Source organism: Myxine glutinosa, unplaced genomic scaffold (genome assembly GCF_964187855.1).
Source record: "Myxine glutinosa unplaced genomic scaffold, kmMyxGlut1.1 SCAFFOLD_686, whole genome shotgun sequence".
NCBI lineage: Eukaryota > Metazoa > Chordata > Myxini > Myxiniformes > Myxinidae > Myxine > Myxine glutinosa.
This window is the reverse complement of record NW_027616781.1, coordinates 51,581-190,275: the sequence shown is the minus strand read 5'-3', so window position 1 is coordinate 190,275 and position 138,695 is coordinate 51,581. Positions and strand designations below refer to the sequence as shown.

Here is a 138,695-nt window from a genome sequence, read left to right as displayed (position 1 = left end):
CTTGAGCGGCCATTCTGTTTTCTACCCCCGTTAACCCCACCTGTATTTCCCCTAATCTATTGTCTAATCCCTCTATTCTACTCCCTAACCCTCCGATCTGGTTTCCCATGTCATCCCTCAATTTCTCGCTATTGGACCCCATCCTTTGTTCTAACCGTTCCCCCATTTCTCCCATTTTGCCCCCCATTTCGCCCCCCAATCGCTCACTATCAGCCCTCATTTGCTCACTCTGAGCATCCATCCGGTTCCCCATTACCCCCAATTGCTCACTCTGAGCCCTCGCTCCGTCCCTCATTACCCCCATCATTCTGCTTTCCAATTCTTCTCCATTCTTGTCCATAAGGGCCTTCATTTGTATAAAAAAAAGGTTCAAATCCACCAGCGGCGCTGCTACGGTCGCGGGCGCGGTCGCCGTAGCCATCTGCGAGGCGCCATTTTGCGCGCCCGTAACCTCGTGCGCGAGGACGCCATTTTGCGAACCTGCCGCCCTCACTGCTTCGCTCTCCTCATGTCCCTCAATTTGGTCCTGGATCGACCCTGCCTCACTCTCCTCTACCGGAACCCAGCCGTCTTGATCTGCCATAGCGCGACTTTCAAAATTCGGGTTTTTGTAAAACAAAAGCAAATTTCGGTACTTTATAATTTTGACCAAATTTTTTTCCTAGATGTTTTTTTTTTAAATTTGGTTCGGGCCTCGAATCCCACTCCTCGACACCAATTGTTACGGACGCGGTTTAGATGTTATTTACCGGGCGGTGGTATTGCCGCGACCGAACAGTTATTCCCCGACTAGACCCGGATTCCACCCAGACGTTGACCAAATCGCGCTATGCCAAATCAATGATGGAAAGGACACAACGACTGGGATAGATGAAACGACGCAAGGGTACAGTTCTCAAGACCTCCGGAGGAGGGTATAATTACAGTGGTGGAGAAAAGGGGGTAGATTACAAGGTAGTGAGGTAAAGACACAGAAGAGATAGGCACTTTATTACAGTTTTATCTTATAGCCGACAGACCACAGACAAACGGAACAAGGTAGACTTACACAGGGATTGATGGCAGGAATGGACAGGTAGGTTGATAGCACAAGGTGCACCTTGGCTCGGGGACAGGATCAAGCACGGTCCAAGAGATGCAGGGAGGTGTCACAGCGCTCGGAAGGGACGTCTCTCTTGCTTCAAGCTCAGCGCGCATCTCACGTCACCTCCCTCTTCCTGCGCATGCTCAGCGGGGAGTGACACGCCCTCGGCTGGTTGGCTCCGCCCCCCTGGGGCCGGTCCGCCGCTTCCATTGGGTGCGGGGGTTACCGGGCTCCGCCCTGAACGAGGAGCTGACAGGGAGCCCATATTTGGTAACCCCGTCGAGCACATGTTCGATGGCGGCTCGTTGGGAAGGCCTCGTGCCCTCCCAACACCCCCTACCAACCAAGCCGGAGTGAGGACGCGCACTCCCTGTGCACGCCGCTGCCGTTGCTGTTGTTGCTGTTGTTGTTGTTGTTGTTGTTGTTGTTGCTGAACCATGAGGAAGAGCTGTGGGGAGGTATCGGGAGGTCCTAAACTTCCTAACGGTGCCATACAATCACATTCTGGTGCAACGAAGGGTCAGAATTAATGGAAACGAGTCCTTAACTGACATAGACTAAGAATAACTAGCAAGATGTCCTATAGTTGTCTTACATGAGATGCGGTGAACCTGGGCACGACATTTAATGGGGGAAATAGGGGGAGGTCGGGTCTACAGAGTGTTGTTTACAGAAAATGGGACTAGGGAATGGGGGATTGGGGATAGTTGGGAAGTATTGAGGAAATAGGGGAATATTTACAAGCGGATATGGATGGGTGCAAATCCCATATCCGCAACAATATATATATATATATATATATATATATATATATATATATATATATATATGTATATATTGTTACGGACACGGCTTCAGATGTTTATGATGGGCCGAGCGGAATGGCCGCCGTGTTCGCACAGTTTACCCGATTACCCCCAACTCACCCGGTTCCACTCGAACGTTGGCCAAATCGCGCTACGCTAAATCAATGATGGAAAGGACACAACGACTGGGAAAGAGGAAACGACGCAAGGGGTACAGTTCTCAAGACCTCCGGAGGAGGATATAATTAGTGGGGGAGAAAAGGGGTAGATTACACGGTAATGAGGTAAAGACACAGAAGAGATAGGCACTTAAATACAATCTTGTCTTATCCCTGACAGACCACAGACAAACGGAACAAGACTGACTTACACAGGGATTGATGGCAGGGAAGGACAGGCAGTCGATAGCACAAGGTGCACCTTGGCTCAGGGACAGGATAAAGCACGGTCCAAAAGATGCAGGGAGGTGTCACAGCGCTCGGTTGGTGGCGTCCTTCTCTCTCTCAGCTCAGCGCGCATCTGACGTCACCTCCCTCTTCCTGCGCATGCTCAGCGGGGAGTGACACGCCCTCGGCTCGTTGGCTCCGCCCCAGAGGGGATCGGTCCGCCGCTTCTATTGGGTGCGGGGGGTTACCGGGCTCCGCCCTTGACGAGGAGCTGACAGCGAGCCCCTACGTGGTAACCCCGTCGAGCACATGCTCGATGGCGGCTCTTTGGAAAGGCTTGGTGCCCTTTCAACACCCCCTACCAACCAAGCCGGAGTGAGGACGCACACTCCCCGCGCCGCCGCCGCTGTTGTTGTTGTTGTTGTTGTACCATGAGGAAGAGCTGCGGGGAGGTATTGGGAGGTCCTAAACTTCCTAACGGTGCCACACAATCACATTCTGGTGCAACGAAGAGTCAGAATTAATGGAAACGAGTCCTTAACTGACATAGACTAAGAATAACTAGCAAGATGTCCTATAGTTGTCTACGTGAGATGCGGTGGACCTGGATGCGACATTTAATGGGGGAAATAGGGGGAGTTCGGGTCTACAGAGTGTTGTTTACAGGAATTGGGACTAGGGAATGGGGGATTGGGGATAGTTGGGAAGTATGGAGGAAATAGGGGAATATTTACAAGCGGATATGGATGGATGCCAATCTCATATCCGCAACATTGCACCCTTCTCTACCTCGGGGCGTCCCGACCCGATAAATTTTTCCTTACTTTAGTGTGGCACTCAGATGTAGTTCCCTCTACTATTAACTCAACCCTGAGTGCGACAGTTTTACAGATGTTCACAAATGAGTAAATATGTCCCCCTGCGACGTTGCACCCTTCTCCTCACAGAAACACACCCACAGGATAACCGAATCGCGGAAAGCATCCTCAAACTAAACATACAGCCGGTAGGGAGCATTATTTACACAAGACTGATATTTACACTACGATCCAGGACCTGTTCTTTGAGGAACACATGCAGATGTTATGCATAGAGAGAGAGAGCACGCATGCCAGCATCGATACACCAACCCATGAGTGCCCTGTGGCCCTACGGCCTTTAATAATGTGCAGAGCACCCCGTCCAAGCACCAAAAGCACCACCCCATACACACAGTCAGCACCATCCGGTGCACCAATAAAGTGTTCATAAAAATGCACAATCAAGTGTCCATGGTCACCGGTGGTGTCGCAGCCGGCCGATGTTCTGCCGCTGGTCTTGCCTTGGAGCCCACTTGGCCTTCTGGCTTCTTTAGAAATAAAGAAAGGCGCCAACCGCGTCCATTTCTGAATTGTGGCCGTCAGGGGGGCCAACTATAAGTGGTTCACCTGTATGGCATAGGTGCCACGTTGACCCAGAGGTCCATCAACGGGTGGTGCTTGCCCGCAACAGAACTGCGGTCCATTGTGGGCGGCCACAAAAATTGCGGTCCATATGGTGTATCGATCCAGGCAGCAAGCAGCGAAAGTACAGGCCCACAACTGCGGAGCCAGCACCTCTCTCTCCTCTCTCTCTGCCCCAAAGCCAGATCCTCGGAGGTGGGAGACAAAAGAAAACAAGTGAGTAAGGTGGTAAGGGCGCAAAAGTGCACGCAATATTAGGTAATGCACACTAGGGGCACATGGGAACCAGGTGAGACAGGTACGTTCCTACCGTACGCCCCCCCCCCCACCAGGTAACCTACATTGCCCCTCCCTTACCCCTTACGGTATCCACCAAACACAACACTACCCATAAACATCTACTTTACAAATCAACAAACGTCCCTACTGTCTTCCCCGTTCCTCCCATAAACCAAATTCGTCTTCTCTCCCTCCTAACCAATCAAATTTGCCATTTCCAACTCTCATCAAAATTTGCCATCTCCAACTCATCATCAGTCCCTCCTAAGGAGGGAGAGATGGAATCACCCCAATGTCTCATCCACGTCGTGATGCGTCTCACAAATCCACACAGCAATTCTCCTTTCCTGCAACACAGAACAAAGGAACACAGGTGGGGAGTCATCATCATCACCTCAGGTAAGTGGCTGCGTATGGTGCGACAGGGTCATCAATCCTAACTATTTCCTAAATGACTTTAACAACTTTACATTACCCGGGGTCTTTCCCTGCCAATCCATTGGCCAACTTACACTATGGGTTCTAAAAACCCATTCCCATTGACCAAACTGTGATGCTTCTCAAGTTGGGGTCTCACTCCCCCGATTCATCACCCGGTGCCCTCGCACAATTTCTGGGCTATGACGTGTAGCTCTCCCAGCAGGTCTACCCACCTGCACACCTCCAACACTGTAGTTGCCACCCGAGCTCACCTGCTCCTCACCCTAACCTAACTAACTGGGGAAGGCCCTCTCGCACTCTCACCCCCTCAGTGCCCTCTCTGGCACGGGCTGCCCGATCCACACCCGGGATCCTCAGGCACCCACTGACACTAACGGCTCCCAAAGCCCACCTGCGGCCTCACCTGGCTGACATCTAACAGTGGCGGAGTGCCCAACCATTCACACTCATACTAACAGGCCACACGACCAGCCAATTTCACCACACCAATGCACCCATCCACAATACCATTCTGCATCCGCACCACAAATGCCAATATCCAACCACAATTTACCTATACCTTCTAACTATTCTTTAAACTACCCTCCCCGGGTACTCGTGAAAAGGGGTCCACTCTTCCCCCATCCACACCTTCGCACCATGCACACCACTCCGTACCACTTACTCCAACTCTCTCCACACCACTCATTCCAATACTGCATGTATTCCACACACCTGTACTTGCACACCTGTGCTCTCATACTTGGTGCCGCCTGCACCCTTCTCTTCCCTAAGCGCATTCGCGCTGATCCACAACACTCACGACTCATACACTGCTCCACACACCTGTCCAGTTCTCACACAGCATCATCTCATCTAACTACTCCCCTCTGAAACTTGCGCTTCTCCGTCTTCCCTTACACTCAGCGCTCCCACGTCATTATCAAACACTAAGCTACTACGTCCCCACTACAGGTATCAGTCACTATCTAAACCTTAACGTTACCTAATGTCATCTTCGCTAGATCCCTACACACAATATCCTAACCCACCCGGGCTAGTTTTCACTGCCATACACCCCATAAACTATTGCGCATTTGCCCCACTTTTGTGAGGGATGACAGAGTTGCCATCCCACTACATCGGGCATCTCCCACTACCAATTTTGCACATCAAATTTCAACAAATCAAAAATTTGCCAATCACTACCCATCATCTGCCAATCATTACTGCCAATCCTTTGCCAATCATCAAATTTTGTTTTTCTAATTTTGGGTCCAAAACACTAACCTCATCATTACAGTCTACTTACTAATGCCTCTCGGTGCGCCAATTAACTTCTAAAGCTCGGCTTCGTACAGCCAAGCCATGAATGCGGGTTGTTTGGTGCCAACGTCTGGATACGTCCCGCATTCGGTGCAGGGAAGGAGGTTTTCCCGGGCCGAGGTCCCACGCACCATCTCGGCATGGAGCCATCCAATGTCCCGATCTCGACCTACCGGCACGTCTCAACAAAAAGTGGTCGCCATGACGACCCTTGCTATCGAGCTGCCCGCTCCCCCTAGTGGAGCACGGACGCGGCCGTTCCAAGCGAGGCCCAGCGTGGATCGCGTACGGCGGTCCTTTCGAACCAGCCGTGGCTCGGATCCCCGCTGGGTCTCGCGGCACGCGAAGCCCGGCACGCACCGAGGGCCCGATTCGGCTATAAGTCGCTCTAACCGCTAACCCGGTTACCGTCGATGCCTCACCTGCATGCTCACATGCATACGCTACCCCTTTCTTGCTCATACCTCCAGCTGTTCCCATGCTCCTCGTACCTTTCCTTACACACCTCGGTACACTCATTCCACTCACAGCCTTGGTCACACACCTGACCACCGAACACTTTGGCACACATTCGTTGTTCGCACACCTCACCAACACACCTCTTCGTGCCCCTTCCTCGGTCACCTCCTCTGTGACAATCACAGGTGTGCTTTCACTCGCACACCCAACCACGTGCCTCACGACCAACTCAAGTGTGCATTCCCACACACGCTCTACCATTCCAGGTGTGCATCCTTCCATTCCAGGTGTACATCCTCGCTCACCTGTCACAACCAACTCACGCTCCGTGTCACTCTCACTACTCTCACCTCCACTCTCGGTCGCGCACTCACCCTTACTCTCGACAGCGCACTCTTTCCCCATGCACCCGTCCGTTACACACCTTTCTCGCGCACACTCTCCCGTTACACCCTCTGTAACACTCACCACAGGTGGACACTCTTCCTTACTTTTGACTGCGCACTCTTTCCCCATGCACCTGTCCGTCACACATCTTTCTCGCACACCCTCTCCCGTTACATCCTCTGTAACACTCACCACAGGCGTGCATTCTCCCTTTACACCCTCCGTAACACTCCTCCCTACGCGCTTCCATGTGCTCCCTCGCACACGCGCTATGACCGACTCACTCTCGACAGCACCCTCACTCCTTGGCATGCACTTTTTCCTCACACACCCCAGAGTCGGACTTTCTCGCACACCTCCTTTTTTGCACACCAGACCTGTCGCACACTTCACCAATGGCCTCTCACGAACACCCGGGTCCATCTCGACCCCCCAAGCTCATTAAATCACCTGGCGCATCATACGCACGACCATATTGGTCACCACTTACACCGGGTCCTCTTTCTCTTCGCTTCTCCTCCATCACCTGCGAATCCCTCATCCGGTTAATGAGCACATCATCACGATCCGAACACAGACTTTGGACCAATTCTTTTACTTCCTCCTTTATCTCTTTCTTATCCTCTCTCCGTCGCTTCTTAATTTCGCTCACCCCTTCTTCCACTTCTTCTAATTTCTGCTTCACCTCTTTTATTTCCCGGTGCGTCTCCTCAAGTTCGTCCTCTAAGGCTACCTTGACCGTTTCCATGTGCGTCCTCACCTGCCGGTCCTTCGTCTCCATTACCTCTGTCACCTCGTCCAACCTCGTTGTCAGTCCCTCACGTACCGTCTGACATTGCCTCTGTGTCGCTATCAAGTCATTTTTTATGTCGTTTTGTGTCGCTCTTAACCCTCCTAGTACCGCAGTGTTCCTTTGAACCTGCTCCGTTAGTTCTTTTTGTCCCTCCGTCAGCTGTTCCACTTCCAGCGTCAACTCCTCTATACCACCTTGCAATTTTACAGTCCCCTTTCTCACCTCCTTCTCCATGCGCTCCTTACAGTGCCTCACCTCCTCGCGCATTCCTCCGACCTCCTCACTCACACCTCTTCTGATCTCCTCTCCCATCACTTGCATCTCCTGCCCAGATGCCACCCTCATCTGCTCCATTTCCTCCCTGTGAGCATCCAATTTAGTTTCTACCCCCATTCTGACCCCCTCTATCTGCTGCCCCATTTGTTTAACTTCCCTTTCCGCTTGGTCCCTCATGTCCCTCAATTTGCCTTCCATACTGTTTTCTAACCCCTCTAACCCCTTTTTCATCCCTTCCATTTGATTCTCCTGAACGGCCATTCTGTTTTCTACTCCCATTAACCCCTCCTGTATTTCCCCTAATCTATTGTCTAATCCCTCTATTCTACTCCCTAACCCTCCGATCTGGGCCCCCATCCTTTGTTCTAACCGTTGGCTATTGGCCCCCATGTACTCCCTCAATTTCTCGCTATTGGACCCCATGTCCTCCCTCAATTTCTCGCTATTGGACCCCATGTCCTCCCTCAATTTCTCGCTATTGGACCCCATTACCTCCCTCAATTTCTCGCTATTGGACCCCATGTCCTCCCTCAATTTCTCGCTATTGGACCCCATTACCCCCATTTTGCCCCCCAATTCGTCCCTCATTGCCCCCATACTGTTTTTCAAACCTCCAATTTGGTCTCCCATTTGTCCCATAAGGGCCCCCCTCATTCTGTTTTCCATTTCTTCATTATTCTTGTCCATAAGGGCCTTCATTTGTATAAAAAAAAGGTTCAAATCCACCGGTGGCGCTACTACGGTCGCGGGCGCGGCAAAATTTGGTGCCGCTACACCCACGTGCGCGAGGACGCCACTTTGCGCGCCTGAAGCCTCGTGCGCGAGGACGCCATTTGCGAACCTGCCGCCCTCACTGCTTCGCTCTCCTCTTGTCCCTCAATTTGGTCCTGGATCGACCCTGCCTCACTCTCCTCTACCGGAACCCAGCCGTCTTGATCTGCCATAGCGCGACTTTCAAAATTCGGGTTTTTATTTTAAAACAAAACAAATTTCACACTGCTTGTAATTTTGAGCGCGTTAAGCGCGCTTCGGGTCCAATCCCACTTCCCGACACCAATTGTTACGGACACGGCTTCAGATGTTTATGATGGGCCGAGCGGAATGGCCGCCGTGTTCGCACAGTTTACCCGATTACCCCCAACTCACCCGGTTCCACTCGAACGTTGGCCAAATCGCGCTACGCTAAATCAATGATGGAAAGGACACAACGACTGGGAAAGAGGAAACGACGCAAGGGGTACAGTTCTCAAGACCTCCGGAGGAGGATATAATTAGTGGGGGAGAAAAGGGGTAGATTACACGGTAATGAGGTAAAGACACAGAAGAGATAGGCACTTAAATACAATCTTGTCTTATCCCCGTCAGACCACAGACAAACGGAACAAGACTGACTTACACAGGGATTGATGGCAGGGAAGGACAGGCAGTCGATAGCACAAGGTGCACCTTGGCTCAGGGACAGGATAAAGCACGGTCCAAAAGATGCAGGGAGGTGTCACAGCGCTCGGTTGGTGGCGTCCTTCTCTCTCTCAGCTCAGCGCGCATCTGACGTCACCTCCCTCTTCCTGCGCATGCTCAGCGGGGAGTGACATGCCCTCGGCTCGTTGGCTCCGCCCCAGATGGGATCGGTCCGCCGCTTCTATTGGGTGCGGGGGGTTACCGGGCTCCGCCCTTGACGAGGAGCTGACAGCGAGCCCCTACGTGGTAACCCCGTCGAGCACATGCTCGATGGCGGCTCGTTGGAAAGGCTTGGTGCCCTTTCAACACCCCCTACCAACCAAGCCGGAGTGAGGACGCACACTCCCCGCGCCGCCGCCGCTGTTGTTGTTGTTGTTGTTGTACCATGAGGAAGAGCTGCGGGGAGGTATTGGGAGGTCCTAAACTTCCTAACGGTGCCATACAATCACATTCTGGTGCAACGAAGAGTCAGAATTAATGGAAACGAGTCCTTAACTGACATAGACTAAGAATAACTAGCAAGATGTCCTATAGTTGTCTACGTGAGATGCGGTGGACCTGGATGCGACATTTAATGGGGGAAATAGGGGGAGGTCGGGTCTACAGAGTGTTGTTTACAGGAATTGGGACTAGGGAATGGGGGATTGGGGATAGTTGGGAAGTATGGAGGAAATAGGGGAATATTTACAAGCGGATATGGATGGATGCCAATCTCATATCCGCAACAATATATACAGACTTGGCATTTAATATGGAAATTTTTTTTTTCTTGACTTGGGTTTACTTTCTTCACTCAGTATATCAATCTGGTGAGTTTCTTTTACACTTTGGTGATTTATTTGTTAAAAGAACCATGTCACTGATTGTCTGTCGCAGCAAGAAGTCAACAACAGGATTATATCACAGGTGGCATGGCAAAATGTACGGACAGGTGCATTTGATGATTGGCTTCACAGTCGGGTATACAAGGGTTGTTGCGTTCTGTATTAGTGGAAAACAACTGCTGCACGTCTCCAAAAGTTATTGCCGCTTCCTCTGGAGATGATCCGTCAACTCGACAATGCTGTTTGTCATGGAGTGGTGGCTTTACGAAATTATGGCATGAAAGACTGTGCTATTGCTCGGCAGTATGGCATCATTCAAGGTCAGGTGTCAAAGATCCTGAAACGAAATGCTCAGAGGGGTGTCAATACTCCAATACCGAGGCCAGGACGTCCCCGCATAACCACAAGGAGGGATGATCGCCAGCTGCACCGGTTAATCCGCAATGGCCGTACCAAGTCAGCTAATCGGCTTAGGGCTGAGTGGCAGCAACTGACAAATGTGCATGTATCCAGAAGGCTAGTCAACCAACAACTAGTTCAAGCAGGCTATCGTGCCAGGCATCCCCTGAGAAAGCCACGACTGACCAGACAACACCACCAGTGCCGATTGCAGTGGGCCAGAGAGCACCGTCAATGGCAGCCAGGACACTGGAATCAAGCGATCTTCAGTGACGAGTCTAGATTTCTGGTCTATCGTCAAGATGGCCGCGTCTGAGTGCGCAGACAAGTGCATGAAGCCTACAACAAAGATTGTGTAGTGCCAAGAGTCCAAGCTGGAGGTGGTGTGGTGACCGTTTGGGCTGCTTTTCATGCAGGGGGAAAAACTGACCTGGTTGTTCTGAATGGAAACCTGAACCAGTTCAAGTACAGGGCCATTCTGGAAGAAACATTGCTTCCATTTGCTCGTGCATCCTTTCGAGGAAACTTTGTCTTCCAAGATGACAATGCACGGCCTCATCATGCTCGCATGATCCAACACTTTCTTGCTGACCATGGTGTAGAGCATATGGAGTGGCCTGCCATGTCCCCGGATATGAATCCGATAGAGAACTTGTGGGCAGAATTAACGTGTCAAATCGACCACTTGGACCAGCAGCTGACCTCTGTGCGTGAATTGCAGCAGGCTATTGTCACTGCATGGCAAGCGATTCCTGTCCAAACCTTGGCAAATCTCGTGAACAGCATGCCTCAACGTGTACGTGCTCTCCTGAATGCTCGTGGGGGTTACACGAAGTACTGAACTGTAATTTTACTGTCCGTAATCCGAGTCGTAATTTAACTTTGGTTTTTGTTAAAAAAATTTTTGGCTAATGTGCAAAATAAAGAGCTACTTCTGGAAAACGTACAGAAGTTTAACACAGTACTGTCCATGAATTGAGTTCGATATCAGTTTACATCACTTTCAAGGATCAATTTATTTGTTTCGAAATGTCAAATGTGGTTTTTGTTTCTTTTAAAGGTCTCATAAACAAAATCTAGAATAATTTCAACATAACTCCAATGAACTTTTGGTTCTAAGACATCTTGAAAAGTAAGTTCACCCCGATAAAAAAGATATTCCATATTAAATGCCAAGTCTGTATATATGTATATATTATATATATATATTGTATACAGGATCGAGGCTCGTGAAAGAGCTGACATTTATCACACAAAAAAAAATCAAACAGACACACAAAACATATAATAAGGGGAGCGGTAGACAAGATGCTAAGGGAGGTAGCTTCATCGCGGGAGATTCCAATGATTCTGAAAGCTTTGGTTTCAACAGCGTGAACCCAAGTTGGTGTGAGGCAGGGGCACCAGCCCAGAGGGGAGAACAGTATTCCATTGAGCTGCGGATGAAAGCCTTGTATGTGGTGAGGAGCTCAGGTGTGCCAAGGAAGGACTTCGCACGACGAAGGATGCCCAGTCGGCAACTGGCTTTGGAGGCTAGTTTGGAAATGTGGTTTTCCCAGGAAAGATCATGGCAGATAGTGAGACCAAAAAGCTTGAGCGAAAGAACTTTTTGGAGAGGACTGTTGAGGAAGTTCTTCTTCCAAAGTTCTTCTTCTCCCAACTCTTCCAAAGCAAACTGCTCTCTCTCATGCACAGATTTATCCCATCTCGTCTTCTGTTGTCATACCCTTCCTCCCGTCCATGGCACACGGAATCTTGTGGTGAGGCTATTGCCCAGAAACAACTTGCTTTTTTTTTTTTTTTTTTTTTGTATACTGAATCGAGGCTCGTGAAAGAGCTAACATTTATTTCACAAACAAATCAACCAGACGAACAAAATATACAAAAAGAGGGAGCGGAAGACAAGATGGGGAGAGAAGGGGAAGCACACAACCACAACATTTGAGAGCAGGGACAAGTGTGGGAGGGAGAGGGCTTGGGGGCAGGAGGCGTGGGAAGGGGAGGGGGGGGGGGGAGAGGTATAAAACACAAGGGGACCGAAATTAGAGGGGGTAGAATGCCCAATTCTACTCCGGCTACGGGTCCTTTCAGATCCTTTCGTCTCCTGGAAAGGCACGCGTGTTTTTGGCGGGGTAACCACGCGCCTTTCGGGTCCACGGGGTCCTTTCGGGTCCACGGGTCCTTTCGTCTCCTGGAAAGCAAATCCAACGGAAGGAAATCTCATTTCCTTTCACAAAGCCCGAAACATGTGTGTGTCCACCCTCAGGAGAGCCAGGAAACAATATCTCTCCGTTCTCAGGACCGAACTCTCTTATCTGTCTCCCTCTTCCAAATCCTGGTGGCGTCTGGTCAAATCTGTTTCTGGTGTTTGTTCCCCCTCCATCCCCTCCCTCACCTCAAATGGCCACACGGCTGACTCCGCACGTGAAAAAGCTGAATGCCTCAACTCTGTGTTTGCCTCCAAATCTTGTGTCCCAAACCCATCCCTCTCTGTACCCACCGTACCCAGTCGTACCCAGCTGCTCCTGGACTCTGTGTCCTTTCCTCCTGGCAAGGTGGAAAAGTTTCTGTCAACCCTCGACTCTGATTCGGCAACTGGACCTGACGGCATCAGCCCACGGGTCCTAAAATCCTGTTCTTCCGCTCTTTCACTCCCTCTCTCTGTTCTTTTCACCCTCTCTTTTGCTCAAGGTCATCTTCCCTCTGCTTGGAAATCTGCCAACATCACCGCTTTGCACAAAAAAGGTGCAAAAACAGATCCCAGCAACTACAGACCAATCAGCCTTCTCCCAATTATCAGCAAAGTCATGGATTCCATCATTGCTTCAGATATGAAATCTTTCCTCTTCTCCAATGGCTTGATCTCTGATCATCAATTTGGTTTCAGACCTGGACACTCTACTCTGGACATGCTGCTTCTGCTTTCTCAACAATGGATGGAGGTCCTCAATGCCAAACAGGAAATTAGAGCAGTCTCCCTTGACATATCACGTGCCTTCGATACGGTCTGGCACCCTGCTCTGCTCACCAAACTCTCCTCTTTTGGTATCCATGGAAATCTCCACGCATGGCTGGCGGACTTCCTCTCTAGTCGTAGTCAACGTGTGGCCCTGAATGGGTTTCTCTCATCTCCTCTTCCTGTTCAGGCTGGAGTTCCACAAGGCAGTGTTCTGGGCCCTGTGCTTTTTCTGGTCTTCATCAATGATCTCTCTGACTCTCTTGAAAATCCTCTGTATCTCTTTGCTGATGACTCTACTCTCTGTCGCTCCATTCTTCATCCCTCAGATCGGCAGTCTGCAGCCTCCTCACTCTCTGCAGACCTGGACAAAATCACAGACTGGGCAAACAAGTGGAACATGTCTTTCAATCCTGACAAATCTCACACTCTTACGATGTCTCTCCGAAAAGACCGACTGGACAACCCTCCCATCCACTTTCTGAATAATCCTCTCCAAGAAGTTCTGTCACTCAAGCTTTTGGGTCTCACTATCTGCCATGATCTTTCCTGGGAAAACCACATTTCAAATCTGGCCTCCAAAGCCAGTCGCCGACTGGGCATCCTCCATCGTGCGAAGTCCTTCCTTGGCACACCTGAGCTCCTCACCACATACAAGGCTTTCATCCGCAGCTCAATGGAATACTGCTCTCCCCTCTGGGCTGGTGCTCCTGCCTCACACCTAGCTCGTCTTCACGCTGTTGAAACCAAAGCATTCAGAATCATTGGAATCTCCCGCGATGAAGCTAACTCCAAGGGCCTCTCACTCACTCACCGCAGGCAGGTTGGTGGTCTTTCCATCTTCTACCGACTCCTCTCTGGCCTTGCCTCCCCAGCTCTCTCTGGGCTCTGTCCCGCAAATATTCCTACAGGTCGCACAAGATCTGCCTGCAACCCTCTTATGGTCAAACTGCCAAAATCAAGACTCTCTGCTCACCTTCACTCCTTCATTCCTCTTTTCTCCCACCTCTGGAACAAACTCCCTCACTCTCTTCAATCCCACTCCACCCTCCAGGTCTTTAAAACAGCTGTTCACCACCATCTCTTATCTTCCCCCATCCAAAACCTTGATCTTTTCTACCCCCGCTAATTTCACCCCAATTCCACTTTTTTGAAATACCAACTTCTGTCCTGGAAGTCCTTGGTGTCCTTGTGTTTTATACTTCTCCCTCCCCCCCCCCCCCCTTACCACGCCTCCTCCCCCCAAGCCCTCTCCCTTCGACACATCTCCCTGCTCTCAAATGTTGTGTTTGTGTGCTTCCCCTTCTCTCCCCATCTTGTTTTCCGCTCCCTCTTTTTATATATTTTGTTTGTCTGGTTGATTTGTTTGTGAAGTAAATGTTGGCTCTTTCACGAGCCTCGATTCAGCATACAAAAAAAGTAGATGGGAGGGTTTTCCAGTCGGTCTTTTCAGAGAGACATAGTAAGAGTGTGAGATTTGTCAGGATTGAAAGACATGTTCCACTTGTTTGACCAGTCTGTGATTTTGTCAAGGTCTGCAGGGAATGAGGAGGCTGCAGACTGCCGATCTGAGGGATGAGGAATGGAGTGGCTGTGGCACAGCAGGATTTTAGGATCAGTGGGCTGATGCCGTCAGGTCCAGTTGCCGAATCAGAGTCGAGGGTTGACAGAAACTTGTCCACCTTGTCAGGTGGAGTCCAGGAACAGCTGGGTACGACTGGGTATGGTGGGTACAGAGAGGGATGGGTTTGGGACACAAGATTTAGAGGCAAACACAGAGTTGAAGCATTCAGCTTTTTCACGAGCGGAGTCAGCTGTGTAGCCGTTTGAGGTGAGGGAGGGGATGGAGGGGGAACAAACACCAGAAACAGATTTGACCAGATGCCACCAGGATTTGGAAGAGGGAGACAGGTTTGAGAGTTCAGTCTTGAGAGAGGAGAGATATTGTTTCCTGGCTCTCCTGAGGGTGGACACACTTGTTTTTGGCTTTGTGAAAGGAAATGAGATTTCCTTCCGTTGGATTTGCTTTCCAGGAGACGAAAGCAAGTTGTTTCTGGGCAATAGCCTCACCACAAGATTCCGTGTACCATGGATGGGAGGAAGGGTATGCAACTGAAGACGAGATGGGATAAATCTGTGCATGAGAGAGAGCAATTTACTTTGGAAGAATTCCCAGGATGAGTTGATGTCAGAGGCGGTAGAGATGGGAGACCAGTCCAGATGATTGATGGCTGCTTGAAGACCATGCCAGTTGGCCTGAGTGAAATGCCAGACTCGTCGACGCTGAGGAGGCTCTCTGCGAATGGTTCGAGAGATGTCCACTTTAACAAGCATATGATCAGATGAGCCGATTGGAGCAGAAGAAGAGCAGCAGACATTTGCGGGGAAGTTAGTCATAACCAAGTCCAGAAGAGAAGATGCTCCATTGACTGAGATCTGGGTCGGGAAATTGACAGATTGTGTCAGTCCCAGTGAGTCACAGAAGTCCTTTGCTGAGGAGCCATGGCTGGTGAGATTGGTACCCACACCCAGCCAACTGGCATGGTGACAATTGAAATCACCACATATGAGGAAGAGAGAGTTGGGATGAGTAGATAGAAGTTGGTCCATATTATCAGACAGCGAGATGTAGATGGAGTCATCACTGTTTGGTGGACGGTACAGAACACATATGAACAAAAGGTGGGAGCGGAGAGGAAGCCATAGCCAGAGGTACTCCTGGGGGTGAGGTGGAGAGAGGGCAGTGCAGGGCGAGTGAGGAAGAGAGTTTTTGAGAAAGATAGCAACCCCACCTCCAGGATGAGGCTCAGGTCTATCATACCGGAGGAGGGAGTAACCTGGGAGAGATACCAAGGAATCAGAGACATCATGAAGGAGGAAAGTTTCTGTTAAGCAGATCAAGTCTGGTTTGTCAGAAGCAACCGGTATGAAGAGATCAGCCAAGTTTGAGTGAAGGCCCCGGATGTTTGAGGTCCATACCATTAATGAAGAGTAAGGGGGAGCTTCGGATACAGAACAGTGGGGGGAGGGAGGTAGGGTAAGATGTGGAAGAGGAGGAAGAGGTAGGGAGAGCTGTTGAAAGTGTGTCAGAGATTTCAGAATAGCTCGAAGAAAGGGAAGGATGGGGTGGAAAAAGGTTTGATGGAGATTGGGTGAGGCACAGTGAGGTGTTACATGAGGAGGGGGGGAGTGAGGAAGAAGGTTGGGGGAGATGGAGGTGAGTTTTGAAGGGGGAAGAAGCGGGGAGGACGCTTTGAGGAGGAGGGGTGAAATTGAGAAAAAATGAGGGTGGGGAGATTATAAGGGGAGGGGCGAGGGGGAAGTTTATGAGGGGAGGGGTTGGGGGGAATTTAGGAGGGAAGGGGAAAGGGGGTGGATTTGAAAGGGATGGGAGATGGGGGAGATTTGGAGGGGAGGGGTGGGGAGGGGGAGTTTAGGAGGGGAGGGCTGAGGGGGAGTCTAGGAGGGGAGGGGTGAGGGGGTTGTTTAGGAGGGAAGGGGCAAGGAGGAGATTTTAAAGGGATGGGTGATGGGGAAGATCTGGAGGGGAGGGGTGAGTTTGGATTTTAGAAAGTGTTGTACGATTAATGGGAAACGAACATTTATCACAAAATGAGTTTATTGTGACTTTCGGGTCAGAGATGCATTTAAGGATGCTGGAGTGGGGGGGGGGGGGGGTGGGGAGGTGGGGGGGGGGTGGAGTGCAGATGAGTTTCGGGAATTTAGTAAGGAGGATCTGTAAGAGATGGCAATTTTTTTTGGAATGAATAGATTTGGTGAGCAAGTCAAAAGCAACCTTTTAAAGAAGAAGAAGAAAAACGTGTTATAATATACGACGGGATACAGCACTTCAGGGAAAGTTTAAACATTTTAAAATTGAACAGTGAAAACGAGCTGGGGAATGGAGTGAAATGGGGGTGAAATGAAGGTGAAAAACGTGGTCAAAGAACGAACAAACGAAAAGAACAAAGAAGGAAAGGTTTTTTGTCTTTTGTTTTTTTAGTTAAGATTTTAAACAAGGAAGTATGGGATGAAAAGACTGGGCAAAAATTGAGAGAACGAGAGAAGAAGGACCACAATCGACCGCTGAGAGAAAACAAAGCCTCAAGGTAGGAAGCTTAAAGAACTAGGCTGCAAATAATGCGACACAAATTACTCGACTATTATATACAGGTATGAAAGATTTAACACCGATAATCTTCCTCGGGACACACTATAGGTGCACACATGTAAGATAAATAGTTTCGACAAAAATACAATTGTGAACAATTACTTCACTTCGAGCGTGCGTGAAGATCGTGGACAGCTTTGGAAAAAAAAAAAGCCCCAAAAAAACCCTGATATGAAAATCGTATTCAAATTTCAAGTCAATCGGATGAAAATTAAGGATTTTAGAAACCTGCAAAAAAAAGTGGTTGACCTTTGGTCTATGTTGACCTTGTGACCTAAAAAATAAATAGGATTTTGTCAGACCAGAAACTCTACCATTTGAAGTTTCGTGAAAATCGGTTTAAAATTGTGACCTGTAGGCAAGAATAAGTGAGTGGACAGACACACACACACAAAGAAAACACACACACACACACACACACACACACACACACACACACACACACACACACAAAAGAAAACACACACACACACACACACACACACACACAAAAGAAAACACACACACACACACACACACACACACACACACACACACACACACCGGAGTGATCAACATACTTGTCAAAAAATAAATTAACTTGTAAAGTAATAAGAAAACAAGAAACCGGAGTGAAAACTGAGGACCCCTGTCTGTCTGTCTGTCTGTCTGTCTGTCTGTTTGTCCGTTTATTTGTCCATTTGTTTTTGAACAAGATATCTCAAAAGGTTGTGGACGAATTCGGACGAGATTTGGCAGAGATGTAGAGTATGTGACGAGGACGAAATGATAAGATTTTGGTGAAGATCTGGATTCGGATTCGGCTACTAGAATTTTTTGAGTGATTCTTCACCATTGGGAGATCGGTCCGAAATCGATACAAAGCAGGATATCTCAAAAAGTTATGGACGGATTTGGACGAAACTTGGTGGAGAGGTTGGGTGTGTGACAAGGACAAAGTGATTCCATTTTGGTGAAGTTCCGGATCCGGATCCGGCTAGTATAATTGTTAATTGATTCTTCACCATTGAGTGATATGGCCAACCAGGTGGAGGTACACTCTCTACTGAGTGCCGTTCTAGTTTACCATCTGATTTTTGTGGTTCAAATATTGCATGTCCTGAGTCTTACCCACAAGTACAGAGGCCAAGGGAATTGTAGGATCAAATGGACTCTTCCCCTTTCCATTCTCAATATGGTTAAAATCCAGGTGAAAACTCTCCTCCTGAAACACAACACAAGCATTGGCATGATTCCAAGGTATTCATTCATATGATCACCAAAGTGATGCTCATTTTTTTCCTTTTCAAGTATATTTACACTGAAGTGCCTTCCTTATCCCATCTAAGGATATATACAGAAAGAGAAAGTCGATTCAGCTCATCACACACCTGAGGTCAGGTAGACTTCCTTCAACCATTCATTCATCTATATTCTGCATTTACTTAAATTACAAGACTAAATGTTCCCAGTATCGGTTCCTGATTCTATGGACGTTTCCAATTCCCAGTATAGGTTCCTGATTATATGGACCATTCCAATACCCAGTATAGGTTCCTGATTATATGGACCATTCCAATTCCCAGTATAGGTTCCTGATTATATGGACCAAATCCAATTCCCAGTATAGGTTCCTGATTCTATGTACCTTTCCAATTCCCAGTATAGGTTCCTGATTCTATGGACGTTTCCAATTCCCAGTATAGGTTCCTGATTCGATGTGACATTCCAATTCCCAGTATAGGTTCCTGATTCGATGTGACATTCCAATTCCCAGTATAGGTTCCTGATTCTATGGACGTTTCCAATTCCCAGTATAGGTTCCTGATTCGATGTGACATTCCAATTCCCAGTGCAGGTTCCTGATTCGATGTGACATTCCAATTCCCAGTATAGGTTCCTGATTATATGGACCATTCCAATTCCCAGTATAGGTTCCTGATTATATGGACCAAATCCAATTCCCAGTATAGGTTCCTGATTCTATGTACCTTTCCAATTCCCAGTATAGGTTCCTGATTCGATGTGACATTCCAATTCCCAGTATAGGTTCCTGATTCTATGGACGTTTCCAATTCCCAGTGCAGGTTCCTGATTCGATGTGACATTCCAATTCCCAGTATAGGTTCCTGATTATATGGACCATTCCAATTCCCAGTATAGGTTCCTGATTCTATGGACCATTCCAATTCCCAGTATAGGTTCCTGATTCTATGTACCATTCCAATTCCCAGTATAGGTTCCTGATTCTATGTACCATTCCAATTCCCAGTATAGGTTCCTGATTCGATGTGACATTCCAATTCCCAGTATAGGTTCCTGATTCGATGTGACATTCCAATTCCCAGTATAGGTTCCTGATTCTATGTACCAATCCAATTCCCAGTATAGGTTCCTGATTCTATGTACCATTCCAATTCCCAGTATAGGTTCCTGATTCGATGTGACATTCCAATTCCCAGTATAGGTTCCTGATTCTATGGACCATTCCAATTCCCAGTATAGGTTCCTGATTCGATTTGACGCGTCACTGAGCTCCGTTTGTCCTTTCTTAGAACCCGCAATTTGTGAAGCCCAACGACAGACAGAGCTTTTATCAACAGCATTGACTCCGTATACAATTTTAACCGCCTGCGAATGTTCGTTACTGATTCCTTCTCTGCCACAAGAAATTCAATAACAGGCCGTTGTTTAAAACGCTCATCACCACACAGCGCCATTTTGACGACCCCCTGCGCATGCGCTAGAAAACGTATTGTTCCGCGGCGTTACAGCAGAAAGCGGGACATTCAAAATTAACCACATAATAAGTTGCAGACATTTCCTGTTGATTTTGACTGAAGTATAGAAAGTGTTGCAAAACATTTTGGGCAACCCTCATATATATATATATATATATATATATATATATATATATATATATATATATATATATATATATATATATATATATATATATATATATATACAGATTTGGCATTTAATATGGAATATTTTTTTTGTTGGGGTGAACTTACTTTTCAAGATGACTTAGAACCAAAAGTTCATTGGAATTATGTTGAAATTATTCTAGATTTTGTTAATGTGACCTTTAAAAGAAACAAAAACCACATTTGACATTTTGAAGCAAATAAATTGATCCTTGAAAGTGATGTAAACTGATATCGAACTCATTTCATGGACAGTACTGTGTTAAACTTCTGTACGTTTTCCACAAGTATCTCTTTATTTTGCAACATTAGCCAAAATTTTTTTTAAACAAAAAGAAAAGTTAAATTACGACTGGGATTACGGACAGTAAAATTACAGTTCAGTACTTCGTGTAACCCCCACGAGCATTCAGGAGAGCACGTACACGTTGAGGCATGCTGTTCATGAGATTTGCCAAGGTTTGGACAGGAATCGCTTGCCATGCAGTGACAATAGTCTGCTGCAATTCACGCACAGAGGTCGGCTGCTGGTCCAAGTTGTCGATTTGACACGTTAATTCTGCCCACAAGTTCTCTATCGGATTCATATCCGGGGACATGGCAGGCCACTCCATGTGCTCTACACCATGGTCAGCAAGAAAGTGTTGGATCATGCGAGCATGATGAGGCGGTGCATTGTCATCTTGGAAGACAAAGTTTCCTCGAAAGGCTGCACGAGCAAATGGAAGCAATATTTCTTCCAGAATGGCCCTGTGCTTGAACTGGTTCAGGTTTCCATTCAGAACAACCAGGTCAGTTTTGCCCCCTACATGAAAAGCATCCCAAACGGTCACCCCACCACCTCCAGCTTGGGCTCTTGGCACTATACAATCTTCGTTGTGGGCTTCATGCACTTGTCGGCGCACTGGGACGCGGCCATCTTGATGATAGACCAGAAATCTAGACTCATCACTGAAGATCACTTGATTCCAGTGTCCTGGCTGCCATTGACGGCCCACTGCAATCGGCGCTGGCTGTGTTGTCTGGTCAGGCGTGGCTTTCTCAGGGGACGACTGGCACGATAGCCTGCTTGAACCAGGCATTGGTTGACTAGCCTTCTGGATACTAGTCAGGTTCACTATGTTTTTTCGTTCAAAATCATGGTAGATTAGCAAACCTATACATTTTTGGAAACGTTATTACATGGAAAATCAGAAAATCAATGTTTACATTTGCCAATTCCGACCAATTCCATTCGACCAATTCGACCATTCGACCAATCGCTTCGATCGACCATTCGACAAATCGCTTCGATCGACCATTCGACCAATTCGATCGATTCGCTTCATCGAATTCGATTCGATCGACCATTCGACCCATTCGATTTGCCAATCAATTTGACCGACCTTTGCTTGTGTGGAACGGACTGTGAAAACGATGCGGACTATATTGTCGGATACGACACACAGGACAATGATGACGAACTCTAAATGGCATATTCTGTAATCGTCTATGTTTGATGCCATTGACTGCCTGTGTATATTTTGTCATTGACTGCCTGTGTAGATGTGAAGTTATACTGACTGCATGTGTATATATGATTTTGCTGACTGCCTGTGTATGTTTGGTGATATGAATTATTGTGACACATTTTGATGTTATTAACTGCCTGTACAAAATGATAACATGTATTTGATTATGCAACTTATCGTGAATATAAAGACAGTATTTTGCAATTCAAAACCTTTGATTCGTGTCTTACCATTCCCCATAGCACTAATTTGATACTTTCATTGGATTTCTTGTCCCTGAAAATATAGGTTTAGTGTGGCGGACACAAAAGCCCACTGGCGTGGTGACATCATTCCACGCACGAAGTGGGCGGTGGCCACGCCCGAGGGGTAGGCGTGGCCTCATGATATACACCGGGCGACCAGCCCGGAGGAGTTCAGTGTTACAGTGTAGTCTTACAATAAAGACATTTATATGTTACCGCTTGTCCGCTTCCTCCTTGCTCACAAGCAGCGCGCGTAACGCCGCGCTTTACTGGTGACCCTCGACGTTGGATCTGCCGGAGCGATCCTTCCACACGCGACGCCATCGCCATGGCCGCCTTCGTCAAACTTCCGGAATTTTGGGAGGCTCAGGCCGAAGTCTGGTTCGTCCAGGCCGAAGCCCAATTTCAGCTTCGGCGCCTCACCAACGACGACCTGCGCTACTGCCATGTCGTCGCCTCCCTCGGGCCCGGCACGGCCGCTCGAGTTGTGTCCGTCCTTCGCCACCCACCGGACGGCCACAAGTACGAGGCACTCAAGCGGCTACTCCTAGCCACGTTCGGCCTCACGGACGACGCACGGGCCGATCGCCTCCTGGATCTCCCCGAGCTCGGTGAGACGCGCCCGTCGGTCCGAATGGACCATATGCTGTCACTGTTGGGCGACGAAGCCCCCGGTTCGCTATTCCGGGCGCTTTTCCGTCGCCAACTTCCAGCGCAGGTTCGCCTCGCGTTGGCCGGGACCGGGCTAACGGAACCCCGAGCATTGGCGGCCGAGGCGGACAAGTACTTCGCCGCTTCGGACACGCGGGCGAGCGTTGGCGTGGCCGTCACGGCCTTCGACGCTGATGTTCCACAGCATCATCTTCTACAGCACGCTGATGTTCCACAGCATCATCTTCTACAGCACGCTGATGTTCCACAGCATCATCTTCTACAGCACGCTGATGTTCCACAGCATCATCTTCTACAGCACGCTGTGGTTCAGCAGCATGCTGATACGCACCTCGTGAACGCCGCCACGCCCCGCCCACCGCCGCGGCGAAAACCGCCACCGCGGGGAAACCCGTCGACTCCACCGGCCTGGCGGAGCCAGCCGCGCTCCTCCAGCTCCACCACCTGGTGCTGGTTCCACGCCAAGTTCGGCCACGAAGCTCGGCGGTGTCATCCGCCGTGCTCCTTCAACGGGTCGGGAAACGCCCGGGCCGGCGCTCAATTGTGGCGTTGAGCGCCGGCCGTTCGAGCAGCCTGCTGTTCATAACGGACACCTTCTCCGGGCGCCGTTACCTGTGCGACACGGGAGCACAGGTGAGTGTCATTCCCGCCGGCACGTCAGACAAGCACGCCGTGGGTGGGGGCCCCGCGCTGCTTGCCGCGAACGGGACGCCTATCCGTACGTACGGAAAACGCTGCCTCTCTCTGCGGTTTGGAGGGCAGGTTTTCCGATGGACGTTCGTCACCGCCGACGTGCCCATGGCACTGCTTGGCGCGGACTTCCTGTGCGCTAATGGGCTCCTGGTCGACGTCAAGCGCAGACGGCTTGTCCAGGCCGAGACGTTCAGCTCGCTCGCATGTGCGTTGCCCAGCTCAACGAGCGGCTTGCCAAGCGGCTTGCCGAACGATTCGGTTCCGGCCACGTTGGTCTGTACGCTTCCGGCAGCGGACGCATTCACCCGCCTCCTCGCCGGCTTCCCGGCCCTCACGCGGCCCACCTTCTCGGCGGGGGCCGTCAAGCACGGGGTGGCCCATCACATCCCCACCGTCGGGCCACCGGTCTACGCCCGGGCACGCCGCCTCGAGCCGACGAAGCTGGCGGTGGCAAAAGCGGAGTTCGCTACCCTGGAGCGACTCGGCATCGTTCGGCGCTCAGAGAGCGCTTGGGCGTCGCCGCTGCACATCGTGCCGAAGCCCGGCGGGGGATGGCGACCGTGCGGGGACTATCGCCGTCTCAATGACGCCACGACTCCCGACCGCTACCCCGTCCCCCACATTCAGGACTTTTCCGCCCGTTTGGCGGGCAGGTCCTTCTTCTCGAAGGTGGACCTCATACGCGGCTACCATCAGGTCCCCGTCAGGCCGGAGGACGTCCCGAAGACGGCGGTCATCACGCCATTCGGACTCTTCGAGTTCCTGCGCATGCCCTTCGGTCTGAAGAATGCGGCTCAGGCGTTCCAGCGACTGATGGACAGCGTCCTGCGCGACTTGGATTTTGTCTACGTCTACCTGGACGATATCCTCGTCGCCAGCGCGTCCCGCGAAGAGCACCTACGCCACCTCCGCACGCTCTTCGAACGCCTGGGCCAGCATGGCCTGATTGTGAACCCCGCAAAGTGCCGGTTCGGCGCCGCCACAATCGATTTTCTGGGGCACCGTGTCACCAGGCACGGAGCCGTCCCCCTGCCGGCCAAGGTGGAGGCGGTGAAGGGGTTTCCGCGCCCCCGCACGATCAGAGGGCTGCAGGAGTTCCTGGGCATGGTGAACTTTTACCATCGGTTCCTGCCCCGTATCGCCCAGCTCCTGCGCCCCCTGCACGAAGCTCTCCGAGGTAAGCCGGGCAAAGGCGACGTTACCTGGACCGAGCAGATGGACACGGCGTTCACGGGCGCGAAGCTCGCTTTGGCTAACGCCACCATGCTCGCGCACCCGGCGCCCGATGCACCGATCGCCCTCACCACCGATGCCTCGGACTACGCGGTGGGCGCGGTGCACGAGCAATGGGTGGGTGGAGCTTGGCAACCGCTGGCGTTCTTTAGCCGGCAGCTTCGCCCGCCCGAACGCCGTTACAGTACCTTCGACCGCGAGTTGCTCGGACTTCACTTGGCGGTCAGGCACTTCCGTCATCTGCTCGAGGGCCGGGCGTTCACTTCCTTCGTCGACCACAAGCCGCTGATCTTCGCGATGGGCAAGGTCACCGAGCCGTGGTCGGCCCGGCAGCAGCGTCACCTCTCGGCCGTGTCCGAGTACACGACGGACATCCAGCACGTCGCGGGGAAGGACAACCCGGTTGCGGATTGCCTTTCCCGGGCCGTCGCCCACGCAGTCCACCTCGGCATCGACTATGCCCGGATGGCAGCGGACCAGGCCGCTGACCCCGACGTCCAGGCCTTGCGGACCGCCGTCACGGGCCTCCGCGTCACTGAGGTGCCGTTCGACGGCGCGGGCGCGGCCCTCTTGTGCGACGTCTCCCTCGGGCGTCCTCGCCCCATTGTGCCCGCGGGCTGGCAGCGCCAGGTGTTTGACGCCATCCACGGCCTGTCCCACCCGGGCGCGAGGGCCTCCCAAAGGCTGATCGCCGACAAGTTCGTCTGGCATGGCCTCCGGAAGGCCGTCCGCGGCTGGGCCAGGACGTGCCTCGCGTGCCAGCGCGCCAAGGTGCACCGGCACACCCAGGCCCCGTTAGCCCCGTTCACGGTGCCGGAACGCCGGTTTGACCACGTCCACGTGGACCTGGTGGGACCTCTGCCCCCCTCGCGGGGTTTCACCTACGTCCTCACCATGGTGGACCGCACCACCCGGTGGCCGGAGGCCGTGCCCTTGGCGTCGACAACGGCGGCCGATGTCGCGCAGGCTTTCATCGCCACCTGGGTCGCCCGGTTCGGCGCCCCCTCAGACATCTCATCCGACCGCGGCCCCCAGTTCACCTCGGAGCTCTGGGGGGCGGTTGCGCAGGGGCTCGGGGTCCGGCTGCACCGAACCACGGCCTACCACCCCCAGGCTAACGGCCTGTGTGAGCGATTTCACCGCTCATTGAAGGCCGCGCTCCGGGCCACCCTCCGCGACGGCGGCTGGGTCGACAGGCTCCCCTGGGTCCTGCTGGGCCTCCGGACGGCGCCCAAGGAGGACCTGCGCGCATCCGCGGCGGAGTTGGTCTTCGGGCAACCGCTGCGGGTGCCGGGCGAGTTCCTCCCCGACTCCACGGCACCATGGTCCGCGGCACAGCAGCGCTCCGCTCTGCAAGAGACCGCCCAGAGGTTCGCCCCGGTGCCAACGGCATGCCACGGGCACCCACCGACGCACGTCGCCCCGGAGCTTCGCACGGCGGAGTACGTCTTCGTCCGCCACGATGCCCATCGGACACCACTGCGGCCCCCGTACGACGGGCCTTTCCGCGTGCTGGAGACCGGGGCGAAGCACTTCACCCTGGACATCGGCGGTACTCCTGACCGCGTTTCGGTAGACCGCCTCAAGCCGGCCCACCTCGATGTGGACCATCCACCGCCAGTGGCCCGACCCCCACGTCGGGGCCGCCCTCCTGCGGGCGGAACCCCGGCACCGCCCAGCCCCGCCGCCACGGCGCCCCCCGGTCCTGCACCCATCCCAGGGGCAGCCAGGGGCATCCCACCTGGTATCCCTGCACCCCGGACGCCGCCGATCGCCAGGGGGCGCTTCGGCCGGGTCATTCGTCTGCCCCGCAAACTGGCCCTCCAGGTGCGCGGGAATTCTGGGGGGGCGCGTGTGGCGGACACAAAAGCCCACTGGCGTGGTGACATCATTCCACGCACGAAGTGGGCGGTGGCCACGCCCGAGGGGTAGGCGTGGCCTCATGATATACACCGGGCGACCAGCCCGGAGGAGTTCAGTGTTACAGTGTAGTCTTACAATAAAGACATTTATATGTTACCGCTTGTCCGCTTCCTCCTTGCTCACAAGCAGCGCGCGTAACGCCGCGCTTTATTAGTACTAGGGCATGCCCGTACTATATCTATATCTAAAATTATATCCCCCCCCCTCTATTTACATGAAATGGTTTGGTCCAAAGCGAACGGCTTGCGACTGGTGACAATCCCCCCCCCCCTCTATTTACATGCAATGGTTTGGTCCAAAGCGAACGGCTTCCGGAGTTTGGTAAAGAAATCGCCATCGCGTGCACAAACGCGCAGGAAAGCGAATGAATCGCAAATTCGTTTTTATTAGTTGTAAAACATAGTTTAACGCCAACATAGTTTGCAAACGTGAAATAAATGAATACGCTCTCAAATGTGCCATCCGAGGCAGAGTGTGCCCGCCACGTTCGGCACACGCGATCGTTCGCTGCTCTCTGATTGGTTGAATCGTTTTTTGGACATAGCTCGGTAAGTAATTGTCCGATTAATATGAAACCTTGAAAAGGCACATCCTCGGGTCCCCAGCAATATACCTGGCAAGTTAAAAGTATATCGGACCCGTGGTTGTCGAGAAACAGCGGTCACAGACAAACGTACAGACAGAGATTACTGGAATTATAGATAGATATTTTAAAAAGTTTTTAGGGTAATTAGAGGCAAAAATAGAACAAAATATGTATTTTACAGTGGCCATTAAGAAAATCCAAAATGGCCGCCATACAGGTATCTCTCCAAATGTAAACATTGATTTTTAGTTTTCTTATGCTATAACCTTTCCAAAAATGTATAGGTTTGCTAATCTACCATGATTTTGAACGAAATATAATTTATTGACATAGTAAACCTGACTATACAGGCACATTTGTCAGTTGCTGCCACTCAGGCCTAAGCCGATTAGCTGACTTGGTACGGCCATTGCAAACTAACCGGTGCAGCTGGCGATCATCTCTCCTTGTGGTTCTGTGTGGACGTCCTGGCCTCGGTAGTGGAGTCGGGACACGCCTCTGAGCATTTCGTTTCAGGATCTTTGACACCTGACCTTGAGTGATGCCATACTGCCGAGCAATAGCGCGCTCTTTCATGCCGGAATTTCGTAAAGCCACCACTCCATGACAAACAGCATTGTCGAATTGACGGACCATCTCCAGAGGAAGCGGCAATAACTTTTGTAGACGTGCAGCAGTTGTTTTCCACGAATACAGAACGCAACAACCCTTGTATACCCGATTGTGAAGCCAATCGTCAAATGTACCTGTCCTTACATTTTGTCACGCCACCTGTGATATAATCCTGTTATTGACTTCTTGCTGCGAAAGACAATCAGTGACATGGTTCTTTCAACAAAGACATCACCGAAGCGTAAAAGAAACTCACCAGATTGATATACTGAGTTCAGAAAGGAAACCCAAGTCAAGGAAAAAAAAATAATCCATATTAAATGCCAAGTCTGTATATATGTATATATGAACACTGTATATTGGGAATTGGAATGGTACATAGAATCAGGAACCTATACTGGGAATTGGAATGGTACATAGAATCAGGAACCTGCACTGGGAATTCGAATGGTACATAGAATCAGGAACCTGTATTGGGAATTGGAATGGTACATAGAATCAGGAACCTGCACTGGGAATTGGAATGGTACATAGAATCAGGAACCTGCACTGGGAATTGGAATGGTACATAGAATCAGGAACCTGCACTGGGAATTCGAATGGTACATAGAATCAGGAACCTGCACTGGGAATTGGAATGTCACATCGAATCAGGAACCTGTATTGCGAATTGGAATGGTACATATAATCAGGCACCTATACTGGGAATTGGAATGGTACATAGAATCAGGAACCTGCACTGGGAATTCGAATGGTACATAGAATCAGGAACCTACACTGGGAATTGGAATGTCACATCGAATCAGGAACCTGTATTGCGAATTGGAATGGTACATATAATCAGGCACCTATACTGGGAATTGGAATGGTACATAGAATCAGGAACCTGCACTGGGAATTCGAATGGTACATAGAATCAGGAACCTGTATTGGGAATTGGAATGGTACATAGAATCAGGAACCTATACTGGGAATTGGAATGGTACATAGAATCAGGAACCTGCACTGGGAATTGGAATGGTACATAGAATCAGGAACCTGTATTGGGAATTGGAATGGTACATATAATCAGGCACCTATACTGGGAATTGGAATGGTACATAGAATCAGGAACCTGCACTGGGAATTGGAATGTCACATCGAATCAGGAACCTGTATTGCGAATTGGAATGGTACATATAATCAGGCACCTATACTGGGAATTGGAATGGTACATAGAATCAGGAACCTGCACTGGGAATTGGAATGTCACATCGAATCAGGAACCTGTATTGCGAATTGGAATGGTACATAGAATCAGGAACCTACACTGGGAATTGGAATGGTACATAGAATCAGGAACCTGCACTGGGAATTGGAATGTCACATCGAATCAGGAACCTGTATTGCGAATTGGAATGGTACATATAATCAGGCACCTATACTGGGAATTGGAATGGTACATAGAATCAGGAACCTGCACTGGGAATTCGAATGGTACATAGAATCAGGAACCTGTATTGGGAATTGGAATGGTACATAGAATCAGGAACCTATACTGGGAATTGGAATGGTACATAGAATCAGGAACCTGCACTGGGAATTGGAATGGTACATAGAATCAGGAACCTGTATTGGGAATTGGAATGGTACATAGAATCAGGAACCTGCACTGGGAATTGGAATGGTACATCGAATCAGGAACCTATACTGGGAATTGGAATGGTACATAGAATCAGGAACCGATACTGGAAATTGGAATGGTACATAGAATCAGGAACCTGTATTGGGAATTGGAATGGTACATAGAATCAGGAACCTATACTGGGAATTGGAATGGTACATAGAATCAGGAACCTATACTGGGAATTGGAATGGTACATAGAATCAGGAACCTATATTGGGAATTGGAATGGTACATAGAATCAGGAACCTATACTGGGAATTGGAATGGTACATAGAATCAGGAACCTATACTGGGAATTGGAATGGTACATAGAATCAGGAACCTATACTGGGAATTGGAATGGTACATAGAATCAGGAACCGATACTGGGAATTGGAATGGTACATAGAATCAGGAACCGATACTGGAAATTGGAATGGTACATAGAATCAGGAACCTGTATTGGGAATTGGAATGGTACATAGAATCAGGAACCTATACTGGGAATTGGAATGGTACATAGAATCAGGAACCTGCACTGGGAATTGGAATGGTACATAGAATCAGGAACCTGCACTGGGAATTGGAATGGTACATAGAATCAGGAACCTATACTGGGAATTGGAATGGTACATAGAATCAGGAACCTATATTGGGAATTGGAATGGTACATAGAATCAGGAACCTATACTGGGAATTGGAATGGTACATAGAATCAGGAACCGATACTGGGAATTGGAATGTCACATCGAATCAGGAACCTATACTGGGAATTGGAATGGTACATAGAATCAGGAACCTGTATTGGGAATTGGAATGGTACATAGAATCAGGAACCTATACTGGGAATTGGAATGTCACATCGAATCAGGAACCTATACTGGGAATTGGAATGGTACATAGAATCAGGAACCTATACTGGGAATTGGAATGTCACATCGAATCAGGAACCTATACTGGGAATTGGAATGGTACATAGAATCAGGAACCTATACTGGGAATTGGAATGGTACATAGAATCAGGAACCTATATTGGGAATTGGAATGGTACATAGAATCAGGAACCTATACTGGGAATTGGAATGGTACATAGAATCAGGAACCTATACTGGGAATTGGAATGGTACATAGAATCAGGAACCTATACTGGGAATTGGAATGTCACATCGAATCAGGAACCTATATTGGGAATTGGAATGGTACATAGAATCAGGAACCTATACTGGGAATTGGAATGGTACATAGAATCAGGAACCTATACTGGGAATTGGAATGGTACATAGAATCAGGAACCTATATTGGGAATTGGAATGGTACATAGAATCAGGAACCTGTATTGGGAATTGGAATGGTACATAGAATCAGGAACCTATATTGGGAATTGGAATGGTACATAGAATCAGGAACCTATATTGGGAATTGGAATGGTACATAGAATCAGGAACCTATACTGGGAATTGGAATGTCACATCGAATCAGGAACCTATACTGGGAATTGGAATGTCACATCGAATCAGGAACCTATACTGGGAATTGGAATGGTACATAGAATCAGGAACCTATACTGGGAATTGGAATGGTACATAGAATCAGGAACCTATACTGGGAATTGGAATGGTACATAGAATCAGGAACCTATATTGGGAATTGGAATGGTACATAGAATCAGGAACCTATACTGGGAATTGGAATGGTACATAGAATCAGGAACCTGTATTGGGAATTGGAATGGTACATAGAATCAGGAACCTATACTGGGAATTGGAATGGTACATAGAATCAGGAACCTGCACTGGGAATTGGAATGGTACATAGAATCAGGAACCTGTATTGGGAATTGGAATGGTACATAGAATCAGGAACCTGTATTGGGAATTGGAATGGTACATAGAATCAGGAACCTATATTGGGAATTGGAATGGTACATAGAATCAGGAACCTGCACTGGGAATTGGAATGGTACATAGAATCAGGAACCTGTATTGGGAATTGGAATGGTACATAGAATCAGGAACCTATATTGGGAATTGGAATGGTACATAGAATCAGGAACCTGTATTGGGAATTGGAATGGTACATAGAATCAGGAACCTGCACTGGGAATTGGAATGGTACATAGAATCAGGAACCTGCACTGGGAATTCGAATGGTACATAGAATCAGGAACCTGCACTGGGAATTGGAATGGTACATAGAATCAGGAACCTGCACTGGGAATTGGAATGGTACATAGAATCAGGAACCTGCACTGGAAATTGGAATGGTACATAGAATCAGGAACCTGTATTGGGAATTGGAATGGTACATAGAATCAGGAACCTGTATTGGGAATTGGAATGGTACATAGAATCAGGAACCTGTATTGGGAATTGGAATGGTACATAGAATCAGGAACCTATACTGGGAATTGGAATGGTACATAGAATCAGGAACCTGCACTGGGAATTGGAATGTCACATCGAATCAGGAACCTGCACTGGGAATTGGAATGTCACATCGAATCAGGAACCTGCACTGGGAATTGGAATGTCACATCGAATCAGGAACCTGCACTGGGAATTGGAATGTCACATCGAATCAGGAACCTGCACTGGGAATTGGAATGGTACATAGAATCAGGAACCTGTATTGGGAATTGGAATGGTACATAGAATCAGGAACCTGCACTGGGAATTGGAATGGTACATAGAATCAGGAACCTGCACTGGGAATTGGAATGGTACATAGAATCAGGAACCTGTATTGGGAATTGGAATGGTACATAGAATCAGGAACCTGTATTGGGAATTGGAATGGTACATAGAATCAGGAACCTATACTGGGAATTGGAATGGTACATAGAATCAGGAACCTGCACTGGGAATTGGAATGTCACATCGAATCAGGAACCTGCACTGGGAATTGGAATGTCACATCGAATCAGGAACCTGCACTGGGAATTGGAATGTCACATCGAATCAGGAACCTGCACTGGGAATTGGAATGTCACATCGAATCAGGAACCTGCACTGGGAATTGGAATGGTACATAGAATCAGGAACCTGTATTGGGAATTGGAATGGTACATAGAATCAGGAACCTATACTGGGAATTGGAATGGTACATAGAATCAGGAACCTGCACTGGGAATTGGAATGTCACATCGAATCAGGAACCTGCACTGGGAATTGGAATGGTACATAGAATCAGGAACCTGTATTGGGAATTGGAATGGTACATAGAATCAGGAACCTGCACTGGGAATTGGAATGTCACATCGAATCAGGAACCTGCACTGGGAATTGGAATGGTACATAGAATCAGGAACCTGCACTGGGAATTGGAATGTCACATCGAATCAGGAACCTGCACTGGGAATTGGAATGTCACATCGAATCAGGAACCTGCACTGGGAATTGGAATGGTACATAGAATCAGGAACCTGCACTGGGAATTGGAATGTCACATCGAATCAGGAACCTGCACTGGGAATTGGAATGTCACATCGAATCAGGAACCTGCACTGGGAATTGGAATGGTACATAGAATCAGGAACCTGCACTGGGAATTGGAATGTCACATCGAATCAGGAACCTATACTGGGAATTGGAATGGTACATAGAATCAGGAACCTATACTGGGAATTGGAATGGTACATCGAATCAGGAACCTATACTGGGAATTGGAATGGTACATAGAATCAGGAACCTGTATTGGGAATTGGAATGGTACATAGAATCAGGAACCTGTATTGGGAATTGGAATGGTACATAGAATCAGGAACCTATATTGGGAATTGGAATGGTACATAGAATCAGGAACCTATATTGGGAATTGGAATGGTACATAGAATCAGGAACCTATACTGGGAATTGGAATGGTACATAGAATCAGGAACCTGTACTGGGAATTGGAATGGTACATAGAATCAGGAACCTATATTGGGAATTGGAATGGTACATAGAATCAGGAACCTGTACTGGGAATTGGAATGGTACATAGAATCAGGAACCTATACTGGGAATTGGAATGTCACATCGAATCAGGAACCTATACTGGGAATTGGAATGGTACATCGAATCAGGAACCTATACTGGGAATTGGAATGGTACATAGAATCAGGAACCTGTATTGGGAATTGGAATGGTACATAGAATCAGGAACCTGTATTGGGAATTGGAATGGTACATAGAATCAGGAACCTATATTGGGAATTGGAATGGTACATAGAATCAGGAACCTATATTGGGAATTGGAATGGTACATAGAATCAGGAACCTATACTGGGAATTGGAATGGTACATAGAATCAGGAACCTGTACTGGGAATTGGAATGGTACATAGAATCAGGAACCTATACTGGGAATTGGAATGTCACATCGAATCAGGAACCTATACTGGGAATTGGAATGTCACATCGAATCAGGAACCTATACTGGGAATTGGAATGGTACATAGAATCAGGAACCTATACTGGGAATTGGAATGGTACATAGAATCAGGAACCTATACTGGGAATTGGAATGGTACATAGAATCAGGAACCTATATTGGGAATTGGAATGGTACATAGAATCAGGAACCTATACTGGGAATTGGAATGGTACATAGAATCAGGAACCTGTATTGGGAATTGGAATGGTACATAGAATCAGGAACCTATACTGGGAATTGGAATGGTACATAGAATCAGGAACCTGCACTGGGAATTGGAATGGTACATAGAATCAGGAACCTGTATTGGGAATTGGAATGGTACATAGAATCAGGAACCTGTATTGGGAATTGGAATGGTACATAGAATCAGGAACCTATATTGGGAATTGGAATGGTACATAGAATCAGGAACCTGCACTGGGAATTGGAATGGTACATAGAATCAGGAACCTGTATTGGGAATTGGAATGGTACATAGAATCAGGAACCTATACTGGGAATTGGAATGGTACATAGAATCAGGAACCTATATTGGGAATTGGAATGGTACATAGAATCAGGAACCTATACTGGGAATTGGAATGGTACATAGAATCAGGAACCTGTATTGGGAATTGGAATGGTACATAGAATCAGGAACCTATACTGGGAATTGGAATGGTACATAGAATCAGGAACCTGCACTGGGAATTGGAATGGTACATAGAATCAGGAACCTGTATTGGGAATTGGAATGGTACATAGAATCAGGAACCTATACTGGGAATTGGAATGGTACATAGAATCAGGAACCTATATTGGGAATTGGAATGGTACATAGAATCAGGAACCTATACTGGGAATTGGAATGGTACATAGAATCAGGAACCTGTATTGGGAATTGGAATGGTACATAGAATCAGGAACCTATACTGGGAATTGGAATGGTACATAGAATCAGGAACCTGTATTGGGAATTGGAATGGTACATAGAATCAGGAACCTGCACTGGGAATTGGAATGGTACATAGAATCAGGAACCTGCACTGGGAATTGGAATGGTACATAGAATCAGGAACCTGCACTGGGAATTGGAATGGTACATAGAATCAGGAACCTATACTGGGAATTGGAATGGTACATAGAATCAGGAACCTGCACTGGGAATTGGAATGGTACATAGAATCAGGAACCTGCACTGGGAATTGGAATGGTACATAGAATCAGGAACCTGCACTGGGAATTGGAATGGTACATAGAATCAGGAACCTGTATTGGGAATTGGAATGTCACATAGAATCAGGAACCTATACTGGGAATTGGAATGGTACATATAATCAGGCACCTATACTGGGAATTGGAATGGTACATATAATCAGGCACCTATACTGGGAATTGGAATGTCACATCGAATCAGGAACCGATACTCGGAATTGGAATGGTACATCGAATCAGGAACCTATACTGGGAATTGGAATGTCACATCGAATCAGGAACCTTTACTGGGAATTGGAATGTCACATCGAATCAGGAACCTTTACTGGGAATTGGAATGTCACATCGAATCAGGAACCTATACTGGGAATTGGAATGGTACATAGAATCAGGAACCTATACTGGGAATTGGAATGGTACATAGAATCAGGAACCTGCACTGGAAATTGGAATGGTACATAGAATCAGGAACCTATACTGGGAATTGGAATGATACATAGAATCAGGACCTATACTGGGAATTGGAATGTCACATCGAATCAGGAACCTATACTGGGAATTGGAATGGTACATATAATCAGGAACCTAGAAGCTGGCGGACTTCCTCTCTAGTCGTCGTCAACGTGTGGCCCTGAATGGGTTTCTCTCATCTCCTCTTCCTGTTCAGGCTGGAGTTCCCCAAGGCAGTGTTCTGGGCCCTGTGCTTTTTCTGGTCTTCATCAATGATCTCTCTGACTCTCTTGAAAATCCTCTCTATCACTTTGCTGATGACTCCACTGTCTGCCACTCCATTCCTCTTCCCTCAGATCGGCAGTCTGCAGCCTCCTCACTCTCTGAAGACTTGGACAAAATCACAGACTGGTCAAACAAGTGGAACATGTCTTTCAATCCTGACAAATCTCACACTCTTACGATGTCTCTCCGAAAAGACCGACTGGACAACCCTCCCATCTACTTTCTGAATAATCCTCTCCAAGAAGTTCTGTCACTCAAGCTTTTGGGTCTCACTATCTGCCATGATCTTTCCTGGGAAAACCACATTTCCAAGCTGGCCTCGAAAGCCAGTCGCCGACTGGGCATCCTCCGTCGTGCGAAGTCCTTCCTTGGCACACCTGAGCTCCTCACCGCATACAAGGCTTTCATCCGCAGCTCAATGGAATACTGCTCTCCCCTCTGGGCTGGTGCTCCTTCCTCACACCTAGCTCGGCTTCACGCTGTTGAAACCAAAGCGTTCAGAATCATTGGAATCTCCTGCGATGAAGCTATCTCCGAGGGCTTTTCACTTACTCACCGCAGGCAGGTTGGTGGTCTTTCCATCTTATACCGACTCCTCTCTGGCCTTGCTCCCCCAGCTCTCTCTGGGCTCTGTCCCCCAAATATTCCTGCAGGTCGCACAAGATCTGCCTGCAACCCTCTTATGGTTAAACTGCCAAAATCAAGACTCTCTGCTCACCTTCACTCCTTCATTCCTCTTTTCTCCCGCCTCTGGAACAAACTCCCTCACTCTCTTCAATCCCACTCCACCCTCCAGGTCTTTAAAACAGCTGTTCACCACCATCTCTTATCTTCCCCAATCCAAAACCTTGATCTTTTCTACCCCCGCTAATTTCACCCCAAATCCACTTTTTTGAGGTGACTTTTGACTTCTTTCCTGGAAGTCCTTGGTGTCCTTGTGTTTTATACCTATCCTGCCTCCCCCCAGGCCCTCTCCCTCCCACACATCTCCCGATGTCCCTGCTCTCAAATGTTGTGTTTGTGTGCTTCCTCCCCTTCTCTCCCCAGCTTGTCGACCGCTCCCCTTTTTATATACTTTGTTTGCTTGTTTGTTTGATTTGTTTGTTTGATAAATGTTAGTTAGCTCTTTCACGAGCCTCGACTCTGTATTAAAAAACAAAAACAACAAAAAAAAACCTATACTGGGAATTGGAATGGTACATAGAATCAGGAACCTATACTGGGAATTGGAATGTCACATCGAATCAGGAACCTATACTATAAGTCCTATGAGTATGTTCAAATAATTATATAATAAATCACGAGGAAGAAAAAAATTGTGTTGCAAAACTTTTTGGGCAACCCTCGTATATATATATATATATATATATATATCTATATATATATATATATATATATATATATATATATATATATATATATATATATATATATATATATATATATATATATATTGTTTTTTTGAGGGTTCATTCAAAAGAAGTCTTGGTTTTTTTCATGGAAAATGCATATAGTTACTTTATGCAAATTCATTTCTCGAAGTGTTGGTGGCATAAATAAATGAAAATATTATTTTCTGAAATCAGTTCTTCTTTTACTCTATTACACCTTGATAGTGTCTCCATGGAATTAGAACATAGTTGTTTGGGGGGATCTCCTTAAAACTACAGCTGGACAAAAGTTTTACAAAAAATTGATTCCTGAGAATATGCTGTGAAGGTTCACAAACATATCCAAATATTCTTCTTCTTTTTTTTAGGTTCTGAAAATAGAAGAACTGTGGATTATTTTTTTTGGGTGCTATAATGTTCTGGCTGAATCGAAATGTGATGTCCCAAAAACTTGGTGAAATTTTTGTTAAAAATGAAGTCATTCATAATTACCCAACAACACAAGCGAATATGTACCATTTACTGGTACAACAAGTACAAAAAGTTTTAATTAAAACAAAAGCCGCGTCGATGTTACACAATGCCTAGATGCAGCTGTGAGTAGTGTATATATGTTGCTTCTGGGACACTCTCATTTTCCCATTGACTTACATGTTAATTTTCCTCTTAACCTCATTGCCCATTAACACCTCTATTTCTTCCACCCTCATCTTTATGAACCTTTTGTCTATAGTACCTATCCTTAATGTTGTTCATTAGACCACTCAAACACTACAAATATTTGTTTTCTGTTATAGACCTATAATCCTTCTTCGACATATCAGCTGGCAGATTATCTTTGACCCACTCAAACATCGACCCATTCACTTCCATGTTAATTTTCTTCTCACCTCTTTATGAACCTTTTAGCCTTTTGACACTCAAACAATGATTCCCCCTTGGTCTTATGGTACTCTTACTATCAATGATCCCGAGTAGACCACTCAAACATTGATCCTACAAATATTTGTTTATGCGTGGGAAATAATTTAATTCTCCTGCCACTCCCTTCACCATCTAATATATTAACAAAAAAGATGTTTGAGTTTGGTTCTTTATTAAGATATTTTAACTGAGCTAAGATAAAATGGTAAACCTCCCTCAATGTTCTTGTTTGAGCGCCTCCAGTGCCACATACCATTTTAAAATTAAAGTATATATTTTCCTGACAACCATCAAAGTTTTCCGTCCACTCAAAAATATTTCCATCTTTTTTACCCAATTCACCGGTATTTAAATTAATTCTCTTATTTGTTTTGTAAATTTTTTTACCAGTTGTCTTTTCAATTATACCTATTTGATATTTTTCACATTCGTTATGTTTACCATTTATATACCAAGGTTGATTACACCTCCACTCTTTAGTCTGGTTGGTACTTGGTTCTATCATTTATATAACAGTAAAAAGGCGGCGGTAGCCCGTTAAAATCCCTAACCCCCCCTTTTTAAACTTATCACTTATATACTTATATAACCATAAGGGAGACTATCAATCCATTTTCTAAAATAAACCTCTTATCATCAAAAGCCCCCAATGCTTTCTTATTCACCTCTTCTGAATATAATTTATGTTTATAACTTCTTATTCCATTAATCTTTCCAAACTCTTCTTTCTTTGTTGTTAAACAGTTATAATAATCCTTAAAGTTTATTGTTTCTTTAATAACATTTTTCTTTACACCTTTTAACTTCTTATCAGTTTTTTCAACGTTATTCACAATGTATTTATAAGCATAAGCCTTAGACCTCAATCCCACAAATTTACTCATGACATTTCCTCCTAATTCATCCTTAAACTTTCCAATCACCTTTTTATTTTTAGAAGAGAACAACTCACTCTCTGGACTGTAATTACTTGTATCATAGATACTAGGGCATGCCCGTACGTGGGTGCCCGCCCGTTCCTTGCCAAAAAAAAAAAAACCGCTACCCGTACGCTCTACCCCGCCCGTACGCCCGTACGCCCGTAAACAAAAAAAACAACGCTCTTCGCTTCCGCCCTTCGCTCTGACTGAATTGGGAGAAATAATGCGCATAAGAAATCGAGAAATTATTATTTTCTCCGGAAGAAATCGAATTACGAACCGTAATGGCGCACGCGCTCGGCTCGGCTCGCTCTCACATCGGCCACGCCTACGCAACAACGCGGTCTGTGATTGGCTGCCGGAAGTGCAGTCTTCACTGTCCGGAAGGTCGCAAATCGCAGTTACGATGAATCGCAAATTAGTTTTAATTAGTTTTAAAACATAGTTTAACGGCAACATAGTTTTCCAACGTGAAATAAATGAATACGCTCTCAAATGTGCCGTCCGAGGCAGAGTCTGTTCGCCACGTTCGGCACACGTGATAGCTCGCTGCTCTCTGATTGGTTGAATCGTTTTTTGGACATAGCTCGGTAACTACTTCTCCGATTAATATGAAACCTTGAAAAGGCACATCCTCGGGTCCCCAGCAATATACCTGGCAAGTTTCAAGTATATCGGACCCGTGGTTGTCGAGAAACAGCGGTCACAGACATACAGACATACAAACATACAAACATACAAACATACAAACATACACACAGAGATTACTGGAATTATAGATAGATTAATGTCCTTTTTCATGTCTGAATAAACATCATCAGTATTAATTTGTAAAATAAAACCATCTGTATCCATATAAAGTAGATTAACATCATTTTGATATTTCTTCCTCAAGTTATTATAAAAGTAATCATACATTAATGACTTTGATAAATCAAGAATTGATTTTCCAATGTAAATAGGTTTGTCCATTTCAAAACTCTCTTTAATCAAATGGATCGCACAAAAGTTCTCAGTAAAGACCTCAGCTCTAGTAAAACTCGGTCTATTAATTAATTTTGATGCTTGTTTCCAAGATGTTGATAGTCTGATATTTTGTCTTTTCCTCACATTTTCCATGGTCTTCCCAAAGACCGCATTATTCATCAATTTATAAAAGTCTTTCTCAAAATCTGTTTTTGACTCTGTTCTTCTTTGTGTATTAAAATCAATGTACCCCTTTAACCAATGACTTTGATTGAACTTTAGAAACCTATGAATCTTCGCTACTCTTAGACCTTTTGATAAATATTGTCGCAAATTTCTTTGGTGTAGAACATAATTTTTCTTGTTATATAATGTAGTAAGTAATTTTTCTGTTGATTCACCTATATTAAATGATTGTTGATAATCACTTAACCACTCCTTCTTTGGACTTTCCTTTTCACAAGCAAATGGGAGATCTTTGTGTAGGTTATGAAGTTCCTCTGGATATTTCAAATCGACCTCAAAATAATAACCAACCTTTGAATCATCCAATTCTTTTTGTGTAGAGATACATACATCTTGTAAAACCTTTTTGTAATCTTTTTCCTTTACCCATCTAAATTTTCCATAAGGAAGAGCCTGAGACATTGCCCAGCCATACAGGTTGTTTGCATCATAATACATCAAGTAGGAGCTCTCTACCGATGGATCATAATTTGGAATGTACTTGTTATTTGCTTTAGCATATCTCTTTGAACAGACTTGTGAAATTCCTCCTCTCTTTGCCTTTTCAATCATCAAAAGCATATCAACATCGGTTATTAAATCCAAACTTGTTTTGTCATTTTCAACATCGCGCTCCAAGCCAATCCAGGAGCAGTGTAATAGTGAGCAGGATCCAATCCATATCCAGAATGACAGATTGTTCTGAAAGCCTCAAACACATCAGCCAACAAAAGCACATCAGTTTTGAGGTACAAATCGTGATACTCACCAAGATTCTTGATGTTATATTTTTCCCAAACATTTTGTGCGTGTACATAATCTTTATCAGATATGTGACTATTATTTAATTTGTTATAGAAATTTTCTTTTGAAGGAAGTTGTGTTTCATTGTATCTCTCAAATGAGTCTATATAGTGATAGGGGTAAATTCCCTTTTGTGTTCGTAAATCTTTATCTGAAAAATACTCTGAAAGACATGGAAACTCTTTTAGCTTTTGAACCAAGTTAGCCAATGGACTTGCCATGAATTTAAATGTATCAAGAAATCTAATATGAGTAATAGGAGATGTGTGAATTGTTTTTGTGAATGAAATGTATTTCTGAACCGTGTTTGGAATTGCTGAGATACTTCCAGAAGTCTTTGAGAGTTCCTTGATAAATAGATGTGTATCATAATGAGCGTTGTTATGAAGAAAAACAGGAATGAAAGAGGGGAGTTGATAATTAATATTACAACTTTGATGAGCCAGACCTCTATATTTACCAGTGAGATGAGAATGGTCTCTAACCTTTAGACCTTTACCAATTTTCTTCTCACAAATATGACAGGCAACCTTTGGCTGTCTAAATTCCCTTTTTTCTTTACTTGTTAAGGACATTGGTTTATTGGTTTCTCTCATTATCTTGGTTAATCGAACACAGTCTTTTTCTAGTCGTTTCACAAACTCCTCTGGGGTATTTGAGCCTCTTTACATCTCTAACTTGTTATATTCATCACCAACGGATGATTTGATATAATAACAAAAACCACAAGGAGTATGTTTTTGATATTTATTTGTGTATGATTCTTTTGGATCTGGAGAAGCAGTATCTATTTTTTCTAAAATACTTTCAAAATCAGCATATATAACAAATGGATGTTATATTGTTTTCTTTTCATATTTGAATGTGATCTTTGAGCCTTTTTTAGGCATGTTGATTACCGTTGATTTATGTTCACCACAATAATTTGAATGTTTATCTAATCTTTCTTGTGTATGGAAGAAGTTAAGACAACGCATACAAATATATATTTTATTTGTTCTTTTACATACTTGTGGTTTTATTAATTTTGTAATATCTTTGATGGATGTATAATGTGAATTTTCATCTGAATTAAAATATAGAAGATTAATATGAGTTTGTTTACAATTGTCAGAAAGCTTTAAAACCTGAATGTTGTTTGTTTCTGTTAGACCATAAACATTAACTGATAAATTATTCAACTTTTCAAATTTAGGAATATCATTTAAAGTCATCAGAAACTTTAGATCTTTCGTATTTAATGTATTCTCATATTTTTTATAATGAGATACTCTTTCATCATGAAAATGTGGAGGATGTAAGTGTGCTAGAATAGACCAGAGAAAACATTTATTGTCTTTATTTTTGATATTGATAACTGCTTTTCTATTTTTGATAACACTGGGTAAATCAATGTAAGAAGAAGCTTTTAGAGGATCTGATTTAAGAATATGAATGTCTATGTGAATAATTTTTCCTATATTGAATCCACTTCCTACGATTGAATTATCCACATCTTGATCTTGTTTAATAAGTTCATCATAGACTCCTGATGTTTTAAAATCTTGATATGAAGATATAAAGTGTGGCTCAGTTCTCATGTATGGTGTATCTATAACTCCTTCGTCCTTTGTCATTTCTAATTTTACTCCCATATAAAATTTAAGTGGTTTCATTTATTTTAGTGTTTTTTTAATCAACGTTTGAACAGCAGGTTTAACTATTTCTACAGCATCAACTATAGACTCTGGTTCAGGAGGTTTGAAGTTAAAGACTTATTTTAATATGTCCTTTGAATGCACCATCAGAGTTTTTAGTTGTGATAAAATTTGATAAATGTTGATTTGTTTTAAGATGGATTTCGAAGCCTTTCTTGAGGATATTTTTATTACAGGCAGAACAGTGTTTTGTTTCCTTCTGAATAGGAGATAGTAGGTGAAGTAGATTAAATGTGTGTTTGTTAGTTTTAAGGTGTCTTTTGTATTGTTTATATTCTTGTTCACAAATGTCGCAATACGTTGCTTTGATCATATTTATATAGCAAAATTATACTTAAAGTAAAACACCTTTTTAGAGGCTTTTTTAAAGATGAAACTGTGCTTAAAGTAAAACACTTATAGAAGAAAGTGCCTTTTTACAGGCTTTTTATATATGAAACTATACTTAAACTAAAACACTTTTTCACTCAGAATCATCTGAGTCATAACTATCACATGAATACTCAGAATCATACTTAGAGTCATTAATAAAGCTACTCTCATAACTATCATTTGAGCACAAACTATTAGCATCATAACTATCATTTGAGTTCAATGAAATACTATCATCACCATCGTCCGAGTTCAATGAAATGCTATCATCACTATCGTCCGAGTTCAATAAAATAGTAAAATCTGCTGTAATGACTCATATTTAATTAGCAGGAAAAACATTCCCATCAATATCTATATACTTTCTTTCATTAACAGATTCAATCTCTACATTTTTAATATCAAAAGTTATCTTTAAATAATCTCTAACTATCATAGAACGAAATGACATTTCACCAGAAATATTAACATCATTCATTTTACTAAGATCTACACCCTTTGGATTATTAAAGTAAATACAAATTTCTCCACGAGTATTGTTGATGGTCTTATCATTCTTTTTCAAAGTATCGCGATCGATCACTTTTTCAAGCTTTGAATAAATTGCCAGGAGTAGAGGAGAAACTTTTGTTAGATTTACTTTAATGGATGTCTTTCCAGGTATAGTTAGAGCTCTTCCTTTAAATGAAATAGAGGGGCTCATGTTATTTTTCATAACTGGTTTTACCCAAAAATTTCCATATTCATCTTTGTTCAATTTAACATCTTTGACATATTTTTCTATATCTTTCACCGAAGTAGAGATTGATTGAAATTTGTCTTTTGTGCTTTGAAACATTGTATTTATTAATGAATAAACTTGCGTTTAGTTTAAGTAAAAATTTACCATATAAATATGATAAGTTCTGAAGGATATTTAGAATTTCCAGACTCTCCATATGATAAATTAGAGAATTGTCCGGCTTGTGATAGAATAGGGCTTAATAATGAGGGTTCATATAAACAATGTATTTTCTGTGATTTAATTTTAATTAATGATAATAAAAAATAAAAATAAATATATAACTCTTTTAAATTAGAACCAAAAATGAATTACTTTACAAGATTAATAAGAGAGATGAATGTTAAGTATTGTGATGATAATACACCATTTCTTTCAAGGGAAGAGACTATTTGTATTGAGGAAATGTATAAGGGTTTAATGATATTTATTATTCAAAATAATTTTAATGGAAATGTTAATACAAGATACTATATAAATAAAATAATGAATTATTTTGAAATTAAACCCGAACTCAGGATAAAATATAGAGTTTCTAAAATAGCTCAAAAAAAGTTAGATGACTTGTTTTCCAAATATATAAATGAATGATTTTTTACCCGTTTGGGAAAATTAGATAAAATTTAATAACCATAAAAACATTCCAAATTCATTGAGATGTCTAATAGTTGGTTCAAGCGGATGTGGAAAAACCTGTTTACTTTTAAAGATGCTCCTTGGTCCTAATTTTTTAGATTATGATAATTTAATAATTTTTACGAAGTCAAGTTTTCAACCCGAGTATCAACTACTATTACAAGGTTTTAATGCGGGTCTTAAAAAGGAAGACATTATCGGTTTATTTAAACTTCAAAACAAACTAAATGATTATAATATTGAAGATATAATACAATTATTTTGTGATACACAGAAATCAAAATCGAAACCAAAACCCATAACTTGTATTCTCAGTGATAATATGGATGATATACCTTCACCTCAAGATTTAGATAAATCAAAAAAGAACCTCGTCATCTTTGATGATTGTGTTAATGAGAGAAACCAAACAGTAATGGACAGCTACTATACAAGAGGGAGACATTCTTCTTGTAATTGTATTTATCTTAGTCAGTCATATTTTCAACTCCCTCGACGCTCAATAAGAAACAATGCCAATACTTTTATTTTATTTAAGTTAAATTCAATAGATGTAAATAATTTTTGGAGAGATAATTGCTCTACGTTATGTAGTAAAAAAGAATTTGAAAATTATATGAAACACACGATTGGAAAATATAAATATATTGTTGTGAAACAAGATGAGATATTAAAGGATGTATTTTTATTTTAAACATAATTACATATATAAATGATAACTATTATTATTAATCTTGTGGGTAAATCTGCTTCAGGAAAGAACTTTCATAAATCTAAACTCTTGAATAGTAAAAATGAAAAGATTGTAAGTTTTTTTTAAAACACCCTATGATTCGTTTTGTGAGTACTACAACCAGAGCAAAGCGACCAGGAGAAGTAGAAGGGAAAGATTATTACTACATTTCAATGGAGGAACATATGTGATTGAGGAACGAAGGTCAAATATTTGAGGAGGTCTCTCTTGGTTCTACAAAATATTCACATTGTAAGAGTGAGTTAAATAAAGTAAAATCTAATGGTCTTAGGATTTTAGAAACTAATCCTGAAGGAATGAGACAAATTATTAAACAATTGTGTGGTGATGGAGTTAAGATTTTATCATTCGGTTTTGATATCGATGAGGAGACTCAGCGCAAACGTATGAAAAGCAGAGATAAAAGTATTAGTGAAGAAGAAATAACAACTCGTATTAATACCAATAAAGAATTTGATGAAATATTTAAAGAAAAGGATTTATTTCAACACATTTACTATAATGATGAAGAAAAGGAAAATTTTCCCATTGACCTTTACAATTCATTAAATGATATTTTTCAATACTAAATGAATGCCGAAGAAAGAGCAAGAAAGTTTAAGGAACATCAACAATTAGTTTCAAAAGTTGTTAAACAACAGGAAGGGATAAAGAAGAAACGGAGACAAAAACTGACTGGCGAAGAAGTCTTTGAAAGAAAACAAGAGAAATTCTTTAAACCACTTTTGAAAACTCAACACTCACCTACAGTTCCCACAGTAGAATTTACTCCAAAAAAACTTCAAATGATCAAAGATTTTAGTCAAATGACAGAGCAAGAACTTGGAGAATTACAATATGATGATGAAGGATTATTTCGGAAACTTGAGGAGGTAAATCAACCACCTAATTATGTTGTGGAAGCTCTTCAAAACAATGAATATTCGGCGGGTTCAAAAACCAGAGCAGGTCTCATTCCAACAGAAGAACCAGCACAGTTCCATCTTGTGAAAGAAAAGTTATTGATATTTAATGATAAATTGGTGTTCTTAAGTTCTGCTCAACCAAATGTTGAATTAACTCCAAGATTAATGTTTCTTCTAACAAACTCCGGATTCAGCGGTTCAAAATATTTTGAGGAACCACTTGATATGGAAAGAGAGGAAGATAGGGTATATATTGATTTACTAAATGCACTTGATTATAGAGTTTCTGTTGCTGGTAAAAGTAAGAAGAATGAGAAGGAGAAACATATTATTGATGCTTTAAGTAAGCTTGGTTCGGGTGTTAGCTTTCTTCCAAATGACCCATCACAATTAGTTAATAGGTTATTATTGTTGTTAGGTAGAAAGAAGGCTGGAAACAACAATTGTTTTAATGAAGCATCCGCCATTTTAGATCAGTTGATGAATATGAAAATAATTAATAAATGTCAATACAAATATATTTTATTAGATATTAAATAAAATGAGAAGCACAATTCTTAGTTTTAATTTCACAACGAGTGATTACACAGCTTCATTCCCTTACCCACTACAACTTGACCCCCTTGTCACATATGAGGCTTCTTTGTTGTCAATGGAAACTTATAATACACTTTTTAATATCACAGAGAAAAACAACAAGTTTAGTTATAATCCAGGAAGTGAATATAAAACTATAACCGTTTCACCCGGAGCTTACGAGATTTCTCAAATATCTTCTGAAGTCTCTCGCCTTATGAAAGAAAAAGGTGATGAACCCAAAAATATGGTAATATATATTCAAAAACACACTTCAAAATCAACTATTAAACTTAAAAATAATTATAAAGTTGATTTCACGATTGAAAATTCGTTTAGAGAGCTATTGGGTTTCTCTTCAAAAAAGATTGAAAATAACGGGACGTTTTACAGTGATAATGTTATCCAAATATCCTCCGGTATAAATTCAGTATTAATTCATTGTGATTTGATTGATGGTGCTTATAACGATGGAATAAGAACAAATACAATATTTTCATTCAGTGCATACTCAACCCCGATTGGTTATAAATTTAATATGGAACCAAAAAATCTTGTCTATTTACCTGTGTCAGGAAAAACCATATACAGAGTAAATTTTAGGATAACCGACCAAGATAATCGTATGATATCCTTTAATGATGAAATTATATCCATCAGAATTCACCTACGTGAAGTTTTTCAATAAATAAATAATGGTTATTGTGAGAAAACACGAGTTGGGAAAATATAAAATAATTACAGGGGAGGGCATGTTCCTTTCACCATACTATAAGGGTGAAGGTATGTTTCTTGGGAGAGGATACTATAAACCTAAGAGACAACGAGGTGTAGGTCATCAATTTCGAAATAAAGGAGATGGGATAATTGATACTCTAATGGGTATTGGTTCAACCATCCTTAAACATAAAGACCTAATTGGTTCAACTGCTTCTTCCGTGGGTTCAGTTGTGGATGCTATAAAGAGTATAAAAGATGCTCAAAAGGAGTCTCATAAATTATTATTATTATTATTATTATTATTTTTTTGTATACAAGATCGAGGCTCGTGAAAGAGCGAACATTAATCACACAGAAAGACAAACAGACACACAAAACAAATAACATCGGGAGTGGTAGACAAGATGGGGAGAGAGGGGGAAGGACACAAACACAACATTTGAGAGCAGGGACCGAGAGACATGGAGACATCGAGAGAACTGTGGGAGGGAGAGGGCTTTGGGGGGGAGGCATGGGAAGGGGGGGGGGGGGGTGGGAGAGGTATAAAACATATGGACACTGCCAAGACTTCCAGGAAAGAAGTTGGAATTTCAAACAAGGTGGATCTGGGGTGAATTAGTGGGGGTAGAAAAGATCAAGGTTTTGGATGGGGGAAGATAAGAGATGGTGGTGAACAGCTGTTTTGAAGACCTGGAGGGAGGAGTGTGATTGAAGTGAGTGTGGGAGTTTGTTCCAGAGGCGGGAGAAAAGAGGAATGAAAGAGTGAAGGTGAGCAGAGAGCCGAGATTTCGGCAGTTTAACCATCAGAGGGTGGCTGGCAGATCTTGTGCGACCTGTAGGAATATTTGGGGGACAGAGCACAGAGAGAGCTGGGGGAGCAAGGCCGGAGAGGAGTCGGTAGAAGACAGAAAGACCACCTACCTGCCTGCGGTGAGTGAGTGAAAGGCCCTCAGAGATAGCTTCATCGCGGGAGATTCCAATGATTCTGAAAGCTTTGGATTCAACAGCGTGAAGCCGAGCCAGGTGTGAGGCAGGAGCACCAGCCCATAGGGGAGAACAGTATTCCATTGAGCTGCGGATGAAAGCCTTCCTTGTATGTGGTGAGGAGCTCAGGTGTGCCTAGGAAGGACTTCGCACGACGGAGGATGCCCAGTCGGCGACTGGCTTTGGAGGCCTGCTTGGAAATGTGGTTTTCCCAAGAAAGATCATGGCAGATGGTGAGACCCAAAAGCTTGAGCGACAGAACTTCTTGGAGAGGATTGTTGAGAAAGTATATGGGAGGGTTGTCCAGTCGATCTTTTCGGAGAGACATAGTAAGAGTGTGAGATTTGTCAGGATTGAAAGACATGTTCCACATGTTTGACCAGTCTGTGATTTTGTCCAGGTCTTCAGAGAGTGAGGAGGCTGCAGACTGCCGATCTGAGGGAAGAGGAATGGAGCGGCAGAGAGTGGAGTCATCAGCAAAGAGATACAGAGGATTTTCCAGAGAGTCGGAGAGATCATTGATAAAGACCAGAAAAAGCACAGGGCCCAGCACACTGCCTTGGGGAACGCCAGCCTGAACGGGAAGGGGAGATGAGAGAAATCCATTCAGGGCCACACGTTGACTACGACCAGAGAGGAAGTCCGCAAGCCATGCATGGAGATTTCCATGGATACCATAGGAGGAGAGTTTGGTGAGCAGAGCTGGGTGCCAGACCGTATCGAAGGCACGTGATATGTCAAGGGAGACAGCTCTGATTTCCTGTTTGGCATTGAGGACCTCCTTCCATTGTTGAGACAGCAGAAGCAGCATGTCCAGAGTAGAGTGACCTGGTCTGAAACCAAATTGATGATCAGAGATCAAGCCATTGGAGAAGAGGAAAGATTTCATATCCGAAGCAATGATGGATTCCATGACTTTGCTGATAATTGGGAGCAGGCTGATTGGTCTGTAGTTGCAAGGATCTGTTTTTGCACCTTTTTTGTGTAAAGCGGTAATGTTTGCTGATTTCCAGGATGCTGGCAGATGACCTTGAGCAAAGGATAGGGTGAAAAGAACAGAGAGAGGGTGAGATAGAGTGGCAGAGCAGGATTTTAGGACCCATGGGCTGATGCCATCTGGTCCAGTTGCAGAATCAGAGTCGAGGTTTGACAAAAACTCCTCCACCTTGTCAGGAGAGAAGGTCACAGAGTCCAGGAGCAGTTTGGTTCGACTAGGAAAGGTGGGAACAGAGAGAGATGGGTTTGGGACTAAGGATTTTGAGGCAAACACAGAGTTGAGGCATTCGGCTTTGTCACGTGCGATGTCAACTGTGTGGCCATTTGAGGTAAGGGAGGGGATGGAGGGGGAACAAACACCAGAAACGGATTTGACCAGACGCCACCAGGATTTGGAGGAAGGAGACAGGTTTGAGAGTTCATTCTTGAGTGAGGAGAGATAGTGCTTCCTGGCACTCCTGAGGGTAGACACACACTTGTTCCGAGCTTGGTGGAAGGAACTGAGATTTCCTTCAGTTGGATTAGCCTTCCAAGAGGCAAAGGCAAGTTGTTTCAGGGCAACTGCCTCACCACAAGATTCAGTGTACCATGGACGGGAGGAAGGGTAAGACAACTGAAGGCGAGATGGGATAAATCTGTGCATGAGAGAGATCAGTTTGCTTTGGAAGAATTCCCAGGAAGAATTGATGTCAGAGGCAGTGGAGATGGGAGACCAATCCAGACGATTGATGGCTGCTTGAAGACCGTCCCAGTCGGCCTGAGTGAAATGCCAGACTCGTCGACGCTGAGGAGGCTCTCTGAGAATGGCCAGAGAGATGTCCACTTTGACAAGCACATGATCAGAAGAACCGATTGGAGCAGAAGAAGAGCAGCAGACATTAGCAGGGAAGTTAGTCATAACCAAGTCTAGAAGAGAAGATACTCCATTGGCTGAGATCCGGGTCGGGAAATTGACAGATTGTGTCAATCCCAGTGAGTCACAGAAGTCCTTTGCTGAGGTGCCATGACTGGTGAGAGAGGAACCCACACCCAACCAGGTGGCATGATGACAATTGAAGTCACCACATATGAGGAAGAGAGAGTTGGGATGAGTGGATAGAAGTTGGTCCATGTTGTCAGACAGTGAAATGTAGATGGAGTCATCACTGTTTGGGGGACGGTACAGAACACATATGAACAAAAGGTGGGAGCGGAGAGGAAGCCATAGCCAGAGGTACTCCTGGGGGTGAGGAGGAGAGAGGGCAGTGCAAGGAGAGTGAGGAAGAGAGTTTTTGATAAAGATAGCCACCCCACCACCAGGCCGAGGCTCAGGTCTATCATACCGGAGGAGGGAGTAACCAGGAAGAGATATTAAGGAATCAGAGACATCTTGAAGGAGGAAAGTCTCTGTTAAGCAGATCAAGTCTGGATTGTCAGAAGCAACCTGTATGGAGAGATCAGTCAGGTTTGAACGAAGGCCCCGGATGTTTGAGGTCCATACCGTTAATGAAGAGAGAGGGGGAGCATCGGGTACAGGACAGGGGAGGGGAGGAGTAGGGTAAGATGAAGGATGAGAGGGGAAGGTAGGGAGAGCAGTTGTTAGTGTGTCAGCGATTGCAGAAGAGTTCCAAGAAAGGGAAGGATGAGGAGGATGAAAGGTTTGAAGGTGAAGGGATGAGGCACAGAGAGGGGTTGTTTGAGGGGGGGGCAGAGGAAAGAAGAAGGTTGGGGGGGTGGAGGTATGAGATAGAAGGGAGACGAAGTGGGGAGGAGGCAGCTTTGAGGAGGAGGGGGGAGGAGGGAGAATTGGAGAGGAATGGTATGGGGGGAGATTTGAATGGGAGGGGTTGGGGGGGAGTTTTGAAGGGGAGGAGTGAGGGGGGAGTTTAGGAGGGGAAGGGCAAGGGGGGAGTTCAGGAGTGGAAGGGCAAGGGGGGAGTTCAGGAGTGGAGGGGTAGGGGGGGGAGTTTAAGAGTGGCGGGGCAAGGGGGGAGTTTAGGAGTGTAGGTGCAAGGGGAGGGATTTGGATGGGAGGGGCAAGAGGGGAGTTTAGAAAGTGGATGATTAATGAAAGACGAACATTGAAAACAAATTGGGTTTGTTGCGATTTTCAAGTTAGCAATCCGGTTCAGAATGATGGAGGAGGGATGGAATGAATGTGAATTTAGACCATGTAGTGAGGGAGACGTATAAGATATTGAATTTCTTTTTTTTGAGGTGGAATGAGTTGGAGAGGAAATTGAGAAAAGCCTTTTAAATAGGAAGAAAAACAGCGTGTTGTAAAATACCACTGAGTAAAACACTGAAGGGGAAAGGTTATACATATTTAAATAATATTGAAACAGAACCGTGAACAATCTTATGTGCACAAAAATACCAACGGGGGGAGAGCCGAGAGGGACCACCACGAGTCACGTGAAGGGCAAACGGTGGATGGCAAGGAGTTAATGGGGGCGGGGCGAACAGCACACCTGGACAGAAAATACAGGATGAGTCAACAGTACACGTGGAGAAAGGAAAATAAATGTTTTTGGTTTTTTTTGTTTGTTTGTTTGGTTTTTGGGGGTGGGGGGGGGGGGGAGGTGGGGATTTAGAACGCTAGACAGAGTATTATGTTCGGGGTAGAAGGGAAAAAAACTAAGAGCCAAGCAAAACACGATTAAGATAACAAACACCGACGGGGGTACAACTACAAGGCCGCACACGAGGAGCAGAACACGATTAAATAATTACAAGTAACAGGAAATTCAAACCAAAAGTAACTATAATCAAAACAATAACGCAAGGACGATAAAATAACGAGTTGAAATTTGACAATCTATCTGGGGAAATGGGGGAGAAACACGTGGTCGAAGAACGAACGAACGAACGAATAAGAATGAATAAACGAATGAGAACAGAGAAGGAAATGTTTTTTTTTTGGATTTTTTTGAGTTGTGATTTACACAAGGAAGAGGGCTATGGGGTGAAAAGATTGGGAAAACAGAGAACGAAAGTTATTGGATCACAAAAACACGGACCGCTGAGAGAAAAACAAAGCCTCAAGGTTGTACAGTGTTCACTGTACAACTACAAGGCCTCAAAACACAACCCGAATTAACACGATTTTCAATACAGGTATGAAAGATTTGCACCGAAAATCTTCGTCGGGAGACAATATATACACCATAAAATAAATAGTTATAACGAAAATACAAATGGGAACAATTACTTAACTTCGATTTCGATGGATAGCATGGAGAGCTGAGAATAAACGAACCCTCGCCAGCAAGACCGGAAACGGAAGATCAAATTACAAGCAATCAAAGAAATAAAAAAAGGTAAAACTCAACTATCTTCACAAGAACGACAAAAAATCATTAAAATACTTGGGTCAGGGTTTCAACAATTTTAATGCTATATAAATACAAGTATGGAAGTGATTGATAGTATCGATGATTTGGATGATACGATTATCATTTCAAACTCCACTAAAAAGGAAGACTATTTCAAGGTAAATGCTATAACAGGAACAGACTGGAATTCAAATGGAACAAAAAGTTTTGAAATAAATAATCAACAAACTTACTTGAATATAGCTGATAGTTTCTTGCTGTGTAAATTTAAATTCACTAAGGCTGCGAATAATACTAATGCTACACTCGTAAATGATTTCTTCTGGAAAATGTTTGATAGTGTCCGCCTGTATATTGGAACACAAGAGGTTGAAGCGGTTGATTATGTCTCTGCTACATCTGAAATGATGAAATTTACACTATATTGGGTTAGGGTTGGGATTTTGAATGTGAGGGTTAGGGATGGGTTGGGTTAGGGATGGGGTTGGGTTAGGGATGGGGTTGGGTTAGGGATGGGGTTGGGTTAGGGATGGGGTTGAGTTAGGGATGGGGTTGGGTTAGGGATGGGGTTGGGTTAGGGTTTGTATATTATTATGACTCACTCACACATACACACACAAAAGTTAAGCCCCAAATGAAAAGTTGAGGGATTCTGTGTTTGGGGTTCACAGATCTCAAGAACGTATCCCCATTATACACACACAAAAGTTAAGCCCCAACTAAAAAGTTGTGGGATTCTGTGTTTGGGGTTCACAGATTTAAAAACGTATCCCCATTATACACACACAAAAGTTAAGCCCCAACTAAAAAGTTGTGGGATTCTGTGTTTGGGGTTCACAGATTTAAAAACGTATCCTCATTACATTTTATTTATTTATTTATTATTTTCAAGGGTATTATCTGCTTACTTGTGTTTTTTGTAATTCTTGCGAGTAAAATGAACCCAAGATTTCTTCTCCATTTAAATCATATAATTTGTAGGTTCAAGGAGTACAATTATTTGTCAATAATTACAATAATACAGTTCATTCATCAACAAAATCAAAATCATCGGAAACATTTACAAAATTAGAATATGAAAAGGAGATTAATTTGAGAAAGCCCAGGTTTAAAGTTGGTGATATTGTAAGAATATACAAATGGAAAAGTCATTTTGAGAAAGGTTATACACAAAAATGGACTCGTGAATTATTTCAAATCATTGATGTAATGGATACATCAATCCCAACTTTTAAATAAATGGATACATCCATTACATCAATGATTTTAAATAATTCACGAGTCCATTTTTGTGTATAACCTTTCTCAAAATGACTTTTCCATTTGTATATTCTTACAATATCACCAACTTTAAACCTGGGCTTTCTCAAATTAATCTCCTTTTCATATTCTAATTTTGTAAATGTTTCCGATGATTTTGATTTTGTTGATGAATGAACTGTATTATTGTAATTATTGACAATATCCTGAATTAAATACACCCATTTTTGAGAACCGAGTTGTGTGAATTTTTTATATAGTCTCTCTTTCAAAGTACGATTAAAACGCTCAATAACAACTGCTTTTCCTTCATTAAAGGTGCTGTATAATTTAATACCCTTCCCCTTAAGAAATTTCATGAATATTTTGTTATAGAACTCTGTTCCCTCAGCGGTCCACAGTTTCTTTGGTTTTCTTTTATCCCTATCAAATATTAGCTTAAAGGCTAACATTAAAGTATCACCCCTTTTATTTTTTAAAGGAACAACCCAAGCAAATCTCCTCCTCAAATCAATAACGGTTAAAGCATACCTGTATCCCTTATCATTATTTAGTTCAATTAAATCAGCGGACCATATGTGGTCGGTGTATTTAGAATAAACCTTCCTTCTTTTAAACTTTGTGATTATAGGTTTATGTAATTCATTAGCCAAAAGCTCCTCAGTCTTGATAACATCATTGGAGTTTAATAGTTTTTTGGGAAATAACCAAGACCAAGTTTCAATTTAACACTTATCATTTTTTTCACAATAAACCTATCAACTTTCTCTCTCAATGTCGGATTTCGTATCAAGGACAAATTATACAACATTTCTCTGTCTGCTTCATGTTTTTCATCCAATGTAGTGGTATTCCCATAAGCAATGTCATGCTTCATACACACTTCATCAACCCTATTTATAGGTCTGGACCAAGGTTTAGGATTGTCAGCCTCATCTAATCTTTTATCCAAGTTTGTTCCTGGACCACAGAAAGAATACCCTGGAAGGTGTAATTCCCCTGGAATTCCAGTTGTTGTAAATTTACTTCCTGACAGAAACTTTTGTATGTCTCCTCCACTTTTAGGAGAGATGAATTGGCACTTTTTAGAGCCACACACTTGACATATTCCTTTTTGATAAACTCTATTATTTTTAGCTTTAACATAAGAGATATTTTTAGATTTAGTTTTCTTTTTACATTTGAGACAATAACTCATATTTATTTATCAGAAAAATTCCGACAGAGTATCAAAACCTTTTTGGTTTTTAACATATACATTTCAATCTTTATTTTTAAAACATAAAGAATCCTAAGGAATGCCTTCACTCTCTCCTCCATTTATTTACAAATAAAACTATCTAAAGTCAATTACACCGACATCATCAACCACATAATCTTTTCCTTCTTCTTCTTCTTTATCCCCACTTTCTCGTTTAAATCTCCTCCCTGAAACTGAAGACATTGACGTCGTTATTCTTGAAAATAATATTTTCATTAGACTTCTCATTTCTTTATTTTCCTCCTCAGTGCATTGAGTTTGATTTATTTGCTGTAATACCTTCAATCTTTTGTTAATCTCACTGATTTCCATCTTTTTATATTTTTCCTCCCTCTCTCTTTGCTCCCTCTCCTCCTTCTCTCTTTTCTCCCTTTCCTCCCTCTCCTTTTTCTCCCTTTCCTCCTTCTCCTTTTTCTCCCTTTCCTCCTTTTTCTTTTTCTCCCTTTCCTCCTCCTTTTTCGCCCTTTCCTCCTTCTCCTTTTTCTCCCTTTCCTCCTTCTCCTTTTTCTCCCTTTCCTCCTTCTCCTTTTTCTCTCTTTCCTCCTTCTCTTCTTCAACTCCTTCCTCATCCCTTGCTACCCTTGAGTTTGAACCCCAAATAATATTATACATATACTCATCTGGATTTTGAGATATTCTTGTATCAATATTTATTTTTCTCATAATAGGATACCAATAAGATTTGTTGACGATTTCTAAAAGAGTTTTATATTTCATAACTTTGAGAAGTTCATTTTTATTTAATACTTTAAACAAGTCTCTATTTGTGGGTTTAACAATATCAGTATAAGGCCAGTTTTTTATGACAAAATTCCCATGTATATGCTCCAATCATAAGGTATGTAATACCGAGCACCCTTTTCTTGTAGGTATCCTTGAATACAAAAATTATAATTCTCTTGTAGTCTTCTTCCTGCCATTTATGTATCAGAAATATATGTGAGATTAATATTATGACAGGTAATACCACCCCATCTTCCCACTACCAAATCGGTTTGTATTCCTCGGCTTTCTATCCTTATCTCATTACCTTCCTTCTTTGTCATGCTAACCATCGCTATACTATCATATATTTTTCTTTTCTTAAAACCATGTATTTGTTGTTTATTAATTGTACTTCCACATAAATCCTTATCCTCACCAAGTGGATAATATTCTTCTTTACGAGACTGATTCAAATCATGTAGGTCTTCTATGTTTATTGAAAAAGACCAATTATACCCTAAATCAGGCATATCATACCCCCATTTATTAATTCGCATATTAACTATATGTCCTTCTTTATAAAATTCAATTGTAAGCAGGTAGTTAAATTCAATGAGGAAAGGTGTATGGTCAGTATAACCAGGTGTTGTGGTTGTAAATTTTACTTGTTTAACAAAACGTGCTGTTTTCTTTAAAAATATATATTGTGATAAATCACTAAATCTAATTAAGTCTTTCGCATCTGTAGGGTTTGGATAATTGATTAATTTATAAGTATTCTTCATATTAATATTTTTACTTACACTATATTTTTGTCGTTCAGTCTGTGCCTTTGTATAATAATTTGACAAATCAATATCCTGAGAGGATTTTCCAAAGATAGAACCATCTTTTCCAACATAAGTCATTTATATTAGATTTAAAATGATATCATAAAAATTTTCATTATTGTTGAGTTGAAATAATACATATAAACATAATTGACCACAACATTTAGAATTAATTTCTTGAACTTGAAATGTTTGATAAACACCATTCTGTAAGAATTGTATTACTTCAACAGGTGGTGGCATACCATAACTATCAAAATAATATTTATACTGACTATTATGAATACAAACCCAATGAGAACCATTCTGTGTGTCTAAATTCATAATAATATTCTTTGTATTCTTATTTATATGTATTAATTCATCTCTCATACAAATAACCACATTATCAATTTTTAGTGTTTTACAATACTTAGCTAGTTCTATATTTGACGTTGTATTCTTTCCAAATTGTTTAAACCATTTATCCATTTATTTATGAGAAAGATACAATCCATTACCCCGTTTAGTTAGTTTAACACCCGCTTGAGCGATAGAGGAAAGCATATCTCCAACCAACAATCTAGCTTTATCAGGTAGACTTTCAAGTTTTTGAGCAAAATATACAATTACACCACTTCCACTAATTTGTTTCTCCAACTCCTTGTTATGTCTTTCCAATTATTTTTGAGCTTTTAGTTGTGCCTTCCTTTCGTTAGCAGTTTTTACCGCTGCTGAAATACCACCAGTCAATGCTCCCGCCGCACTTAAACCAGCAAATAAAGGAATTAGAAACGGGAGAAATCCTCCTCTTGACTCGTCTATTGAATATTTCTTTAACATAGGTTTCGTCATTTTAATTTTAAGTGAACCAGTATCATTTAGTGTTTTTACTTGTGTGTGTGTGAGTAAAACATCAATTCTTACAGCTCCTTTTCTTTGAATTGTATTAACATTAATAATACAAGGCTTTTGATTTTGAATACAAGATGTTAATTTATTAAGATTGATTTGATTAACATATACCCCTACCATTTATTTATGAGAAAAAACCTATGTGATATTAATCATAACACCATTATCTGTATTAATCTGTAATTCTGTTTCTTCCAAAAGCAAACAATAAGCATTAACTTCTTCATTCTCTCCTCTTTCAATGTATAGAGAAGTATCCACTCTATTAGACTTTATAGTTTCCTTTTGAGAACTCAGGTCAATTGTGTAGATTGTATAAAGTTTTTGAAACGCAACCATATCCAAAATAGGGTCATTATTACCGTTGCTTTCACACACCTTTTGGTAAGACTTGTAGGCTTCCGCATAATCATTTTTTTCCCAATCAATTTCCAATCTATCTCGCGGATAAAATGTGCCATCAAGAGAAACCCGAAGTTGTTTCACCTTAGCATTATCACTCAGCGCATTATTCTTATTAGTACCGTCCTCTCCATCTAGTTTTTTAAAAATGAGCCAGAGGTATCGTGGCTTTCCTTGAAGAACACCCAAATTCCAAGTGTAGGTAGTGTGTTCCAGTTTAACGTGTTGACATCTTCTTTTAAGGTATGATACATTTAGCGGTTTCTTTGAGTTAAGTCTTCTATTTAACATCTCTTCCATTTTAAGATTAGGAGTGTATTCACTGATATACCAACACAAATCATTAATAACAAATTTATTGTTGTCTCCAAAAGCATTTTCAACCCCAAAAAGCAACCTATTTCCATTATCATTCCTTTGTAGTTGAAATCTAATTTTAAGACCATACAAAACTTTGTCATAATCACAAAATCCAAATATACCTTTCAGAGGTACTGCTACGGTAAAACTATTCTCTGGTTTTGTGTCATCATTATACATTGCCTTCCTTTGACTATAACCAGGGTCTGTGTTTGTACCCGTTGACATATCAGGAATAAAACCTTCAACAGCTCCCTTACCCATTCTATCACTAAACGAATACCATCCCTAACCCAACCCCAACCCTAACACTCACATTCAAAATCCCAACCCTAACCCAACCCCATTCCTAACCCAACCCCATCCCTAACCCTCACATTCAAAATCCCACCCAAACCCTAACATAATCTTTTTTTTCTTCTTTTTAAAAATACGTATTTCATTTATTTTTTTTCCTCTTCCTTCCAATTCTGTCTTTCAAGGCTTTCAAGTTTGAAGAAGTAGAAATGGGAAGAAAGAATTTTCCAGCATTTTCTTCCTCGAACTTTCTTGATATTGCTTAAATCAAGCGTCATTAAACAAAGAACATTGTTCATTGCTTTAGAATCAAAAGAGTCTCCAAGATGGACCCCACAGGTAGAGTCTCCAAAATAAAACCAACTTTCCAAGTTCCCAAGGTATAACCACATTCCTGTTGAGCCTCCAAGATAGGTATCACATTCCGAGTCATCAAAACAAAACCCCCAATTCCGAGTCGCCAAAAATATAACCATCTTTCCAAGTCTCCAAGGTAGAACCACAATTTTCAGAAATATTGGGGGTTTCCGTGATAAGTCTCACATAGTATAACTGCAGACCATCAGGGAAAACTTCCCTTTCCCAATTTTTTAGGGTTTCTATGATGTGTCTCACATAGTATAACTGCGGACCATCAGGGAGAACTCTCCTTGCCCAATTTTTTAGGGTTTCTATGATGTGTCTCACATAGTATAACTGCGGACCATCAGGGAGAATTCCCGTTTCCCAATTTTTTAGGGTTTCTATGATGTGTCTCACATAGTATAACTGCGGACCATCAGGGAGAACTCCCCTTTCCCAATTTTCAGAAATTTGTGGGTCTCCAATGTATGACTTGTATTCTGGCTCATCAAGGTAGAACTTGTTCAGTGGGTTTTGTTTTGATAACTCACAACAAGTATCATCATGGTAAAACTCTTTTTCAGGATTTTGTGGATCTCCAAGGTATAACTCTTTGGCTGGGTCATCAAGGTAGAACTCGTTCTGGGGGTCTTGGTTGTTCAAAATGTCTTCAAACAAAAAAATAACTTCATCCCAAGTTGTGTTAAAAGCAGAATTTTCATTTCGTATCTCAGATACAATTTCCTGTGAAAGAAAATAACAATGTATTAATTTAATACAATATTTTTATTTGTATAAATCAAGCTCTATGAATATTAAAATAAACTTTGTTAACTCTTACACAAGTCTCATCTAAAAAAAAAAAAAAAATTAAAATAAATAATTAAATAAATAATTAATTAAATAAATAAATAAATAAATAAATAAACAAACTTACCTCCATTGATAAGAGGTTCGAGTCCAGTTCATCAATCTGAAGGTTGAGTTCTACACAGGTAGTAGGACTCCAAGGAATAGAAAAGTTATCCCATTCCATTTCGGCATAGTAGTCCATTCTCAAGTGAAGCAGAAAGCGTGTTTGAAAAAGCCTGTGTGGTCGGTGCCTTTTATAAGGACTGGGTGTGTCATTTCCTGTGGAAATTCCCTGGGCGTGTCTTAACTGGAAATGATGTGATGGGAATTCCCTGAAAATGATGTAATGTATTACCTGGAAATGATACAATGCTGAAGAGTTTAAAAAGTGGGTGGGGCTTAGCAAAAGTGGGTGGGGCTTAGCAGAAGTGGGCGTGGCTTATCAAAAAGTGGGGGCGGCTTAACAAAAAGTGGGCGTGGCTTCGGAAAAAATGGGCGGGTCTTACCAAAAAGTGGGAGGGGCTTACCAAAAAGTGGACGGAGCTTAAAAGGTGGGCAGAGCCTACCAAAAAGTGTGTGGCACTGGAGGCGCTCAAACAAGAACATTGAGGGAGGTTTATCATTTTATCTCAACTCAGTTAAAATATCTTAATAAAGAACCAAACTCAAACATCTTTTTTGTTAATATATTAGATGGTGAAGGGAGTGGCAAGAGAATTAAATTATTTCCCACGCATAAACAAATATTTGTAGGATCAATGTTTGAGTGGTCTACTCGGGATCATTGATAGAAAGAGTACCATAAGATCAAGGGGGAATCATTGTTTGAGTGTCAAAAGGCTAAAAGGTTCGTAAAGAGGTGAGAAGAAAATTAACATGGAAGTGAATGGGTCGATGTTTGAGTGGGTCAAAGATAATCTGCCAGATGATATGTAGAAGAAGGATTATAGGTCTATAAGAGAAAACAAATATTTGTAGTGTTTGAGTGGTCTAATGAACAACATTAAGGATAGGTACTATAGACAAAAGGTTCATAAAGATGAGGGTGGAAGAAATAGAGGTGTTAATGGGCAATGAGGTTAAGAGGAAAATTAACATGTAAGTCAATGGGAAAATGAGAGTGTCCCAGAAGCAACATATATACACTACTGCTGTGCCTATAACGTCGATGTTATAGGCAAAGGACATTCCTATTGATTCGATTACTTGATGTTATTTTTGTGCAAAGTGAAAATATATCTCGGCAATTTCCCGTGTGTGGCGACGAATTTTTAATATATCTCGGTATTTTCCCGTCTGTTATTTCAGGCGGTGTATGACTGACCATGCCGCGATTTAAAATATATATATCTCGGCAATTTCCCGTGTGTGGCGACACGTGAACGAAGCTATGCTCCTCTCTCCACATTATTGTGACGACGTATAAATTAAATATTTCATCGTGACGATTGTCATAAAATGGACGAATTTTTTAATATATCTCGGCATTTTCCCATCTGTTATTTCAAGCGGTTTATGACTGACCATGCCGCGATTAAAAAAATATATCTCGGCAATTTCCCGTATGTGGCGACACGTGAACGAAGCTATGCTCCTCTCTCCACATTATTGTGACGACGTATAAATTAAATATTTCATCGTGACGATTGTCATCAAATGGACGAATTTTTAATATATCTCGGCATTTTCCCGTCTGTTATTTCGGGCGGTGTATGACTGACCATGCCGCGATTTAAACAAAATATATATATATCTCGGCATTTTCCCGTCTCTTATTTCGGGCGGTGTATGACTGACCATGCCGCGATTTTAAAAAAAATATCTCAATGGACTTGAAGTTACAGGCCTTTGAGAATTCATTTCGTTCTATAAAGGGCAACTTTCATCGGATTTTCTTCCCGTTTTTTTTCAACCGAGTCTAAAACTATGTTAGCGACTGTGAAAAATGAAATGATATATCGAATTTGATTTGAAATAAAACTGTGTGAGAGAGGAGGACACCACGGGCCTACAAAACAGGCCTCAAAGCTATGCGAGTTAATAAAATGGTGGATATTTGTTTATATGAAGCCTCTCCCACAATGGGTGGAGCTATGGTTCCCAGAATGGCTGGAGCTTTGAGGTTTTGTCTTCTCTGCAAGAACAAGAAGAAGAGCAAGAAGAAGAAGAACAACAACAACAACAGCAGATGGCACTCTATGACCAGCGTCTTGCGACGCGGCTAAAAACAAGAACTTCCTTCACAAACCAAACTATTATTTACACTGGATCAAAGTTATGGAATTCGCTTAATGGGGAACCTAAACGCCTGATGGAAGTCAATCAAGTGCACCGAGCGAAGACTGCAGGATTAGCAGAGCATGTGGAAAACTCAACAGAGTACCGAAGACAATTTATGTACAAGCATGAACACAACAAACCAGAAAAGGTATCTCTCGCTCACCTTGCAATAAACTTCCAAACACAGGTGTGATTAGAAGATGCCATGCACCAAACCAAAACAGCAACAAATACATCCCCAAAGATTGGAAGAAAAAAAAATACAAGATGAAATAACAGCAGATATATATTGACAACTGGGAGAACGACAAATGAGCAGGGAAATATACAAAAAAGAGTTGGACAAATTGGGGATAGACGAAGAAGGATTACTGGAATGGCTAAGAAGAGGCCAGCTCAACTGGGACGGAGAACGATTCATAACAATTGCCCAAGATCAAGAACACAACACTAATGGATTAAAAAAGATGGCGGGACAATCAGAAAAGTGCAGGTTGTGCGAGGTAGAAACAAAGTATGCAAACTGCAAACTCATGGAAACATGAACCAAAAGCAATCATTGAAAACAAGGAAGTAATGCTCACACATGGCCTGATGATCCCATTAAGCCTGAACATACAAAAAAAAGCATTGCGACCGGATATAGTATTGAGGTACAAAAATTAAAGCAGGTTTTGCTGATTGGGATATCAGTACCCAGCGATTTGGGCCTAAACAACGCAGAAATCAAGAAAATAACCAAATACAAGAACCTCAAAAATGAAGTGAAAAATATCCTGGAATCTGAAGAGCATCAACATTTTACCTGTGATAATTGGAACAACAGGAATGATGAAGAAGAACCTCACTGAGATTAAAAAACCCTCCCCGGGAATATTACCACAAATGAACGACAACTGGAGGCAATCCGGGGTTCGGAGACAATCCTGAAAAGATAACTTGGAACAAAACTCTGAAAACGTTGAACAGCTTGATCCATGAACCGTAATCGCTTACCGAAGAGGAGGTTGATACTTTGGGTCCAAGGAGGACTCCGTTCCACATCCTGAAACCCGAAAATGGAGATAACAACCAACGATACAGGTCGTGAACGACACAGGTAGTGGTGCGACAAAGTTCGGCCGACAAAAGGCCTTATTTGTACTCATATTAAACACTAATGTTACCATGCATGTGTTGGGTTTTCATTGTTCAATAAGCGAATATGTGATATAGCAGGGGGTGCTGCATCTCGAAGCACACCGTCCACACCTGTGAACACAAGGCCTCTCTGCCTTGTCTACCTGAAGGTAGTTAGCAGTAAATGACATGTTGTGTGTATTCTGTGTAAAAAGTAAATTGTCATGGACCAAGCTGCCAACACCCCAGTAAAATTGCTTGTTTGCAATTTGCTCCATAATCATCACACCTGGCTGCAATTGTTTGGAAGTATCTGGACGTGGATATAGCACAGGGGTCACAGAGCAAACAGCCTCCTCCTGTATCGCCTCGAGCATCGATTGGAGGAGTAGAATGAGAATGTGACATGTATGTATTGTCAACAGCAGATCAATGAATCTATTATGTGTGACCATGAGAAGAAAAAGAAAAAAAATTCAGGATATTAAACACTTACCTGTGACCCAGCCCGCTTTCCAACTTGGACGAAGGCACAGACAGGATGAAATGCACCTGTCCCACACGTGTACAAATGGCTTTCGTTAAAAGGATGCAGGACACGAACAAAGTTGCCACACTCGGTCTGGGGAGTGTAGAGGAGACATTATTAAATAATCAGAATAAAAATAATTGTAATCAGAATAAAGGCAATAAAACTGAACTATGAAGCTAAAAGAATGACAAGTACAGGTACATTCATAGTACCCCCATGCCAAATAATTAAATATCCTACAGCGCGGCATTGCCGGGGCACCTCCGGTGCCCGGCAACACCGCAGTGCAGCTCACAGAGACTGCATTGGGAGGGAGAGGTGTACAATAATTGTTTGATTAATTGTATGATTAAAATCAAAAAAAGATTATCACAAAATATTTTCTTAATCAATTGGCTAATCGCATAACTAAACCACTCGTGCTTTATCCGAACATTGTTCTTTTAAAAAAATAATTAAATAAGTCATTAATAAAAAATAAAAAAATTAATTGATTAATCAATAAATAATTAATCGATTAAATGATTAATCAATAAATCAAAAATATCCTTGATAGCCACATCACTTGGTCACTGTCATGTCCAAATATTAGCTTCCTAGCTCAAAAGGTGCCTGAAAAGCTGAATGCCTCAACTCTGTGTTTGCCTCTAAATCTTGTGTCCCAAACCCATCCCTCTCTGTACCCACCATACCCAGTCGTACCCAGCTGCTCCTGGACTCTGTGTCCTTTCCTCCTGACAAGGTGGAAAAGTTTCTGTCAACCCTCGACTCGGATTCTGCAGCTGGACCTGACGGCATCAGCCCACGGGTCCTAAAATCCTGTTCTTCCGCTCTTTCACTCCCTCTCTCTGTTCTCTTCACCCTCTCTTTTGCTCAAGGTCATCTTCCATCTGCTTGGAAATCTGCCAACATCACCGCTTTGCACAAAAAAGGTGCAAAAACAGATCCCAGCAACTACAGACCAATCAGCCTTCTCCCAATTATCAGCAAAGTCATGGAATCCATCATTGCTTCAGATATGAAATCTTTCCTCTTCTCCAATGGCTTGATCTCTGATCATCAATTTGGTTTCAGACCTGGACACTCTACTCTGGACATGCTGCTTCTGCTTTCACAACAATGGATGGAGGTCCTCAATGCCAAACAGGAAATTAGAGCAGTCTCCCTTGACATATCACGTGCCTTCGATACGGTCTGGCACCCCGCTCTGCTCACCAAACTCTCCTCTTTTGGTATCCATGGAAATCTCCACGCATGGCTGGCGGACTTCCTCTCTAGTCGTAGTCAACGTGTGGCCCTGAATGGGTTTCTCTCATCTCCTCTTCCTGTTCAGGCTGGAGTTCCCCAAGGCAGTGTTCTGGGCCTTGTGCTTTTTCTGGTCTTCATCAATGATCTCTCTGACTCTCTTGGAAATCCTCTGTATCTCTTTGCTGATGACTCTACTCTCTGTCGCTCCATTCTTCATCCCTCAGATCGGCAGTCTGCAGCCTCCTCACTCTCTGCAGACCTGGACAAAATCACAGACTGGGCAAACAAGTGGAACATGTCTTTCAATCCTGACAAATCTCACACTCTTACGATGTCTCTCCGAAAAGACTGACTGGACAACCCTCCCATCCACTTTCTGAATAATCCTCTCCAAGAAGTTCTGTCACTCAAGCTTTTGGGTCTCACTATCTGCCATGATCTTTCCTGGGAAAACCACATTTCAAATCTGGCCTCCAAAGCCAGTCGCCGACTGGGCATCCTCCGTCGTGCGAAGTCCTTCCTTGGCACACCTGAGCTCCTCACCACATACAAGGCTTTCATCTGCAGCTCAATGGAATACTGCTCTCCCCTCTGGGCTGGTGCTCCTGCCTCACATCTAGCTCGTCTTCACGCTGTTGAAACCAAAGCATTCAGAATCATTGGAATCTCCCGCGATGAAGCTAACTCCAAGGGCCTCTCATTCACTCACCGCAGGCAGGTTGGTGGTCTTTCCTTCTTCTACCGACTCCTCTCTGGCCTTTCCCCCCCAGCTCTCTCTGGGCTCTGTCCCGCAAATATTCCTACAGGTCGCACAAGATCTGCCTGCAACCCTCTTATGGTCAAACTGCCAAAATCAAGACTCTCTGCTCACCTTCACTCCTTCATTCCTCTTTTCTCCCGCCTCTGGAACAAACTCCCTCACTCTCTTCAATCCCACTCCACCCTCCAGGTCTTTAAAACAGCTGTGCACCACCATCTCTTATCTTCCCCCATCCAAAACCTTGATCTTTTCTACCCCCGCTAATTTCACCCCAATTCCACTTTTTTGAAATACCACCTTCTGTCCTGGAATTCCTTGGTGTCCTTGTGTTTTATACTTCTCCTCCCCCCCCCCCCCTTCCCATGCCTCCTCCCCCCAAGCCCTCTCCCTTCCACACATCTCCCTGCTCTCAAATGTTGTGTTTGTGTGCTTCCCCTCTCTCCCCATCTTGTCTTCCGCTCCCTCTTTTTATATATTTTGTTCGTCTGGTTGATTTGTTTGTGAAATAAATGTTAGCTCTTTCACGAGCCTCGGTTCAGTATACAAAAAAGAAAAAAAAAAAGATATTGGCCAAATGAGAAAGAAAATAAATAAATGATTAATAATGAAAATAACTAAATAATAACCATAAAAAATTAAATTATTAATCAATTCGGTCAGAGAACACCGAAACCACCACCATTTCATCAGAATCTGTAACTTAAAAAAAAAAAATTTAGTCATTAATTGAATAATTAAATAATTAATCGATTAATTGATTAATTGATTAATTAATAAATCCAAAATAGCCTTTGCAGCCAAATCACCTGGTCATTGGCATGTCCAAATATCAGCTTCCCAACTCGAAAGGTGCCTGAGTTAATGGTCAGAAGAGAAAGGAAATTTAATTAATTAAAAAGTACTTAATTAATCGCTAATAACTAAATAACTCCTCAATTAATTGATTAATCAAAAAACAAAAAATACAGTTTTTGAAAAACGACATGCTCACTAATGTGCCGAAATTTCAGATTCCGAGCTCAAAAGATGGCTGAGATATCGCCTGGACAAACAAACAAACAAACAAACAAGAAAACAAACAAGAAAAGATACATTCGAAGTACACCGCCCGCATGCCAAATAATTAAATATCCTACAGCGCGGCATTTCCGGGGCGCCTCTGGCACCCGGCAATACCGCAGTGCAGCTCAGAGAGACTGCATTGGGAATGAGAGGTGTACAATAATTGATTGATTAATTGGATAATTAAAATCAATAAAAGATAATCATAAAATATTTTCTTAATCAATTGGCTAATAGCATAACTAAACCACGAGTGCTTCATCCGAAGATGTATCTTTTAGAAATGTAATTTTAAAAAGTCGTTAATAAAAAATTTAATAATTAATTTATTAATCAATGAATAATTTGTCGATTAAATGATTAATCAATAAATCAAAAATATCCTTTATAACCACATCACTTGGTCACTGTCATTTCCAAATATTAGCTTCCGAGCTCAAAAGGTGCCTGAGATATTGCCCAGAGGAGAAATAAAATAAATAAATAATTAATAATGAAAATAAATAAATATTAATCATTAAAAAATGAAATAATTAATCAATTCGCTAATAGAACACAAACCACCACCATTTCATCAGAATCTGTAACTCAAAAAAAGTTTTTACTCATTAATCGAATAATTTAATAATTAATCGATTAATTGATTAATTGATTAATCAATAAATAAAAAATAGCCTTTGCAGCCAAATCACTTGGTCATTGGGCATGCCCAAATATCAGCTTCCTAACTCAAAAGGTGCCTGAGATAATGGCCAGAAGAGAAGGGAAATGTATAATTACTTAATTAATCGCTAATAATTAAATAACTCATCAATTAATTGATTAATCAAAAAACAAAAAACACCGTTTTTGACAAAGTACTTGCTCACTATTGTGCCGAGATATCGCCCGGACAAACAAGAAAGAAAACAAGAAAACAAACAAACAAACAACCAGAGTGAAAACTGAGTACTCCCTCTCAGCATGCGTCAATTCCGAGCCCCATTTCGGTGCCCGGCAATGACGTTATGCAGCACCTGGGGATTGCATAGGAAAGGAGTACAACAACAACAACATGCATTTTAAGGCCATTTTCCCTGCTAGAGCATGGGTTAGCCTTGCGGTCCCCATGACAATCTTCTCCATTTGCCCGATTTTCTGCATCTCTCCTTGTTAACCCCCTTGCCCGCATTTCTTCTTCCACCAACTTTAGCCAAGTCTTTCTCGGTCTTCCCCGTCCTCTACTTCCTTCTACATTCATTTCCATCACTCTTCTCAACCAGTCACTTTCATCCTTCCTCAACACATGACCAAACCATCTCAACCTGTTCCTCTTCACAGCATCAATCACAGGCTCTATTCCCATCATCTTTCGCAATTCATCATTTGTCTTCCTCTCTCTCAACGATACTCCGCACATCCACCGAACCATTCGCATTTCCACCCTTTCCTGCCTTCGTTGCTGCTCTACGTTCATTACCCATGTCTCGCTCCCATAAATCATAACACTTCTCACACATGCAGCATACACCTTTCCCTTCAGCTTCAATGACACTCCCCTCCTCGTCAGCACGCCACTCAATTCCCGAAACTTCTTCCATGCACATCTCACTCTAGCAACCGTTGCAGAGTCTGATCCACCTTCTCCATTCAGCATGTCTCCTCTGTAGCAAAACGTTTTCACACCTTCCAGCTTCACGCCGTCTCCAAGATCCAACTCAACATTTCCTCCATCTGCAGCTCCCTCTGTGCACACCTTACATTTGAATGTAGCTGCCACACTGGTTAATGACCCTCTCAGACCACTACATTTTTGATGAACCCACTCAGCGCACATTGTACATTGAATGGAATTCACTCCAACACCCTTCCTGCACACAGCACAGGGCCACTTCCCAGTTCTTTCCACCTCACCACATGCTTTACCACTTGCCATCACCTTCGTCTTTTCTATATTCACCTTCAGACCTTTTGTCTCCATACATTCCTTCCACTTGTTCATCTTTTCCTTCAGTCCATCCATACTTTCCACAATCAACACCAGATCATAGGAAAGGAGTGGTGTACAATAATTCCTGCTCAGCAGAAGTTTGGGCTGAACACACGGGCAGGCAGGTGCAGTGTACGTTTCGCTAAGGAATGCCACCTGACCACCCACAGTGGCCGGCTGCGTGGACATGTTTATGCCTGTGGTAACAAAAGCTGTAAGTTCACTTTCCTGAGTGACCCAGGCTGGAATATCACAGATGTGTAGAGTTTTGCCAAACATTATTGTCCATCGCACCTTTCCTATGCCATCCCCAGGCGCTGCATAACGTCATTGCCGGGCAACGAAAGGCGGCTCGGCAATGACGCACGCTGAAAGGGAGTACTCAGTTTTCACTCTGGTTGTTTTCTTGCTTTCTTGTTTGTTTGTCTGGGCGATATCTGCGCCATCCTTTGAGCTAGGAAGCTGAAATTTCGGCACAATAGTGAGCAAGTCCTTTGTCAAAAAGGGTATTTTTTGTTTTTTGATTAATCAATTAATTGATGAGATATTTAATTATTAGCGATTATTTAAGTACTTATTCATTTCCTATCTCTTCTGGGCATTATCTCAGGCACCTTTTGAGATAGGAAGCTGATATTTGGGCATGCCAATGACTAAATGATTTGGCTGCAAAGGATATTTTTTATTTATTGATTAATCAATTCATCAATTAATCGATTAATTATTTAATTATTCAATTAATGACTAACATTTTTTTTTTTTAAGTTACAGATTCTGATGAAATGGTGGTGGTTTCGGTGTTCTCTGACCGAATTGATTAATAATTTAATTTTTTATGGTTATTATTTAGTTATTTTCATTATTAATCATTTATTTATTTTCTTTCTCATCTGTGCAATATCTCAGGCACCTTTTGAGCTAGGAAGCTGATATTTGGATAGGACAATGACCAAGTGATTTGGCTGTAAAAGGTATTTTTTATTTATTGATTAATTCATTAATCGATTAATTATTTAATGATTCGATGAATGACTAAATTAATTTTTATTTTAAGTTACAGATTCGGATGAAATGGTGTTGGTTTATGTATTATATGAGCCAATTGATTAACTATTTAATTTTTTTATGATTATTAATTCTTTATTTTCATTATTAATCATTTATTTATTTTCTTTCTCATCTTGGCAATATCTCAGGCACCATTTGAGCTAGGAAGCTAATATTTGGACACGAAAGTGACCAGATGATGTGGCCATAAAATCGATTTTTGATTTATTGATTAATCATTTAATCGATTAATTATTTATTGATTAATCAATTAATTATTTAATTTTTTATTAATGACCTATTTAATTAAATTTCTAAAAGATACATCGTCGGATGAAGCACTAGTTGTTTACTTATGCTATTAGCGAATTGATTAAGAAAATATTTTATGATAATCTTTTATTGATTTTAATTATGCAATTAATCAATCAATTATTGTACACCTCTCCCACCCAACGCAGTCTCTATGAGCTGCACTGCGGTATTGCCGGGTGCCGAAGGCGCCCCGGCATTGCCACGCTGTAGGATATTTATTATTTGGCATGGGGGCGGTGTACTTTGAATGTATCTGTACTTGTAAGTGAGATGTTTTTTCCCAAGCTTGCACACAATCCAAGGATTAATGAGCATTAATCAGATGAACTGTGAGCCTGGTGTTGGCTTAGCGATTAGGGTGCCGGCTTGGGATCCTAAGGATCTGGTTAGGGTGATGGCTTGGGATCCTAGGATCCGGTTAGGGTGCCGGCTTGGGATCCCAGGATCCGGTTAGGGTGCCGGCTTGGGATCCAAGGATCCGGTTAGGGTGCCGGCTTGGGATCCAAGGATCCGGTTAGGGTGCCGGGTTGGGATCCTAGGATCCGGTTAGGGTGCCGGCTTGGGATCCTAGGATCCGGTTAGGGTGCCGGGTTGGGATCCTAGGATCCGGTTAGGGTGCCGGCTTGGGATCCCAGGATCCGGTTAGGGTGCCGGCTTGGGATCCTAGGATCCAGTTAGGGTGCCGGCTTGGGATACTTGGATCCGGTTAGGGTGCCAGCTTGGGATCCTAGGATCCGGTTAGGGTACCGGCTTGGGATCCTAGGATCTGGTTAGGGTGCCGGCTTGGGATCCTATGATCCCGTTAGGGTGCCGACTTGGGATCCTAGGATCCTGGGTTCGAATCCCGGTCGATCGCTGAATTAACACCAGGGGGGTTGACTCAGCCTGTCATCCTTCCAAGGTTGGCAAATTGAGTACCAGTTCACTGGTAATTCCGTGTTTGTTGCAAGAGGCGACTAACAGGGTTGGTGGCAGGAAGGGCATCCGGCAATAAAACATTGCTTCAAAAAAGGGGCCCACGATGCCCGAAACAGGCCAACCCCCGCTCTGCGGGGCAAAATGGCCTCTAAAGGTGGTTCTAATCAGATGAACTGTGTTTGACATTTCACCCACAAAGGGAGGAGTAATCATAAAATCTGAGGTGTCCTGCGCTAATGCACTGGGCTATGTAACGCCCATTTTGAGTTTGGTATGCAGTCACGTGAAAAAGTAAGTACACACCATGTAAAGTTTTGACTTTTTCAACAGGAGCAAGAACAACATCTCTAGATTGTCACATGACACATAAAACACGAGAGATAGCTCTGTGTGATTCCTTAATCACTCCCTGTGCGATTCCTTAATCACTCCCTGTGCGATTCCTTAATCACTCCCTGTGCGATTCCTTAATCACTCCCTGTGTGATTCCTTAATCACTCCCTGTGTGATTCCTTAATCACTCCCTGTGTGATTCCTTAATCACTCCCTTTGCGATTCCTTAATCACTCCCTTTGCGATTCCTTAATCACTCCCTGTGCGATTCCTTAATCACTCCCTGTGCGATTCCTTAATCACTCCCTGTGCGATTCCTTAATCACTCCCTGTGCGATTCCTTAATCACTCCCTGTGCGATTACTTAATCACTCCCTGTGCGATTCCTTAATCACTCCCTGTGCGATTCCTTAATCACTCCGTGTGCGATTCCTTAATCACTCCCCGTGCGATTCCTTAATCACTCCCCGTGCGATTCCTTAATCACTCCCCGTGCGATTCCTTAATCACTCCCCGTGCGATTCCTTAATCACTCCCCGTGCGATTCCTTAATCACTCCCCGTGCGATTCCTTAATCACTCCCCGTGCGATTCCTTAATCACTCCCCGTGCGATTCCTTAATCACTCCCCGTGCGATTCCTTAATCACTCCCCGTGCGATTCCTTAATCACTCCCCGTGCGATTCCTTAATCACTCCCTTTGCGATTCCTTAATCACTCCCTTTGCGATTCCTTAATCACTCCCTTTGCGATTCCTTAATCACTCCCCGTGCGATTCCTTAATCACTCCCCGTGCGATTCCTTAATCACTCCCTTTGCGATTCCTTAATCACTACCCGTGCGATTCCTTAATCACTCCCCGTGCGATTCCTTAATCACTCCCTTTGCGATTCCTTGATCAGACCCTGTGCGATTCCTTCATCACTCCCTTTGCGATTCCTTAATCACTCGCTGTGCGATTCCTTAATCACTCCCTGTGCGATTCCTTAATCACTCCCTGTGCGATTCGTTAATCACTCCCTGTGTGATTCCTTAATCACTCCCCGTGCGATTCCTTAATCACTCCCCGTGCGATTCCTTAATCACTCCCCGTGCGATTCCTTAATCACTCCCCGTGCGATTCCTTAATCACTCCCCGTGCGATTCCTTAATCACTCCCCGTGCGATTCCTTAATCACTCCCCGTGCGATTCCTTAATCACTCCCTGTGCGATTCCTTAATCACTCCCCGTGCGATTCCTTAATCACTCCCCGTGTGATTCCTTAATCACTCCCCGTGTGATTCCTTAATCACTCGCTGTGCGATTCCTTAATCACTCCCTTTGCGATTCCTTAATCACTCGCTGTGCGATTCCTTAATCACTCCCTTTGCGATTCCTTAATCACTCCCCGTGCGATTCCTTAATCACTCCCTGTGCGATTCCTTAATCACACCCTTTGCGATTCCTTAATCACTACCTGTGCGATTCCTTGATCACACCCTGTGCGATTCCTTCATCACTCCCTTTGCGATTCCTTAATCACTCCTTGTGCGATTCCTTCATCACTCCCTTTGCGATTCCTTAATCACTCCTTGTGCAATTCCTTAATCACTCCCTGTGCGATTCCTTAATCACTCCCTGTGCAATTCCTTAATCACTCCCTTTGCGATTCCTTAATCACTCCCTTTGCGATTCCTTAATCACTCCCCGTGCGATTCCTTAATCACTCCCCGTGCGATTCCTTAATCACTCCCCGTGCGATTCCTTAATCACTCCCCGTGTGATTCCTTAATCACTCCCCGTGTGATTCCTTAATCACTCGCTGTGCGATTCCTTAATCACTCCCTTTGCGATTCCTTAATCACTCGCTGTGCGATTCCTTAATCACTCCCTTTGCGATTCCTTAATCACTCCCCGTGCGATTCCTTAATCACTCCCTGTGCGATTCCTTAATCACACCCTTTGCGATTCCTTAATCACTACCTGTGCGATTCCTTGATCACACCCTGTGCGATTCCTTCATCACTCCCTTTGCGATTCCTTAATCACTCCTTGTGCGATTCCTTCATCACTCCCTTTGCGATTCCTTAATCACTCCTTGTGCGATTCCTTAATCACTCCCTTTGTGATTCCTTAATCACTCCTTGTGCAATTCCTTAATCACTCCCTGTGCGATTCCTTAATCACTCCCTGTGCAATTCCTTAATCACTCCCTGTGCGATTCCTTAATCACTCCCTGTGCGATTCCTTAATCACTCCCTGTGCGATTCCTTAATCACTCCCTGTGCGATTACTTAATCACTCCCTGTGCGATTCCTTAATCACTCCCTGTGCGATTCCTTAATCACTCCCTGTGCAATTCCTTAATCACTCTCTGTGCGATTCCTTAATCACTCCCTGTGCGATTCCTTAATCACTCCCTGTGCGATTCCTTCGTCACTCCCTGTGTGATTCCTTAATCACTCCCTGTGCGATTCCTTAATCACTCCCTGTGCGATTCCTTAATCACTCCCTGTGCGATTCCTTAATCACTCCCTGTGCGATTCCTTAATCACTCCCTGTGCGATTCCTCAATCACTCCCTGTGCGATTCCTTAATCACTCCCTGTGCGATTCCTTAATCACTCCCTGTGCGATTCCTTAATCTCTCTCTGTACAATTCCTTAATCTCTCTCTGTACAATTCCTTAATCTCTCTCTGTACAATTCCTTAATCTCTCTCTGTACAATTCCTTAATCTCTCTCTGTACAATTCCTTAATCTCTCTCTGTACAATTCCTTAATCTCTCTCTGTACAATTCCTTAATCTCTCTCTGTACAATTCCTTAATCTCTCTCTGTACAATTCCTTAATCTCTCTCTATACAATTCCTTAATCTCTCTCTGTACAATTCCTTAATCTCTCTCTGTACAATTCCTGAATCTCTCTCTGTACAATTCCTTAATCTTTCTCTGTACAATTCCTTAATCTCTCTCTGTACAATTCCTTAATCTCTCTCTGTACAATTCCTTAATCTCTCTCTGTACAATTCCTTAATCTCTCTCTGTACAATTCCTTAATCTCTCTCTGTACAATTCCTTAATCTCTCTCTGTACAATTCCTTAATCTCTCTCTGTACAATTCCTTAATCTCTCTCTGTACAATTCCTTAATCTCTCTCTGTACAATTCCTTAATCTTTCTCTGTACAATTCCTTAATCTCTCTCTGTACAATTCCTTAATCTCTCTCTGTACAATTCCTTAATCTCTCTCTGTACAATTCCTTAATCTCTCTCTGTACAATTCCTTAATCTCTCTCTGTACAATTCCTTAATCTCTCTCTGTACAATTCCTTAATCTCTCTCTGTACAATTCCTTAATCTCTCTCTGTACAATTCCTTAATCTCTCTCTGTACAATTCCTTAATCTCTCTCTGTACAATTCCTTAATCTCTCTCTGTACAATTCCTTAATCTCTCTCTGTACAATTCCTTAATCTCTCTCTGTACAATTCCTTAATCTCTCTCTGTACAATTCCTTAATCTCTCTCTGTACAATTCCTTAATCTCTCTCTGTACAATTCGTTAATCTCTCTCTGTACAATTCCTTAATCTCTCTCTGTACAATTCCTTAATCTCTCCCTGTACAATTCCTTAATCTCTCTCTGTACAATTCCTTAATCTCTCTCTGTACAATTCCTTAATCTCTCTCTGTACAATTCCTTAATCTCTCTCTGTACAATTCCTTAATCTCTCTCTGTACAATTCGTTAATCTCTCTCTGTACAATTCCTTAATCTCTCTCTGTACAATTCCTTAATCTCTCTCTGTACAATTCCTTAATCTCTCTCTGTACAATTCCTTAATCTCTCCCTGTGCGATTCCTTAATCTCTCTCTGTACAATTCCTTAATCTCTCCCTGTGCGATTCCTTAATCTCTCTCTGTACAATTCCTCAATCTCTCTCTGTACGATTCCTTAATCTCTCTCTGTACGATTCCTCAATCTCTCTCTGTACGATTCCTTAATCTCTCTCTGTACAATTCCTTAATCTCTCCCTGTGCGATTCCTTAATCTCTCTCTGTACAATTCCTCAATCTCTCTCTGTACGATTCCTTAATCTCTCTCTGTACAATTCCTTAATCTCTCCCTGTGCGATTCCTTAATCTCTCTCTGTACAATTCCTCAATCTCTCTCTGTGCGATTCCTTAATCTCTCTCTGTACAATTCCTTAATCTCTCTCTGTACAATTCCTTAATCTCTCTCTGTACGATTCCTTAATCTCTCCCTGTGCGATTCCTTAATCTCTCTCTGTACAATTCCTTAATCTCTCTCTGTACAATTCCTCAATCTCTCTCTGTGCGATTCCTTAATCTCTCTCTGTACAATTCCTTAATCTCTCTCTGTACAATTCCTTAATCTCTCTCTGTACAATTCCTTAATCTCTCCCTGTGCGATTCCTTAATCTCTCTCTGTACAATTCCTCAATCTCTCTCTGTGCGATTCCTTAATCTCTCTCTGTACAATTCCTTAATCTCTCTCTGTACAATTCCTTAATCTCTCTCTCTGTACAATTCCTTAATCTCTCTCTGTACAATTCCTTAATCGCTCTCTGTACAATTCCTTAATCTCCCTTTGTACAATTCCTTAATCTCTCTCTGTACAATTCCTTAATCTCTCTCTCTGTACAATTCCTTAATCTCTCTCTGTACAATTCCTTAATCGCTCTCTGTACAATTCCTTAATCTCCCTTTGTACAATTCCTTCACCTCTCTGTGTGCAATTCCTTCATCTCTCTGTGTATAATTCCTTCATCTCTCTTTTTACAATTCTTTAATCTCTCTTTGTACAATTCCTTCATCTCTCTTTGTACAATTCCTTAATCTCTCTTTGTACAATTCCTTCATCTCTCTTTTTACAATTCCTTAATCTCTCAGTGTACAATTCCTTCATCTCTCTTTGTACAATTCCTTCATCTCTCTGTGTATAATTCCTTCATCTCTCTTTTTACAATTCCTTAATCTCTCTTTGTACAATTCCTTCATCTCTCAGTGTACAATTCCTTCATCTCTCTTTGTACAATTCCTTCATCTCTCTTTGTCCAAGTCCTTCATCTCTCTTTTTACAATTCCTTCATCTCTCTTTGTACAATTCCTTCATCTCTCTTTGTACAATTCCTTCATCTCTCTGTGTACAATTCCTTCATCTCTCTTTTTACAATTCCTTCATCTCTCTTTGTACAATTCCTTCATCTCTCTTTGTACAATTCCTTCATCTCTCTTTGTACAATTCCTTCATCTCTCAGTGTACAATTCCTTCATCTCTCTTTGTACAATTCCTTCATCTCTCTTTTTACAATTCCTTCATCTCTCTTTGTACAATTCCTTCATCTCTCTTTTTACAATTCCTTCATCTCTCTTTGTACAATTCCTTCATCTCTCAGTGTACAATTCCTTCATCTCTCTGTGTACAATTCCTTCATCTCTCTTTTTACAATTCCTTCATCTCTCTTTGTACAATTCCTTCATCTCTCTTTGTACAATTCCTTCATCTCTCTTTGTACAATTCCTTCATCTCTCAGTGTACAATTCCTTCATCTCCCTGTGTACAATTCCTTCATCTCTCTTTGTACAATTCCTTCATCTCTCTTTGTACAATTCCTTCATCTCTCTCTGTACAATTCCTTAATCTCTCTCTGTACAATTCCTTAATCTCTCTCTGTACAATTCCTTAATCTCTCTCTGTACAATTCCTTAATCTCTCTCTGTACAATTCCTTAATCTCTCTCTGTACAATTCCTTAATCTCTCTCTGTACAATTCCTTAATCTCTCTCTGTACAATTCCTTAATCTCTCTCTGTACAATTCCTTAATCTCTCTCTGTACAATTCCTTAATCTCTCTCTGTACAATTCGTTAATCTCTCTTTTTACAATTCCTTAATCTCTCTCTGTACAATTCCTCAATCTCTCTTTGTACAATTCCTTAATCTCTCTCTGTACAATTCCTTAATCTCTCTCTGTACAATTCCTTAATCTCTCTCTGTACAATTCCTTAATCTCTCTCTGTACAATTCCTTAATCTCTCTCTGTACAATTCCTCAATCTCTCTTTGTACAATTCCTTAATCTCTCTCTGTACAATTCCTTAATCTCTCTCTGTGCAATTCCTTAATCTCTCTCTGTACAATTCCTTAATCTCTCTCTGTACAATTCCTTAATCTCTCTCTGTACAATTCCTTAATCTCTCTCTGTACAATTCCTTAATCTCTCTCTGTACAATTCCTTCATCTCTCCCTGTACAATTCCTTAATCTCTCTCTGTACAATTCCTTAATCTCTCTCTGTACAATTCCTTAATCTCTCTCTGTACAATTCGTTAATCTCTCTCTGTACAATTCCTTAATCTCTCTCTGTACAATTCCTTAATCTCTCCCTGTGCGATTCCTTAATCTCTCTCTGTACAATTCCTTAATCTCTTTCTGTACAATTCCTTAATCTCTCTCTGTACAATTCCTTAATCTCTCTCTCTGTACAATTCCTTAATCTCTCTCTGTACAATTCCTTAATCGCTCTTTTTACAATTCCTTCATCCCTCTGTGTACAATTCCTTCATCTCCCTGTGTACAATTCCTTCATCTCTCTTTGTACAATTCCTTCATCTCCCTGTGTACAATTCCTTCATCTCTCTTTGTACAATTCCTTCATCTCTCTTTGTACAATTCCTTCATCTCTCAGTGTACAATTCCTTCATCTCTCTCTGTACAATTCCTTCATCTCTCTTTTTACAATTCCTTCATCTCCCTTTGTACAATTCCTTCATCCCTCTTTTTACAATTCCTTCATCCCTCTGTGTACAATTCCTTCATCTCTCTGTGTACAATTCCTTCATCTCTCTGTGTACAATTCCTTCATCTTTCTCTGTACAATTCCTTCATCTCGCAGATGCATCCACATGGGTGGAAATCTAAATTAATGTGAACAGGTATGAGGACCGTTCAATATGTTATTAACACCGTACAGGTGAATGTTTTTGGCTCGTTATAAACAGCATGTATCATGATTTAAATTAACGTGACATCTTTGGTGCTTTCAGAGTGTAATCCAGACATTTGATAAAACATGTCATGATAGATCTTCATAAATTCAGTTTAGAAATGTCTTTAAAATTTTATACAATTAAGAGGCCAACTTTTCAGGTATATACAACCTGGCTTTCAGGAAGAGCGAGCTGAATGAAGGTAAAAGAGAACAAGTGGAGGAAGAGGTGTGTGGAGTGAGGGAATGAATAAGTACAAGGAGTTAAAGAGGGGAGAGAGAATTGAATTTTTTTATGCCTCCGACGAAGTCGCCAGAGGCATGTTTTCAGGATGTCAATCCGGTCCGTCCGGCTGTCCGTCTGGCTGTCCGGCCTTCAGTCCGTCCGTCCATGATAGGTTTTCGTTGCCGCGATAACTTGAGAACAGCTGAAGTGATCCAATTCAAACTTGGTACAGATATGTATAATGATGTAAAGATTAACTGATTAGATTTTGGGGTCAAAGGTCAAAGTCTGTTATATGTCTATAACTTGAGAACGGCTGAAGGCATTTTAGTCAAACTTGGTGAAGGTATGTATAATGATGTAAAGATGAACTAATTATATTTTGGGGTCCCGAAGTCAAGAGGTCAGAGGTCATGTTCGGTAAAAAAAAATCCTTTTACCGCGATAACTTGTGAACTAGTGATGGAATTCTGACCAGATTTTGGTGCAGTTATGTAGAATGATGTAAAGATGAACTGATTAGATTTTGGGGTCCCAAAGTCAAGAGGTCAAAGGTCATGTGAGGTTAAAAATGTGATAACTTGAGAACTGAATGGATTTAAATCAAACTTGGTAAAAGTATTATTATGATGTAATAATGTGGGCGGAGGCATATTGGTCGACGTCGTGACGTCGAAGTGTTGTTCTAGTTTGAATTTGAAACCCGTTTATTTGATCCACAAAAAACACATTTTGAAAAGAAGGATAACAATTCCCAAGACAGGAAGAAAAATCAAAAATTCTCCATGAATCATCACAAAGTGATCACCAATTCTAGTTGATCCACAAAGCACAAAACTTTGCCACAGCACCATTTTCTCTCAAAAAGTTTAACATTCTCCATACTTAGGTAATATTCACATTCTAGCCCAAGTCTTGCTGCAACAAAAACTTTGAAAATAGGCATGACGTCAGACCTGTGACCATTGTTAATGTTAATTTTCCTCGATATATATATATATATTGTCGCGATCCCGGCTGTTAAATGCTTCCAGCCCGGAATACTGACGTTAATGTCCGGGCTTCAAGTAGTCCACGGGGTGGACAAAGAGAACTCAATAAACACCACTGTGTTTTAACCGGCCTCTAGGGGTAGGCACAATGATTTATTGGCTCGATCTCAAAAACAATGGATGGTAACAGAGTGGAATACATAGCACAAAGCCTGCAGGAACTGTCGGCACCAGAAGCTCCAAACACGACACAGGCAATATGACTCACAGTTCCAATCTCCGATATCCGGGAATCACTCGTTCTCTTCCGGAGTTACTCACTCTTAAAATACAGAACTATAAACGATCAGCACAACTCGGCTGTCGTGAGGCTTAAAAAATCCCCGTTTTTCTATTTTCCAGTCGACGCCTTCGAGCCACGTCCGTCGCACAAGATGGCGGCCCGCTCTCTCACCCTCCACCAATCGCGTGCCGAATCGCCACCCAATCGCGTGAGGCTGAAAGGAGGTCACGTGACGTGGTGGGCGGGGCACTAATTTGGTGAGAACAAGGTTGTTTCTCACAGTCCTCCCCACCTAAGTAAAAAACCCGTCGGATAGACGGCGTTTTGAAACCAGTATTTGTAGTAGGTGCAAATCACATGGCAATATGATGGCGGTAATCGTTAACAGGCTTATACAATGAACAAGGTTTATCCACAACACAATATTAAACACAATACACCACATTAATATCTACCCCACAAGAGTTACACTTCACACAAAGCACAATAGAGAGACAAGGGGGCCAAACTCAAGTTGGGGAAAGCGTTTACAGGAGGAAAAACGGACCGAGGAGCAAATAGCGTTTCCCGGAACTGGTTTTGGGCAAGGGTCCGACAAAATCAGCGGCAACAAACTGGAAAGGCTGACTGATCACGGGGAGGGGCTTTAGGGGTGCCTTGTAAACCTTCACTCCTTTTCCGAGTCGTTGACAAATGGGACAGCTAGCGCAATAGCGCTTGATGTCTCGCGACATGGCGGGCCATATGAACTGATTCTTGACCTTGGCTAAGGTCTTGGCAGCTCCGACATGACCCGAGGAAATATGGTCATGGGCCAATTGCATGACTGACTGACGATGCCTCCCCGGTACGACAACTCGGTGTCGAACCTTCCACGTCTGGGTGGAGGACATGTTCTTTGGGGAATACTTATGCATCAGCACACCTGCACCATTCACATAGTAGCCTGTTCGTCCCGGCTCGGAGTCGTCTCCCATTTCCCAGAGGATGGCAAGGGTGGGATCGAAGTGCTGATCCTCCACTAAACTGGTTACCGCAGACAATGCGGGAGTGACTTCCGGCCCAGAACTGAGGTCGCTAACCGCCTCGGAGGACTGATCCTCCTCCCCGGATTCGCCGACCGGCGAACACGTAGCTGGGGTCCCCGTGTTACAGGCGGGAGCGGTCCTTGAGGAGCACGGCACCTGAGGTTGGCTTGACGGGAGGCTCGGGTGGACTTCAACTGACGCAACGTCACCGTCGGGAACTGGAGTCGAGGCGCTAGGCTCCTCGGGCCAGAGTGACGATATGTCTGACTCCGCCACTCTCTCCGCCTGTTTACTCTGGGATCTAGTGACCACCCCACAGGTCAGAGTCAATGACTCCTCCCTGGCCATGGCATCATTGCCAATCAGCAAGGAGACCCCGGGTACCGGGTAGTAGGGTACCACCGCACAGGTCATTGGACCCGTAAAAATGTTACTCCGGACCTCGAGGAGGGCAAGGGGATACCGGCCAGGAACCTGGTTAATGCCCCGAAGGATGATATACTCGCCGGTATAACGCATCTGAGAGGCCGGAACTACCCCCGCCCGGAGAACACACAGTGTCGCCCCAGTATCCCGAAGGTATTGGGCCTCAAACTTCAGCACCGAATCAGGGCCACCCACTAAGGCTGTCCCTGAATAATCCTGATACAGAGGATGAATGGAATTAGCCTCGGTGGCAGTGACCTCTGTCACCGATGCCACCGTCGTGTGCGAGGGCCCAGTTGATGACCTCCACTGACCTCCCTCCGATTTAACAGCAGGGTTGCCTCGGTAGGCCGGACTAGCTGGGTTAGAGAAGCAGCGGTCTCCACCGTGCCCCACGCGTTTGCAGAAATCGCACCAGGGCCGTGCCCTGGCCTGCAGCTCGCGACCGCCACCAGTGGAGGGCATCGGAGAACCATTCCCCTCGATCCAGCCGCCGGGCAGACGGGGGGCGGTCTCGATCGCAGAATCCTCCGTCTTACGACGCGACTGCGTGACTTGCAACATTTTGCACGCCAAAACATGTTTACCAATAAGGTTGACGCAGTCTGACAAGGAAACAGTGTCTTTGTCGACAAGAAACAACGCTAAGTCAGGCGGAAGCTGTTGATCGATACGGTAACGCACCAGGAGTTCCGCAACCGCTTGAGGTAACTCAACCTTGCTCCCCTTGAACCATCTCTGCAGCTGTTCCAACAAGACCCGCGAATGTTCCTCATAGGTTTGACTGGACTGACGAGTCCAACTGAAAAAATTACGCCTATAAATACACGCGGACACCGCATAGGCGTTCAAAATCTCGGCCTTCAATTTCCTGTATTTGTTTGCGTCCTCGGTTGCCATCCTCGCATATACCTCCCTCGCCTTCTCAGATAGATGGCTAACAAGATGGCCGACCCACAAGCTCTCATCAATGCCACCGGAAGCCAACAACTTCTCCGCCATCTCCAGATACGCTTCTGGCTTCGTGTCTCCCGTCCAGTCCGGCAAACGAACATGAACAGTTTCTGGGACGCTTGCAGCAGACACCTCTGCCCGCAGTCGTTCAGTCAACATTCGCAACTCATGCTCTCTGACGCGTTCAGCTTCTGCTGCCGCATGCTCTCTCTCTGCTGCCGCATGCTCTCTCTCTGCTGCCGCATGCTCTCGGTCTTCTCGCTTAATACGCTCTGCCTCTGCCCTGTCATTCTCCCTGTTATACATGTCGAGTTGTTGAACCGGAGTCAGCCCGGTCCAGAAGGTCGAACGCATGCATTTAGTCATGATGGGATCGCTTCCTAACATATCGGGTTTAGTGACCGGGTCAAGGCTGATTGCGTCGCTCACATCGCCACCCACGTGACTGTCAACATGATCAGGTTGAACTCTCACTTCTCTGGTCGACATAGCTTGGCTACGAGTTATCATAAGACAAGGTACAAAACACTGAGTCTAAAAGGAGGCTGGATCGAAATATTTCAGCAATATCTTTCACCACATGGGACGGCAATTCACCCAGGGGAGGCAAACAATATTGGGGTGGTACACGTAATTCAAACACAACGCTCTGTTGGGGAAATACGACACGAACTACACAATATCACCAACGCACATCAAATTGCCAATGAGAAAAATGCAACGTACAAATAACTCACGTTTTTTTTTTTTTTTTTTTTTTTTTTTTTTGATGATGTCGGTTTGTTTGGAGGGATCCGGAAACTATTCACTTATCCGGTAGTGAAGTACCACACAAGATAGCGTCCTATGGTGAGAAAGTTCCTCCAAGATGGCGTCTGCTGGTGAGAAGGTTCCTCCAAGATGGCGTCTGCTGGTGAGAAGGTTCCTCCAAGATGGCGTCTGCTGGTGAGAAGGTTCCTCCAAGATGGCGTCTGCTGGTGAGAAGGTTCCTCCAAGATGGCGTCTGCTGGTGAGAAGGTTCCTCCAAGATGGCGTCTGCTGGTGAGAAGGTTCCTCCAAGATGGCGTCTGCTGGTGAGAAGGTTCCTCCAAGATGGCGTCTGCTGGTGAGGAAACGATGAGCAGATGCAGGAAGATGTCGTCCACTGCAGAATTCCCGTCTCAGTTCGAATGTCTCTTACTTGAATAATCCTTGGACGAGCAACCCATTTGTCACGATCCCGGCTGTTAAATGCTTCCAGCCCGGAATACTGACGTTAATGTCCGGGCTTCAAGTAGTCCACGGGGTGGACAAAGAGAACTCAATAAACACCACTGTGTTTTAACCGGCCTCTAGGGGTAGGCACGATGATTTATTGGCTCGATCTCAAAAACAATGGATGGTAACAGAGTGGAATACACAGCACAAAGCCTGCAGGAACTGTCGGCACCAGAAGCTCCAAACACGACACAGGCAATATGACTCACAGTTCCAATCTCCGATATCCGGGAATCACTCGTTCTCTTCCGGAGTTACTCACTCTTAAAATACAGAACTATAAACGATCAGCACAACTCGGCTGTCGTGAGGCATAAAAAATCCCCGTTTTTCTATTTTCCACTCGACGCCTTCGAGCCACGTCCGTCGCACAAGATGGCGGCCGGCTCTCTCACCCTCCACCAATCGCGTGCCGAATCGCCACCCAATCGCGTGAGGCTGAAAGGAGGTCACGTGACGTGGTGGGCGGGGCACTAATTTGGTGAGAACAAGGTTGTTTCTCACAATATATATATATATTGTTGCGGATATGGGATTTGCATCCATCCATATCCGCTTGTAAATATTCCCCTATTTCCTCAATACTTCCCAACTCTCCCCAATCCCCCATTCCCTAGTCCCATTTTCTGTAAACAACACTCTGTAGACCCGACCTCCCCCTATTTTCCCCATTAAATGTCGCATCCAGGTCCACCGCATCTCAGGTAAACAACTATAGGACATCTTGCTAGTTATTCTTAGTCTATGTCAGGTAAGGATTCGTTTCCATTAATTCTGACCCTTCGTTGCACCAGAATGTGATTGTATGGCACCGTTAGGAAGTTTAGGACCTCCCAATACCTCCCCGCAGCTCTTCCTCACAGTTCTCTTCAACAACAACAACAACAACAACAACAACAACAACAACAACGAGCGCAGGGAGTGCGCGTCCTCACTCCGGCTTGGTAGGAGTGGTGGGAGGACACCAGGCCTTCCCAACGAGCCGCCATCGGACATGTGCTCGACGGGGTTACCAAACAGGGGCTCCCTGTCGGCTCCTCGTCAAGGGCGGAGCCCGGTAACCCCCGCACCCAATGGAAGCGGCGGACCGGCCCCTGTTGGGGTTGTTAGTTATTCAGTCTTTAAAATGTCTTTGACTATTCAGTCTTTAAAAAAAAAAAAAAAAAAACAGCCGAGGGCGTGTCACTCCCCGTTGAGCATGCGCAGTGAGAGAGAGGTGACGTCAGATGCGCGCTGAGCTTGGAGCAAGCAAGACCACCTCCGAGTGCTGTGAGACCTCCCTGCATCTTTGAACCGTGCTTTATCCTGTCCCCGAGCCAAGGTGCACCTTGTGCCAGCGACCTACCTGTCCATTCCTGCCATCAATCCCCGTGTGAGTCTACCTTGTCCATTTGTCCGTGGACTGTCTGGGTTTAGATAAGACTGTATTCAAGTGCCCATCTCTTCTGTGTCTTTACCTCACTCTGCCTTGTAATCTACCCCCTTTTCTCCACCACTGTAATTATACCCTCCTCCGGAGATCTTGAGAACTGTACCCCCCTTGCGTCGTTTCATCTTTCCCAGTCGTCGTGTCCTTTCTATCATTGATTTGGCATAGCGCGATTTGGCCAACGTCTGGGTGAATCGGGTGAGTCGGGAAGAAACGGGGAACAACTGTTCGGCCGCGGTTACCTCCGCTCGGTAAATAACATCCAATCCGCGGACCGTAACAACTACTGTCGGGGAGTGAGATACGAGGCCCGAACCAAATTTTTAAAACAGCTCGACAAAATTTGGTCAAAATTACAAAGTACCGAAATTGCTTTTGTTTTACAAAAACCCGAATTTTGAAAGTCGCGCTATGGGAGATCAAGACGGCTGGGTTCCGGTAGAGGAGAGTGAGGCAGGGTCGATCCAGGACCAAATTGAGGGACACGAGGAGAGCGAAGCAGTGAGGGCGGCAGGTTCGCAAAATGGCGGCGCTAGGCATGGGGAAGAGGAGTGCGAACAACAGGTCGGCGCCGCGCAGGGGATTGCGGTAGCTGTACCCGTGCCGCCGATGGACATGCAAGTCCTCATGGCGCAAATAGGGGCCCTGTTGGCCCAGAATAGCGAACAATTGGAACAAAGAATGGGCAAGCAATTAAGGGAGGACATGGGGTCCAATAGCGAGAAATTGAGGGAGGACATGGGGTCCAATAGCGAGAAATTGAGGGAGGACATGGGGGCCTAGATCGGAGGGTTAGGGAGTAGAATAGAGGGATTAGGAAACAAATTTGAGGGACTAGACAACAAATTTGAGGGATTAGACAATAGATTAGGGGAAATACAGGAGGGGTTAATGGGGGTAGAAAACAGAATGGCCGCTCAAGAGAATCAAATGGAAGGGATGAAAAAGGGGTTAGAGGGGTTAGAAAACAGTATGGAAGGCAAATTGAGGGACATGAGGGACCAAGCGGAAAGGGAAGTTAAACAAATGGGGCAGCAGATAGAGGGGGTCAGAATGGGGGTAGAAACTAAATTGGATGCTCACAGGGAGGAAATGGAGCAGATGAGGGTGGCATCTGGGCAGGAGATGCAAGTGATGGGAGGGGAGATCAGAAGAGGTGTGACTGAGGAGGTCGGAGGAGTGCGCGAGGAGGTGAGGCACTGTGAGGAGCGCATGGAGAAGGAGGTGAGAAAGGGGACTGTAAAATTGCAAGGTGGTATAGAGGAGTTGACGCTGGGAGTAGAACAGCTGACAGTGGGACAAAAGGAGTTGGGGGACCAGGTAAAGAAGAACACAGCGGTAATAGAGGGTTTAAAATCGACACAGAAGGAGATGAAAAAGGACGTAGGGGTAATTAAAAAAGAGTGTCAGATGGTACATGAGGACCTGACGAGGAAAATGAACAAGGTGGTAGAGGTGATGGAGGTTAAAGAGCGGGAGGTGCGGGAGCACATATAAAAAAATAAGGTGGAGTTAGAGGAAGAACTTAAGGGGGCGCATGAGGAGATGAAGGAGGTGAAGCAGAAATTAGAAGAAGTGGAAGAAGGGGTGAGCGAAATTAAGAAGCGACGGAGAGAAGGATAAGAAAGAGATAAAAGAGGAAGTAAAAGAATTGGTCCAAAGTCTGTGTTCGGATCGTGATGATGTGCTCATTAACCGGATGAGGAATTCGCAGGTGATGGAGGAGAAGCGAAGAGAAAGAGGACCCGGTGTAAGTGGTGACCAATATGGTCGTGCGTATGATGCGCCAGGTGATTTAATAAGCTTGGGGGTCGAAATGGACCCGGATGTTCGTGAGAGGCCAAGAGTGAGGTGTATGGCTGGTCCGGAGTGTATGGAACGAGGGTGCGAGCGAGAGGGTCCGGTGATGGGAGAGGTGCGAGGTGTGAGTGAGCAAGGTTGTGGTGGTATGGAATGGGTAGCGGGTTGCGGAAGCGTGACCCATGCATCGACACCAACAGGGGTAGTTTTTAGAGGGACAGGGGAGGAACGGGAGCCCCTTGGGGGTAATGTACTGTGGGGGCCCGGCCGGTTCGGCCCCGCGCTGACCCCGCAAGGGGCGACGCACGGGGTCCGGCAGGCGGGCAACGACTCGCATACGAGGTGGTCCCACAAGGTCCCACTCGCGCCGTATGACGGCAAGAGTGATCTACGAGCGTACCTGGCGCAGTTTGACTGTGTGTGTAAGGGCAACGGTTGGGGTGAGGACGAAGGTGGAGTACACCTGGTGGCCGCATTGCATGGCGCGGCAGCGGAGGTGCTGACGGCATTACCACTGGGTGCTCTCACCCTGCCAGCCCTCCGCGACGCCCTAATTAATCGATTCGGCATTGAACAGCAGAGCGAGCTTGTTAAAGCTCAGCTCGCGCTGCGAAAACGCAAGCCCCAGGAAACCATCGGGGAACTTGCCCATGACATTCGCCGCGCAGTGGGGATCGCACATGCTAACATGGCAGCGGATTCCCGGGAAAGCCTGGCGCTGGACCATTTTATCCAGGCCCTCCCGGATATTGAGCTCCGGCAACAGCTCGCCATGTGGCGCCCGCAGACTCTGAGCCAGGCGGCTGACGCTGCAGCCCGTTGGGAAGCAGCGAGGCCCCTGGCCCGGGGGAGTGAGCGTCACGCAGTGGCGGTCCGCCAGGTGGGACCCCCGATGGAGGGAGGACCCCTTAGGGGGCCCGCCCCCGACGTGAGTCCTGACCTGGCGGGCATGGTCCGGAGGCTGGTGGACCAGCGCCTGGCGGGACCTGGACCATGGCAGGCGGCCCCGGAGGTGGCCCGCGGTGGACCACGAGCGGGTAATCCAATTCGGACCTTCAGGGGGGGAAATTTGGAATTCCGGAGACAAGCACCTTATCAGGTGAGGTGCTATACTTGCAACCGTCTGGGTCACCTGGCGCGGCACTGTCGAGCCACGCGCCGGGATGATCCCCAGCGGTTGAGGTCCTTAACTCCGCCCAGGGGGGAGCGGGTTAGCCGACCCCAGACACCCCCCCGCCAGCCCCCGGGAAACTAGAAGGTTGGTAGGAGACTTAGGAGTAGGAGTAGGTTAGTAGGAGTTGGTTAGTAGGAGTAGGTTAGTAGGAGAAGATTTAAGTAGGAGACTTGGTACCTGTAGTGGGGACGTAGTAGCTTAGTGTTTGATAATGACGTGGGAGCGCTGAGTGTAAGGGAAGACGGAGGAGCGCGAGTTTTAGAAGGGAGTAGACAGAGCAGATGATGCAGTATGAATGGAAGTGCTGGTGAGCAGCTTCAAATGAGGCATCGGTGAGGCAATGCTCCGAGGTGTGTGTGAGTGTACAAGTGATGAATGAGAGAGCATTGCGGATGAGTGTCATGGTGAGTAGTGAGTGTTGTGGATCAGCGTGAATGCGCTTGGGGGAGAGAAGGGTGCAGGCGGCACCAAGTATGAGAGCACAGGTGTGCAAGTACAGGTGTGTGGAATATATGGAGCAGAGAATGAGTGGTGTGGAGAGAGTTGGAGTAAGTGGTACGGAGTGGTGTGCATGGTGCGAAGGTGTGGATGGGGGAAGAGTGGATCCCTTTCACGAGTACCCGGGGAGGGTAGTTGAAAGAGTAGTTAGAAGGTATAGGTAAATTGTGGTTGGATATTGGCATTTGTGGTGCGGTTGCAGAATGGTATTGTGGATGGGTGCATTGGTGTGGTGAAATTGGCTGGTCATGTGGCCTGTTAGTATGAGTGTGAATGGTTGGGCACTCCGCCACTGTTAGATGTCGGCCAGGTGAGGCCGCAGGTGGGCTCTGAGAGCCGTTAGTGTCAGTGGGTGCCTGAGGATCCCGGGTGTGGATCGGGCAGCCCGTGCCAGAGAGGGCACCGAGGGGGTGAGAGTGCGAGAGGGCCTTCCCCAGTTAGTTAGGATAGGGTGAGGAGCAGGTGAGCTCGGTAGGCAACAACAGTGGTGGAGGTGTGCAGGTGGGCGGAACAGCTGGGAGCGTTACACGACACAGCCACCGAAATTGTGTGGGAGCACCGAGTGTTGAATCGGGGAGTGAGACCCAACTTGATGGTGTGCACCACAGATGGTCAATGGGATTTTGGTTCTTCGAACCACATAGAGTAATGAGGGCCAATGGTTTGGCAGGAGAAAGACCCCGGGTAATGTAAAGTTGTTAAAGTCATTTAGGAAATAGTTAGGATTGATGAACCTGTCGCACCATACGCAGCCACTTACCTGAGGTGATGATGATGACTCCACACCTGTGTTTTCTTTGTTTTGTGTTGCAGGAAGTGAGAATTGCTGTTTGGATTTGTGAGACGCATCACGACGTGGATGAGACATTGGGGTGATTCCATCTCTCCCTCCTTAGGAGGGACTGATGATGAATTGGTGATGGCAAATTTTGATGTTGAGTTGGAGATGGCAAATTTTGATGAGAGTTGGAAATGGTAAATTTGATTGGTTAGGGGGAGAGAAGACGAATTTGGTTTATGGGAGGAACGGGGAAGACAGTAGGGACGTTTGTTGATGTGTAAAGTAGATGTTTATGGGTAGTGTTGTGTTTTGTGGATACAGTAAGGGGTAAGGGAGGGGCAATGTAGGTTACCTGGTGGGGGGGGGGGGGGAGGCGTACGGTAGGAACGTACCTGTCTCACCTGGTTCCCATGTGCCCCCAGTGTGCATTACCTTATATTGCATGCACTTTTGCGCCCTTACCACCTTACTCACCTGTCTTCATTTGTCTCCCACCTCCGAGGATCTGGCTTTGGGGCAGAGAGAGAGGAGAGAGAGGTGCTGGCTCCGCAGTTGTGGGCCTGTACTTCCGCTGCTTGCTGCCTGGATCGATACACCATATGGACCGCAATTTTTGTGGCCGCCCACAATGGAGCGCAGTTCTTTTGCGGTCAAGCACCACCCGTTGATGGACCTCTGGGTCAACGTGGCACCTATGCCATACAGGTGAACCACTTTTAGTTGGCCCCTGACGGCCACAATGAAGAAATGGACGCGGTTGGCTCCTTTCTTTATTTCTAAAGAAGCCAGAAGGCCAAGTGCACTCCATGAAGGCAAGACCAGCGGCAGAACATCGGCCGGCTGCGCCACCACCGGTGACCATGGACACTTGATTGTGGATTTTTATGGAACACTTTATTGGTGCACCGGATGGAGCTGACTGTGCATAATGGGGTGGTGCTTTTGGTGCTTGGAAGGGGTGCTCTGCACATTATTAAAAGCCGTAGGGCCACAGCGCACTCGTGGGTTGGTGTATCGATGCTGGCATGTGTGCTCTCCCTATGCATAACATCTGCATGTGTTCCTCAAAGAACAGGTCCTGGATCGTAGTGTAAATATCAGTGTAGTCTTGTATAAATGATGCTCCCTACCGGCTGTATGTTTAGTTTGAGGATGCTTTCCGCGATTCGGTTATCCTGTGGGTGTGTTTCTGTTAGGAGAAGGGTGCAACGTCGCAGGGGGACATATTTACTCATTTGTGAACATCTGTAAAACTGTCGCACTCAGGGTTGAGTTAATAGTAGAGGGAACTACATCTGAGTGCCACACTAAAGTAGGTAAAAATTTATCGGGTCGGGACGCCCAGAGGTAGAGAAGGGTGCAATGTTGCGGATATGGGATTTGCATCCATCCATATCCGCTTGTAAATATTCCCCTATTTCCTCAATACTTCCCAACTATCCCCAATCCCCCATTCCCTAGTCCCATTTTCTGTAAACAACACTCTGTAGACCCGACCTCCCCCTATTTCCCCCATTAAATGTCGTGCCCAGGTTCAGCGCATCTCATGTAAGACAACTATAGGACATCTTGCTAGTTATTCTTAGTCTATGTCAGTTAAGGACTCGTTTCCATTAATTCTGACCCTTCGTTGCACCAGAATGTGATTGTATGGCACCGTTAGGAAGTTTAGGACCTCCCAATACCTCCCCGCAGCTCTTCCTCACAGTTCTCTTCAACAATAACAACAACAACAACAACAACAACGGGCACAGGGAGTGCGCGTCCTCACTCCGGCTTGGTAGGAGTGGTGGGAGGACACCAGGCCTTCCCAACGAGCCGCCATCGGACATGTGCTCGACCGGGTTACCAAACAGGGGCTCCCTGTCGGCTCCTCGTCAAAGGTGGAGCCCGGTAACCCCCGCACCCAATGGAAGCGGTGGACCGGCCCCAGTTGGGGCGGAACCAACCAGCCGAGGGCGTGTCACTCCCCGTTGAGCATGCGCAGTGAGAGAGAGGTGACGTCAGATGCGCGCTGAGCTTGGAGCAAGCAAGACCACCTCCGAGCGCTGTGAGACCTCCCTGCATCTTTGAACCGTGCTTTATCCTGTCCCCGAGCCAAGGTGCACCTTGTGCCAGCGACCTACCTGTCCATTCCTGCCATCAATCCCCGTGTGAGTCTACCTTGTCCGTTTGTCCGTGGACTGTCTGGGTTTAGATAAGACTGTATTTAAGTGCCCATCTCTTCTGTGTCTTTACCTCACTCTGCCTTGTAATCTACCCCCTTTTCTCCACCACTGTAATTATACCCTCCTCCGGAGGTCTTGAGAACTGTACCCCCCTTGCGTCGTTTCATCTTTCCCAGTCGTCGTGTCCTTTCTATCATTGATTTGGCATAGCGCGATTTGGCCAACGTCTGGGTGAATCGGGTGGGTCGGGAAGAAACGGGGCACAACTGTTCGGCCGCGGTTACCTCCGCTCGGTAAATAACATCCAATCCGCGGACCGTAACAATATATATATATATATATATATATATATATATATATATATATATATATATATATATATATATATATATATATATATATATGTATATATATATTGTTACGGTTTTGCGAAGCCCGTTCCATAACCAAGGGGAGATTAAGCCCCTTCTTTTCCTTGGGTCTTCGAACCGCGAGACTGAGTCGCCACTTCCGGGCAGATGTGGAAAAGGGTCTCGGGACAATTTTCGCACGTACCTAAGTACCCACGCCGCCGCGGAAGCGGGGATCGAGTCTCGCATGAACCACGCGTAATTGAGTACACCTGAGCGGATGGCGTACCACGTGGTCCGTGCTGTTACCTTGCTATTGGAACCCGATCAGAGCGATCTAATTCGTACCATGCTAAGTCAATGATGGAAGAGACGAAACGCGGTCGAATCAAAGGAATAACAGATTTAATTATTATTTACACGATGTACAATGGTAGAAGAAGCAGAGACACAGGGCAGTCTTAAGCAGTCTTAACTTATTTTCCCCAGACAATGGGCCCACTTACACACACAGGCAGATGGATGGAGAATGTTCGCTCGTCGAATGCGCATGCTTCAGTCGCTCCAGGAACAGCTCACCCGGTCGTGGCCCTCTGGCGGTCACTGCACGTATCCCGGCGAAGGCAGGCAGGCAGGTGGGAAAATCCTCGCGTCTTGCCCGGCATGGCTGTCTTTCACAGCGCGATTAATACAACTGAGCGCTTTCACTCTCGTAACTGACACAGCACAACTCATCTGCACTCCTCGGGGATATGACTCCAGCTCAACTCCACTCATAACTCATGGGCTTGCCCTGCGCGCATCTCATAACTCAACGGAGGACCGAATACAGCGAGTCCCTTCACATAACTTGGCGCATCACACCCGAGCTCATATCTGAGGTGGGGGCTCTGGGCACAGGGTTATATCGCCACGCCCTGGCCCGCATCGAATGTTCCAAACCCCGCCTCTTGCCGCAGTGGTAAGCCACTCCCCTCGAGCCCTGATTGGCGGCTCGTTCTTACCGTCGGCTCCTCCTCCGCCTTCCTTTGGCCTTGATCGACTTGTTCAGGCCAGCCTCATGGTATTTCGCGCCAAAACCCAAAGCATCGAGGCATCGTAAAGGACGTAACTCTCACTATTCTACTCAATGCAAAACGACACACAGGAAAGGTCTACGCTTACATTTGCTATGAAATAACTGAGCTTTAAACGAGGCTACATGTTGTAGTGTAACTAAACTAGGAGGGGAAATTAACCTTTATTATAAAAACACAAAACTGCAACTATATATATATACATATATATATATATATATATATATATATATATATATATATATATATATATATATATGGTACCATATTGCCCGACAGCAACCAGGAAATTGAGGAGAACACCAGAATCCCTGCACGAGCGATTGTTTAATCAAAAAAGGCCCCAACACAAACATGTGTGAGGTGAAAGGAAAAGGCAGGTTATGAAAAAGGTTTGAAAGTGAAGAAAAAAAGAGGGTTTCATCTTTTGTGTTGCACGAACGCATGAAAGAGGTCCTCCTTGTGTTCACAGAAGGGACAAGTAACTTGTACTGAACTGTCAAAATGGTGTACCAGGGTATTTGAGGGAGGGCCCAATGGGGTAATGTCCATTGTATGTCTGCCAATAGACCATAGATAGGTAATGTGTACATGACAGGCCAAAGTGGAGCCAATGGACACCTGGGACCTAGTCGTTCTGACCACATTGCTATATGGGTTGATCCAGAAACAGATGGTGCTGCTCGTCTTTGTCTGTGGAGGTCATGATTCCCAGCTTTAGGTACAAAGTGTAAGGGGGAAGGTGATAAATATTAAAATAAACAGGGGGGAGAACCTTGATTTTGGGAAAAGCCAGCCGAAAGTCCTCCACAATACCGACACCTTCCCAGGCAATATTTATCAGTCTAAATTTCCTCATCACAATTCGGACAATTTGGTCTAAGAGTCGAACAGACCTAAACCCTAGACTTGTCGCAATTGCCCCAGCAGGTCTCCACCTAGACCCAGATGAATACCTGAGATCGCACACTTTGTTGATTTGTCCTTGTATGAATTTCTTCATCAAGGCATTGTTCTGGGGAATACCTGGGAGAATTGTTATGGGGAATACCTGGGAGAATTGTTATGGGGAATACCTGGGAGAATTGTTATGGGGAATACCTGGGAGAAACGGATTGTAAAAAAGAGACTCTTGGGGGAACATTTGGCCATTGCAAGCGTCAATTACTCGGTGGCCTTCCAGGTATCCAGCAAGCATTGGTAAAACATTGGAAGTGAGCCAAAATGAATCCGTTCCAGGTCGATCAGAAAAGTTTCCGGTCATACAGAAATCCACCGGCCTGTAGCAACAGAAAGTGCAAAAGGTCGCCAATGCGAGCTGCTCGGTGAACAGCAATTTTTGCATAGTTTGCAGACGAAAAGCCATGACTCGGCAGCTGATGCCCATAACACCTTGGGCACCCTCTTTCCGGGATGGCAAGGATTAGCCGTTTGGGTGGCTGCAAGGCAATAACTTTGTGTCATAACCTACTTTATATTGGGTTATTCATAACCAGGTGTGCATCCTCTATAGGACAGAGACCTAAGTTGTCATTCCCATGGTATTAATCTAATAATAAGTTCAGAGCTGTGTGTGGTTGCTCTCACAGTCCTAATTATTTCACCTGTGACCAAACCATAAAATAGCTTTTTGGGAATGTTGCTGTCTAAGAAAGGCATTCGGACAATGTGGATGGAAATGCATCTCGTTTATCAAATAATTTGGTGTGAAATTTATTATTATGGATGTCAATTTGTAATTCTAAAAAGGAAACTGAAGTGGATGTTTGGTTTTCCTTTTTTAATTCAAGTTCTTTTGGATAAATATCATCATGAAGCTGATCAAATATAAATCCATCATTAATTGCCAACAAATCGTCAATGAAGCTGAAGATGTTTCCGCATCTTCGTGCAGTTGTTAATTTATTCCTGCACATGTTCTGGACCCAATCAAACTCGTACATGTGCAGAAATAAATTTGCAAAGAAAGGGGCCGGATCTGAACCCATGGGTATGCCCACGGTCTGCTGGAGTATCTTGGGATCTGAACCCATGGGTATGCCCACTGTCTGCTAGAGTATCTTGGGATCTGAACCCATGGATATCCCCACTGTCTGCTGGAGTATCTTGGGATCTGAACCCTTGGGTATCCCCACTGCCTGCTGGAGTATCTTGGGATCTGAACCCTTGGGTATGCCCATTGGCTGCTGGAGTATCTTGGGATCTGAACCAATGGGTATCCCCACTGCCTGCTGGAGTATCTTGGGATCTGAACCCATGGGTATGCCCACTGGCTGCTGTTGTATCTTGGGATTTGAACCCTTGGGTATGCCCACTGGCTGCTGGAGTATCTTGGGATCTGAACCCATGGGTATCCCCACTGGCTGCTGGAGTATCTTGGGATCTGAACCCATGGGTATCCCCACTGCCTGCTGGAGTATCTTGGGATCTGAACCCTTGGGTATGCCCATTGGCTGCTGGAGTATCTTGGGATCTGAACCAATGGGTATCCCCACTGCCTGCTGGAGTATCTTGGGATCTGAACCCATGGGTATCCCCACTGCCTGCTGGAGTATCTTGGGATCTGAACCCATGGGTATGCCCACTGGCTGCTGTTGTATCTTGGGATCTGAACCCATGGGTATCCCCACTGGCTGCTGGAGTATCTTGGGATCTGAACCCATGGGTATCCCCACTGTCTGCTAGAGTATCTTGGGATCTGAACCCATGGGTATCCCCACTGGCTGCTGGAGTATCTTGGGATCTGAACCCATGGGTATGCCCACTGGCTGCTGGATTATCTTGGGATCTGAACCCATGGGTATCCCCACTGCCTGCTGGAGTATCTTGGGATCTGAACCCATGGGTATGCCCACTGGCTACTGGAGTATCTTGGGATCTGAACCCTTGGGTATCCCCACTGTCTGCTAGAGTATCTTGGGATCTGAACCCATGGGTATCCCCACTGGCTGCTGGAGTATCTTGGGATCTGAACCCTTGGGTATCCCCACTGTCTGCTGGAGTATCTTGGGATCTGAACCCTTGGGTATCCCCACTGGCTGCTGGAGTATCTTGGGATCTGAACCCTTGGGTATCCCCACTGCCTGCTGGAGTATCTTGGGATCTGAACCCTTGGGTATCCACACTGGCTGCTAGAGTATCTTGGGATCTGAACCCTTGGGTATCCCCACTGGCTGCTGGAGTATCTTGGGATCTGAACCCTTGGGTATCCCCACTGCCTGCTGGAGTATCTTGGGATCTGAACCCTTGGGTATCCCCACTGCCTGCTGGAGTATCTTGGGATCTGAACCCATGGGTATCCCCACTGTCTGCTGGAGTATCTTGGGATCTGAACCCTTGGGTATCCCCACTGCCTGCTGGAGTATCTTGGGATCTGAACCCTTGGGTATCCCCACTGTCTGCTGGAGTATCTTGGGATCTGAACCCTTGGGTATCCCCACTGCCTGCTGGAGTATCTTGGGATCTGAACCCTTGGGTATCCCCACTGCCTGCTGGAGTATCTTGGGATCTGAACCCATGGGTATCCCCACTGTCTGCTGGAGCATCTTGTTGCCAAATGTCAACATATACACACATATGATATACAGGGTGAGCCAGAAATATGGTTATTTGTAACACTCGTGTAAAGGTAATAAAAAGTTGCATTTCAGAACAAATTCTTACAAGAAATTGAAAGACAGAACATGCTATTTATTTGTGGAAAAGAACATCTAGGTCCTAGGAGATGCGCACCATTTCGTCTTGACACATTCCTCCAATCCTGGACGCCAATTATTCATGACGTTCTGCAACATGGCCACGTCAATGTCATTGATTTCAAGTCTGATGTTTTCCTTAAGTTCATGAAGAGTTTGTGGACGGTTAACATACACTTTGTCTTTTAGATATGAACACAATAAATAATCACATGCAGTCAAATCGGGTGACCTCGCTAGCCATGGAATATCGCCGTTTCTGGAAATGACATGCTTTGGAAAGAGCGCCCTTACAGTAGTTATGGACACTCTGGCGGTGTGGGAGGTTGCACCATCTTGGTCAAACCACGTCATTGGGCTCACTTCTGCAAAACTAAATCAGTAAAAAATTAAAATAATAAAAATGCATGGTATGCACTTCAACATCATGAATTAATTTATTTTGAAATACAATTTGTTATTTCCTTCACACGAATTTCAAAAATTACCATATTTCTGGCTCACCCTGTATATATATATATATCTATCTATAATTCCAGTAATCTCTGTGTGTGTGTGTGTCTGTGTGTGTGTCTGTGTGTGTGTCTGTGTGTGTGTCTGTGTGTGTGTCTGTGTGTGTGTCTGTGTGTTTGTTTGTCTGTGACCGCTGTTTCTCGACAACCACGGGTCCGATATACTTGAAACTTGCCAGGTATATTGCTGGGGACCTGAGGATGTGCCTTTTCAAGGTTTCATATTAATCGGAGAAGTAGTTACCGAGCTATGGCGATTTAGCCGTTCGCCGTTCGCTTTGGCTTTGCGAATGGACCAAACCATTTCATGTAAATAGAGGGGGGGGTTCTACCGTACTCGCAAGCCGTTCGCTTTGGCTTTGCGAATGAACCAAACCATTTCATGTAAATAGAGGGGGGGGTTCTGTGGTCGTTACTGCCACGTGGTTTCAAAGTTTTTTTTTGTTGTTGTTGTTTGCACGCATGTTTTTTTGCACCCACGTACGGGCACGCCCTAGTCTATCTATAATTCCAGTAATCTCTGTGTGTATGTGTGTGTGTATGTGTGTGTGTTTGTGTGTTTGTCTGTGACCGCTGTTTCTCGACAACCACGGGTCCGATATACTTGAAACTTGCCAGGTATATTGCTGGGGACCCGAGGATGTGCCTTTTCAAGGTTTGAAATTAATCGGACAAGTGGTTCCCAAGATATGGTCACCGTACTCGCAAGCCGTTCGCTTTGGCTTTGCGAATGGACCAAACCATTTCATGTAAATAGAGGGGGGGGTTCTACCATACTCGCAAGCCGTTCGCTTTGGCTTTGCGAATGGACCAAACCATTTCATGTAAATAGAGGGGGGGGGTTCTGTGGTCGTTACTGCCACGTGGTTTCAAAGTTTTTTTTTGTTGTTGTTGTTTGCACGCATGTTTTTTTGCACCCACGTACGGGCACGCCCTAGTCTATCTATAATTCCAGTAATCTCTGTGTGTATGTGTGTGTGTATGTGTGTGTGTCTGTGTGTTTGTCTGTGACCGCTGTTTCTCGACAACCACGGGTCCGATATACTTGAAACTTGCCAGGTATATTGCTGGGGACCCGAGGATGTGCCTTTTCAAGGTTTGAAATTAATCGGACAAGTGGTTCCCAAGATATGGTCACCGTACTCGCAAGCCGTTCGCTTTGGCTTTGCGAATGGACCAAACCATTTCATGTAAATAGAGGGGGGGGGGGGGGGCGTTCTACCATACTCGCAAGCCGTTCGCTTTGGCTTTGCGAATGGACCAAACCATTTCATGTAAATAGAGGGGGGGGTTCTGTAGTCGTTACTGCCACGTGGTTTCAAAGTTTTTTTTTGTTGTTGTTGTTTGCATGCATGTTTTTTTGCACCCACGTACGGGCACGCCCTAGTATATATAATTTAGGGTGGGCTTCAAAAAAGCAAAATGCAGATTTTCTCCGGGACATGGTCTACGTTTGTTCCCTTTGGTGTCAAAGGAAACCACACCAAATTTGAATGGAATCCAATAATATTTAGGGGTGCCACATCAGTGATGAATTTTCCCCCATGCAAAAATAGGAATTCCCATTTTTTGGGCTGTATATACACAAAATAAATACATAATTATATATATACATTAAATATAATATTAAAAATAAATATATAGTAAATATACATTAAATAATAAATATACATAAATACACATTATACATTATATATATACAATATATTATACATACAGTTTTGAGACTTCCTATGATCACTATCTGGGCAATTTTCATGCATGTTTTGTACAGGTTCCCGGGGTCAGGGGTACGCTTTTTTAGTGTGTAATATGTAGGCCTAACTTATTGACTGTGGCTCTTTTGTAGAGAGTGATCCTGTGGAGTAAGAATTAACAGGATTTTACCCACATTCTTGCTTATTTTGCAGATATGGCATGTGCTAGTACCAGTGTTTCATTGAAAACTCGGGCTCAGGATAATGTGTATCTCATTGGGTCCACTTCTGGAGATGCCATCAAAGGTGCCAAGCTCCCGACTGTGCATCAATCTCTTGTCCTGTTTTTCCATCACCTGAAAAAGGAGAATCGCACTGCCCGGGAGAGTGCAACCCTCACCATTGAAGAGGTTGTGAAGTTCTGGGAAAAAGCTCACCTACCTACAACGACGAAGCAGCACTGCATCCATCGTTTGGAGAGGCTATATGAAGAATGGAGGAGCCTCCAAAAAGGTGCAAAGCGGGGTGGTGCGACCCAAGAGAAAAAGGAAGCATCCTTCAAGGCCTCCTTGGAGAAGACGTTTGATCTTAGGCATGCAGATTCGGAGGCCATAATCACCAACCCCGAGGACAGGAAGTTTCTTCACGATCAATTCTCAGAGAGGAAGGCTTCAATGGGATCTGTAGACACTGTGTTGGAAGCAAAAACGTTCTTGTGTGTTTGAAAGATCAGCAGCCACGAGATGATTATCGTGAACTCCTAGAACTGACTGTCATCTACATGGGAGGAATCCCACCTCGTGGAATCCGGATCATGGCTCCAGGAGCAATGCACAGAGCCAGATGGATGGCAAAAGCACTATATTCACTACAGGTGTTCATGTTTCGGTCAGAGTTCCACTTGACACTTCGAGAGGCGAGAGAACTCCGAGCCTTCAACATTTTTGTCTGCCTTGTGTATGTACAGGCTTGGTTTCGGGCTCCACAAGCTATTGAGGCTCCCCTGAATGACATTAACCTCTTCAAGAAGTTGGAAAAGTTTGAACAAATCAATCAGAAGATGGCTCAGGCAGCCTTGAAGGCACTTGGCCGCCACACGTGGTACATGAGCCCAGTACTAGTGGCATTTGCATTCTTTGACACCAGAATTGACAAAGAAAGCAAGATCAATATGATTGAAGCATTGAAAAATGACGGTGAAAACCCCTCTCCAAAGAGACCAGCTATCAAACGAGGAACCGCCCTGTCAATCGCTGGCCTCATAACAAAACACACCAAGCATTTCTTCAGCATCCTAGGGACCCCAACTGATTGGATGGATAAGGATCCTGGTTCATGGGAGCAAGAAACCAGCTTTCAGGAAGCAAAGAAAGCCGCCAGTGGCTTAGTCGTGGTGAACGACAGGGCAGAAAGGGGTGTCGCATTGATACAAGACTACAATAAGCTCCTTACAAAGGATGAAGAGCAAAAGCAAGCTCTGCTCCAAGTTGTTGCTGCTCACAGGAAGATGTACCCCGATGCCAAGAAAGCAACAGTGGTGAAACAGGCCCAGAAATAGGAGTTACATTTCTCATTATATTTGGGTTTTTTAGTATTATGTGATATGGTGTCTCTTCATTTTATGAACTGAACATTTGGATTGTCATCATTGAATTTGAGTTTTCATAGCAATATAGTGCTATTTGTGCAGCTATTGTAACTTGTGTTTGCTAGAATACAAAGAAAGTGAGTGGAGGGTGGATTTTCATCAAACAAACTTCTGGTTTTGCTTTCGATCCATATATAGAAAAGTTTTGTAGACACCTTTAGTTTGAAGGCTGATGTGGCACCCCTAAATAAAATCAGATTGCTTTCATATTTGGTGTCTTTTCATGTTGGAACAAAAGGAACAACATAAAGCCATGTCCCAGTAAATATTTAAAAACAATTATTTTGAGCACCACCCTAATATATATATATATATTTGAAAGCTGGAGAACTGCACATATATTTGGATTGGTTTGCTCCTGGCTGCATCCAGGGGATTCCATATAATGAGTGGATACCAGAGGTAATGTGCCATGTGGCAGATGGCACTTATCGCTCCCATTAAGGTACAGCATAGCTGGATGGGATACCTTAATGGCGGTTCACCACTGATGGTATGAAATCGCATAGTGACTGGTATATAACCGAAAGGTTTTCAGAGTCATAAGTGTATGCAGTACTCACTGCGTTGCCCTGATGAGCCCCAAAAGGGCGAAACCAGGTCGGTAACTGTGGGTTTTACATACACTTATGACAGTATCTGAACTAAGATCAAAATTCTGCTCTGTCAGAGGGTTCTCTTGAGAGCTTGACAGGCAGAGCGTATGTACATGGCAGTGACGTCATTACTTGCGCTCATTGAAAGCTGGAGAACTGCACATATATTTGGATTGGTTTGCTCCTGGCTGCATCCAGGGGATTCCATATAATGAGTGGATACCAGAGGTAATGTGCCATGTGGCAGATGGCACTTATCGCTCCCATTAAGGTACAGCATAGCTGGATGGGATACCTTAATGGCGGTTCACCACTGATGGTATGAAATCGCATAGTGACTGGTATATAACCGAAAGGTTTTCAGAGTCATAAGTGTATGCAGTACTCACTGCGTTGCCCTGATGAGCCCCAAAAGGGCGAAACCAGGTCGGTAACTGTGGGTTTTACATACACTTATGACAGTATCTGAAGTAAGATCAAAATTCTGCTCTGTCAGAGGGTTCTCTTGAGAGCTTGACAGGCAGAGCGTATGTACATGGCAGTGACGTCATTACTTGCGCTCATTGAAAGCTGGAGAACTGCACATATATTTGGATTGGTTTGCTCCTGGCTGCATCCAGGGGATTCCATATAATGAGTGGATACCAGAGGTAATGTGCCATGTGGCAGATGGCACTTATCGCTCCCATTAAGGTACAGCATAGCTGGATGGGATACCTTAATGGCGGTTCACCACTGATGGTATGAAATCGCATAGTGACTGGTATATAACCGAAAGGTTTTCAGAGTCATAAGTGTATGCAGTACTCACTGCATTGCCCTGATGAGCCCCAAAAGGGCGAAACCAGGTCGGTAACTGTGGGTTTTACATACACTTATGACAGTATCTGAACTAAGATCAAAATTCTGCTCTGTCAGAGGGTTCTCTTGAGAGCTTGACAGGCAGAGCGTATGTACATGGCAGTGACGTCATTACTTGCGCTCATTGAAAGCTGGAGAACTGCACATATATTTGGATTGGTTTGCTCCTGGCTGCATCCAGGGGATTCCATATAATGAGTGGATACCAGAGGTAATGTGCCATGTGGCAGATGGCACTTATCGCTCCCATTAAGGTACAGCATAGCTGGATGGGATACCTTAATGGCGGTTCACCACTGATGGTATGAAATCGCATAGTGACTGGTATATAACCGAAAGGTTTTCAGAGTCATAAGTGTATGCAGTACTCACTGCGTTGCCCTGATGAGCCCCAAAAGGGCGAAACCAGGTCGGTAACTGTGGGTTTTACATACACTTATGACAGTATCTGAACTAAGATCAAAATTCTGCTCTGTCAGAGGGTTCTCTTGAGAGCTTGACAGGCAGAGCGTATGTACATGGCAGTGACGTCATTACTTGCGCTCATTGAAAGCTGGAGAACTGCACATATATTTGGATTGGTTTGCTCCTGGCTGCATCCAGGGGATTCCATATAATGAGTGGATACCAGAGGTAATGTGCCATGTGGCAGATGGCACTTATCGCTCCCATTAAGGTACAGCATAGCTGGATGGGATACCTTAATGGCGGTTCACCACTGATGGTATGAAATCGCATAGTGACTGATATATATATATATATATATATACATATATATACATATATATATACATATATATATATATATATATACATATATATATACATATATATATATATATATATACATATATATATACATATATATATATATATATATACATATATATATACATATATATATATATATATATACATATATATATATATATATATATATATATATATATATATATATATATATATATACATATATATACACATACATACAGTGCATTCATAAAGTATTCAGACCCCTTCACTTTTTTCAGATTTTGTTAGGTTGCCGCCTTATGCTGAAATCGTTTAAATTCATTTTTTCTCTCATCAATCTACATTCAATACCCCATAATGACAAAGAGAAAACAGGATTCTAGAAAGTTTTGCGAATTTATTAAAAATAAAAAACTGAAAAATAACATTTACATAAGTATTGTTATGAATTTGGGTAGAGGAATATCTAGAGCCAGATAGAACTGTATAGGTAGGTACTCGACTGTCATGATAGGGAATCTACCTGTAATGAGTTCTATGTTTAGCCCGTTTTGTCGGTATAAGCTGTATCTGTGTCCCCGCCACGAGGGGGGCGGGGCATGCTAATTAGTACAGGGATTATGGCTAATATTCCTTTGTTTGTCGTTCCCACTGTCGCCAAACCTGTGTCCCTTATGGCAAAGCATTCACATAGACACTAGATAGATCCCTTAGAGCACACATTAAATAATTTCCCTCCCTTACAATAAGACTTTGGAAGACAAGCAGACAGCAGCTGCGCAGTGCGCGACCATGGGCGACCAAGCATCGAGCAAGGCTGGGAGCCACGCCCAGGAGGACTGTTGATTGGCCAGGGGGAGGGGCGAGCAACACCACAGGGCGGGAGGCACTTGGCCAATGGGAGGACACCAGCGCAGTCAGAACATTCGAGATGTCGAAAGACGAGGCTCTGATTCGGAATGCGCCAGAATTGACGTCACACGCGAGGTGACAAAATAACTCGCTGGACGACATTTTCTTCTTCGCGCTGGACCCCTTCATGTTGGAGATCGCCATTCGCCCTCTTTTTGCCTCTACGCTGGACCCATCATGCTTGCTCTTTCTTTTTGCCTGGATCTTTCATGCTTCGCTCTTGGAGATCTCTCGGCGCTCGGAGCTCTTAGATGGTTCGTCGTGGTGCTCGGAGCGAGCGAGACCTTGCGTGCGGCAGACAGGCTGGGAGCTAGGCGTGCCGCTGAGCAGACGAGGCCGGGGCCTACCTGGCGGCATGCGCTCGGGGCCTACCGGAGCACACGAGCAGGGTGGACAGAGGTTTCTTCGTGCCACTGGAGCCTAGACGATTCCGGACGACACACTGCAGACTACTGACAGATAAGGCCGCACCCCACAGAACATTACACGACGGGACAGTTATATTATGTAATTCATTCCTTTGTCTCGTATTTGGAAGTCAATGTGTGGGATCCCGATTTAGGAAAATTATTTATCTTCCGTCGCATTTCATTGTCTTGGGTTTGAAATAAATCATTCTCTTTGTACATTTTACCTCCCGTGTTCGTTGAGTTACTTTCCCCTGCAGGATCGGAGCTGCCATCGGTTCGCTATCGGTAAGCGCTTCCGCTTCTTCATCTTCGCTTCTTCCTCCCGTGCTCTTATAGCCGAATCCGTGTTTCATCGTCACCTCCATTAAAGCCGTTTGGTCATTCGCGAGCCCTGGTGTTAATCGAAGGGATCGCTCGACAGTATTCAGATCCTTTGCTGTGACACTTGAAATTTAGCTCAGGTGCCTCCCATTTCTCTTGATCATCTTTGAGATGTTTCTACACCTTGATTGGAGTCCACCTGTGGTAAATTCAATTGATTGGACATGATTTGGACAGGCACACACCTGTCTATATAAGGTCTCACAGCTGACAATGCATATCAGAGCAAAAACCAAGCCATGAGGTCAAAGGAACTGCCTGCAGAGCTCAGAGACAGGATTGTGTTGAGGCACAGATCTGGGGAAGCCTACAAAAAATTTCCGTTGCATTGAAGTTTCCCAAGAGCACAGTGGCCTCCATAATTCTTAAATGGAATAAGTTTGGAACCCGGACTCTTCCTAGAGCTGGTCGCCTGGCCAAACTGAGCAATCAGGGAAGAAGGGCCTTGCTAATAGAGGTGACCAAGAACCCGATGGTCACTCTGGCAGAGCTCCAGTGATCCTGTGTGGAGATGGGGAAACTTCCAGAAGGACAATCAAAACTGCAACAATCCACCGATCTGGGCTTTATGGCAGAGTGCCCAGACTCTCCTCCAGGGACTCCAGAGAGAGCCTCTCCTCAGTGAAAGACACATGAAAGCCCGTTTGGAGTTTGCAAAAAAAGCACCGAAAGGACTTCAGACTGTGAGAAACAAGATTCTGTGGTCTGATGAAACCAAGATTGAACTGTTTGGCCTCAATTCTAAGCATCATGTCTGGAGGAAACCAGGCACCACCCATTACCTGCCCAATACCATCCCAACGGTGAAGCATGGTGGTAGCAGCATCATGCTGTGGGGGTGTTTTTCAGCAGCAGGGACTGGGGGACTGGTCAGGGCTGAGGAAACAATGAACGGAGCAAAGTACAAAGATATCCTTAATGAAAACCTGAAACAGAGCGCTCAGGACCTCAGACTGGGCCGAAGGTTCACCTTCCAACAGGACAATGACCCAATGCACACAGCCAAGACAACGCAGGAGTGGCTTAGGGACAACTCTGTGAAGGTCCTTGAGTGGCCCAACCAAAGCCCTGACTTGAACCCAATCAAACATCTCTGGAGAGACCTGAAAATGGCTGTCCACCGAAGGTCCCCATCCAACCTGACAGAGCTTGAGAGGATCTGCAGAGAAGAATGTTAGAAAATCCCCAAATCCAGGTGTGCAAAGCTTGTCACATCATACCCAAGAAGACTCGAGGCTGTAATCGCTGCCAATGGTGCTTCAACTAAGTATTGAGTTAAGGGTCTGAATACTTATGTCAATGTGACATTTCAGTTTTTTATTTTTAATAAATTTGCAAAACTTTCTAAAATCCTGTTTTCTCTTTGTCATTATGGGGTATTGAGTGTAGATTGATGAGGGAAAAAATGAATTTAAACGATTTCAGCATGAGGCTGTAACATAACAAAATGTGAAAAAAGTGAAGGGGTCTGAATACTTTCTGAATGCACTGTATATATATATTGTTATTGTGATGTTATATTGTGTTAATATAATTAGATTGTGAAGATTTGAATTAGATTGTGATTGAATTAGATTGTGTTAATATTGTGTTAATAGGCCAATACAAGCAATCAGTCAATTTCGCAAAGCCGAGCTCCGCAAAGCCGAGCAATGCATACGGGTGTTTGGTCTCCTGTAGGTTGGGTCCGTCCGGCATCTCGATTCAGGGGAGGAGGTTTTGTTGGGCCAAGGCACCAGGTGCCATCTCTGCGCAACGCCTAAATAAATAATATACACATATACACATACAGTATCTACATGATTTTATGAAATATGCGTTTAGTATCATGGATTCATGGGAAATCCCTTTGGTGATCATGGTTTCTCACCTTTGAATTTTTTCCAGCTGCCTGGCACTCTTCTTTCCACTCACTAGCTGCTGGCCAAAAAATCTATGGATTGAGGAGGGATTGAAAGAAGGTGAGTAAGGAGAGTGCAACACTTTCTTGGCATCAAGACTGAAAATAATGGGGAAGATGAATTGATTTGATAAAAATGTTCCAGCTTTCTGTTGCTTTACCAATTCATTTTGAACATCCATTATGATCCCCATGCTTTTTTAAAAACAGGGGGATATTGTAATCAGCTCTGCCTGTCAATGTGTATGAATGTCTGTCCGTCACGCCGTCCGTCCGTCACGCTATCTCCTCCTAAACGGTTGTGCAGAAAGTCGCCAAATTTGGTAGTTATGATCATCACATGGTAAGAAGGTGTGAGAGCAGTATTATTTTTGGCCCTGCCCCTGGGACCCTGTAGTGAGGTCAAAAGGTCAAATACCAAAAAAATGCAATTATCGGCACAATTTGAAACACTTTTTAATGAAACTTTATAGATGCAATCCACATATGGGAATGCATGGAATATGTAACGATTTTTCGATTCCCCCCCCCCCCCCCCCAAGTTCCTACCTCAAGGGGTGGGGACTTGGGCTGTCAGGGGTTAAAACAGGAGATACTTTGAAACTCAAAATTTGATGTTTGGTCATTCCTGGTTGAACTTTTCGCAATCTTTCACCTTTGCGTTACGTAAAAATGTGGAGATTTGTAGTGGCACACCATCGACTTCACTTCGCTCTAGTTTACTCCTTACTTTACACTTTACACTCCTTATTTGTAGTGGCACACCTTACTTTTACACGACTAAGTTTCTTTAGTGGGTCCGAACATAGGAGCATCCATTGCTTTAGCGCACCTTCCATGGATTCCTGCTGATGTTCTGAAGGTTCAGGGCGAATAGGTAGTCTCTCGCACCCACGTAAAGCCTTCCACGCTCCAAGTCCAGCAGGAAAGGATGGAAGTTGGCCGTGCTGAATCGTGACCCGAAGTGATGCACACCATCTAAACGCTGCACCTCTGTGAAGAGCCAACACAGGCAGGGATCATAGATTATTCAAAATGAAGTCTTTGACATTTACATTTACGTGCTCTCCTTTGGCTCTTATATTTGTACTGAAATGCATTGTGTATTAATGCTGGATAAAACAAATCGGTGTCCAGGGAAAAGCTGGAAAACGTGAAGGCCACATGACTAGTGAATGTCACAACTTGTGAAAGCCACATAACTAAATCATCATGTTTTTTCAGCCTCACTGTTTTAAACAACTTGACTTTGCCTCTTGGAAGGCTAATTCAACTGAAGGCAATCTCTTTTCCTTCCACCAATAATTATTTGATATTTTTCACATTCGTTATACGTTCCATTTAAATACCAAGGCTGCGTTTTTCTCCACTCTTTGGGGTGGTTATTGCTTGGTTCTTTCATTCATATATCAGTAAAAAAGGTGGCAGAAGACCGTTAAACACCCCCTTTTTAAATCTTGTCACTTATGTTTATCTTAACTCTTATATTTATCTCAACACTGATACTTATGTCATTACTTAACACTTATACTTATCTCATTACTTAACACTTATACTTATCTTATTGCTCAACACTTTTACTTATCTTAATGCTTAACACTTGTACTTATCTTATTGATAACACTTATACTTATCTCATTACTTAACACTTATACTTATCTTAATGCTTAACACTTGTACTTATCTTAATGCTTAACACTTGTACTTATCTTATTGCTTAACACTTATACTTATCTTATTGCTAAACACTTATACTTATCTTATTGCTAAACACTTATACTTATCTTATTGCTAAACACTTATACTTGTCTTATTGCTAAACACTTATACTTATCTTATTGCTAAACACTTATACTTATCTCATTACTTAACACTTATACTTATCTTAATGCTTAACACTTATACTTATCTTATTGCGAAACACTTATACTTATCTTATTGCTAAACACTTATACTTATCTTATTGCTAAACACTTATACTTATCTTATTGCTAAACACTTATACTTATCTCATTACTTAACACTTATACTTATCTTAATGCTTAACACTTGTACTTATCTTATTGCTTAACACTTATACTTATCTTATTGCTTAACACTTATACTTATCTTATTGCTCAACACTTATACTTATCTTATTGCTTAACACTTATACTTATCTTATTGCTTAACACTTATACTTATCTTATTGCTCAACACTTATACTTATCTTATTGCTAAACACTTATACTTATCTTATTGCTAAACACTTATACTTATCTTATTGCTAAACACTTATACTTATCTTATTGCTAAACACTTATACTTATCTTATTACTTAACACTTATACTTATGTTATTGCTTAACACTTATACTTATCTTATTACTTAACACTTATACTTATGTTATTGCTAAACACTTGTACTTATCTTATTGCTAAACACTAATACTTATCTTATTACTTAACACTTATACTTATCTTATTGCTAAACACTTATACTTATCTTATTGCTAAACACTTATACTTATCTTATTGCTAAACACTTATACTTATCTCATTACTTAACACTTATACTTATCTTAATGCTTAACACTTATACTTATCTTATTGCTAAACACTTATACTTATCTTATTGCTAAACACTAATACTTATCTTATTACTTAACACTTATACTTATCTTATTGCTAAACACTTATACTTATCTTATTGCTAAACACTTATACTTATCTTATTACTTAACACTTATACTTATCTTATTGCTAAACACTTATACTTATCTTATTGCTAAACACTTATACTTATCTTATTGCTAAACACTAATACTTATCTTATTACTTAACACTTATACTTATCTTATTGCTAAACACTTATACTTATCTTATTGCTAAACACTTATACTTATCTTATTGCTAAACACTTATACTTATCTCATTACTTAACACTTATACTTATCTTATTGCTAAACACTTATACTTATCTTATTGCTTAACACTTATACTTATCTTATTGCTTAACACTTATACTTATCTTATTGCTCAACACTTATACTTATCTTATTGCTTAACACTTGTACTTATCTTATTGCTTAACACTTATACTTATCTTATTGCTAAACACTTATACTTATCTTATTGCTAAACACTTAAACTTATCTTATTGCTAAACACTTATACTTATCTTATTGCTAAACACTTATACTTATCTTATTACTTAACACTTATACTTATGTTATTGCTTAACACTTATACTTATCTTATTACTTAACACTTATACTTATGTTATTGCTAAACACTTGTACTTATCTTATTGCTAAACACTTATACTTATCTTATTACTTAACACTTATACTTATCTTATTGCTAAACACTTATACTTATCTTATTGCTTAACACTTATACTTATCTTATTGCTAAACACTTATACTTATCTTATTGCTTAACACTTATACTTATCTTATTGCTAAACACTTATACTTATCTTATTGCTTAACACTTATACTTATCTTATTGCTAAACACTTATACTTATCTTATTGCTAAACACTTATACTTATCTTATTGATAAACACTTGTACTTATCTTATTACTTAACACTTATACTTATCTTATTGCTAAACACTTATACTTATCTTATTGCTTAACACATATACTTATCTTATTGCTAAACACTTATACTTATTATATTGCTAAACACTTATACTTATCTTATTGCTAAACACTTATACTTATCTTATTGCTAAACACTTATACTTATCTTATTGCTTAACACTTATACTTATCTTATTGCTAAACACTTATACTTATGTTATTGCTAAACACTTATACTTATCTTATTGCTAAACACTTATACTTATCTTATTGCTAAACACTTATACTTATCTTATTGCTAAACACTTATACTTATCTTATTGCTAAACACTTATACTTATGTTATTGCTAAACACTTATACTTATCTTATTGCTAAACACTTATACTTATGTTATTGCTAAACACTTATACTTATCTTATTGCTAAACACTTATACTTATCTTATTGCTAAACACTTGTACTTATCTTATTGCTAAACACTTATGCTTATCTTATTGCTAAACACTTATACTTATCTTATTGCTAAACACTTATGCTTATGTTATTGCTTAACACTTATACTTATGTTATTGCTAAACACTTATACTTATCTTATTGCTTAACACTTATACTTATCTTATTGCTAAACACTTATACTTATCTTATTGCTTAACACTTATACTTATCTTATTGCTTAACACTTATACTTATCTCATTACTTAACACTTATACTTATCTTATTGCTAAACACTTATACTTATCTTATTGCTGAACACATATCCATAAGGCATTCTATCAATTGCATTATCTAAAATAAACCTCTTCTCATCAAAATTCCAATAACCTTTTTATTCTTTGTAGAAAACAACTTGTTGTTTTGGTTATAATTGCTTGTATCATAAGTACAGTATTAACATCCTGAGATGCTGTATCTTATCCTTATAAATATCTTCCATATTGACTTTCAAAATAAAACTGTCTGTATCCATATAAAGTAAATTAATATCATCCACATATCTCCTATTTAAGTTGTTGTCGTAGTTTCATTTTTACATTAATACATTAATAATTTTGACAAGTCAAGAATTGTTGTCCTATATAAATAGGCTTATCCATTTCAATACTCTCTTTAATCATACTAGGGCATGCCCGTACTATATATATATATCTAAAATTATATCCCCCCCCTCTATTTACATGAAATGGTTTGGTCCAAAGCGAACGGCTTGCGAGTGGTGACAATCCCCCCCCTCTATTTACATGCAATGGTTCGGTCCAAAGCGAACGGCTTCCGGAGTTTGGTAAAGAAATCGCCATCGCGTACACAAACGCGCAGGAAAGCGAATGAATCGCAAATTCGTTTTTATTAGTTGTAAAACATAGTTTAACGCCAACATAGTTTGCAAACGTGAAATAAATGAATACGCTCTCAAATGTGCCATCCGAGGCAGAGTGTGCCCGCCACGTTCGGCACACGCGATCGTTCGCTGCTCTCTGATTGGTTGAATCGTTTTTTGGACATAGCTCGGTAAGTAATTGTCCGATTAATATGAAACCTTGAAAAGGCACATCCTCGGGTCCCCAGCAATATACCTGGCAAGTTTCAAGTATATCGGACCGGTAGTTGTCGAGAAACAGCGGTCACAGACAAACAAACAAACGTACAGACGTACAGACAGACAGACAGAGATTACTGGAATTATAGATAGATGAATAGCACAAAATGTCTCTGAAAACACCTCTGCTCTTTGAAAACTGGGTCTATTAATTAATTTAGATGCTCAGTGGTGGATCCAGGGGTGGGGGTGCAGGGGGTGCGCACCCTCCCCCTCCCCTTTGCAACACAACGGCATGGATGTGCTGGAGGCATACTCTATGATTGACGACAAGAAGGACGCGCTCACTCAACTCCGGTCAAATGCTGAAACTGAAATCTCTCTTTGGTTCGATCACGCTAAGGCCATGATAGAATCTTTAGGAGGTGATGTCACAATGCGAGGGTTGTAAAACGACAAATCCATTGTCCAAACACTGCTGTCAATACTCCCTTGCTCTTCTACCTCAGAAACATGTCCATTCCATTTCTCGACCACCTCAGCCAGGAAATGGACACCCGATTCTGTGCTGAAAATCGGGAAGGTAGTGATCTGTTTCTGCTGATGCCATCTGCAATAATCGCCGATACCTGCGACATTCCAGCCCGGCATCAGAAGCTATTGCGTTGGGAAAACGACATGGAACATCCAGCAGGACTGATAAATGAGCTTAGAGACTGGCAGGTGTTTTGGAGAAGGAAGCCCAACAACACGCTTCCAAGCACATTCATGGATTGTTTCTGCGCAGTAGATGGAGACGAATTTCCACCCATCAAAGTCCTACTCCATATTGGATACACCCTCCCTGTGGGCTTCTGTGAGGCCGAACGCTCATTTTCTTGCCTGCGTCGTCTGAAGACCTACCTAAGAAATTCCATGGGAGAAAGTTGAATGGCATCGCTGGCCCTCATGAACATACACCATGACTTCATCATATCCCCACATGATGTGTGTGACATTTTCATTCAGAAACACAGCGCCGTCTATTCCAAAATCGCATAATTTACGATTCGTAAAATAATTCACAATCCGCTGTCCTATCAGATCGCTTTTGTGGGGAGAATCCCCTGGCTTGAGCTTCACAACTGAGGCGCATGGCGGTGCCGGGCTTTGACCAGCACCTATTAAGCTGCTCTATACACCTTAACATGGCGTGCGTTTAGAAACATGGGAATTCTTGTGGATTTTTTGTAGTTAATGAGCCTAATTAACTCAGGAGATCATAACAATCATTTTGCGAGAACTACACAAATCAGAAATTCCATATCAGAAAGCTCCAGCAGAACTACACAAAAAACATTCTGCACGCATGCACACACCACACACACACACACACACACACACACACACACACACACACACACACACACACACACACACACACACACACACACACACACACACACACACACACACACACACACACACACACACACACACACACACACACACACACACACACACACACACACACACACACACACACACACACACACACACACACACACACACACAAAATTCATCAACTTATAGCAGAAGGAACAGCTGGGCAAGTCGTTTCACCAGTTCCTCTATCTGACCATTAGTCATCGCGAATCTGCTGAACTGTTGGACCAGGGAAAAACACAAGGAACTGCAGAAACTTCCAAGAACACACGAAATGCCGTTTCTGATGATCAATTTTTCAAAATTTCCTGGGGGATGACCCCCACACCCCCCTTCACTCCCCCCCATCGCTTTTGTCTCATGCAACCCCCCCCCCCCCCCCCATCCTGAAATTCCTGGATCTACCCCTGTTGCTTGTTTCTAAGATGGAGCAAGTCTTATGTTCTGTCTATTCCTAACATTTTCCATTTACTTTCCAAACACAGCATTGTTCATCAATTTATAAAAGTCCTTCTCAAAATCTGTCTTTGCCTCTGTTCTTCTCTTTATATTAAAGTCAATATATGTTTTCAACCAATGACTTTGTTTAAACTTTAAAACTCTATGAATCTTCTTAACTCTCAAACCAGGAGCCAAATATTGTCTCAAATTCCTTTGATGTAGAACATAATTTTCTTTATCATATTTTGTAGTAAGTAGTTTCTCTGTCGGCTTTCCTTTAGTAAAAAATGATTATTGATAATCACCAAACCATTCGTTCTTTGTTTTCATCTTATCAGGGGCATATGGAAAGTCTATATGTTTATTATATAGTTCTTCTGGGTATTTTAAATCAACCTCAAAATAATATCCTACCTTTGATTTATCCAATTCACTTTGACTTGATATAACAATATCTTGTAGAACTTTTTCATAATTCTTTTCTTTTACCTATTTAAGTTTTCCATAAGGTAAAGCCTGAGACCAAGCCCATCTATACAAATTGTTAGCATCATAATACATCAAGTAAGAACTATCTTTTGTTGCATCATAACAAGGAAGATATTTGTTGTTTGCTTTAGCACATCTCTTTGAACATATTTGAGATATTCCTCCTCTTTTAACCTTCTCTATCATCAAGAGCATATCTACATCACCGATTAAATTCAAAGCCTGTTTTGTCATTTTTAACATTGCACTCCAAGCCAACCCTGGGGCTGTATAATAATGTGCAGGGTCTAATACATACAGCTTTCAATAACAAACTTAATATGAATACGTATTGCGTAGAGTGAGAGCTTCGTCGAAAATGGTCAGTCGATCGAGTACGCAGCCCTCGCAAACATCTGTAGGCCTAGGCCTAGCTAGGCTAGGTTGTTTGATCTTGGGCTTAGAATTAAAATTCAAATTAATTTTATTGAATGGATAGATTGGGATAGAATGCAGGACTTACCTACTGTAGGCTATATAGTCTAGACTTCTAGTTGACTGGACCAGGTACGTAGGTCCGACTGGCAGGTACGTACTAAAATCGGTGTACCTGGCTTAAATGAAGTCGGTGTAGCTGGCGGAAAACTGAAGCTAGTGTAGCTGGTGGAAAAAAGAAGTCGGTTTAGCTGGCATGAATGATGAGCGGTTTCGAATTCAAAATCCGTTCTGCACAGTACTGTATTGTAATTTATTGATTTTAATCACCAGGTGAAAATAATTTATCGGTCGCGCCAGACCAAAGCAAGATCACGTGAGCAAGATGCTTTTATGAAAAAGCGAACACTGAACAATAAATGAATAAATGAATTCATATATATACAGACTTGGCATTTAATATGGAATATATATTTTTCATGAATTGGGTTTACTTTCTGAACTCAATATATCAATCTGGTGAGTTTTTTTTTCGCTTCGGTGATTTCTTTATTAAAAGAACCATGTCACTGATTGTCTGTCGCAGCAAGAAGTCAATAACAGGATTATATCACAGGTGGCGTGACAAAATGTACGGACAGGTACATTTGACAATTGGCTTCACAATCGGGTATATAAGGGTTGTTGCATTCTGTATTAGTGGAAAACAACTGCTGCACGTCCACAAAAGTTATTGCCGCTTCCTCTGGAGATGGTCCGTCAACTCAACAATGCTGTTTGTCATGGAGTTGTGGCTTTACGAAATTCCGGCATGAAATAGCGTGCTATTGCTCGGCAGTATGGCATCACTCAAGGTCAGGTGTTAAAGATCCTGAAACAAAATGCTCAGAGGGGTGTCCCTACTCCAATACTGAGGCCAGGACGTCGCCGCAGTACCACAAGGAGGGATCATCGCCAGCTGCACCGGTTAGTCCGCAATGGCCGTTCCAAGTCAGCTAATCAGCTTCGGGCTGAGGGGCAGCAACTGACAAATGTGCCTGTATCCAGAAGGCTAGTCAACCAATGACTGGTTCAAGCAGGCTATCGTGCCAGGGGTCCCCTGAGAAAGCCACGCCTGACCAGACAACACTGTCAGCGCTGATTGCAGTGGGCCAGAGAGCACCGTCAATGGTAGCCAGGACACTGGAATCACGTGATCTTCAGTGACGAGTCTAGATTTCTGGTCTATCATCAAGATGGCCATGTCCGAGTGTGCAGACAAGTGCATGAAGCCTAAAACAAAGATTGTATAGTGCCAAAGGTCCAAGCTGGAGGTGGTGGGGTCACCGTTTGGGCTGCTTTTCATACAGGGGGCAAAACTGACCTGGTTGTTCTGAATGGAAACCTGAACCAGTTCAAGTACAGGGCCATTCTGGAAGAAACATTGCTTGCATTTGCTCGTGCAGCCGTTCAAGGAAACTTTGTCTCCCAAGATGACAATGCACGGCCTCATCATGCTTGCATGATCCAACACTTTCTTGCTGACCGTGATGTAGAGCATATGGAGTGGCCTGCCATGTCCCCGGCTATGAATCCGATATAGAACTTGTGGGCAGAATTAACGCGTCAAATCGACAACTTGGACCAGCAGCCTGCCTCTGTGCGTGAATTGCAGCAGGCTATTGTCACTGTATGGCAAGCGATTCCTGTCCAAAGCTTGGCAAATCTCATGAACAGCATGCCTCAACGTGTACGTGCTCTCCTGAATGCTGGTGGGGGTTACACGAAGTACTGAACTGTAATTTTACTGTCCGTAATCCCAGTCGTAATTTAACTTTTGTTTTTGTTTAAAAAAAATTGGCTAATGTGCAAAAAAAAGAAATACTTCTGGAAAACGCACAGAGGTTTAACACAGTACTGTCCGTGAATTGAGTTCGATATCAGTTTACATCACTTTCAAGGATCAATTTATTTGCTTCGAAATGTCAAATGTGGTTTTTGTTTCTTTTAAAGGTCACATTGACAAAATCTAGAATAATTTCAACATAATTCCAATGAACTTTTGGTTCTAAGTCATCTTGAAAAGTAAGTTCACCCCCACCAAAAAAATATTGCCAAGTCTGTATATTAAATGCCATGTCTGTATATATATATATATATATATATATATATATATATATATATATATATATATATATATATATATATATATATATATATATATATATACATATATATATATATATATATATGTGGGGCCTTGAGATCCCCCTCCCCCTTTGGCTTTATGATGTTTGAGCAATTAACAAATATAACCAATTATATGTTTGTTTTGCTTAAATTGCTTTATCCTTTATATCCTTTGAAACCCTGTTATATCCTTTAAAGGATATATGTTACATTACTTTGCCTGTTATGCCTTTTAAGGATTATATACTTTGTGTGACTTTATGCCTTGTGATGGCATGTTCTCTTTTACTGTCGAAATCCAGCTTGTGTTCCCATACTGTGGTCTCGGCTGCAAGCTGTTATACTCCTCCAAATTTCTCAATATTCTCCTTGTTGACAGCTTGAGAACTCCCACCCCCCCCCCCCCCTTTTGTGTTCTATTGCTGTCTAGCCAATTACCAAGTATAAACAAGTATATGTTCTGTTTTGATTGCTTTCTATATACTTTTAATACTTTTATTCCTTTCATGTCCTTTGGATATCCTTATAAGGAGTTATATGTTTTGTAAAAGCCCAGATGGCATTATCCTTTACTCTGTGAAAGAGCAACCGTATCTTTCCAGCCTCCCACAAGATTGTGTCAAATCACTTTCATGTTGGCATTTTTACGACTATCCACCCTTTTTGTACTTTCCAAAAAACAGGGTTCTAGAAAGCCGTCAACATGTTGACTGACCCATGAGTGACCTTGGATGAACCGATGAGCCCACTCTATCTTTCTCTTTGTCTTGAGAGCTAAAACCACACCCCAATATATCCATTTATAAAGTGAAGCTTGATCGAATTATTTCAGAGCATCTTGTTGGAAAGTTGGTTTTTGTGAGCTTCTATTTCGACATTTTGCTTTCCACAGCCTGTGTATAACGAATCCAATAAATATATCAGTTGTTCCTTCTCAGTCTTGAGTCCTAAGTCAACGGATCCCGTCATATATATATATATATATATATATATATATATATATATATATATATATATATATATATATATATATATATATACGTTTTCATACGTTTTCACAGTATGTGTGTAGTCTTCTAACTTCAGTCGCTGTCAGGGCTGGTTCTTTCCGGGCACGGCAGCTTCCTCCACCAGAAGAAGTTAGCTTGCAGTAAGATCAGTGCCGACAGATCAGCCGATAGCGCCGTTTCAACGGCAATGTGTGACTGTCGTTAATCAAACCGAGCTTTCTTTCTTTATGTAAACCGCTTATACCGTATTTCTGGCCGTGAAAAATTATCCCCGACGGCCGCAAGATTTCTAAAAAATAATTCTTCATCAATTTTAGAATATTTGACGCCGTTTTCACCCTCCGAAACGCGTAATAAGCTTTTTTAAAATATTTTTTCAAATGCTCGAATCTCATTGGTTCCGGTGTTTGGTGACGATTTTCGTTGAAGATAACGAGGTTGGTTTTAACATATTTTAATTACAAATTAGAGGTGCATTAGATTGTGAATCAAAGAAAGACGGGTGAAACAAACTCCTATTGAACTTTTTCGCAATTGTTTTATGCAAACTTCCGCATCCAGTCGATGGCGGCCTCCATTGCGTGATTTGGTTTTAGAAATATTTTTTCAAATGCTCGAATCTCATTGGTTCCGGTGTTTGGTGACGCTTGTCGTTGAAGATAACCAGGCCCGTGCAGGCCGAGGTTGGTCTTAAAGTATTCTAATAATAAATTAGAGGTGCATAAGATTGTGAATCAAACAAAGTCGGGTGAAAGAAACTCCTATTCAACGTTTTTCAATTTGTTATGCATACTTCCGCATCCGCAAGATGGCGGCCTCCATTGCGCTTCGGAATTCTCAAGCCAAGGCATAATCTGGTTTTCGTCATAATATGTACGCGTTTATTGACAACACCGGCTTCGCCGGCTATAACTGTGAGAAATTAGTGTAGTCAAATTTCTGGGAAACGTGAATTCATGAGGCATTTTTGAGTAAAAGCAAGCAAACCACTTTTTCTGGGGTAGTTTTTCGTGCTGAATACGAATCTGTTGTTTGCCAAGCCCAAAAATGCGTAATTAGGTCACTAATCAAGGTCAAAGGTCAATGAGTGCAAAATTCAAAATTTTTGAAAAAATGTTTTATTTTACATCACCTATCTGTACATTTCAATTATTTTACAGTATTTTGTCTGGTAAGGTTACTACAGCTTTTCACAATTATGAAAGTAAAGGGAATTGTGAAGGGAAAAAATCAGATTTTTGTGAATATATCCGTAATGAAGCAACTTTTCGTTTTTTGACATACTGTTTTAATTCACTTGAATTGTTGCCTTAAATACCATCAGTGAAGTGGTTTACCTGAGTCCTATATAATAGCAAGATTGTTTTCTACACTAAATGTCAATATTTGACTAATTAGCCACTTAATTAAGGCTAACGGTCACAAGGCGCAAAGTGCACTTACATGGCACAAGGCGCAAAATGCACTTCATGGCAAACATGTTTGGAGTGCAGGCAGTTGATCATTATCACATGTATTCTTAATTAATCCTGAATCAATTGCAGTCTGTCAGACTGATTGGCTGGAAGGAGGAGCCATCCAGGGGAATGCCAATTAGCTTAACTGTGTAAGCTCTGACCCCCCCCCCCTACTTTGGCCTGTTTCGACATGGTGTTTCACTGGCATTGCACTTGCAGGCCTCAGTGCAGAACTGTTTCCCCCACTTCCGACAAGAGCAACTATCAGAACTGCAACCTTTCTTGCAACCACACTGAGTAAGTTCTCGGCATCCCTTTGGAATTGACGGTAAAGTTGTAAGAACCGGTGACAACTTGTCATCAACGAGTTTCCATCCACAATCAGTCGGCGGTGGCAGATCTGTCATTGGATTACTGGCCTCTCTCCAAATGAAACTTTGGTAGTTTGCACGCTCTATGTGGAGCTTTGCTGCATCACTAGATGGAGGTAGGGTCTCCGTTGCATGGCATTTGTTGAACAGTTTAATGCGGGCTTGATTACAGTTCTCAGATGGTTCCTTGTAGATATGGCAAATGAACTTTTCAGCATCTTCTGTGACCTTCTTTGATGGTGTCGGAAACTGCTGTTGTTGGATCTTTTCAACTGCTGTTGGTATATCCAACGTTGACGTATTGGATGGTTTGATGTCTCCAAGACCGCTTTCAGCAGATGGCCCCCTCTGCCAGGCAGCTAACTGAGTAGCGTGAAATGTATTTTTGCCATCTAGGGTAGAGTCATTGATGTCAATATTGTCGCCAGAAAAATGCACAAATCGTCCCGAAACCAGGTTGCTGGTAACAACTGCCCCAGTTTCTTGATCAAGCGCTTTCAGAGTGTTTTCAGCCATGGCAGTGTCATACCTAAGAACCCGGTTATAGCTGATTATGTGCCCAGCATTATGGAATAGCTCAACTAATTTCTTTGATCGAGTTGACTGGTGCAGCGTCATACCCATTCCAACGTGTTTAGGCGGTGGCTTCTTGTCTCCACATACACCATAGACCATGTCTTGTCCAATGCTAAGGACCCTTGTCTTCTTCACCCAACCAGTTTCAGACATCTCACTTTCGTCAAACTCAGCATCGACACTACTTTGGCCTCCAAGCAAGATATTCACAAACATGAGTACAGATGGTGGTACACTTGCCAACTCTGCTTTTTCGCTTACATCGCAACCTTCGAATGCAGGATGTGACATGATATCACTGCGGAGTTGCAGAGCAACGTGCACTAAAGACAGAAAATGATCATCCTGTTGTCTAAATATGGGAATATAGTCTGCACTGTTCTGACCGCACACCATTTCTGAAAGAGGTATGTGACTGAAATGTCGTGGAAGAAGCAAAGTTTGTTTCTCTGAAGGCGCCAAATTTCTTAGCACAAGAAATTCATAAATGTCCCCAATGCAATTCGACAAAGTTTCTTTAAAAGTCCCCAGTCTACTAAGATACGATGTAGGAATTGTGCCGTCGCACTCACTGGCTAACTCTTTGTACCTCTCGAACACTGCAGATAGTTCAAATACGTGCCCTTTCTCAGCAGAGTGACGCAGCTCTTGACACAACCATGATATCGCCATGTCTGCTGATTTGCTTTCAGTTTCCGCCCTTTTGACATCCCTAAAGAATTTACTACGACAGTTAACATGGTAACATGCCTCAGCTGAGATTAAATCATTCTCATTTGCAGTACGGACTAAGATGTTATGTACAAATTTAGCTTTTTCCGTAATTTCATTACTCATTTTGAAGGTTGTGACAAGACTTGTCTTCTGCTTCTTGTCAAAGTTCTGGCAGAACATACACAATGTCCAGTTCATCTTAGTAGTACTACTGCGTAAAAACGGACATGCTTCAGCCGAAACACTCTTTCTTTCAGGATCTTTTTCGTTTTTCGATTGTTCCTTGGCTAGCTTAGCATTTATTTTCCCCTTGTGTGTGTATGCAGAGTAACATAGCTTATGCCATTTAAGTTTGGGGAGACTTTCTGGAGGCTCTGCAAAGAGAGTCGAAAGCCTGTCCACGGCTGATCGAAATTCATAGTGTCTAAGTTTGCATCGGAGCTCGGTCGCCTCTCTGATGGCAGCAATACCCTGGTTTGTCTGGTTGAAAATCGTATCTTTGACCTGGCTAGTTCCCTGACAAATGATACAAAGTTCAAACGACACATCCTCACGCTGTCGCTTGAGGCTGGCAATAGGTTCCATGGTTGGCCTGAGGGGAGAAACAGAAACCAAACTAAGCACCAGGCACGCATGTTCTGACCATGAAAACTACAACGTTGTATGATATACTGCAACAGCCCTTAAATGATCGAATAAGCGCAGGCAGTGTTGGCCCGGGTTTTAATCTTATTCTCAAAGACACAAAGTAAAGCTTCTTCAAGACAAAACATCTAACCGATATCACTAATTCATTAGTGGTAGATGCATTAGGCACTCATCGTCAATGCCCATGCCCTGCCTGTCTTTTTACTACTGTTAGGTAAATGTACATGTATGTAGGCCTGCCTATGATGTGAGATGTCAAGCATACATTACACATTTGTATGTACATGTATCTCACCAAAGAAGAATGCATTCCTTTACTTTCATTTGATTTTATATTTCATTTTTTAACAATCTTAAAAAGACCCTTACCTGTACTCCTGAAATGTTTAATGCCTGATGCCTAGGGTACGAACTAGATGGCTTATGCTATTAGATTCATTCTTCATCATTAAGGGTCTATTGAAGAACACCCTGCTCTGTCTGAATGGAAATGATTTGACAAACATGGCAAATGCATTGGGGTCAGAAAGATGAAGCCACTTTCACTGTTGAGTGAAAGGGATGGTTTCAAGTGCAAGTAACTGTTACGTCATTGCAAGACTTTCGCACTCATTGACCTTTGACCTATGTTGTTTACCGGTGACATTTAGATTCTGTCTTTATAAAATCTATCTCTAGACCATCAATAGGAGCATAAAAACTCTGCCCCATTGTGCATTTAGAGGTTAAACTGCAAGCAAATTACGCAAAAACTAATTGTCGCCCCTTACAGAGATAAAGGCAAATGAGCATAGATGTGTCCTCACGTTTTCCTTTAAAAATAAGATTTTGAAAAGCTTTAGCAACCTTACTAGACAAAATATTGTAAAATAATTGAAATGTACAGATAGGGGATGTAAAATAAAGCATTTTTTCAAAAATTTTGAATTTTGCACTCATTGACCTTTGACCTTGATTAGTGACCTAATTACGCATTTTTGGGCTTGGCAAACAACAGATTCATATTCAGCATGAAAAACTACCCCAGAAAAAGTGGTTTGTTTGCTTTTACTCAAAAATGCCTCAATCATTCTATAAAGGCACATTTTCAGATTTTTTGACTAGGCTATATAGTAGAAACTCCACAGTACGAGCAGGGCGTCTCATTTGCATTAAATAAATAATCGGGAGATTAAATCAGACGCGGACATAGCTTCAGGACGTCGTTCTTTAATTTCCGACAAGCTTTCGACCAACAAAGGTCTTCTTCTTAGTCATCCCCAAGTCTTCCGTTGAACTTGGGGACGACTAAGAAGAAGACCTTTGTTGGTCGAAAGCTTGTCGGAAATTAAAGAACGACGTCCTGAAGCTACGTCCGCGTCTGATTGAATCTCCCGATTATATATATATATATATATTGATTTTAATCACCAGGTGAAAATAATTTATCGGTCGCGCCAGACCAAAGCAAGACCACGTGAGCAAGATGGCAGATCATGGAAGGGACAAGATGGCGGATCATGGAAGGGACAAGTTAGTGGATCATGGAAGGGACATTTGAAATGACAATATGAAATTTTGTTCCCAAGGGAATGGGGAAAAATTTGAATTTTTTTTTTTTGTGAAATTTGAAATGAAAGTGAAATTTTGAATGTATTTACATATACATGCAATTGGCATAGAGGTTCGCTTACAAAGCTCTCTAATAATGATTAAAAAACAATATTAATACTAATAATATCCCACCTGCCCAAGGTGTTTTTTCCTGCCGTGATAACATGTATAAATAGCTTTTCGTTATTATGGCATTTCCATGGGAGCAACAGTTTCTACAGGAAGTAAAAATATTATAAACCACAAACACGTATGATTAGCTTTTTAAACAGTCACTAATGCTCTTTATAACACTAAATGAAGAAATTTGGATGAATCCCGACATCCGTGAAGTAAGGTTTACTTGCAGAACTGAGCGAAGATCTACTGTACTCTATATAACCCACAAATAATGGGTTAATAACATGGCCCTTTCTGCCGCTACTGTGGCATTTTTCGTAGCGAACTTTTGAAACTCGCTCCTGCTGTTTGATACAAAACTGAAAGGGAGGAAGACCGGCGTGTGCTCATTTACCAAGCAGCCAGCTTGTGCTTGACAAGCCAGCCGTCCCTTAACGGTTTTGAATGGAGTGCTTGCTCAAATGCTTAAACCACTTGTCGATCTCTCCACAAGAAACTTGGTAAATGAACACACACACAATGTTCTTGTTTGTATCCGTTAATCCATATACATTAACAGACAGTTTATTCATTTTCTTAAATTTAGGACTCAGTTAATTACATTGGAAACTCTAAATCTTTAACATTCAGCGTATCCTCATATTTCTTATAATGAGATAATGTTTTAGAATCCTTTTTTGAAGGATGTAAATGAGCAAGAACAGACCATAGAAAACATTTATTATCTTTGTTTTGAATAAATGTCCCTCCATCCCCTCAATTCAATTTCTTTTGGTAAATCAATACAAGAAGAAGCATGAAGAGGGTCTGATTTCAATGTGTATATCCAGGAAAATGATTTTACTAATGTTAAATCTACTACCTACCACAGTGTTATCAACAACCAGTTCTTGTCTTTGGAGTTCATCATAAACATCACAATCTAAGAAATCTTTGAATGATGTGATAAAGTGAGGGTCTGTTTTCATATAGGGAGTTTCTTCAACACCTTTTCTTACCATATTCATTTTTACTCCCATATAAAGCTTAAAAGTATTCATTTCACTTGATGTGTTTTTATTATAATTTCAACACTTGGTTTAATCATACCAATTGCCTCGGCTATTGACGATGGTCCTGGGTCTTCAAATCAGAAGGTTATTATTTTTATATGTCCTTTAAATGCATTATAACTCTTTTCAATCGAGTATCCAAACATAGTCTCATGTTGGCGTGATTGAAGGTGAGACTTAAAGCCTCCCTTTTTAATGTCCTTATTACTGACATCACAGTGTATAACATCAGACGCCGGAGGCAGTTCTCCAACATTTAGTTTATGCTTTTTTGTTGTAAGGTGTTTGTTATAACAGACCTTTGAGACATCCTTAGAGTGAACATCACAGAGTATAACATTAGACGCCGGAGGCAGTTCTCCAACATTTAGTTAATGCTTTTTTGTTTTATGGTGTTTGCTATAACAGACCTTTGAGAGATCCTTAGAGCAGACGTCACAGTGTATAACATTAGACTCTGGAGGTAAGTCTCCAACACTTCGTCTATGCTTTTTTGTTGTAAGGTGTTTGCTATAACAGACCTTTGAGACATCCTCAGAGCAAACATCACAGTGTATAACATTAGACTCTGGAGGTAATTTTCCAGCATTTCATCTCTGCTTTATTGTTTTTAGATGGCGTGCCAAAGCATGCTTATGATATTAACGATTACAAACGTTGCAATACATTGTATTCACCATATTTATATAGTAAAAAACTTTATGAAAATCTCGTGGAAGTTTATAGATACTTTTTCGTTTAAAATACAATTTTCTTGTTGAAAATCTCGTGGAAATTTATAGATATTTTTTTCGCTCAAAATAAAATTTTCTTGATGAAAATCACGTGGAAATTTACAGATATTTTTTTGCTTAAAAGAAAATTTTCTTGATGAAAATCTCGTAGAAATTTATAGATACTTTTTCGCTCAAAATAAAATTTTCTTGATGAAAATCTCGTGGTAATTTATAGATACTTTTTCGCTTAAAATAAAATTTTCCTGATGTAAATGTCGTGGTAATTTATCAATACTTTTTCGCTTAAAATAAAAATTTTCTTGATGAAAATCTCGTGGTAATTTATAGATACCTTTTCGCTTAAAGTAAAATTTTCTTGATGAAAATTTCATGGTAATTTATACATACTTTTTTGATTAAAATAAAATTTTCTTGATGAAAATTTCGTGGTAATTTATACATACTTTTTTGATTAAAATAAAATTTTCTTGATGAAAATCTCGTGGTAATTTATAGATACTTTTTCGCTTAAAATAAAATTTTCCTGATGTAAATGTCGTGGTAATTTATCAATACTTTTTCGCTTAAAATAAAAATTTTCTTGATGAAAATCTCGTGGTAATTTATAGATACCTTTTCGCTTAAAGTAAAATTTTCTTGATGAAAATTTCATGGTAATTTATACATACTTTTTTGATTAAAATAAAATTTTCTTGATGAAAATTTCGTGGTAATTTATACATACTTTTTTGATTAAAATAAAATTTTCTTGATGAAAATCTCATTGAAAACCACTTATTTTAGGTAGTCTCTTCGTCGGAGGTTAATTTTTTTACTTAATAAATACAATGTATCAAGGCACAAAAGACAAGTTTCACTCAAGCTCGACATTTGTAAAAGATACTGAGAAATATGTCAAGGATGTAAAATTGAACAAAGATAATTATAACAACTACTGGATAAAACCAATTATGAGTGATGAGTTCTTCAGTGGAAGGGCTTTAATATACCTGTAAGAACATCAATTAAAGTAGCTCGAACAAAAGTCTCATCTCTACTTTTAACAATCTATTTAAAGCTGGAAAATCTATGAACAAAGTAAAAGTATCAGAAAAGAAAACCCTTATGGATGAAGCTTTAGAAATAAGATAAACCCATTAATAATAAGCATGGAGAAATCTTGATGAAATGAAGGATGTTAATATATCAGGTAATATGACATTTTGTTCAGTAGTAATTAAGAACCATTTTAAAATTACCTTTAATATAAATGTAGCAGTTGAAACTGTTAATGAAAAAAAGTATATGGATATAGATGGAAATGTTTTTTCTGCTAATTAAATATGAGTCATTATTCAAGTAAAGATTTTGGGGATTATGATAGTGATGATAGTATCTCTATTGGAACAGAAGACAGTTATGATACTGAGACTTTGTGTTTAAACGAGAGTTATGAAAGTAGTTTTATCGATGATGATTTATGAAAGCACTGATTATAGTGAAGATGAAATTTATTTAAAGTAAAGTTTCACTACATAAATATGATCAATCTAAAAGATATACCAGATGTTGAGCCTCTTGAATTCCCTGATACTCCATCTTATTATAATAGAGCAAACGTATATGGTTATGTATGTCGCTATGTTTATATGCGACGAAAACGTCTTCTTCTTCGTCAAAAAAAAAATTACCACCCTCTTAATTAACCCTCTCAATTGCGTTAAGACTGCTGAGACCCCTCAGACCTTTGACGACCCTTTAATTCCCCCAAGACCCTTCAGACCACCAAGACCCCTGAATACCCAAAATACCCTGAAGACCCCCAAAGACCCAAAACACCCCAAAGACCCAAAACACCCTTCAAAGCCCTGAGGCTCAAAAAGACCCTGAATACCGAAAAACCCCAAATATCCCAAAGACCCAAAACACCCCGAAGACCCAAATCATCCCGAAGACCCAAAACACCCCGAAGACCCAAAACACACCGAAGACCCAAAACACCAAGAAGAACCAAAAGACCCTTAAGACCCCAAAGGCCCTGAAGACCCCGAAGACCCAAAATACACCAAAGACCCTTAAGACCCAAAAGCCTCTGAAGACACCAAACACCCAAAAGACCCTGAAGACCCAAAACACCTCAAAGACCCAAAATACTCTTAAAGGCCCAGAGGATCCAAAAGACCCTGAAGACCCAAATGGCCCTGAAGACCCAAAACACCATGAAGACCCAAAAGACACCGAAATGGTCAAAGATGCCTATCCCTCTGAAACGACGTGTGGTGAGGCATGCGGTGCGCGCCGAGTCACGCTAGTATGATAAATTAGAGAATTGTCCGGCTTGTGATAGAGTGGGATTAAACACAGAGGCAAAGGCCCATAAACAATGTTTATTCTGTGATTATCTTTGAATTAATGATGATTTAAAAATATAAAAATAAATATAACTATTTTAAATTTATACCAAAAATGAATTACTTTACAAGATTAATTAAATAAATGAACGTTAAGTATGAGGGTGATAATACACCTTTCCTTACAATGGAAGAGATTGATAAAAATTAGGGTACTGTTTAATGGTTTGATGTTATTTGCTATTCACGATTGTCATTTTCAGGGAAATATCAACACAAGATATTATATAAATAAAATAATGAATTAGCTTAAAATTAAACCTGAACTCAGGATAAAACATAGAGTTTCTCAAAAAGCCTGTAAAAATTAGATGACTTGTGTTTCAAACATAGACATGAATGATTTTTTACCTGTTTGGGAAAATAAGATAAAATTTAACAACCATAAAAATCTTCCAAATTCATTAAGATGTCTAATAGTTGGTTCAAGCAGATGTGGGAAAACCTGTTTGCTTTTAAAGATTCTCCTTACCCCCAACTTTTTAGATTGTTTTAATGCTGGTCTTCAAAAAGAAGATATAATCGGTTTATTTAAACTTCAAAACAAACTAAATGATTACAACCCTGAAGATGTAATACAACTATTTTGTGATACACAGAAATGTAAAAAGATACCAAAACCTATAACTTGTATTCTCAGTGATAATATGGATGATATACCTTCACCCCAATAGTTGGATAAATCAAAAAAGAACCTCGTTATCTTTGATGATTGTGTTAATGAGAGAAACCAAACGGTTATGGACAGCTACTATAAAAAGGGGCGCCATTCTTCTGGTAATTGGATTTATCTCAGTCAATCATACTTTCAACTCCCTCATCACTCAATAAGAAACAATGCCAACTAGAACGCCACTCAGTAGAGCGCAAACTCCCGCCGTGGGTTTATTTGGAATAATACGTTTTGTTTAACATCCCCTCTCCCCAAAACAATAAATGAAAAAGAGAGTAAGCCCGAACTGTCAGATAATTTATTTTGATATATCCCGGAATTAGAGGAGAAACACATCATTCAAGCATAAGAATAAAAGCTTTAATGCAGCAAAACAGAAAAAATCTTTCCCAAAAATTTTTCCAAAATAAATTCCTGGATCTGGAATAATATCCTGAGCTTCACCAAAAACTAATCAATTCTTCCTCATTCCAAGGGCAATCATCCCACCAACTTTCATCCAAATCCGTTCAGAACTTTTCCAGATATCTTGTTCACAAACACACGAACACACACACACACACACACACACACACACACACACGATCGAATGCGTTACTCCCTAGCGCGAGTAATAAACCTGAAAATCGCAGAGCCAGAACCAGAATTATTTATTTGGTCTGGGAAGCCCATGCGAGGTTTCTTCTTCTTCAGCCCCTCACAACCCTGGGTGAATACGTGATGTTTTAAAAAAGAGTTAGAATTTTGCCAAATCTGTTTTATTCGTTTGTTAATATACCTCAGCCATTGACAAATCTGGAACTAAGTCTTTATAAGTTCATCAAATACTGACACCGCGAATGACATTCGCTGAGCTAAATGTTGATATCTCTTCTGAGGGTAAAAAAAACAAAAAAAAAACAACCTTTTAAAGCATTATACTGTTGCGGATATGAGGACTGTATATTTTTTTTATTGTGTGCTTTATTATTGTGATTATTGTTTAATTCTGTGCCTCCTGCCTCCGGAGCTGTGTAAAGACCAAAAGGGCGTCCCATAGTCCACAAGCATACACGTCAGCCAAGTAATAGAATATACCTGTTGATAGTTATCTCTTATTCTGTGTTTTAGGGTAAGGCTGTGTCTCCCATTAATTGAAGTACTCCATTGCACCAGTGAAAGAGATAGATTCCCTTCCATTCCCATCACCAATTACCTCCGATCCAATTGCCGCCATTGGCCACGAGGCAGGGTTGGGGAAGAAAGGCGTGTCTCCACCTCGTCATAGAGGGGGAGGAGTGAACCAGCCCCGCTCGACCAACCATGAGCCAGGGGTTTGGCTACAGAGGGCGGAGGAAGAGCGGTCGGGGAGGTTCGCAAAGGTTGAGGGGCGGGGGCCTATATAACCCAAGGCAGGGGTGTGGCCAAAAGAGAGATGCGTTTTTACAGAGGAGAGCAGAAGACAGAAAGGCCAGGAGTTGGTCAGGGATGCACAAGGAGTTGGTCTGAGTTGGTCTGAGTCGGTTGCCTGAGAAGGGTCAGTGGTTGCGTTGGTGAGGAGTCGGTGGTAAAGAGTGAGGGACCAAGAAAGAGAGAGAAAGAGTCCTGAAGCAAGAGAGGAAGTTGTTGAACTGGGTGGGACTAAGCAAGAGAGGAAGTTGTTGGACTGGGTGGGACTAAGGAAGGAGAGAGAACCCGTCACACCAATCCCCCAAGCTCCGCGTTGGCTCCACCAAGCGTTCAGCTCCACCAAGCGTTCAGCTCCACCAAGCTCCGCGTTGGCTCCACCAAGCGTTCAGCTCCACCAAGCTCCGCGTTGGCTCCACCAAGCGTTCAGCTCCACCAATCTCCGCGTTGGCTCCACCAAGCATTCAGCTCCGCCAAGCTCCGCGTTGGCTCCACCAAGCGTTCACCTCCAGCCATCCACCTCCTGCCATTCCTGCAATTCCCCGCGTGAGTCAGTGTCTTTTGTTTGTTCTGTCCTGGGAATAAATTAAGTCTGTAGGTAAGCTAATCATTTTCACTGTGTCACCTGCGTCTCATGTGCCTGTAAATAAACGTGACTGCTTTCTTTTTGCTTGTGTGTAAATAGTCAATAAATTCAGTAGTATTTCCAAACCTTTCTTTGCCTTCGTTTTCCTCTTTGCATTCGTCGTTTTTGTCTTTTCCCTCATTGAGCAGCTGGGGTGCGATACGGCCAAAGTCTGGGTGAATCGGGTGAGTTTTGTTAGGTCGCGGTCTTACACCACCGCTCGGTCTATAACATCAAACCGCGATCAGTAACAATTGGTGTCTGGGAGTGGGATTCGGGGCCCGAACCAAATTTTTAAAACATCTAGAAAAAAAATTTTGGTCAAAATTTGGAGCGGCCGAAATTTGTTTTGTTTTATAAAACCCGAATTTTGAAATCGCGCCATGGCTGTTCAAGGCGACGGGATGCCGGTGGGAGAGATAGATGGGGTAGAATCGACCCAGGACTTAGGAAATAAAATGGTGGAGGAGAGTAAAGAAGGTGTGGTTGAGGGTGTATCAGGTGCACAAAATGGCGGCCTCGCGCACGTGGTTGAGGGGGCAGCTGCGGCCGCACCCTTTGTACTACCAACGGTGGTCCAAATGCAAGCCTTAATGGCGCAATTCGCCGAGATGCTGAGAATAAACGGGGAGAAATTGAGTAATAAAATGGAAGCAATAACGAACGAAATGGAGAAGAATAGTGAGCAATTGGGAGTAATGAGGGACGAAAGGAGGGCTAACAGTGAGCGATGGGGAAACCAAATTGAAGCAATAACCAACAGAATGGGTGACCGCATGCAAAAATGTGGGGAGACCATGGATCGCATGGTGGGCGAAAGGGTCCCAGGGGTGCACAAGGAAGTAACGCGGGTCGAGAAGCGCCGGTTGAGCGAAGCGGAGGAAAGCACGGGTACAATGACGGGGGTAGAAATCGCGACACGGTGTTTGGAAAAGCCAGCGACCGCTGAGGTAGAGGAGGGTGTTTTATTAAAGCCAACGGTCGCCGAGGTGAATAAAGAAAAAGCAGTAGCGGGAATTAAAATTGAAGAGATGACGGAGGTAACCCGGGAATTGCAGGGAGAAATGGATTATGTACAAAGTCCCTGCTCACATCACGATGCTGTGCTTAACCCGAATGGAAGTTTGCAGGTTCGCGTGGAGAAAAGGATCCCCCAGGTGAGTCGTGCTGTTGTGTATTGTGCGGGGAGATTTTGTAAGAAGATGTTTGGCGACAAAAGAATTGTCGCGCGATTGGGATCGATATGGCACCCGGGCGTTGGTGAAGGGTCCCGTGTGAGTGGAAATGGCACGCGTGGGAGAAAAAAGTGTGCGTCGGCGAGTGGGTGTGTTATAAAGTGTGGGAGTGAAACCGAGTGCGAGCGAGAATGCACGTCGGTGTGTACGGGGTGTGACACAGGGAGTGAGAGCAATACGGAGTGCACGCCAATGGTGAGTGTTACGGAGGACGTAACGGAGGAGAGGTGTGGACCGAAGTGTGCGCAAGAGGTGTGGTGTGTAACAGAGAGAGCGTTGGTGGAATGTACGGACGGCGTTGGAACGCCAGGTTTTGTGAGGGTGAAAGAGGTAGCGTATGCTTGTAAGCATGCAAGTAAAGCATCGACGTTAACCGGGTTAGTGGTTAGAGCGACGGATAGCCGATGCGAGCACTCGGGGCGTGGGGTGCTTTGTTGGGTGCGAGGCCCGGCGCGGATCGATGCTGCGTCGCTTCTCTTCGAAGCGTCGTTGCCGATTCGGGCTTGGCCCCGCCCCGCACGGTCGAGTCCGGGCTTTGTCGGGCGAGGCGACCGGTCCGGTTCGAGGGCGAGTGGGAGGAAGCGGAACGGTGCCCCCTCGTGGGGACGGGGCTCCGACCGGGGGAGATTGAGCCATCGGGCCCGGGACCGCAAGGTGCCGCGCCGAGATGGTGCGTGGAATCTCGGTCCAACCAAACCACCTCCCTTGAACCGAAAGCCGGACGGATTCAACCTGCAGGCGACCAAACCACCCGAATTCATTGCTCGGCTTTACGAAGCCGAGTTTAATGATGTCATGACGCACCGAGGCTAGGATATAGCGGACTGTGATGATGGTGATCGTGATAGTGATAGTGTTTTGGACCCAAAATTAGAGAAAAACAAAATTTGATGATTGGCAAAGGATTGGCAGTAATGATTGGCAGATGATGAGTAGTGATTGGCAAATTTTTGATTGGTTGGAATTTAGGTGTACAAAATTGATAGTTAGAGACCCCCGATGTGGTGGGATGGCAAATCCACCATCCCTCACAGACGTGGGGCAAAGGAGCTATAGTTTATGGGGTGTATGGCAGTGAAAACTAGCCCGGGTGGGTTAGGTTATATGGATAGGGCCCTAGAAGATGACAGTAGGTAACGTTAAGGTTAGTTAGTGACTGATACCTGTAGTGGGGACGCAGGTAGTTTAGTGTGGATGATAATGACGTGGGAGCGCAATAGTTTAAAGGGACGACTGGGAAGCGCAAGTTTCAGAGGGGAGTAGTTAGCTGAGATGATGCCGTGTGTGTGAGGATTGAACAGGTGTGATTGAACAGGTGTGATTGAACAGGTGTGATTGCACAGGTGTGCAACTGAACAGGTGGATGGAACCGTGTATGAGGGAGTAGTGGTGATTGCGTGTTGTGTTGACCAAATGGTCCAGGAAGAGGAGGAGGGTGCAGGTGGCACCAGGTAGGATTGCACAGGTGTGCAACGACAGGTGAATGAAAGACAGGTGTATGGAATAAATGGTCTGGAGGATTGGAATGGATGGTCGTGGAGTGAGAATGGTGGAAATTGTGGAGTGGAGTGGATAGTGCGAAGGTGTGAATGGGGGAAGAGTGGACCCCCATCACGGATACCCGGGGCGGGTAGTGTAAGTGTTAGGTAGAGGGTACAGGTAAATTGTGGTTGGATATTGGCATCTGTGGTGCGGGTGACAGAATGGTATTTGGATGGGTGCATTAGTGTTGTGGAAATGGCTGGGCGTGTAGCCTGTTAGTGTGTGTAGTTGGTTTGGGCACTCCACCACTGTGAGGATGTCGGCCAGGTGAGGCCGCAGGTGGGCTCTGGGAGCCGTTAGTGTCAGTGGGGCCCGAGGATCCGGAGGACGGACCCGGGTAGCCCAGTGCCAGAGAGGGCACCGAGTGGGGAGAGCGCCAGAGGGCCTTCCCCAGGTAGTTAGGTTAGGGCAGGGAGCAGGTAAGCTCGGAGGCAACTGCAGTGGTGGGGGTGTGCAGGTGGGTAGACCTGCTGGGAGAGTTACACGTCGCGGCCCAGAAATTGTGCGAGGGCACCGGGAGATGAATCGGGGGAGTGAGACCCCAAATTGAAAAGCACCACAGTTTGGTCAATGGGAATTGGTTTTTAGAACCCATCATGTAAGTTGGCCAATGGATTGGCAGGGAGAGACCCCGGGTAGTGTAAAGTGTGTTAAAATCATTTAGAGGATAGTTAGGATGAAGGATCTCCTCGCACCATCTGCATCCACTCACCTGAGGTGACAGGTACTCCGCACCATGCCATGTTTTGTTATTTTTACTGTGCAAATGTTTGGATGGTGAGACGCATCATGACGTGGGTGTGACATTGTGCTTTGATGTTTCATCTCTGCCTCCTTATGAGGATTGATGATGAATTTGGTGATGGCAAATTTTGCAGTAGAGGGATTGTGGAGACGAATTTGGTATAGGGGAAATATGGGGAAGACGTGACAGTAGTGACGAATTTGTAAATGTGTAAATTTTTGTACATATGGGGTAAGGGTAGGGTAGGTGACAGGGGGGTGACGTACGGTAGGGACGAGCTTTCTCACTTCGCCCTCCGTACGCATTTCGCCTTGCATTGCCTTATTGATGTGTACCCTTGTGACCTTACCCCTCGCTCAATTGTCTTTCCCCTTTTGTCTCCCACATGACCTGTGCGCCGTTGGGCGCCGAGGGGAGCGTGCGTGGGTCGGCCATTGTGCGCCCGAAATTCCCAGAACCAGCTGTCTGCATCGATGCACCACATTATGGACCACATGTCTGTGGCCGAGCACCACTTATGGACCCCATGGGTTGGGGCATGGCCCCTCTGCTGGAACCGGCCATGAGGGCCCGAAATCTTGCTGGCGGACCTTGGCCACAGGGCACCGATGCCCCACAGGTGAACCACACATAGTCGGCCCTGTGGGCCATAAATAAAGCAAATAAAAAGGACACATTGGGCACACTTTATTGAAAATAGGCCGCCAGTAAGCAAAGCAAAAGAATGACAACATCTGGAAGACCAAATAATAATAACCAGCAGAGGGAGCCGAAGAGCAAGAGATCACCTGCAGGGTTTGGGTTTGTTGGATTTATTTTATTGATGAACAGTGGTGACTGCACTGATTGGTGCTTGAGGGTGTGTTGGTGCGTTATAGGTGCTTTCATGGTGCATTGATGCAGAGCAGACTGTCTCCCCCCCAGAAAGAACAATTACAGGTCCTGGGTTGGTTTTGTAAATAAAAATAGCGTCAGTGTAAATAATGCTCCCCACCGTCAGTGTTTAGTTTGAAGACCATTCCGCAATTCGGTTAACTGTGGGCGTAAGTCTGTTAGGCAGGGTGCAATGGAGCAGCGGGACACATTTATTTATGTTTTAAAACTGTCGCACTCAGGGTCAGGTTAAAAGTAGAGGGAACTACACCTACGTGTCACACTAAATAAAAGTTGTAGGCCCGGGACGTGCCTAAGAGGAGGAGGGTGCAGTGTTGCGGATATGAGGACTGTATATTTTTTTTATTGTGTGCTTTATTATTGTGATTATTGTTTAATTCTGTGCCTCCTGCCTCCGGAGCTGTGTAAAGACCAAAAGGGCGTCCCATAGTCCACAAGCATACACGTCAGCCAAGTAATAGAATATACCTGTTGATAGTTATCTCTTATTCTGTGTTTTAGGGTAAGGCTGTGTCTCCCATTAATTGAAGTACTCCATTGCACCAGTGAAAGAGATAGATTCCCTTCCATTCCCATCACCAATTACCTCCGATCCAATTGCCGCCATTGGCCACGAGGCAGGGTTGGGGAAGAAAGGCGTGTCTCCACCTCGTCATAGAGGGGGAGGAGTGAACCAGCCCCGCTCGACCAACCATGAGCCAGGGGTTTGGCTACAGAGGGCGGAGGAAGAGCGGTCGGGGAGGTTCGCAAAGGTTGAGGGGCGGGGGCCTATATAACCCAAGGCAGGGGTGTGGCCAAAAGAGAGATGCGTTTTTACAGAGGAGAGCAGAAGACAGAAAGGCCAGGAGTTGGTCAGGGATGCACAAGGAGTTGGTCTGAGTTGGTCTGAGTCGGTTGCCTGAGAAGGGTCAGTGGTTGCGTTGGTGAGGAGTCGGTGGTAAAGAGTGAGGGACCAAGAAAGAGAGAGAAAGAGTCCTGAAGCAAGAGAGGAAGTTGTTGAACTGGGTGGGACTAAGCAAGAGAGGAAGTTGTTGGACTGGGTGGGACTAAGGAAGGAGAGAGAACCCGTCACACCAATCCCCCAAGCTCCGCGTTGGCTCCACCAAGCGTTCAGCTCCACCAAGCGTTCAGCTCCACCAAGCTCCGCGTTGGCTCCACCAAGCGTTCAGCTCCACCAAGCTCCGCGTTGGCTCCACCAAGCGTTCAGCTCCACCAAGCTCCGCGTTGGCTCCACCAAGCATTCAGCTCCGCCAAGCTCCGCGTTGGCTCCACCAAGCGTTCACCTCCAGCCATCCACCTCCTGCCATTCCTGCAATTCCCCGCGTGAGTCAGTGTCTTTTGTTTGTTCTGTCCTGGGAATAAATTAAGTCTGTAGGTAAGCTAATCATTTTCACTGTGTCACCTGCGTCTCATGTGCCTGTAAATAAACGTGACTGCTTTCTTTTTGCTTGTGTGTAAATAGTCAATAAATTCAGTAGTATTTCCAAACCTTTCTTTGCCTTCGTTTTCCTCTTTGCATTCGTCGTTTTTGTCTTTTCCCTCATTGAGCAGCTGGGGTGCGATACGGCCAAAGTCTGGGTGAATCGGGTGAGTTTTGTTAGGTCGCGGTCTTACACCACCGCTCGGTCTATAACATCAAACCGCGATCAGTAACAATACGTATCAAACGATACATTTTATGAAACGGGGAAACATAATACACACTTTGGTGGTTTTAAAATGACAAAATATGTCTTTATTAGAAAGAAAAAAATGAACGTTGAGGACGACGCTGCTAAAAAAAATACACCGCTCTAACGCATAACCACGAGTTTAAACTACATTTACAACAAATATAAAAACTATTTTCATATCACAATGTTAAACATAGAATATATATAAGATAATGTTAAAAAAAAAAGAGCCCTATCTTCCAATGGTAAAAAAATCCTTCAAAAAATTCCTGGATCCGGAATAATATCTTGAGCTTCACCAAAAACGAATCAATTCTTCCTTATCCCAAGGGCAATCATCCCACCAACTTTCATCCAAATCCGTTCAGAACTTTTTCAGATATCTTGTTCACAAACACACGAACACACACACACGGACATGAGTGAATGCATTACTCCCTGGCGGGAGTAATAATTTTATTTTATTCATGTTAAATTCAATAAATGTGAATAATAATGAGATATCCAAAAACTATATACGAGCAGGACATTTCAATGTTGTTGAGGGATTCAGACAAAACTTGGTGGGCTTCAAAAGTTGGGCAAGTGACAAGAACAAGCCGCTAAGATTTTGGTTCAGGTCCGAATCCAGATGTAACCTATCAGTGAGATACAAAGTGTAAACTGGTCAGCCTGGCAGAGGTATTCTCTCTACCGAGTATCCGTTTGAGTTGATGATGCAATAAGCAACTCCCGCAATGATGCAATTTGATTATTTTTTACAAAATAAACCAACTCTGGTCAAATGTACGATTTGTGAGGAGGGGTAAGGAGAGAGGGTGATAAATGGTCCCATTCTTTCATTCAAAAATTTGGAAAGTTGGTGCAAATATATAGCCAGGATTCTTCAGAATGAACATTAAAAATTGTGACCTTTCTTTTTGTTACCTGGATGTTGGTAACTCAAATGTATACATTACCAGGCCAACACACCATTCCGGGAATTTGGCATGGGAGCTTGGGAATTACTTGGACAACACAGCTGTCTGGCTGTCTGGCTGTCTGGCTGTCTGGCCAGCATCCGCAGATATAATCGACACCAGTGTAGGTTCCATTCATGTTCATCACGTCACTATACAAATGTTAGGCCTTCATTGCACACAAAGAGTTATAAGTGGAATTAAATAATTAAGGATTATAGTCATTTTTGTTATCATGTATACATCCAAGTTTTTGTTATTTTGGTTGTTGAATGGATGTGGAGTCAAACTGTAGTTTATACAAGTTTTTGTTATTTTGGTTGTTGAATGGATGTGGAGTCAAACTGTAGTTTATACAAGTTTTTGTTATTTTGGTTGTTGAATGGATGTGGAGTCAAACTGTAATTTATACAAGTTTTTGTTATTTTGGTTGTTGAATGGATGTGGAGTCAAACTGCAATTTATACAAGTTTTTGTTATTTTGGTTGTTGAATGGATGTGGAGTCAAACTGTAATTTATACAAGTTTTTGTTATTTTGGTTGTTGAATGGATGTGGAGTCAAACTGTAGTTTATACAAGTTTTTGTTATTTTGGTTGTTGAATGGATGTGGAGTCAAACTGTAATTTATACAAGTTTTTGTTATTTTGGTTGTTGAATGGATGTGGAGTCAAACTGTAATTTATACAAGTTTTTGTTATTTTGGTTGTTGAATGGATGTGGAGTCAAACTGTAATTTTTTTTTTTTTTTTTTTTTTTTTTTTGTATACAAGCTCGAGGCTCGTGAAAGAGCGAACATTAATCACACAGAAAGACAAACCGACACATAAAACATATAACATAGGGAGCGGTAGACAAGATGGGGAGAGAGGGGGAAGGACACAAACACAACATTTGAGAGCAGGGACCGAGAGACATGGAGACATCGAGAGATCTGAGAGGGCGAGGGCTTTGGGGGGGGGGGGGGGGGCGTGGGAAGGGGGCGGTGGGAGAGGTATAAAACATATGGACACTGCCAGGACTTCCAGGAAAGAAGTTGGAATTTCAAACAAGGTGGATCTGGGGTGAATTAGCGGGGGTAGAAAAGATCAAGGTTTTGGATGGGGGAAGATAAGAGATGGTGGTGAACAGCTGTTTTAAAGACCTGGAGGGAGGAGTGGGATTGAAGGGAGTGAGGGAGTTTGTTCCAGAGGCGGGAGAAAAGAGGAATGAAAGAGTGAAGGTGAGCAGAGAGCCGAGATTTCGGCAGTTTAACCATCAGAGGGTTGCTGGCAGATCTTGTGCGACCTGTAGGAATATTTGGGGGACAGAGCACAGAGAGAGCTGGGGGTGCAAGGCCGGAGAGGAGTCGGTAGAAGACAGAAAGACCACCTACCTGCCTGCGGTGAGTGAATGAAAGGCCCTCAGAGATAGCTTCATCGCGGGAGATTCCAATAATTCTGAAAGCTTTGGTTTCAACAGCGTGAAGCCGAGCTAGGTGTGAGGCAGGAACACCGGCCCATAGGGGAGAACAGTATTCCATTGAGCTGCGGATGAAAGCCTTGTATGTGGTGAGGAGCTCAGGTGTGCCGAGGAAGGACTTCACACGACGGAGGATGCCCAGTCGGCGACTGGCTTTGGAGGCCAGCTTGGAAATGTGGTTTTCCCAAGAAAGATCATGGCAGATAGTGAGACCCAAAATCTTGAGCGACAGAACTTCTTGGAGAGGATTGTTGAGAAAGTAGATGGGAGGATTGTCCAGTCGATCTTTTCGGAGAGACAAAGTAAGAGTGTGAGATTTGTCAGGATTGAAAGACATGTTCCACTTGTTTGACCAGTCTGTGATTTTGTCCAGGTCTTCAGAGAGTGAGGAGGCAGCAGACTGCCGATCTGA

General features: G+C 43.4%; 1 protein-coding gene across 1 annotated transcript; it reads right to left on the bottom strand.

Moving 5' to 3' along the window:
• Positions 1-18,028: 18,028 nt before the first annotated feature.
• Positions 18,029-107,581, bottom strand: LOC144889077 (semaphorin-3B-like). Its single transcript, XM_078768905.1, has 5 exons — positions 107,443-107,581; positions 107,214-107,374; positions 106,352-106,414; positions 63,903-64,028; positions 18,029-18,670 (listed from the first exon to the last, which is right to left on the bottom strand). The coding sequence occupies exons 1-5, from the start codon at positions 107,579-107,581 to the stop codon at positions 18,524-18,526; spliced, it is 636 nt and encodes a 211-aa protein (XP_078625031.1). The 3' UTR covers positions 18,029-18,523.
• Positions 107,582-138,695: the final 31,114 nt, after the last annotated feature.

What these genes read in the sequence shown, in the direction of transcription:
- LOC144889077 (XM_078768905.1), bottom strand. Translation starts at nt 107,581, where the DNA reads ATGTGGCTTTCACAAGTTGTGACATTCACTAGTCATGTGGCCTTCACG. An exon ending in CAGCTGGAAAAAATTCAAAG is followed by an intron (nt 64,029 to 106,351) that starts GTGAGAAACCAT and finishes TACACTCCCCAG; the next exon opens with ACCGAGTGTGGCAACTTTGT. An exon ending in GAAAGCGGGCTGGGTCACAG is followed by an intron (nt 18,671 to 63,902) that starts GTAAGTGTTTAA and finishes GTTGTGTTTCAG; the next exon opens with GAGGAGAGTTTTCACCTGGA.